General features: G+C 44.4%; 7 protein-coding genes and 1 long non-coding RNA gene across 8 annotated transcripts in view; 5 read left to right on the forward strand and 3 right to left on the reverse strand.

Annotated features, from left to right (window-relative positions):
- Window positions 1-45,964, forward strand: part of myrf (myelin regulatory factor) — a 60,675-nt gene extending 14,711 nt beyond the window's left edge. The window contains exons 5-24 of the mRNA XM_029757500.1: window positions 6,581-6,809; window positions 10,788-10,888; window positions 14,054-14,189; window positions 17,596-17,791; window positions 18,063-18,139; window positions 19,770-19,880; window positions 21,048-21,147; window positions 21,727-21,927; window positions 22,642-22,750; window positions 27,039-27,148; window positions 28,205-28,365; window positions 28,535-28,607; window positions 28,914-29,065; window positions 33,752-33,813; window positions 34,976-35,092; window positions 40,847-41,222; window positions 41,805-41,867; window positions 45,066-45,171; window positions 45,358-45,432; window positions 45,529-45,964. Of these exons, the coding sequence (XP_029613360.1) occupies window positions 6,581-6,809; window positions 10,788-10,888; window positions 14,054-14,189; window positions 17,596-17,791; window positions 18,063-18,139; window positions 19,770-19,880; window positions 21,048-21,147; window positions 21,727-21,927; window positions 22,642-22,750; window positions 27,039-27,148; window positions 28,205-28,365; window positions 28,535-28,607; window positions 28,914-29,065; window positions 33,752-33,813; window positions 34,976-35,092; window positions 40,847-41,222; window positions 41,805-41,867; window positions 45,066-45,171; window positions 45,358-45,432; window positions 45,529-45,606 (2,633 nt within the window). The 3' untranslated portion in view covers window positions 45,607-45,964. The remainder of the gene's footprint in view (window positions 1-6,580; window positions 6,810-10,787; window positions 10,889-14,053; window positions 14,190-17,595; window positions 17,792-18,062; window positions 18,140-19,769; window positions 19,881-21,047; window positions 21,148-21,726; window positions 21,928-22,641; window positions 22,751-27,038; window positions 27,149-28,204; window positions 28,366-28,534; window positions 28,608-28,913; window positions 29,066-33,751; window positions 33,814-34,975; window positions 35,093-40,846; window positions 41,223-41,804; window positions 41,868-45,065; window positions 45,172-45,357; window positions 45,433-45,528) is intronic.
- Window positions 45,965-50,962: 4,998 nt separating this feature from the next.
- tmem258 (transmembrane protein 258) lies at window positions 50,963-55,974 on the forward strand. Its single transcript, XM_029759526.1, has 4 exons — window positions 50,963-51,073; window positions 54,883-54,992; window positions 55,453-55,582; window positions 55,818-55,974. Exons 1-3 carry the CDS (start codon window positions 51,071-51,073, stop codon window positions 55,577-55,579), a joined length of 240 nt encoding a protein of 79 aa, XP_029615386.1. The 5' UTR covers window positions 50,963-51,070; the 3' UTR covers window positions 55,580-55,582; window positions 55,818-55,974.
- On the forward strand, window positions 53,600-54,207 carry LOC115197731 (uncharacterized). Its single transcript, XR_003879054.1, has 2 exons — window positions 53,600-53,929; window positions 54,028-54,207. It is a non-coding gene; the product is annotated as an uncharacterized LOC115197731 (long non-coding RNA).
- A 3,936-nt stretch (window positions 55,975-59,910) lies between the features above and the next one.
- tmem138 (transmembrane protein 138) lies at window positions 59,911-61,259 on the reverse strand. Its single transcript, XM_029757520.1, has 2 exons — window positions 60,230-61,259; window positions 59,911-60,033 (listed from the first exon to the last, which is right to left on the reverse strand). Exons 1-2 carry the CDS (start codon window positions 60,499-60,501, stop codon window positions 60,027-60,029), a joined length of 279 nt encoding a protein of 92 aa, XP_029613380.1. The 5' UTR covers window positions 60,502-61,259; the 3' UTR covers window positions 59,911-60,026.
- Window positions 61,260-67,161: 5,902 nt separating this feature from the next.
- gatd1 (glutamine amidotransferase class 1 domain containing 1) lies at window positions 67,162-71,236 on the forward strand. Its single transcript, XM_029759528.1, has 7 exons — window positions 67,162-67,287; window positions 67,978-68,054; window positions 68,277-68,382; window positions 68,623-68,730; window positions 69,078-69,172; window positions 69,303-69,396; window positions 69,848-71,236. Exons 1-7 carry the CDS (start codon window positions 67,239-67,241, stop codon window positions 69,961-69,963), a joined length of 645 nt encoding a protein of 214 aa, XP_029615388.1. The 5' UTR covers window positions 67,162-67,238; the 3' UTR covers window positions 69,964-71,236.
- On the reverse strand, window positions 71,236-83,595 carry chid1 (chitinase domain containing 1). The gene is made up of 12 exons (XM_029759527.1): window positions 83,088-83,595; window positions 82,327-82,476; window positions 81,666-81,798; window positions 81,474-81,518; window positions 79,838-79,944; window positions 79,450-79,511; window positions 79,249-79,341; window positions 76,157-76,255; window positions 75,850-75,999; window positions 75,679-75,759; window positions 73,683-73,725; window positions 71,236-71,900 (listed from the first exon to the last, which is right to left on the reverse strand). Exons 1-12 carry the CDS (start codon window positions 83,214-83,216, stop codon window positions 71,802-71,804), a joined length of 1,191 nt encoding a protein of 396 aa, XP_029615387.1. The 5' UTR covers window positions 83,217-83,595; the 3' UTR covers window positions 71,236-71,801.
- A 1,465-nt stretch (window positions 83,596-85,060) lies between these two features.
- On the forward strand, window positions 85,061-120,688 carry ighmbp2 (immunoglobulin mu DNA binding protein 2). The gene is made up of 19 exons (XM_029759529.1): window positions 85,061-85,155; window positions 87,120-87,202; window positions 95,581-95,750; window positions 96,910-97,105; window positions 97,199-97,296; window positions 97,476-97,639; window positions 98,452-98,652; window positions 99,302-99,449; window positions 99,694-99,868; window positions 108,567-108,749; window positions 109,116-109,234; window positions 109,486-109,580; window positions 109,708-109,831; window positions 110,601-110,776; window positions 115,449-115,644; window positions 115,887-116,065; window positions 116,335-116,665; window positions 118,263-118,465; window positions 120,387-120,688. The coding sequence occupies exons 2-19, from the start codon at window positions 87,126-87,128 to the stop codon at window positions 120,585-120,587; spliced, it is 3,036 nt and encodes a 1,011-aa protein (XP_029615389.1). The 5' UTR covers window positions 85,061-85,155; window positions 87,120-87,125; the 3' UTR covers window positions 120,588-120,688.
- Window positions 120,689-131,657: 10,969 nt separating this feature from the next.
- Window positions 131,658-144,179, reverse strand: part of rapsn (receptor-associated protein of the synapse, 43kD) — a 19,989-nt gene continuing 7,467 nt past the window's right edge. Inside the window, exons 4-8 of the mRNA XM_029759531.1 lie at window positions 139,456-139,614; window positions 134,022-134,120; window positions 133,628-133,804; window positions 132,934-133,133; window positions 131,658-132,070 (exon numbers count right to left, since the gene is read on the reverse strand). Of these exons, the coding sequence (XP_029615391.1) occupies window positions 131,998-132,070; window positions 132,934-133,133; window positions 133,628-133,804; window positions 134,022-134,120; window positions 139,456-139,614 (708 nt within the window). The 3' untranslated portion in view covers window positions 131,658-131,997. The remainder of the gene's footprint in view (window positions 132,071-132,933; window positions 133,134-133,627; window positions 133,805-134,021; window positions 134,121-139,455; window positions 139,615-144,179) is intronic.

Below are 144,179 nucleotides of genomic sequence, written 5' to 3' on the forward strand. Positions count from 1 at the left end.
GGATATTACTGTAGTATTTATTATAGTGTTTTTGTTTTTATTTTGACATAGAAGTGGGGTCTTTTTCCTTGAGGAAACCTACTGGACAAATACTAAAATAGTACATCTGTAACGGCCGTTGCAGGGAGTAGACCAAGGCGCAGCGTGGTTAGTGCTCATCATGAAATTTATTGAAATGAACACTGAATCAAAAACCAAAGAGCAACAACTAAACAGTTCTGTCAGGTAAGATATATTAAACAGAAATAAACCACCCACAAAACCCAAAGGAAAACAGGCTACCTAAGTATGGCTCCCAATCAGCGACAACGATGTACAGCTGGCCCTGATTGAGAGCCCATACCAGGCCAAAACAAAGAAATGCAAAAACATAGAAGAAAGGACATAGAATGTCCACCCTAGTCACACCCTGGCCTAACCAAAATAGAGAATAAAACCCTCTCTATGGCCAGGGCGTGACAACATTTTCCATAACCTGTATTTAGGTAATCCTGGAGTCAGATACTTCTGCTCTTTTCTACAAGCTGTAGGAAACAAAATATATGGTCTATACTTGGCATGTAGGTTTCTCATTCATTGGCGGGACAAATGGGGATATGGGGGATGAAAGGGTGGGGTATATGCAAATTAAATACTGTAGTATTACTATAGTTAAACTGTAGTGTTTTTGTGGACACTGTACTGTTTTTGCTGACATTACTGTAGTATAGTAAGTGCTACACATGATTGAGGGATATTAGTGTGTAGTATACAGTAGTATTATACACTATACAACAAAATGAGATAATAAGCACTACACGATCAAGGGAGTGTACTACAGTGTGGAGTATAGTATTCAACAGTATACTGCTAAATTCTATAGTAAATACTACACGATCAAGGGAGTGTACTACAGTGTGGAGTATAGTATTCTACAGTATACTGCTAAATTCTATAGTAAATACTACACGATCGAGGAATACTACAGTGTAGAGTATAGTATTCTACAGTATACTGCTAAATTCTATAGTAAATACTACACGATCAAGGAATACTACAGCGGGGAGTATAGTATTCTACAGTATACTACAGTTTACTACAGTATTCTATATTAAGTACTATAGTATGCTATTGTAAACTGGAATATTTTTGCATGTGGGCTGCTATGTTAAATACTTGATGGAACTCTGAAATTGTTCGCATAATAGCTGGATTACCTACAGTATATTTCTCACTGAAATTATATGTATCTTTCTGCATTCCAACGCAAGTTGTAGTAGGCAACACAAGCAGTCTACGTGTGTCAAAACAATGTTCTTACGTCCTGCCCCTCACACACACACGTGTTGGTCTTTGCCATCAGTGACTAGGTGTGGCAGGTCTTATCTGATTGGCAGAGCTCCAGGAAGGAACAATGGAAAGTACCATTAGCCTAAGGTGGAGGGAACCTGGCCTGATTACACACTAGATGAGACAGAATTAAATATGATAGCACTGTATTTTTATTGGATATACACAGTGCCTTCAGAATGTATTCACACCCTTTTGACTTTTTTCCACATTTTGTTGTGTTACAAGCCTGAATTTAACATGGATTACATTTAGATTTAGATTTATGTTTTTAGAAATGTTTACAACTTAATTAAAAAAGTAAAAGCTGAAATGTCTTGAGTCAATAAGTGTCAGGTTGGTGGGTGTAGCTGGTGTATGAAGTCAGGCGCAGGAGTGATGAGATGAGTGAGCAACGCACTTTACTCAACAGCACAAAGTAAACAATTTACAAAGTGCAAAAAGAACGGTTGCCACAAAGCATGGGTGATAAACAGCAGCCGGTACAAACCAGCCGGAACCTACCGACCTGAACAAAATAACAATCACACACAAAGACATGGGGGGGGAACAGAGGGTTAAATACATGACCAGTAATTGGGAAATGAAAACCAGGTGTGTAGGACAACGAGACAAAACAAATGGAAAATGGATCGGCGATGGCTAGAAGACCAGTGACGTCGACCGCCGAACAAGGAGAGGCATCGACTTCGGCCGAAGTCGTGACAATAAGTATTTAACTCCTTTGTTGTGGCAACCCTAAATGCGTTTAGGAGTAAAAAGTCACATAAGTTGCATGGACTCACTCTGTGTGCAATTATAGTGTTTAACATGATTGTTGAATGACTACCTCATCTCTGTACCCCACACATACAAATATCTGTAAGGTCCCTCAGTCGAGCAGTACATTTTAAACACAGATTCAACCACAAAGACCAGGGAGGTTTTCCAACGCCTCATAAAGAAGGGCACCTATTGGTAAAAAAATCATGACTTAGAATATGTGGACAACTACAAATACCTAGGTGTCTGGTTAGACTGTAAACTCTCCTTCCAGACTCACATTAAGCATCTCCAATCCAAAATTACATCTAGAATCGGTTTCCTATTTCGCAACAAAGCATCCTTCACTCACGCTGCCAAACATACCCTCGTAAAACTGACCATCCTACCGATCCTCGACTTTGGCGATGTCATTTACAAAATAGCCTCCAACACTCTACTCAGCAAACTGGATGCAGTCTATCACAGTGCCATCCGTTTTGTCACCAAAGCCCCGTATACTAGCCACCACTGTGACCTGTACGCTCTCGTTGGCTGGCCCTCACTACATATTCGTCTCCAGACCCACTGGCTCCAGGTCATCTATAAGTCTTTGCTAGGTAAAGCTCCGCCTTATCTCAGCTCACTGGTCACGATAACAACACCCACCCGTAGCACGCGCTCCAGCAGGTATATCTCACTGGTCATCCCCAAAGCCAACACCTCCTTTGGCTGCCTTTCCTTCCAGTTCTCTGCTGCCAATGACTGGAACGAATTGCAAAAATCACACATCATCTTCTGCACATCTATCACTAAAGTGTTAATTTGCTAAATTGTAATTAGACATTTTCTATTGTGTTATTGACTGTACATTTGTTTATTCCATGTGTAACTCTGTGTTATTGTTTGTGTCATACTGCTTTGCTTTATCTTGGCCAGGTCGCAATTGTAAATAAGAACTTGTTCTCAACTAGCCTACCTGGTTAAATAAAGGACTTGTTCTCAACTAGCCTACCTGGTTAAATAAAGGACTTGATCTCAACTAGCCTACCTGGTTAAATAAAGGACTTGTTCTCAACTAGCCTACCTGGTTAAATAAAGGACTTGTTCTCAGCTAGCCACCTGGTTAAATAAAGGTGAAATAAAATAGAAAATAAATAAAATAAAAAGCAGACATTGAATATCCCTTTGAACATGGAGAAGTTATTAATTACACTTTGAACGGTGTATCACACTTCATATTTTCAAGCATGGTGGTGGCTGCATCATGTTATGGGTATGCTTGTCATCGGCAAGGACCAAGGAGTTTTTAGGATAAAAATAAATGGAATAGAGCTAAGCACAGCCAAAATCCTAGAGGAAAACCTGGTTCAGTCTGCTTTCCAACAGACACTGGGAGACAAATTCACCTTTCAGCAGGACAATAACCTAAAACACAAGGCCAAATATACACTGGAGTTGTTTACCAAGACAACATTGAATATTCCTGAGTGGCCTAGTTACAGTTTTGACTTAAAATCGACTTGAAAATCTATGGCAAGACTAGAAAATAGTTTTCTAGCAATGATCAACAACCAACTTGACAGAGCTTGAATAATTATTTGAAGAATATTGTGCAAATATTGTACAATCCAGGTGTGCAGAGCTCATGGAGACTTACCCAGAAAGACTCACAGCTGTAATCGCTGTCAAAGGTGATTCTAACATGTATTGACTCAGGGGTCATTATGTGGTATTGTGTGTAGATAGGTGAGGAAAGAAATATATTTGATCCATTTTGAATTCAGGCTGTAACACAACATGTGGAATAAGTGAAAGGGTATGAATACTTTCTGATGGCACTGCATCTTAATGGAGGGGAGGGTCACACTCACAGCTATTACAATACTGTGTCATCTGAGGGTTTTCCTGGTAAAAGATTGTATGAGAACCTGACCACATATTATCAATAGTAGCGTTCAGAAACATCAAATACACTGGACAAAGAACCCTGGTTTGATCCTGGGTCTGTCTTCAGTGTATTTGGGTCAAGTTATCAGACTAAGTGATAACCACGACTAGGAACTTCTATTGTATATACACATACATGTTTATGGACAGTGCCGTCGGAGAGTATTCAGACCCCTTGACTTTTTCCACATTTTGTTACGTCACAGCCTTATTCTAAAATGGAATACATTGTATTTTTTTCCTCATCAATCTAAACACAATACCGCATAATGACAAAGCAAAGTACAGGTTTTCAGAATTTTTGCTAATTGATTAAAAATAAAAACGGAAATATCACATTTACCTAATTATTCAGACTCTTTGTTGAAGCACCTTTGGCAGCGATTACAGCCTCGAGTCTTCTTGGGTATGACGCTACAAGCTTGGCAACACCTGTATTTGGGGAGTTTCTCCCATTCTTCTATGCAGATCCTCTCAGTCTTTGACAGGTTGGATGGGGAGTCTCGCTGCACAGCTATTTTCAGGTCTCTCCAGAGATGTTTGAACGGGTTGAAGTCCAGGCTCTGGCTGGGCCACTCAAGGATATTCAGAGACTTGTCCCGAAGCCACTCCTGCGTTGTCTTGGCTGTGTGCTTAGGGTCGTTGTCCTGTTAGAAGGTGAACCTTCGCCCCAGTCTGAGGTCCTGAGCGCTCTGGAGCATGTTTTCATCAAGGATCTCTCTGTACTTTGCTCCGCTCATCTTTCCTTCGATCCTGACTAGTCTCTCAGTCCCTGCTGCTGAAAAACATCCCACAGCATGATGCTGCCACCACCATGCTTCACCGTAGGGATGAGGTCAGATTTCCTCCGGAAATGACACTAGGCATTCAGGTCAAGGAGTTAAATCTTGGTTTCATCAGACCAGGGAATCTTGTTTCTAATGGTCTGAGAGTCTTTAGGTGCCTTTTGGCAAACTCCAAGTGGGCTGTCATGAGCCTTTTACTGAGGAGTGGCTTCCGTCTGGCCACTCTACCAAAATACCTGATTGATGAAGTGCTGCAGAGATGGTTGTACTTCTGGAAGGTTCCTCCATCTCCACAGAGGATCTCTAGAGCTCTGTCAGAGTGACCATTGGGTTCTTGGTCACCTCCCTGACCAAGGCCCTTCTCCCACGATTGCTCAGTTTGGCCGGGCGGCCAGCTCTAGGAAGAGTCTTGGTGGATCCAAACTTCTTCCATTTAAGAATGATGGAGGCCACTGTGTTCTTGGGGACAAAAATGTCTTAAAACCTATTTTCGCTTTGTCATTATGGAGTACTGTGTGTATAGTAATCAATTTTAGAATAAGGCCATAATGTAACAAAATGTGGAAAAAGTCAAGGTGCCTGAATACTTTCTGAAGGCACAGCGGTCTAAGGCACTGTATCATCAGATGATACAGTATGATGATCAGAACAGTCAGAACTTGATAATACTGCATAAAAATGTCTTCCTTCCTGTCTTCCTTCCTGTCTCCCTGTCTTCCTCCCTTTCTTCCTGTCTTCCTCCCTGTCTTCCTCCTTGTCTTCCTGTCTTCCTCCCTGTCTTCCACCCTGTCTTCCTTCCTGTCTTCCTCCTTGTCTTCCTGTCTTCCTTCCTGTCTTTCTCCCGTCTTCCTCCCTTTCTTTCTCCCGTCTTCCTCCCTGTCTTCCTGTCTTCCTTCCTGTCTTCCTCCCTGTCTTCCTTCCTGTCTTCCTCCCTGTCTTCCTCCCTGTCTTCCTCCCTGTCCTTCTCCCTGTCTTCCTCCCTGTCCTTCTCCCTGTCTTCCTCCCTGTCCTTCTCCCTGTCTTCCTCCCTGTCTTCCTGTCTTCCTTCCTGTCTTCCTTCCTCCCTGTCTTCCTCCCTGTCTTCCTCCCTGTCTTCCTCCCTGTCTTCCTGTCTTCCTTCCTGTCTTCCTTCCTCCCTGTCTTCCTCCCGTCTTTCTCCCTGTCTTCCTCCCTGTCTTCCTGTCCTTCTCCCTGTCCTTCTCCCTGTCTTTCTCCCTGTCTTTCTTCCTGTCTTCCTCCCTGTCTTCCTGTCTTCCTCCCTGTCTTCGTCTTCCTCCCGTCTTTCTCCCTGTCTTCCTCCCTGTCTTCCTGTCCTTCTCCCTGTCTTTCTCCCTGTCTTCCTCCCTGTCTTCCTTCCTGTCTTCCTCCCTGTCTTCCTCCCTGTCTTCCTCCCTGTCTTCCTTCCTGTCTTCCTTCCTGTCTTCCTCCCTGTCTTCCTCCCTGTCTTCCTTCCTGTCTTCCTCCCTGTCCTCCTCCCTGTCTTCCTGTCTTCCTCCCTGTCTTCCTCCCTGTCTTCCTGTCTTCCTCCCTGTCTTCCTCCCTGTCTTCCTCCCTGTCTTCCTTCCTGTCTTCCTTCCTGTCTTCCTCCCTGTCTTCCTCCCTGTCTTCCTCCCTGTCTTCCTCCCTGTCTTCCTCCTGTCTTTCTCCCTCTTCCTCCCTGTCTTCCTCCCTGTCTTCCTCCCTGTCTTCCTCCCTGTCTTTCTCCCGTCTTTCTCCCTGTCTTCCTCCCTGTCTTCCTCCCTGTCTTCCTCCCTGTCTTCCTCCCTGTCTTCCAGACACTCACATGCTGAGGACCATGACACCAGAGAACATGTGTCACATGACCTCGCCGCCACTCCCCCCGCACGGTCACGGCTATCCAAACATGCACCGGGACATGTACCTGAAGCCTGAGCCAATGATCTCGCAGTACCCCATTGGTCCCACCTCCAGTGGGAGTTGCCAGGACCTGCAACAGAGCCAGATGCTGCATCAACTATTGCAACACCCACAACAGGGGCAAGAGTGAGTGATCAATCAACAAATGAACCAATCAATCAATCAACCAAACAATTAATGAATTGTTAACATCTGCAGTTGTGAAGGGGAGGAGGATGAAGATAATGGGATAATGTAAAGACTGTTGAAACTGTAGATAATGTGATCCTGTAGATACTGACATGCTGTAGATACTGAGATACTATAGATAATGTAGGTAATATATATACTATAGATAATGTAGATACTGTAGATACTGTAGATACTGAGATACTGTAGATACTATAGATACTATAGATACTGTAGATACTATAGATACTGTAGATACTGTAGATACTGTGATACTGAGATACTATAGATACTGTAGATACTGTAGATACTGAGATACTGTAGATACTGAGATACTATAGATAGTGTAGATACTGTAGATACTGTAGATACTGAAGATACTGTAGATACTATAGATACTATAGATACTGAGGGACTGTAGATACTATAGATACTATAGATACTGTAGATACTATAGATACTATAGATACTGTAGATACTGTAGATACTGTGATACTATAGATACTATAGATACTATAGATACTATAGATACTGTAGATACTGTAGATACTATAGATACTGTAGATACTATAGACACTATATATACTATAGATACTGTAGATACTATAGACACTATAGATACTGTAGATACTATAGATACTATAGATACTATAGATACTGTAGATACTATAGACACTATAGATACTATAGATACTATAGATACTATAGATACTATAGATACTGTAGATACTATAGATAGTATAGATACTGTAGATAATATAGATACTATAGATGCTGTAGATACTGTAGATACTGTAGATACTGTAGATACTGTAGATACTGTAGATACTATAGATACTATAGATACTGTAGATACTGTAGATACTGAGACACTATATACTGTAGATACTGAGATACTGTAGATACTGTAGATACTATAGATACTATAGATACTGTAGATACTGTAGATACTGTAGATACTATAGACACTATAGATACTATAAATACTATAGATACTGTAGATACTATAGATAGTATAGATACTGTAGATAATATAGATACTATAGATGCTGTAGATACTGTAGATACTGTAGATACTGTAGATACTGCAGATACTATAGATACTGTAGATACTGAGATACTATAGATACTGTAGATACTGTAGATACTGTAGATACTGTAGATACTGTAGATAGTGTAGATACTGTAGATACTATAGATACTGTAGATACTATAGATACTATAGATACTGTAGATACTATAGATACTGTAGATACTATAGATACTGTAGATACTGAGATACTATAGATACTGTAGATACTATAGATACTGTAGATACTATAGATACTATAGATACTGTAGATACTGTAGATACTATAGATACTGTAGATACTATAGATACTGTAGATACTGTAGATACTATAGATACTGTAGATACTGTAGATACTGTGATACTGAGATACTATACATACTATAGATACTATAGATACTGTAGATACTATAGATACTGTAGATACTGTAGATACTATAGATACTATAGATACTATAGATACTGTAGATACTGTAGATACTGAGACACTATATACTGTAGATACTGAGATACTGTAGATACTGTAGATACTATAGATACTATAGATACTGTAGATACTGTAGATACTGTAGATACTGTAGATACTGAGATACTGTAGATACTGTAGATACTGTAGATACTGAGATACTGTAGATACTGTAGATACTGAGAAACTGTAGATACTGTAGATACTGTAGATACTGTAGATACTGTAGATACTGTAGATACTGAGATACTGTAGATACTATAGCTACTGTAGATACTATAGATACTGAGATACTGTAGATACTGTAGATACTGTAGATACTGAGATACTGTAGATACTATAGATACTGTAGATACTGTAGATACTATCGATACTGAGATACTGTAGATACTATAGATACTGTAGATACTATAGATACTGAGATACTGTAGATACTATAGATACTGTAGATACTATAGATACTGAGATACTGTAGATACTGTAGATACTGTAGATACTGTAGATACTGTAGATACTATAGATACTGTAGATACTATAGATACTGTAGATACTGTAGATACTATAGATACTGTAGATACTGTAGATACTGTAGATATTATAGATACTATAGATACTGTAGATACTGTAGATACTATAGATACTGTAGATACTGTAGATACTATATATACTATAGATACTATAGATACTGTAGATACTGTAGATACTGTAGATACTATAGATACTGTAGATACTGTAGATACTATAGATACTATAGATACTGTAGATACTGTATATACTGTAGTTACTGTAGATACTGTAGATACTATAGATACTGTAGATACTATAGATACTGTAGATACTGTAGATACTATAGATACTGTAGATACTATAGATACTATAGATACTGTAGATACTATAGATACTGTAGATACTGTAGATACTGTAGATACTGTAGATACTATAGATACTGTAGATACTGATATTCTGCACTAGTTACTGCAGAGATTGGTGCCCAACCGTGGATGGAGGAATGGAGGAAAGAAGGGAGGAAAGGAGGGAGGAATGGAGGAATGGAGGGAGGAATGGATGGATGGATGGAGGAGTGGAGGAATGGAGGGAGGATTGGAGGAATGGAGGAATGGAGGAATGGAGGGAGGAATGGATGGAGGAATGGAGGAATGGAGGGAGGAATGGAGGGAGGAATGGAGGGAGGAATGGAGGAATGGAGGAATGGAGGGAGGAATGGATGGATGGAGGAATGGATGGAGGAATGGATGGAGGAATGGAGGAATGGAGGGAGGATTGGAGGAATGGAGGAATGGAGGGAGGAATGGATGGAGGAATGGAGGAATGGAGGGAGGAATGGAGGGAGAATGGAGGGAGGAATGGAGGAATGGAGGAATGGAGGGAGGAATGGATGGATGGAGGAATGGATGGATGGAGGAATGGAGGGAGGAACGGAGGGAGGGAGGAATGGAGGGAGGAATGGAGGAATGGAGGGAGGAATGGAGGGAGGAATGGATGGAGGAATGGAGGAATGGAGGGAGGAATGGATGGATGGAGGAATGGATGGATGGAGGAATGGAGGAACGGAGGGAGGAATGGAGGGAGGAACGGAGGGAGGGAGGAATGGAGGGAGGAATGGATGGAGGAATGGAGGGAGGAATGGAGGGAGGAACGGAGGGAGGGAGGAATGGAGGGAGGAATGGATGGATGGAGGAATGGAGGGAGGAACGGAGGGAGGAATGAATGGAGGGAGGAATGGAGGGAGGAATGGAGGGAGGAATGGAGGGAGGAATGGATGGATGGAGGAATGGAGGGAGGAATGGAGGGAGGAATGGAGGAATGGAGGGAGGAATGGATGGATGGAGGAATGGATGGAGGAATGGATGGATGGAGGAATGGAGGGATGGAGGAATGGATGGACGAATGGAGGGAGGAATGGAGGGAGGAATGGATGGATGGAGGAATGGAGGGATGGAGGAATGGATGGATGGAGGAATGGATGGAGGAATGGATGGAGGAATGGATGGAGGAATGGATGGATGGAGGGAGGAATGGAGGGAGGAATGGATGGAGGAATGGAGGGAGGAATGGATGGAGGAATGGATGGAGGGAGGAATGGATGGATGGAGGGATGGAGGGAGGAATGGAGGCTGGAGGAATGGAGGCTGGAGGAGAGAGGTGTGATCAGGAGAGAAACAGATGAATGGTTTTCGGGAGGAGCAGAGAGGGGTGCCCTCCATCTCATGTTTCAGTTCATTAATCAGTCTTGATCTCAGGATGAAAATGATGACGTTCCGTACGTGTGTGTGTGTGTGTGTGTGTGTGTGTGTGTGTGTGTGTGTGTGTGTGTGTGTGTGTGTGTGTGTGTGTGTGTGTGTGTGTGTGTGTGTGTGTGTGTGTGTGTGTGTGTTTACAGTGGGATAGCAGTCCACCAGGCGAAGAAGAGGAAACATTCTGACGGTCCTAACAGCACCCTCAACTCTCAGATCCTCACAGGTATCATCAAACAAGAGCCAGGTAGGCAGGCATATCTTTGTCTGTCTCTCTCTCTCTTTCCTTCTCTCTTTCCCCTTTTACCCCATTCTTATATCCCAACATATGCATGCGCTCACACATTAATCCAAAAATACACCTTTAGGTATAAAACATACTTACATACTCCTCTTCTGAAACATCAGGTCACAGTGACCTCCCTCCACTTTTCTCGGTTCCGTTGCCTTGGCAACATGTTGGGGAATTAAAAAAGAAAGTCACACTGTAACAGGCGTCATATAGAGGAGACCGAGGCGCAGCGAGTTGAGTGCTCATCGTTATATTTTAATGAAAACTAGACAAAATAAACAAAATGACAGCCAACAGTTCCGTCAGGTTATACAAACTAAACAGAAAGCAACTACCCACGAAAACCAAGGGAAAAACAGGCTGCCTAAGTATGGCTTCCAATCAGAGACAACGATAGACAGCTGCCTCTGATTGGAAACCATACCTGGCCAAAACATAGAAAACAAAACAAAATAGATTGCCCACCCACCTATCACACCCTGACCTAACTAAGCAGAGAAAACACAGCTCTCCTAGGTCAGAGTGTGACACACACAGTCTATGTATGCTCATAACAATGTAATTGGTAAGCATAACCATTATAACCATCATAACCATCATAGCCATCATAACCATCATAACCACCATAACATCATACCCATAATAACCATAACATCATAACCAACATAACCATCATACCCATAATAACCATCATAACCATCATACCCATAATAACATCATAACCATGATAACCATCATAATCATCATAACCATCATAGCCACCATAACATCATAACCATCATACCCATAATAACATCATAATATAACCATCATAACCATCATAACCATCATACCCATAATAACCATCATAACATACCCATAATAACCATCATAACATAACCATCATACGCATAATAACCATCATAACATAGCCATCATAACAATAATAACCATCATAACATAACCATCATAACCATAATAACAATCATAACATAACCATCATAACCATCATAACCATCATAACCATCATAACCATCATAACCATCATACCCATAATAACCATCATAACATACCCATCATAGCCATCATAACCATCATACCCATAATAACCATCATAACATAACCATCATACCCATAATAACCATCATAACATAACCATCATAACCATCATACCCATCATAACATAACCATCATAACCATCATACCCATAATAACATAACCATCATAACCATCATAACCATCATACCCATAATAACCATCATAACATAACCATCATAACCATCATAACCATCATAACCATCATACCCATAATAACCATCATAACATAACCATCATAACCAACATATCATAACATCATAACCATGATAACCATCATAACCATCATAACATCGTAACATCATAACCATCATAACATAACCATCACAGCCATCATAACCATCATACCCATAATAAACATCATAACATAACCATCATAACCATCATACCCATAATAACCATCATAACATAACCATCATAACCATCATACCCATAATAACATAACCATCATAACCATCATAACCATCATAACATAACCATCATAACCATCATAACCATCATACCCATAATAACCATCATAACATAACCATCATAACATCATAACATCATAACCATCATAACCATCATATTGTAACCATCATAACCACCATAACCATCATAACCAACATAACCATCATAAACATCATAACCATCATAACCAACATAACCATCATAACCATCATAACATAACCATCATAACCACCATAATCATAACATCATAACCATGATAACCATCATAACCATCATAACCACCATAATCATAACATCATACCCATAATAACCATCACAACCATCAAAACCATCATAACCAACATATCATAACATCATAACCATGATAACCATCATAACCATCATAACATCGTAACATCATAACCATCATAACATAGCCATCACAGCCATCATAACCATCATACCCATAATAAACATCATAACATAACCATCATAACCATCATACCCATAATAACCATCATAACATAACCATCATAACCATCATACCCATAATAACATAACCATCATAACCATCATAACCATCATAACCATCATACCCATAATAACCATCATAACATAACCATCATAACCATCATAACCATCATACCCATCATAACCATCATATCATAATCATCATAACATCATAACATCATAACCATCATAACCATCATATTGTAACCATCATAACCACCATAACCATCATAACCAACATAACCATCATAAACATCATAACCATCATAACCAACATAACCATCATAACCATCATAACATAACCATCATAACCACCATAATCATAACATCATAACCATGATAACCATCATAACCATCATAACCACCATAATCATAACATCATACCCATAATAACCATCACAACCATCATAACCATCATAACATAACCATCATAACCACCATAACCAACATAACATCGTAACCATCATAACCACCATAACCATCTTAACATAACCATCATAACAGTCATAACCATCATAAGTCATAACCATCATAACATCATAACATAACCATCATAACTATCATATCATAACCATCATAACCATCATAACCATCTTAACATAACCATCATAACAGTCATAACCATCATAAGTCATAACCATCATAACATCATAACATAACCATCATAACTATCATATCATAACCATCATAACCATCATAACCATCATATCATAACCATCATAACCATCATATCATAACCATCATAACTATCATATCATAACCATCATAACCATCATAACAGTCATAACCATCATAAGTCATAACCATCATAACATCATAACATAACCATCATAACTATCATATCATAACCATCATAACCATCATAACAGTTATGATGGTTATTATGGTTATGATATGATGGTTATGATGGTTATGACAGTTATGATGGTTAAGTTTACCCATTACAGTATGTAGAGTGTGTGACCTATTTTTTATATATATATTTACTCTCTGTTAGTCAGCACCTACAAATATTTTGGGTTGTTCATTAGCTCATGCATTTATTTTGAATAAAATACATAACAATGTGCAGATTAACATGTGATCTTGTGTTTCCCCCTTACCTAGTAGACATTGTTTCTGGCCCAGGTTTGATGGCGGATGCTGATAACTCCTACCTGGACCCTAACTACCAGTGCATAAAATGGCAGCCGCACCAGCAGAACAAGTGGACGCCGCTGTACGACGTCAACTGCAAAGAGCTGTAGGTGTCTCTCTGCACGCTTAACTTGACTTAAACCCTTTTGCTCTTTGATTAATTCATATGCTACCGTATGTCAATTAATATGATATCTGTTTGTTTTCATGAGAAAGAAGATATTGACAAGGATATCATTTATAAAGCAGAGAGAGAGAACATGAGAGAGAGAGAGAGGGGGGAATAGAGAGAGGGGGGAGAGAGAGAGAGTGGAAGTAGGGAGGGGGGAGAGAGAGAGACAGAGAGGAGGGAAAGAGAGAGGAGAGAGAGGGGGAAGGGAGAGGAGGGGAGAGAGACAGTGGGGAAAGGGAGGGGGGAGAGAGAGAGAGAGAGAAAGAGAGGGGAGGGAGGGAGAGAGAGTGAGAAGAAGAGGGTGAGAGAAGAGGGTGGTATTCAGGAAGGAGAGGGGAGAACAGAATGATCCAGAGAAGGTCGGTTTTAAAGATTCCTTGGACGTGAGTGATGCGGGGGAGTGAGTAAGAGCAGGGTTTCGGTTACGAAAGAGTATGACGGGAGGAGACGGAGGTAGATAACAAGGGAAGGGGAGGGGATGGAGGAGGGTGAAGACAGAGAGGAGGGGAGGATAAATGTACCAACACCTACTTGTGGACATTGCTATGCCGAACTGGGAATTCTGAGATTGAGGGATAAGCGGTGGGTGGTGCGTAGTGCATACCATTAGGATATTGTCATCAACAAACAGGTGACTCATCTTAGCTGGTTCACTCACGTTTAAAACATAATCTTGATGAAATATATGGAGTATAACATGATTAGGAATACTCTTTGTCCTCGTAAGTGGAGACTAAGGTCTTCAACATGACTCATAAACTATAGTGGAGTCTGTAAGGTCTTCAACAATGCCAAGAGTGTGCAAAGCTGTCATCAAGGCAAAGGGTGGCTATTTGAAGAATATCAAATATAAAATATATTTTCATTTGTTTAACACTTTTGTGGTTACTACATGATTCCATATGTGTTATTTCATACTTTTGATGTCTTCACTATTATTCTACAATGTAGAAAATAGTAAAAATAAAGAAAAACCCTTGAATGAGTAGGTGTTCTAAAACTTTTGACCGGTAGTGTATATGAATCTATTGATGAATCTATTGATGAACCTATTGACGAATCTATTGATGAACCTATTGACGAATCTATTGACGAATCTATTGACGAATCTATTGATGAACCTATTGACGAATCTATTGACGAATCTATTGACGAATCTATTGACGAATCTATTGACGAATCTATTGATGAATCTATTGATGAACCTATTGACGAATCTATTGATGAACCTATTGACGAATCTATTGATGAATCTATTGATGAACCTATGGACGAATCTATTGATGAACCTATTGATGAACCTATGATGAACCTATTGATGAATCTATTCAAATCAAATCCAATTTAATTAGTCGCGTACACAGTTTAGCAGGTGTTATGGCGTGTGTATTGAAATGCTTATGTTCCTATCAATCAATGCAGTAAATGTCAACAAGAACACAATCATAAACAAATTAATGATCTAACATTTAGCACAGCAGTAGATATATAAATAGTATGTAAACATTATAAAAGTGGCCAGTGTTCAATTTCTATGTACATAGGGCAGCAGTCCCTAATGTGCTGGGTAGAGTACTCAGTGGTAGCTGGCTAGTGACAGTGACTGATGGGGAGAGTACGATGCTGGGCGGAGGGCAGGTTACTGGGCGGAGGGCAGGGTACTGGGCAGCGGGCAGGATACTGGGCTGAGGGCAGGGTACTGGGCGGAGGGCAGGGTACTGGGCGGAGGGCAGGGTACTGGGCGGAGGGCAGGGTACTGGGCGGAGGGCAGGGTACTGGGCGGAGGGCAGGGTACTGGGCGGAGGGCAGGGTACTGGGCTGAGGGCAGGGTACTGGGCGGAGGGCAGGGTACTGGGCGGAGGGCAGGGTACTGGGCGGAGGGCAGGGTACTGGGCAAAGGGCAGGGTACTGGGCAGGGTACAGGGCAGCGGGAAGGGTACTGGGCGGAGGGCAGGGTACTGGGAAGCGGGCAGGGTACTGGGCGGAGGGCATGGTACTGGGCAGCGGGCAGGATACTGGGCAGCGGGCAGGATACTGGGCTGAGGGCAGGGTACTGGGCAGAGGGCAGGGTACTGGGCAGAGGGCAGGGTACTGGGCGGAGGGCAGGGTACTGGGCGGAGGGCAGGGTACTGGGCGGAGGGCAGGGTACTGGGCGGAGGGCAGGGTACTGGGCTGAGGGCAGGGTACTGGGCGGAGGGCAGGGTACTGGGCGGAGGGCAGGGTACTGGGCGGAGGGCAGGGTACTGGGCAAAGGGCAGGGTACTGGGCAGGGTACAGGGCAGCGGGAAGGGTACTGGGCGGAGGGCAGGGTACTGGGAAGCGGGCAGGGTACTGGGCGGAGGGCATGGTACTGGGCGGAGGGCAGGATACTGGGCTGAGGGCAGGGTACTGGGCTGAGGGCAGGGTACTGGGCAGCGGGCAGGGTACTGGGCGGAGGGCAGGATACTGGGCAGCGGGCAGGGTACTGGGCGGAGGGCAGGGTACTGGGCTGAGGGCAGGGTACTGGGCGGAGGGCAGGATACTGGGCGGAGGGCAGGGTACTGGGCGGAGGGCAGGGTACTGGGCGGAGGGCAGGGTACTGGGCGGAGGGCAGGGTACTGGGCGGAGGGCAGGGTACTGGGCAGAGGGCAGGATACTGGGCGGAGGGCAGGGTACTGGGCTGAGGGCAGGGTACTGGGCGGAGGGCAGGGTACTGGGCGGAGGAAGGGTACTGGGCGGAGGGCAGGGTACTGGGCAGAGGGCAGGGTACTGGGCGGAGGGCAGGGTACTGGGCGGAGGGCAGGGTACTGGGCAGGTTACTGGGCGGAGGGCAGGGTACTGGGCAGCGGGCAGGGTACTGGGCGGAGGGCAGGGTACTGGGCGGAGGGCAGGGTACTGGGCGGAGGGCAGGGTACTGGGCGGAGGGCAGGGTACTGGGCGGAGGGCAGGGTACTGGGCGGAGGGCAGGGTACCTTGCCTCTAACCAATCAGGAGTATCAAAGGCAATGACACATTTTCAAAACACCACTTTACCCACGTGTGTTCTGGTTCTTGCTCAACCAATCGTTTTATTGGACCAATCAGAATTGTTAGAATGTGTTTGTGTTCTAGAAATCGTCAGGGAGGTACTCAGATCCAGACTCATTGGCCGGAGCAAGGAGTTTGGGTAGCCAGGCAGATGTGAACCTCTCTTTTTATCCAATCCTCCATATTTAGCTCAAGGAGTGCAAGTACAATAGTAGAAAACGTACAGTACGATGAACTTCTATGAAAATATTGACAAACCCTTATAGAATTCTCTGTCCATCCATCTATCCCTCTTTCCATCTCTCCCTCTTTCCATCTCTCCCTCCCTCTCTAGCCCAATGCCCACCTATCGCGTCGACGCTGATAAAGGTTTTAACTTCTCCCTGGCGGACGACGCCTTCGTATGTCAGAAGAAAAATCACTTCCAGGTCACCGTGTACTGCGGCATGCTGGGAGATCCCAAGTACATCAAGACCAGCGATGGCCTCCAGCCAATCGACTGCTTCTATCTCAAACTCAATGGGGTTAAGGTGAGGGAAGAGAGGTGATCCACGTTGTGAATGCCTAATCATCCCCTAGCTTTTACCTTCTAGCTGACGTCCTTCCTGTAGGTGTAAGATAATTGGGTAGGTTTTAGACAAAATGGTAATTGGTTCAACCTGCCTTCGGATTAGCAAGGGGGAGTTTTGGCCACCTATCTAATCCCTTCCGAGCTACAGGAGGAAGGGGCCAGGGTTTGATTTAATGTAACGCTACTTTCTTTCATCAACTGACCGAACCCTCTCCTGTGTTGTCTCCCAGCTGGAAGCCATGAACCAGTCCATCAACGTGGAGCAGTCCCAGTCAGACCGCAGCAAGAGACCCTTCAAACCAGTACTGTGAGTAGAGACCCTTCAAACCAGCCCTGTGAGTAGAGACCCTTCATACCAGTACTGTGAGTAGAGACCCTTCAAACCAGTACTGTGAGTAGAGACCCTTCAAACCAGCACTGTGAGTAGAGACCCTTCAAACCAGTACTGTGAGTAGAGACCCTTCAAACCAGTACTGTGAGTAGAGACCCTTCAAACCAGCACTGTGAGTAGAGAGACCCTTCATACCAGTACTGTGAGTAGAGACCCTTCAAACCAGCACTGTGAGTAGAGAGATCCTTCAAACCAGCACTGTGAGTAGAGACCCTTCAAACCAGTACTGTGAGTAGAGACCCTTCATACCAGTACTGTGAGTAGAGATCCTTCAAACCAGTACTGTGAGTAGAGACCCTTCAAACCAGTACTGTGAGTAGAGAGACCCTTCAAACCAGTACTGTGAGTAGAGAGACCCTTCATACCAGTACTGTGAGTAGAGACCCTTCAAACCAGTACTGTGAGTAGAGACCCTTCAAACCAGTACTGTGAGTAGAGACCCTTCAAACCAGTACTGTGAGTAGAGACCCTTCATACCAGTACTGTGAGTAGAGGCCCTTCATACCAGCACTGTGAGTAGAGACCCTTCAAACCAGTACTGTGAGTAGAGACCCTTCAAACCAGTACTGTGAGTAGAGACCCTTCATACCAGTACTGTGAGTAGAGACCCTTCATACCAGCACTGTGAGTAGAGACCCTTCAAACCAGTACTGTGAGTAGAGACCCTTCAAACCAGTACTGTGAGTAGAGACCCTTCAAACCAGTACTGTGAGTAGAGAGACCCTTCAAACCAGTACTGTGAGTAGAGTCCCTTCAAACCAGTACTGTGAGTAGAGACCCTTCAAACCAGCACTGTGAGTAGAGAGACCCTTCAAACCAGTACTGTGAGTAGAGACCCTTCAAACCAGTACTGTGAGTAGAGACCCTTCAAACCAGTACTGTGAGTAGAGAGACCCTTCAAACCAGCACTGTGAGTAGAGAGATCCTTCAAACCAGCACTGTGAGTAGAGACCCTTCAAACCAGCACTGTGAGTAGAGAGATCCTTCAAACCAGTACTGTGAGTAGAGACCCTTCAAACCAGTACTGTGAGTAGAGTCCCTTCAAACCAGTACTGTGAGTAGAGACCCTTCAAACCAGCACTGTGAGTAGAGTCCCTTCAAACCAGTACTGTGAGTAGAGAGACCCTTCAAACCAGCACTGTGAGTAGAGAGACCCTTCAAACCAGTACTGTGAGTAGAGAGACCCTTCAAACCAGTACTGTGAGTAGAGACCCTTCAAACCAGTACTGTGAGTAGAGAGACCCTTCAAACCAGTACTGTGAGTAGAGTCCCTTCAAACCAGCACTGTGAGTAGAGTCCCTTCAAACCAGTACTGTGAGTAGAGAGACCCTTCAAACCAGCACTGTAAGTCTCAGTCTTCTTGTGATCCCTCTGGTTAAGAGCATCTGCTAAATTACTCAAACGTAAATAGGTCCATCACAGAGGGAGGAAAATACTCTACCTCAGGGGTTAAGGCAAGTAGAAAAGGTAAATACTGTATATAAAGGGTTAAGTGGAGAAGGTCTACTGTATATAAAGGGTTAAAGATTCATGTGTGTGTTTTCAGGGTGACACTGCCCCCGGAGCAGGTTACCAAGGTAACAGTGGGACGACTACACTTCAGTGAGACCACAGCCAATAACATGAGGAAGAAAGGCAAACCCAACCCTGATCAGAGGTACTATAGCATACAGCAATACCAGTGCTATATCGTCAATATAGCCACAGCTAAAGGGGCAGGTAGCTTAGTGGTTAGAGAGGCAAGTAGCCTAGTGGTTAGAGAGGCAGGTAGCGTAGTGGTTAGAGAGGCAGGTAGCCTGGTGGTTAGAGAGGCAGGTAGCCTAGTGGTTAGAGGAGGCAGGTAGCCTAGTGGTTAGAGGAGGCAGGTAGCCTAGTGGTTAGAGGAGGCAGGTAGCCTAGTGGTTAGAGAGGCAGGTAGCCTAGTGGTTAGAGGAGGCAGGTAGCGTAGTGGTTAGAGAGGCAGGTAGCCTAGTGGTTAGAGAGGCAGGTAGCCTAGTGGTTAGAGGAGGCAGGTAGCCTAGTGGTTAGAGGAGGCAGGTAGCCTAGTGGTTAGAGAGGCAGGTAGCCTAGTGGTTAGAGGAGGCAGGTAGCGTAGTGGTTAGAGAGGCAGGTAGCCTAGTGGTTAGAGAGGCAGGTAGCCTAGTGGTTAGAGGAGGCAGGTAGCCTAGTGGTTAGAGGAGGCAGGTAGCCTAGTGGTTAGAGGAGGCAGGTAGCCTAGTGGTTAGAGGAGGCAGGTAGCCTAGTGGTTAGAGGAGGCAGGTAGCCTAGTGGTTAGAGGAGGCAGGTAGCCTAGTGGTTAGAGGAGGCAGGTAGCCTGGTGGTTAGAGGAGGCAGGTAGCCTGGTGGTTAGAGGAGGCAGGTAGCCTGGTGGTTAGAGGAGGCAGGTAGCCTGGTGGTTAGAGGAGGCAGGTAGCCTGGTGGTTAGAGGAGGCAGGTAGCCTAGTGGTTAGAGGAGGCAGGTAGCCTAGTGGTTAGAGGAGGCAGGTAGCCTAGTGGTTAGAGGAGGCAGGTAGCCTAGTGGTTAGAGGAGGCAGGTAGCCTGGTGGTTAGAGGAGGCAGGTAGCCTAGTGGTTAGAGGAGGCAGGTAGCCAGGTGGTTAGAGGAGGCGGGTAGCCAGGTGGTTAGAGCGTTGGACTAGTAACTGAAAGGTACAAGAGGCAATCTGGGATCGAACAATCCCCTTTTTGAACTTTCCCTTGTTGTTTGAATCCCAGATTGCCCCTTTAAAGTGTGTTTACTTTACTTTTTGGCAGTCAAATACATTTAATAGAAATACAAAGACACAAATCTGTGATGAATTGTTTTGAATTGTTTTGCTTGTTAGGTACTTCATGTTGGTGGTAGCGTTGCAGGCCCAGGCCCACAGACAGAGCTTCACGGTGGCCGCGCAGGTGTCAGAGAGGATCATCGTCAGGGTAACCTCTGTCAGTCTGGCCGTGTCTGTCTGACCGTCCTCTTCTGATCTATCTCAGTAACCTCTGTCAGTCTGGCCGTGTCTGTCTGACCGTCTGTCCTCCTCTGATCTACCTCAGTAACCTCTGTCAGTCTGGCCGTGTCTGTCTGACCGTCTGTCCTCTGATCTATCTCAGTAACCTCTGTCAGTCTGGCCGTGTCTGTCTGACCGTCTGTCCTCTGATCTATCTCAGTATTTACCTAGCAGCAAATAAACTGAAATTGTGCTCATGATTCCAAAATTGTAATTTTAGTTTCCTTACTGAATGTAAATGTAAAGAGACCCATCCGTATACATCTGTTATGGTCTACATTCTTTATTCTGTAAGTATAATAATAAACCATGGTTTGTAGATTTATGTTGAGGCTCTTACGAATTCCATACACGTCAGCTTGTTTAGGAAGCTACTCGGTGTAGTACTAGCACTGCAAACGGAAGAGGAATCCAGGACCTGTAATTACGTATGTCACTCAAATCATCTTTTACAGCTCTACAATTTCCCAGTCTAAATATCTCTGTGTTGTTTGTCCCTCCCTCTCTGGGTTTCCAGGCGTCTAACCCTGGTCAGTTTGAGAGTGACAGTGAGGTGTTGTGGCAGCGCGGCCAGATACCTGACTCAGTGTACCACCACGGCCGGGTCGGCATCAACACCGACCGGCCAGACGAGGCCATGGTCATCCATGGTAACCTGAAGGTCATGGGGTCACTGGTGCAGCCCTCCGATATACGGGCTAAAGAGAACGTCCACGAGGTGAGTGGGGAGTATGTGGTGTGTGCTCTGCATGTGTTTGTTTGTGTAGTTATGAAAATGCATGCTCGATCATGATCCAAATGATCCCTGAGAGAATTGGTTTTTATTTGGGCAATAAAATATTACAATAAATCACAACATGCTATATTCTGTCTTCTGTTCATTGTCCTGAAACCATACAGCCATCGAACTGTAGCTATATGTTCTGTATGTTCTATATGTTCTATATGTTCTATTTGTTCTGTATGTTCTGTATGTTCTATATGTTCTGTATGTTCTATATGTTCTGTGTGTTCTGTGTGTTCTGTACGTTCTGTATGTTCTATGTGTTCTGTGTGTTCTGTGTTCTGTGTGTTCTGTATGTTCTATGTGTTCTGTGTGTTCTGTGTGTTCTGTATGTTCTATGTCTTCTATGTGTTCTGTATGTTCTATGTGTTCTGTGTGTTCTGTATGTTCTGTATGTTCTGTGTGTTCTGTACGTTCTGTGTGTTCTGTGTGTTCTGTATGTTCTATGTGTTCTGTGTGTTCTGTATGTTCTGTATGTTCCATATGTTCTAAATGTTCTGTGTGTAGCTCCATAGTAACATCCATACATATTGTCATCCTCTCTCTCTGTGTGTGTGTGTGTGTGTGTGTGTGTGTGTGTGTGTGTGTGTGTGTGTGTGTGTGTGTGTGTGTGTGTGTGTGTGTGTGTGTGTGTGTGTGTGTGAATAGGTAAACACTACAGACAACCTGAAGCGGATCAGTCAGATGCGGCTGGTTCATTATCAGTACAAGCCTGAGTTTGCTTCCAGCGTGGGGATAGACACCAGCCCAGAGACTGGTAACTTATACAACGCTTTGTTTTAGGTTATACATGATAGATAACCAACAGCAATCAATACACAACCAATAGCAATCAATACACAACCAATAGCAATCAATACACAACCAATAGCAATCAATACAAAACCAATAGCAATCAATACACAACCAATAGCAATCAATACACAACCAACAGCAATCAATACACAACCAATAGCAATCAATACACAACCAATAACAATCAATACACAACCAACAGCAATCAATACACAACCAATAGCAATCAATACACAACCAACAGCAATCAATACACAACCAATAGCAATCAATACACAACCAATAGCAATCAATACACAACCAACAGCAATCAATACACAACCAACAGCAATCAATCCACAACCAACAGCAATCAATACACAACCAATAGCAATCAATACACAACCAACAGACAATCAATACACAACCAATAACAATCAATACACAACCAATAACAATCAATAGATAACAATAACAATCAATAGACAACCAATAGCAATCAATACACAACCAATAACAATCAATACACAACCAATAACAATCAATACACAACCAATAACAATCAATACACAACCAACCGCAATCAATACACAACCAACAGACAATCAATACACAACCAACAGACAATCAATACACAACCAACAGACAATCAATAAACAACCAATAACAATCAATAGATAACAATAACAATCAATAGACAACCAATAGCAATCAATACACAACCAATAACAATCAATACACAACCAATAACAATCAATACACAACCAATAACAATCAATACACAACCAACAGACAATCAATAAACAACCAATAGCAATCAATAGACAACTAATAGCAACCAATAGCAATCAATAGACAACCAATAGACAACTAATAGCAACCAATAGCAATCAATAGACAACCAATAGCAATCAATAGACAACCAATAGACAACCAATAGACAACTAATAGCAACCAATAGACAACCAATAGACAACCAATAGCAATCAATAGACAATCAATAGACAATCAATAGCACTGGAAATCTATTGCATTCCTATTGTATCTGTGATCTGTTCTTTTGTTTCTACATCCTCCCTGTAGACTGGATTTATGTTGTGCTTCACCATACTGTCTCTACCTGTATACATGCTGCTTCACCATACTGTCTGTCTCTACCTCTATACATGCTGCTTCACCATACTGTCTGTCTCTACCTCTATACATGCTGCTTCACCATACTGTCTGTCCCTACCTCTATACATGCTGCTTCACCATACTGTCTGTCTCTACCTCTATACATGCTGCTTCACCATATTGTCTGTCTCTACCTCTATACATGCTGCTTCACCATACTGTCTGTCTCTACCTCTATACATGCTGCTTCACCATATTGTCTGTCTCTACCTCTATACATGCTGCTTCACCATATTGCCTGTCTCTACCTCTATACATGCTGCTTCACCATATTGTCTCTACCTGTATACATGCTGCTTCACCATATTGTCTGTCCCTACCTCTATACATGCTGCTTCACCATACTGTCTGTCTCTACCTCTATACATGCTGCTTCACCATATTGTCTGTCCCTACCTCTATACATGCTGCTTCACCATACTGTCTGTCTCTACCTCTATACATGCTGCTTCACCATACTGTCTGTCCCTACCTCTATACATGCTGCTTCACCATATTGTCTGTCCCTACCTCTATACATGCTGCTTCACCATATTGTCTGTCCCTACCTCTATACATGCTGCTTCACCATACTGTCTGTCTCTACCTCTATACATGCTGCTTCACCATACTGTCTGTCCCTACCTCTATACATGCTGCTTCACCATACTGTCTGTCCCTACCTCTATACATGCTGCTTCACCATACTGTCTGTCTCTACCTCTATACCTGCTGCTTCACCATGTCTGTCTCTACCTCTATACCTGCTGCTTCACCATATTGTCTGTCCCTACATCTATACATGCTGCTTCACCATATTGTCTGTCTCTACCTCTATACATGCTGCTTCACCATACTGTCTGTCCCTACCTCTATACATGCTGCTTCACCATATTGTCTGTCTCTACCTCTATACATGCTGCTTCACCATACTGTCTGTCTCTACCTCTATACATGCTGCTTCACCATACTGTCTGTCTCTACCTCTATACATGCTGCTTCACCATACTGTCTGTCTCTACCTCTATACATGCTGCTTCACCATACTGTCTGTCTCTACCTCTATACATGCTGCTTCACCATACTGTCTGTCTCTACCTCTATACATGCTGCTTCACCATATTGTCTGTCTCTACCTCTATACATGCTGCTTCACCATACTGTCTGTCCCTACCTCTATACATGCTGCTTCACCATGTCTGTCTCTACCTCTATACCTGCTGCTTCACCATATTGTCTGTCCCTACATCTATACATGCTGCTTCACCATATTGTCTGTCTCTACCTCTATACATGCTGCTTCACCATACTGTCTGTCCCTACCTCTATTCATGCTGCTTCACCATATTGTCTGTCTCTACCTCTATACATGCTGCTTCACCATACTGTCTGTCTCTACCTCTATACATGCTGCTTCACCATACTGTCTGTCCCTACCTCTATACATGCTGCTTCCCCATATTGTCTGTCTCTACCTCTATACATGCTGCTTCACCATATTGTCTGTCTCTACCTCTACATATGCTGCTTCACCATATTGTCTGTCCCTACCTCTATACATGCTGCTTCACCATATTGTCTGTCCCTACCTCTATATATGCTGCTTCATCATATTGTCTGTCACTACCTCTATATCTGCTGCTTCACCATATTGCCTGTCTCTACCTGTATACATGCTGCTTCACCATATTGTCTGTCTCTACCTCTATACATGCTGCTTCCCCATATTGCCTGTCCCTACCTCTATACATGCTGCTTCACCATACTGTCTGTCTCTACCTCTATATCTGCTGCTTCACCATATTGTCGGTCTCTACCTCTATACATGCTGCTTCACCATACTGTCTGTCTCTACCTCTATACATGCTGCTTCACCATATTGTCTGTCCCTACCTCTATACATGCTGCTTCACCATACTGTCTGTCTCTACCTCTATACATGCTGCTTCACCATATTGTCTGTCCCTACCTCTATACATGCTGCTTCACCATATTGTCTGTCCCTACCTCTATACATGCTGCTTCACCATACTGTCTGTCCCTACCTCTATACATGCTGCTTCACCATACTGTCTGTCTCTACCTCTATACATGCTGCTTCACCATACTGTCTGTCCCTACCTCTATACATGCTGCTTCACCATACTGTCTGTCTCTACCTCTATACATGCTGCTTCACCATACTGTCTGTCTCTACCTCTATACATGCTGCTTCACCATATTGTCTGTCCCTACCTCTATACATGCTGCTTCACCATATTGTCTGTCTCTACCTCTATACATGCTGCTTCACCATATTGTCTGTCCCTACCTCTATACATGCTGCTTCACCATATTGTCTGTCCCTACCTCTATACATGCTGCTTCACCATATTGTCTGTCCCTACCTCTATACATGCTGCTTCACCATATAGCCTGTCTCTACCTCTATACATGCTGCTTCACCATACTGTCTGTCCCTACCTCTATACATGCTGCTTCACCATATTGTCTGTCCCTACCTCTATACATGCTGCTTCACCCTATTGTCTGACTTCTGTTGTATCTCCTTCTACGATCCCATTCTACAATGTCTCCAGGAGTTTACAGTAGTGTGTTGTATTATCTAGGAATGATAGGAGTTTACAGTAAGGTGTTGTATTATCCAGGAGTGATAGGAGCTTACAGTAAAGTGTTGTATTATCCAGGAGTGATAGGAGTTTACAGTAAAGTGTTGTATTATTTAGGAGTGATAGGAGTTTACAGTAAAGTGTTGTATTATTTAGGAGTGATAGGAGTTTACAGTAGTGTGTTGTATTATCCAGGAGTGATAGGAGTTTACAGTAAAGTGTTGTATTATTTAGGAGTGATAGGAGTTTACAGTAGTGTGTTGTATTATCCAGGAGTGATAGGAGTTTACAGTAAAGTGTTGTATTATTTAGGAGTGATAGGAGTTTACAGTAAAGTGTTGTATTATTTAGGAGTGATAGGAGTTTACAGTAAAGTGTTGTATTATTTAGGAGTGATAGGAGTTTACAGTAGTGTGTTGTATTTTTTAGGAGTGATAGGAGTTTACAGTAGTGTGTTGTATTATTTAGGAGTGATAGGAGTTTACAGTAAAGTGTTGTATTATCCAGGAGTGATAGCTCAGGAAGTGCAGCAGATCCTGCCTGAAGCCGTGAAGGAGGGAGGAGACGTCATCTGTTCCAATGGAGAGACCATCCCTAAACTACTGGTGGTGAACAAGGTAACACACACACGCGCACACACACACACACACACACACACAACACCAACACACACACACACACACACACAACACACACACACACACACCCACACACAGAATTTTGCAACAGACATTGACTTCTGTGCCTCCCTCCCTCACTCTCTCCCCCTTCCTCCCTTCTTCTCTCCCCCTCCCTCCCTTCTTCTCTCTCTCTCTCTCTTGCTCCCCCCCCTCCCTGCGTCTTTCTCTCCCCCTCCCCCTGCGTCTTTCTCTCCCCCTCTCCCTGCATCTTTCTCTCCCCCTCTCCCTGCCTCCCCCTTTCTTCCTCCCCTCCCTCTCCCTCACTCTCTGCCCCCTCCCTCTCTCTCCCCCACTCCCTCTCTCTCCCACACTCCCTCTCTCTCCCACACTCCCTCCCTCCCTCCCTTTGCCCTCCACCCCTCTCTCCCGCCTCCCTCTCCCTCTCTTGCCCTCCCTCCCTCTCTCTCTCTCCCCTTCCCTCACCCCCCTCCCTCACTCTCTACCCCTCTCTCCCTCACTCTTTCCCCTCTCCCTCCCTCACTCTTTCCCCCCTCCCTCCCTCACTCACTCTCTCCCCCTCCCTTTCTCTCTCTCCCCTACCTCCCTCTCTCTCTCCCCCTCCCTGTCTCTCTCCTTCTTCCCTCTTTCTCCTCCCATCCCTCTCTCCCCCTCCCTCCCTCTCTCTCTTCCTCCCTCCCTACCCACCCACCCATCCCTCCCTCCCCCTTGCGCTCTCTCTCTTTCTCACTCCCTACCCCTCTCTTTCTCTCGTTCTCTCCCCCTCCCTCTCTCTCTCCCTCTCTCTCCCCCTCCCTCCCTCCCTCTCTCTCCCCCTCTCTCCTCTCTCTCTCTCTCTCTCTCTTTCTCACTCCCTACCCCTCTCTTTCTCTCATTCTCTCCCCCTCTCTCTCTCTCTCCCTCCCTACCCCTACCCCTCTCTCTCTCTCTCCCCCTCTCTCTCTCCCCCCGCCCTCTCGCTCTCTCGCTCTCTCCCCCTCCCTCTCTCTCCCCCTCTCTCTCTCTCTCTCTCTCTCTCTCTCTCTCTCTCTCCAGGACCGTATCTTCATGGAGAACGTGGGTGCGGTGAAGGAGCTGTGTAAACTGACTGACAACCTGGAGACTCGTATAGATGAGCTGGAGCGTTGGAGCAGGAAGCTGGCCAAACTCCGCCGCCTGGACAGCATGAAGAGCACCGTCAGCGCAGGCACCACCAGGTAGGACACACCTTTACACGTCAAATACTTTCTAAGAGGAGCACTCTGATTATCCCTATTGGTACTATTCCATTGGTAATCAAGCGCTGGTCCAGTATTTTAAATTGTTTGACATACTGAATGTATTGGTTGGATGATTACATTTTTTTCTTCCTGTCTCTGTCTCCAGCCAATCAGGAAGCCAGTTCAGCAGGACAGGAAGTGGTCCCCTGAAGAAGAAGACAGTCAAACCTGGGAATAAGGTAGATGTTTCCCTACACATGAACACCTGTACAGAACCCCTCCTCTCTCTCTCTCTCTCTCTCTCTCTCTCTCTCTCTCTCTCTCTCTCTCTCTCTCTTTCTTTCTCTCTCTCTCTTTCTCTCTCTCTCGCTCACTCACTCACTCACTCTCACTCTCTCTCTCTCTCTCTCGCTCGCTCTCGCTCTCGCTCTCTCTCTCTCTCTCTCTTTCTCTCTCGCTCTCGCTCTCGCTCTCTCTCGCTCAGCCTAGTCCTCCTGGAAAACCAGCATTTAAAATGTCCAACCTGTGTTTTGATGTCGTTCCAGAGTCCGACTCCAGAGCAGGGCTGCGTCAGTCACAGGTTCATGCAGGGAACCATTCTGGCTCTAGTCGTCGTCATGACCTTCAGCGTCATCTCCATGTCCGTCCTCTACGTGTTGACACTGCACCACAGAGGGGACGTCAGCAGGACAGACGTGTACGTATGACCACACAGGAGTCACCAGCCATGTCCCTGTAGCCCTGAAACATCAACCATATCCCTGTAGTCCTGAAACATCAACCATATCCCTGTAGCCCTGAAACATCAACCATATCCCTGTAGTCCTGAAACATCAACCATATCCCTGTAGCCCTGAAACATCAACCATATCCCTGTAGCCCTGAAACATCAACCATATCCCTGTAGCCCTGAAACATCAACCATATCCCTGTAGCCCTGAAACATCAACCATATCCCTGTAGCCCTGAAACATCAACCATATCCCTGTAGTCCTGAAACATCAACCATATCCCTGTAGCCCTGAAACATTAACCATATCCCTGTAGCCCTGAAACATCATCCATATCCCTGTAGCCCTGAAACATGACCACACCAGGAAACATCAACCATATCCCTGTAGTCCTGAAACATCAACCATATCCCTGTAGCCCTGAAACATCAACCATATCCCTGTAGCCCTGAAACATCAACCATATCCCTGTAGCCCTGAAACATCAACCATATCCCTGTAGTCCTGAAACATCAACCATATCCCTGTAGCCCTGAAACATTAACCATATCCCTGTAGCCCTGAAACATCATCCATATCCCTGTAGCCCTGAAACATGACCACACCAGGAAACATCAACCATATCCCTGTAGCCCTGAAACATCAACCATGTCCCTGTAGCCCTGAAACATCAACCATATCCCTGTAGTCCTGAAATATCAACCATATCCCTGTAGCCCTGAAACATCAACCATATCCCTGTAGCCCTGAAACATGACCACACCAAAATACATCAACCATATCCCTGTAGTCCTGAAACATCAACCATATCCCTGTAGCCCTGAAACATCAACCATATCCCTGTAGCCCTGAAACATGACCACACCAAAATACATCAACCATATCCCTGTAGCCCTGAAACATCAACCATATCCCTGTAGTCCTGAAACATCAACCATATGCCTGTAGCCCTGAAACATCAACCATATCCCTGTAGCCCTGAAACATGACCACACCAGGAAACATCAACCATATCCCTGTAGCCCTGAAACATCAACCATGTCCCTGTAGCCCTGAAACATCAACCATATCCCTGTAGTCCTGAAACATCAACCATATCCCTGTAGTCCTGAAACATCAACCATATCCCTGTAGCCCTGAAACATGACCACACCAGGAAACATCAACCATATCCCTGTAGCCCTGAAACATCAACCATGTCCCTGTAGCCCTGAAACATCAACCATATCCCTGTAGTCCTGAAACATCAACCATATCCCTGTAGCCCTGAAACATCAACCATATCCCTGTAGCCCTGAAACATCAACCATATCCCTGTAGCCCTGAAACATCAACCATATCCCTGTAGCCCTGAAACATCAACCATATCCCTGTAGCCCTGAAACAGGAAACATCAACCATATCCCTGTAGCCCTGAAACATCAACCATGTCCCTGTAGCCCTGAAACATCAACCATATCCCTGTAGCCCTGAAACATCAACCATATCCCTGTAGCCCTGAAACATCAACCATATCCCTGTAGCCCTGAAACATCAACCATATCCCTGTAGCCCTGAAACATCAACCATATCCCTGTAGCCCTGAAACATTAACCATATCCCTGTAGTCCTGAAACATCAACCATATCCCTGTAGTCCTGAAACATCAACCATATCCCTGTAGCCCTGAAACATTAACCATATCCCTGTAGCCCTGAAACATCAACCATATCCCTGTAGTCCTGAAACATCAACCATATCCCTGTAGCCCTGAAACATCATCCATATCCCTGTAGCCCTGAAACATTAACCATATCCCTGTAGCCCTGAAACATCAAGCATATCCCTGTAGCCCTGAAACATGATCACACCAGGAAACATCAACCATATCCCTGTAGTCCTGAAACATCAACCATATCCCTGTAGTCCTGAAACATGACCACACCAGGAGTCACCAGCCATGTCTCAGGGCTGCATGAACACCTATATACTACATCCTACAGTACATCACACACAAACCAGTTTCAGTCCTCTCTCCTTTACGTTTCTCCCGTGTACTCTCTGCCTTCTGTAGCCATGTGTGTAATATCGCTGTTCTTTTCCTTATGTCCTCTGTAGCTATGTAGCTTCCTGCTCCCTGTATGTCTCTTATGTCCACTGTAGCTATGCAGCTATGTAGCTTCCTGCTCCCTGTATGTCTCTTATGTCCTCTGTAGCTATGCAGCTATGTAGCTTCCTGCTCCCTGTATGTCTCTTATGTCCTCTGTAGCTATGCAGCTATGTAGCTTCCTGCTCCCTGTATGTCTCTTATGTCCTCTGTAGCTATGTAGCTATGTAGCTTCCTGCTCCCTGTATGTCTCTTATGTCCTCTGTAGCTATGCAGCTATGTAGCTTCCTGCTCCCTGTATGTCTCTTATGTCCTCTGTAGCTATGTAGCTATGTAGCTTCCTGCTCCCTGTATGTCTCTTATGTCCACTGTAGCTATGTAGCTATGTAGCTTCCTGCTACCTATATGTCGCTTATATCCTCTGTAGCTATGTAGCTTCCTGCTCCCTATATGTCGCTTATATCCTCTGTAGCTATGTAGCTTCCTGCTACCTATATGTCGCTTATATCCTCTGTAGCTATGTAGCTTCCAGCTCCCTATATGTCGCTTATATCCTCTGTAGCTATGTAGCTCCCTGCTCCCCATATGTCGCTTATTTCCTCTGTAGCTATGTAGCTTCCTGCTCCCTATATGTCTTTTATGTCCTCTGTAGCTATGTAGCTTCCTGCTCCCTATATGTCTCTTATGTCCTCTGTAGCTACGTAGCTTCCTGCTCCCTATACATCTCTTGGATGCTCCTCTTCACTGCTACGGTCACTTTCTGTCCACCACTCTGTCCACCACTCTGTCCACCACTCTGTCCACCACTCTGTCCACCACTCTGTCCACCACTCTGTCCACCAGTCTGTCCACCACTCTGTCCATGGTATGCTCTTCCTCTACCTTTCTCTCTTTTATTTTTTCATTCCCTACTCTCGTTCCCTACTCTCGTTCCCTACTCTCGTTCCCTACTCTCGTTCCCTACTCTACCCTCTCTAATTCTCTCTTATCTTTGATTGATACCGTACTTTAAGTTGGTAATTAGGGTGTTTCCCAGGCTGTGTCTCAAGAGGTCATGACTAATTTCTACTGTTGACTTGGTTGTTCGGTCTGGAACATTCCATGAAGTAGGCCTATCCACCAACACTGTACAACCGAATCCACTAGTCTCATATTCAAAACTCTGTAGGATTACTTTAGAATGATAAACACTTTTATTGTCCACCCATAGTGGAAATGTGTATTGTGTTTCACCAGTTAAAAACAGCCATTAAACACCAACATGAGCACATCATTCTGGAGACCATTAAATAAACTATACAAAGTACAAAGGTGACATTTCAGTATTCATTACTGTTCTATCACATGTGATGATTGGGCAATATCTATGCCCCTCACCATCTGATGCCATCTGATAGGAATTATATTCCATTCCTTTCTATTCTATTCTATTCCATTCTACTCCATTCTATTCCATTCCTTTATATTCTATTCTACTCCATTCTATTCCATTATATTCCATTCTATTCTATTCTATTCCATTCTATTCCATTCCATTCTATTCCATTCCATTCCATTCTATTCTATTCCATTCCATTCCATTCCATTCCATTCCATTCTATTCTATTCTATTCCATTCCATTCCATTCCATTCCATTCTATTCCATTCCATTCTATTCTATTCCATTCTATCCTATTCTATTCCATTCCATTCCATTCCATTCTATCCTATTCTATTCAACCCTATTCTATTCCATTCTATTCCATTCCTTTATATTCTATTCTACTCCATTCTATTCCATTATATTCCATTCTATTCTATTCTATTCCATTCTATTCCATTCCTTTATATTCTATTCTACTCCATTATATTCCATTATATTCCATTCTATTCTATTCTATTCCATTCTATTCTATTCCATTCCATTCTATTCTATTCCATTCTATTCTATTCTATTCTATTCTATTCCATTCTATTCCATTCTATTCTATTCTATTCTATCCTATTCTATTCTATTCCATTCTATTCCATTCTATTCTATTCCATTCCATTCCATTCCATTCCATTCTATTCCATTCTATTCTATTCTATTCTACTCCATTCCATTCCATTCTATTCTATTCCATTCTATTCTATTCTATTCTACTCCATTCCATTCCATTCCATTCCATTCCATTCTATTCCATTCTATTCTATTCTATTCTATTCTACTCCATTCCATTCCATTCTATTCTATTCCATTCTATTCCATTCTATTCCATTCCATTCCATTCCATTCCATTCTATTCTATTCTATTCTATTCTACTCCATTCCATTCCATTCTATTCTATTCCATTCTATTCCATTCCATTCCATTCCATTCTATTCCATTCCATTCTATTTCATTCCATTCCATTCTATTCCATTCCATTCCATTCCATTCTATTCCATTCCATTCTATTCCATTCCATTCTATTTCATTCCATTCCATTCTATTCCATTCTATTCCATTCCATTCTATTCCATTCCATTCTATTCCATTCCATTCCATTCCATCTCCCTTCTCCTCTCACTGTACTAATTGCTTTCATACCCCTCTGGTCCAGGTCTGCAGAGGGATCATCTAGGATGGCCTCTGCTCCTCAATCCACCATCTCGACAAGTCAAGGTCAGAGGCACACAGACATATGAATCCCTCTTATTTACCAGTATTTAGTGGTAGAAAGGACTAGCTATCTCTGAGGCTTATTTACCAGTATTTAGCGGTAGAAAGGAGTAGCTATCTCTGAGGCTTATTTACCAGTATTTAGTGGTAGAAAGGACTAGCTATCTCTGAGTCTTATTTACCAGTATTTAGTGGTAGAAAGGAGTAGCTATCTCTGAGTCTCATTTACCAGTATTTAGCGGTAGAAAGGACTAGCTATCTCTGAGGCTTATTTACCAGTATTTAGTGGTAGAAAGGACTAGCTATCTCTGAGTCTTATTTACCAGTATTTAGTGGTAGAAAGGAGTAGCTATCTCTGAGTCTTATTTACCAGTATTTAGCGGTAGAAAGGACTAGCTATCTCTGAGTCTTATTTGCCAGTATTTAGCGGTAGAAAGGAGTAGCTATCTCTGAGGCTTATTTACCAGTATTTAGTGGTAGAAAGGACTAGCTATCTCTGAGACTTATTTACCAGTATTTAGCGGTAGAAAGGAGTAGCTATCTCTGAGGCTTATTTACCAGTATTTAGTGGTAGAAAGGAGTAGCTATCTCTGAGGCTTATTTACCAGTATTTAGTGGTAGAAAGGACTAGCTATCTCTGAGACTTATTTACCAGTATTTAGTGGTAGAAAGGAGTAGCTATCTCTGAGTCTTATTTACCAGTATTTAGCGGTAGAAAGGACTAGCTATCTCTGAGTCTTATTTACCAGTATTTAGCGGTAGAAAGGAGTAGCTATCTCTGAGGCTTATTTACCAGTATTTAGTGGTAGAAAGGACTAGCTATCTCTGAGGCTTATTTACCAGTATTTAGCGGTAGAAAGGACTAGCTATCTCTGAGTCTTATTTACCAGTATTTAGCGGTAGAAAGGAGTAGCTATCTCTGAGACTTATTTACCAGTATTTAGCGGTAGAAAGGAGTAGCTATCTCTGAGGCTTATTTACAATTGTTAGTTATTGGACTGACTAAAGATGAGCACCATGTATTTGTAACAGACTTTAAGATCCAAACACGGTGTATGGAGTATTGTTTTAGGATTCTCATAAAGACAATAGAAACCAAACTGATCATACTGGACATCATCATGAATCAATGTCTATATGTTATGAACCTATCTATTCTGTGTAGATACAGTCCCACCCTCTCCTTCACTGGCCAATCCTGCAGCTTGCTGTCCACCTACAACTGCCACAAACAACCAATCAGCAACTACTCTGTCGCCAAGCAACAACCAGTCTACATTGGGTAAGAAAACATTGACCCATCTGTCTTACATTCATAACCTATGCATAATCAGTGAGTAAGCATTTCATAAATGCTTAAGTGACATTACTGTGACACAGCAAATATATCAACATGTGTTTGTTGCTATAAGCATTAATGGTACCTGTCTCCATTACCTGTCTCCATTAGTGGTACCTGTCTCCATTACCTGTCTCCATTAGTGCTACTTGTCTCCATTACCTGTCTCCATTAGTGGTACCTGTCTCCATTAGTGGTACCTGTCTCCATTACCTGTCTCCATTACCTGTCTCCATTAGTGGTACCTGTCTCCACCTGTCTCCATTAGTGGTACCTGTCTCCATTAGTGGTACCTGTCTCCATTAGTGGTACCTGTCTCCATTAGTGGTACCTGTCTCCATTACCTGTCTCCATTACCTGTCTCCATTAGTGGTACCTGTCTCCATTAGTGGTACCTGTCTCCATTAGTGGTACTTGTCTCCATTAGTGGTACCTGTCTCCACCTGTCTCCATTAGTGGTACCTGTCTCCACCTGTCTCCATTAGTGGTACCTGTCTCCATTAGTGGTACCTGTCTCCATTAGTGATACCTGTCTCCATTAGTGGTACCTGTCTCCATTAGTGGTACCTGTCTCCATTAGTGGTACCTGTCTCCATTACCTGTCTCCATTACCTGTCTCCATTACCTGTCTCAATTACCTGTCTCCATGACCTGTCTCCATTAGTGGTACCTGTCTCCATTAGTGGTACCTGTCTCCATTAGTGGTACCTGTCTCCATTACCTGTCTCCATTAGCGGTACCTGTCTCCATTAGTGGTACCTATCTTCATTAGTGGTACCTGTTTCCATTACCTGTCTCCATTAGTGGTACCTGTCTCCATTAGTGGTACCTGTCTCCATTACCTGTCTCCATTAGTGGTACCTGTCTCCACCTGTCTCCATTAGTGGTACCTGTCTCCATTAGTGGTACCTGTCTCCATTAATGGTACCTGTCTCCATTAGTGGTACCTGTCTCCATTAGTGGCACCTGTCTCCATTAGTGGTACCTGTCTCCATTAGTGGTACCTGTTTCCACCTGTCTCCATTAGTGGTACCTGTCTCCATTACCTGTCTCCATTAGCGGTACCTGTCTCCATTAGTGGTACCTGTCTCCATTAATGGTACCTGTCTCCATTAGTGGTACCTGTCTCCATTAGTGATACCTGTCTCCATTAGTGGTACCTGTCTCCATTAGTGGTACCTGTTTCCATTACCTGTCTCCATTAGTGGTACCTGTCTCCATTAGTGGTACCTGTCTCCATTAGTGGTACCTGTCTCCATTAGTGGTACCTGTCTCCATTAGTGGTACCTGTCTCCATTAGTGGTACCTGTTTCCATTACCTGTCTCCATTAGTGGTACCTGTCTCCATTACCTGTCTCCATTAGTGGTACCTGTCTCCATTAGTGGTACCTGTCTCCATTAGTGGTACCTGTCTCCATTAGTGGTACCTGTCTCCATTAGTGGTACCTGTCTCCATTACTGGCACCTGTCTCCATTACTGGCACCTGTCTCCATTAGTGGTACCTGTCTCCATTAGTGGTACCTGTCTCCATTACCTGTCTCCATTAATGGTACCTGTCTCCATTAGTGGTACCTGTTTCCATTACCTGTCTCCATTAGTGGTACCTGTCTCCATTACCTGTCTCCATTAATGGTACCTGTCTCCATTAGTGGTACCTGTCTCCATTACCTGCCTCCATTAGTGGTACCTGTCTCCATTAGTGGTACCTGTCTCCATTAGTGGTACCTGTCTCCATTAGTGGTACCTGTCTCCATTACCTGACTCCATTAGTGGTACCTGTCTCCATTAGTGGTACCTGTCTCCATTAGTGGTACCTGTCTCCATTACCTGTCTCCATTAGTGGTACCTGTCTCCATTACCTGTCTCCATTAGTGGTACCTGTCTCCATTAGTGATACCTGTCTCCATTAGTGGTACCTGTCTCCATTAGTGTTACCTGTCTCCATTAGTGGTACCTGTCTCCATTAGTGGTACCTGTCTCCATTAGTGTTACCTGTCTCCATTAGTGGTACCTGTCTCCATTACCTGTCTCCATTAGTGGTACCTGTCTCCATTAGTGATACCTGTCTCCATTAGTGGTACCTGTCTCCATTAGTGGTACCTGTCTCCATTTGTGATACCTGTCTCCATTAGTGGTACCTGTCTCCATTAGTGGTACCTGTCTCCATTACCTGTCTCCATTAGTGGTACCTGTCTCCATTAGTGATACCTGTCTCCATTAGTGGTACCTGTCTCCATTAGTGTTACCTGTCTCCATTAGTGGTACCTGTCTCCATTAGTGGTACCTGTCTCCATTAGTGTTACCTGTCTCCATTAGTGTTACCTGTCTCCATTACTTGTCTCCATTAATGGTACCTGTCTCCATTAGTGGTACCTGTCTCCATTACCTGTCTCCATTACTGGCACCTGTCTCCATTAGTGGTACCTGTCTCCATTAGTGGTACCTGTCTCCATTAGTGGTACCTGTCTCCATTAGTGGTACCTGTCTCCATTAGTGGTACCTGTCTCCATTAGTGTTACCTGTCTCCATTAGTGGTACCTGTCTCCATTACCTGTCTCCACCTGTCTCCATTAGTGGTACCTGTCTCCATTAGTGGTACCTGTCTCCATTAGTGGTACCTGTCTCCATTACCTGTCTCCATTAGTGGTACCTGTCTCCATTACCTGTCTCCAATAGTGGTACCTGTCTCCATTAGTGGTACCTGTCTCCATTAGCGGTACCTGTCTCCATTAGCGGTACCTGTCTCCATTAATGGTACCTGTCTCCATTACCTGTCTCCATTAGTGGTACCTGTCTCCATTAGTGGTACCTGTCTCCATTACCTGTCTCCATTAGTGCTACCTGTCTCCATTAGTGATACCTGACTCCATTAGTGGTACCTGTCTCCATTAGTGGTACCTGTCTCCACCTGTCTCCATTAGTGGTACCTGTCTCCATTAGTGATACCTGTCTCCATTAGTGGTACCTGTCTCCATTAGTGATACCTGTCTCCATTAGTGGTACCTGACTCCATTAGTGGTACCTGTCTCCATTAGTGATACCTGTCTCCATTAGTGGTACCTGTCTCCACCTGTCTCCATTAGTGGTACCTGTCTCCATTAGTGATACCTGTCTCCATTAGTGGTACCTGTCTCCATTAGTGGTACCTGTCTCCATTACCTGTCTCCATTAGTGGTACCTGTCTCCATTAGTGGTCCCTGTCTCCATTAGTGGTACCTGTCTCCATTACCTGTCTCCATTAGTGGTACCTGTCTCCACCTGTCTCCACCTGTCTCCATTAGTGGTACCTGTCTCCACCTGTCTTCATTAGTGGTACCTGTTTCCATTAGTGGTACCTGTCTCCATTAGTGGTACCTGTCTCCATTAGTGGTACCTGTCTCCATTACCTGTCTCCATTACCTGTCTCCATTAGTGGTACCTGTCTCCATTAGTGGTACCTGTCTCCACCTGTCTCCATTAGTGGTACCTGTCTCCACCTGTCTCCATTAGTGGTACCTGTCTCCATTAGTGGTGCCTGTCTCCATTAGTGGTACCTGTCTCCATTAGTGGTACCTGTCTCTATTAGTGTTACCTGTCTCCATTAACTGTCTCCATTACCTGTCTCCATTAGTGGTACCTGTCTCCATTACCTGTCTCCATTAGTGGTACCTGTCTCCATTACCTGTCTCCATTAGTGTTACCTGTCTCCATTAGTGGTACCTGTCTCTATTAGTGTTACCTGTCTCCATTACCTGTCTCCATTACCTGTCTCCATTAGTGGTACCTGTCTCCATTACCTGTCTCCATTAGTGGTACCTGTCTCCATTAGTGGTACCTGTCTCTATTAGTGTTACCTGTCTCTATTAGTGTTACCTGTCTCCATTAGTGGTACCTGTCTTCATTAGTGCTACCTGTCTCCACCTGTCTCCATTAGTGGTACCTGTCTCCACCTGTCTCCATTAGTGGTACCTGTTTCCATTACCTGTCTCCATTAGTGGTACCTGTCTCCATAAGTTGTACCTGTCTCCATTAGTGGTACCTGTCTCCACCTGTCTCCATTAGTGGTACCTGTCTCCATTAGTGGTACCTGTTTCCATTACCTGTCTCCATTAGTGGTACCTGTCTCCATAAGTGGTACCTGTCTCCATTAGTGGTACCTGTCTCCATTAGTGGTACCTGTCTCCATTACCTGTCTCCATTAATGGTACCTGTCTCCATTAGTGGTACCTGTCTCCATTAGTGGTACCTGTCTCCATTAGTGGTACCTGTCTCCATTACCTGTCTCCATTAATGGTACCTGTCTCCATTAGTGGTACCTGTCTCCACCTGTCTCCATTAGTGGTACCTGTCTCCATTAGTTGTACCTGTCTCCATTAGTGGTACCTGTCTCCATTACCTGTCTCCATTACCTGTCTCCATTAGTGGTACCTGTCTCCACCTGTCTCCATTAAGTGGTACCTGTCTCCATTAGTGGTACCTGTCTCCATTAGTGGTACCTGTCTCCACCTGTCTCCATTAGTGGTACCTGTCTCCATTAGTGGTACCTGTCTCCATTAGTGGTACCTGTCTCCATTAGTGGTACCTGTCTCTATTAGTGTTACCTGTCTCCATTACCTGTCTCCATTACCTGTCTCCATTAGTGGTACCTGTCTCCATTAGTGGTACCTGTCTCCATTAGTGGTACCTGTCTCTATTAGTGTTACCTGTCTCCATTAGTGGTACCTGTCTCCATTAGTGCTACCTGTCTCCATTAGTGGTACCTGTCTCCATTAGTGGTACCTGTCTCCATTAGTGGTACCTGTCTCCATTAGTGGTACCTGTCTCCATTAGTGGTACCTGTCTCCATTAGTGGTACCTGTCTCTATTAGTGGTACCTGTCTCCATTAGTGGTACCTGTCTCCATTAGTGGTACCTGTCTCCATTAGTGGTACCTGTCTCCATTACCTGACTCCATTAGTGGTACCTGTCTCCATTAGTGGTACCTGTCTCCATTAGTGGTACCTGTCTCCACCTGTCTCCATTAGTGGTACCTGTCTCCATTAGTGGTACCTGTCTCCATTAATGGTACCTGTCTCCATTACCTGTCTCCATTACCTGTCTCCATTAGTGGTACCTGTCTCCATTACCTGTCTCCATTACCTGTCTCCATTAGTGCTACTTGTCTCCATTACCTGTCTCCATTAGTGGTACCTGTCTCCATTAGTGGTACCTGTCTCCACCTGTCTCCATTAGTGCTACCTGTCTCCATTAGTGGTACCTGTCTCCATTAGTGGTACCTGTCTCCATTAGTGGTACCTGTCTCCATTAGTGGTACCTGTCTCTATTAGTGGTACCTGTCTCCATTAGTGGTACCTGTCTCCATTAGTGGTACCTGTCTCTATTAGTGGTACCTGTCTCCATTAGTGGTACCTGTCTCCATTAGTGGTACCTGTCTCCATTACCTGTCTCCATTACCTGTCTCCACCTGTCTCCATTAGTGGTACCTGTCTCCATTAGTGGTACCTGTCTCCATTAGTGGTACCTGTCTCCATTAGTGGTACCTGTCTTCATTAGTGCTACCTGTCTCCATTTGTGGTACCTGTCTCCATTAGTGGTACCTGTCTCCATTAGTGGTACCTGTCTCCATTACCTGTCTCCATTAGTGGTACCTGTCTCCATTACCTGTCTCCATTACCTGTCTCCATTAGTGGTACCTGTCTCCATCCTCTCTCTTGTAGAAGTGAGTAGCCCGGTCCCTACACTGCGCAGCATCAACAAGAAGGCCAAGTCCAGGCCTATGGACAAGGACGGACGCTACCGGAACGGTCTCAGCCACACCTCCATCTACCTGTCCAAGGCTAAGAAACCTTCCCTTGCAGAGGACCTGGGGGGTGTAGGGGGAGTGACGGGGGTCAACAACCGGCTGCCTGGACCGGGTGGGCCTGAAGACCAGCAGACACTGCCCCTGCCTCAGAGACAACGCAGGGACAACACACACATCAGCACGGAGGAGGAAACAGGACGAAGACCATCCCCTTCCCTTATAGATCTGCACATCCTGGAGACAGACCAACACATCTCATCACACAACTGCCCCCATCCTGACAGCTGCAGGTGGGTCTTCCTGTGTGGTTCTCTACACAGCTGTGGATCTGCCTGTGTGGTTCTCTACACAGCTGTGAGTCTGCCTGTGTGGTTCTCTACACAGCTGTGAGTCTGCCTGTGTGGTTCTCTACACAGCTGTGGATCTGCCTGTGTGGTTCTCTACACAGCTGTGAGTCTGCCTGTGTGGTTCTCTACACAGCTGTGAGTCTGCCTGTGTGGTTCTCTTAAGACTGTATTGGTAAAGTGTAGTGTACGTAGTTCAACTGTAATTACACTTTGTGGAACACATGACACTTTGTGGAACACATGACACTTTGTGGAACACATGACACTTTGTGGAACACATTACACTTGTGGAATACATTACACTTGGTGGAATACATTACACTTTGTGGAATACAAAACACTTTGTGGAATACAAAACACTTTGTGGAATACAAAACACTTTGTGGAATACATTACACTTGTGGAATACAAAACACTTTGTGGAATACAAAACACTTTGTGGAATACATTACACTTGTGGAATACATTATATCATGTAGATATTGTGTGACTGCGTTGTATAATGTTTTTTTGTTTTGTCAACAGATATTCCGTATCACTCCAAGGAACTAGGAACTCCTCCATGTCACAAATCACTCTACACATGAGGTGAGTACACACGGCCTGCTCCACATTCACCTGAACCAACACGGCCTGCTCCACACTCACCTGAACCAACACGGCCTGCTCCACACTCACCTGAACCAACACGGCCTGCTCCACACTCACCTGAACCAACACGGCCTGCTCCACACTCACCTGAACCAACACGGCCTGCTCCACACTCACCTGAACCAACACGGCCTGCTCCACACTCACCTGAACCAACACGGCCTGCTCCACACTCACCTGAACCAACACGGCCTGCTCCACATTCACCTGAACCAACACGGCCTGCTCCACATTCACCTGAACCAACACGGCCTGCTCCACACACTCACCTGAACCAACACGGCCTGCTCCACACACACCTGAACCAACACGGCCTGCTCCACACATTCACCTGAACCAACACGGCCTGCTCCACATTCACCTGAACCAACACGGCCTGCTCCACACATTCACCTGAACCAGCACGGCCTGCTCCACACTCACCTGAACAAACACGGCCTGCTCCACATTCACCTGAACCAACACGGCCTGCTCCACACTCACCTGAACCAACACGGCCTGCTCCACACTCACCTGAACCAACACGGCCTGCTCCACACTCACCTGAACCAACACGGCCTGCTCCACACTCACCTGAACCAACACGGCCTGCTCCACATTCACCTGAACCAACACGGCCTGCTCCACATTCACCTGAACCAACACGGCCTGCTCCACACACTCACCTGAACCAACACGGCCTGCTCCACATTCACCTGAACCAACACGGCCTGCTCCACACTCACCTGAACCAACACGGCCTGCTCCACACTCACCCGAACCAACACGGCCTGCTCCACATTCACCTGAACCAACACGGCCTGCTCCACATTCACCTGAACCAACACGGCCTGCTCCACACACTCACCTGATCCAACACGGCCTGCTCCACATTCACCTGAACCAACACGGCCTGCTCCACACACTCACCTGAACCAACACGGCCTGCTCCACACACTCACCTGAACCAACACGGCCTGCTCCACATTCACCTGAACCAACACGGCCTGCTCCATACACTCACCTGAACCAACACGGCCTGCTCCACACACTCACCTGAACCAACATGGCCTGCTCCACACTCACCTGAACCAACACGGCCTGCTCCACATTCACCTGAACCAACACGGCCTGCTCCACACTCACCTGAACCAACACCGCCTGCTCCACATTCACCTGAACCAACACGGCCTGCTCCACACACTCACCTGAAACAACACGGCCTGCTCCACACACTCAGCTGAACCAACACGGCCTGCTCCACACATTCAGCTGAACCAACACGGCCTGCTCCACACTCACCTGAACCAACACGGCCTGCTCCACACTCACCTGAACCAACACGGCCTGCTCCACACACTCACCTGAACCAACACGGCCTGCTCCACACACTCACCTGAACCAACACGGCCTGCTACACACTCACCTGAACCAACACGGCCTGCTCCACACTCACCTGAACCAACACGGCCTGCTCCACACACTCACCTGAACCAACACGGCCTGCTCCACATTCACCTGAACCAACACGGCCTGCTCCACACTCACCTGAACCAACACGGCCTGCTCCACATTCACCTGAACCAACACGGCCTGCTCCACACTCACCTGAACCAACACGGCCTGCTCCACACTCACCTGAACCAACACGGCCTGCTCCACACTCACCTGAACCAACACGGCCTGCTCCACACTCACCTGAACCAACACGGCCTGCTCCACACTCACCTGAACCAACACAAGCAAATGTCCACAGCACAGTCACTAAATGACACCAACACGTAGACTAAATCAGCTCTGGTCATGAACAAGAAGAATGACCTGACAGCTACAGTATATCTACTGTTATCTACTGTTCACCTGACAGCTACAGTATATCTACTGTTATCTACTGTTATCTACTGTTCACCTGACAGCGACGATATATCTACTGTTATCTACTGTTCACCTGACAGCTACGGTGTATCTACTGTTATCTACTGTTATCCACTGTTCACCTGACAGCTACGGTATATCTACTGTTATCTACTTTTCACCTGACAGCTACGGTATATCTACAGTTATCTACTGTTCACCTGACAGCTACGGTATATCTACTGTTATCTACTGTTCACCTGACAGCTACAGTATATCTACTGTTATCTACTGTTAACCTGACAGCTACGGTATATCTACAGTTATCTACTGTTCACCTGACAGCTACGGTATATCTACTGTTATCTACTGTTCACCTGACAACTACAGTATATCTACTGTTATCTACTGTTCACCTGACAGCTACGGTATATCTACTGTTATCTACTGTTCACCTGACAGCTACGGTATATCTACTGTTATCTACTGTTCACCTGACAGCTACGGTATATCTACTGTTATCTACTGTTAACCTGACAGCTACGGTATATCTACTGTTATCTACTGTTCACCTGACAGCTACGGTATATCTACTGTTATCTACTGTTCACCTGACAGCTACGTATATCTACTGTTATCTACTGTTATCTACTGTTCACCTGACAGCTACGTATATCTACTGTTATCTACTGTTCACCTGACAGCTACGGTATATCTACTGTTATCTACTGTTCACCTGACAGCTACGGTATATCTACTGTTATCTACTGTTATCTACTGTTCACCTGACAGCTACGGTATATCTACTGTTATCTACTGTTCACCTGACAGCTACGGTATATCTACTGTTATCTACTGTTCACCTGACAACTACAGTATATCTACTGTTATCTACTGTTCACCTGACAGCTACGGTATATCTACTGTTATCTACTGTTCACCTGACAGCTACGGTATATCTACTGTTATCTACTGTTCACCTGACAGCTACGGTATATCTACTGTTATCTACTGTTCACCTGACAGCTACGGTATATCTACTGTTATCTACTGTTCACCTGACAGCTACAGTATATCTACTGTTATCTACTGTTAACCTGACAGCTACGGTATATCTACTGTTATCTACTGTTCACCTGACAGCTACGGTATATCTACTGTTATCTACTGTTCACCTGACAGCTACGTATATCTACTGTTATCTACTGTTATCTACTGTTCACACACATACCAACTCGTGGATATTGACAGCTATAACAATAACACTACAAACGACATTATATTCCTCCCTCCTGTCCTCAGTTCCAGTGCCAGTGTGTGGATCAAACAGTGCGGAGTCACTAGAGGCCGTCTGTGTCCTGACCACAGAGAGACAGAGCTCTACGCTGGAGAAAGAACAGCTACTGAGGTACCATCTACACACTACCATGATAAAACATTAGAGATGTTCCTGAACACTGTTGGGGTTCAATACCACTTCAACTGACATTACAAGACTTCCCAAATTAACTGTGGAATTGACCCCAAAAAAACCTGTGACTGACTTCCCAGCTTATGGAGGTATTGACTGACCTCTTGACCTCTTTCTCCTCAGGGGACAGATCACCTGTGGTCAGTATCTGTACTGTCATTCCAGGACGTCACCTATCACTTCAGAGTGGCCAAGTCTGTGAGTATTGCATTTAAATACGTTTTAAACCATTTCAAATCCATATAAAAGTTGCTTCCTCTAAACTTGACCTCTGTCCTCTTCTCCTTCTGGCAGAGTGAAGTGAGATGTGGCGTATCCACGACATCGCCATTCTCTGACTACTACTTCCTCATTCAAAGCAGCTGCTCATGAGAGGAGAGAAAACTAAGCATGCAAACTAGTATTCTGCTTTGAACGTATCTCTTGACTGACCCAGGATATCTTAACTACTACACCTCCTATCCCATCCCTCTCTCACTCTCTCTCTCTCTCTGGCTCCTTCCTTCCAATAGGGGATCGAAAAACGATTTGTTCTGCTCTCAAACTTATGAGAGAGGCATGAATGTGGGACTGTATCCACCACAGCTCCGATAACTTACATGATGTGATACGCAAGTCTATCATGATGATATAGACTTACAGAGCATTCGGAGAGTATTCAGACCCCTTGACTTTTTACATATTTTACCACATTTTACATAAGTATTCAGACCCTTTACTCAGAACTTTGTTGAAGCACCTTTGGCAGCGATTACAGTCTCGTGTCTTCTTGGGTATGACCCTACAAGCTTGGCACACCTGTATTTGGGGAGTTTCTCCCATTCTTCTCTGCACAGCTATTTTCAGGTCTCTCCAGAGATGTTCGATTGGGTTCAAATCCGGGCTCTGGCTGGGCCGCTCAAGGATATTTCCGAAACTTGTCCGGAAGCCACTCCTGCGTTGTCTTGGCTGTGTGCTTAGGGTCGTTGTCCTGTTGGAAGGTGAATCTTCGTCCCAGTCTGAGGTCCTGAGCGCCCTGGAGCATGTTTTCATCAAGGATCTCTCTGTACTTTGCTCCGTTCATCTTTCCCTTGATTCTGACTAGTCTCCCAGTCCCTGCTGCTGCAAAACATCCTCACAGCATGTTGCTACCACCACCATGCTTCACCGTAGGGATGGTGCCAGGTTTCCTCCAGACGTGATGCTTGGCATTCAGGCCAAAGAGTTCAATCTTGGTTTCATCAGACCAGAAAAGGATGATCAATCTCAAATTGATCTGAATGATCAATGGAAACAGGATGCACCTGAACTTTCAAGTCTCACAGCAAAGCGTCTGAATACTTATGTAAATAAGATATTTCTGTTTTTTGTTTTTTTTATACTTTTGCAAAAAAATCTAAAAACCTGTTTTTGCTTCGTCATTATGGGGTATTGTGTGTAGATTGATGACGGGAGGGAAAAAACGATTTAATCCATTTTAGAATAAGGTTTTAACGTAACAAAATGTGGAAAAAGTCAAGGGGTCTGAATACTTTCTGAATACACTGTATATTATGTCTTAATAACTATGTTTTTTGGCCAATTTATAGCATCTTTACACATTTGCCCTGAACTGGTTTTCTTAACTACACTTTAACCATTCCTAATGACCGAAAACAAAACCCTGTCTTCAACTAATGGTTTAATGTTTAATGGAAAGTTCCATTTGGTTCTAGAACACTGTGGCTTGGTCCCAAATGGAACCCCATTCACTCTATTGTGTACTAAATAGGGTACCATTGGTGACACAAGCTGTGCCTCAGCTAATAATAGGGGGAGTCATGTTCACAGCTGGTCTCAGTGACGTATCGTCAGTAACGTTATATTACGTACCGGGCTGCTTTATTCTGGGTCAGATTGATTTAAATGGCACCCTACTACTTTAGACCAGGGCCCTATGGAACCCTATTCCCTATATAGTGCACTACTTTAGACCAGAGCCCTATAGAACCCTATTCCCTATATAGTGCACTACTTTAGACCAGAGCCCTATGGAACCCTATTCCCTATATAGTGCACTACTTTAGACCAGAGCCCTATGGCACCCTATTCCCTATATAGTGCACTACTTGCGCTGCGTACGTAGTGTATAAATGTGTCTTAACAGATAAGCTGCTGGTGGGTGGGATGTGATTTCAGCTACATCAGCTTGTTGTTGGTGATGATGGATCTATACAGGAAGCTAGCTCATCCATGAAGGTTAACGTTATATAAAGAAACAGGAGAAACACTATTTAATTTTAAATGCATTGAATCACAGGAGTAAATACATTTTATATCTACAAGGAAGGACTCACCATGATATCAACTCAGATAACTGCATTGCACAATGCTGACAATAAACACTATACACTGTATAAGAACCATATCTTCCTAAACACACAGTATGGCTCTGCAGTGTATGATCTGGAACACTGTATGATCTGGGACACTGTATATACACTGTATGATCTGGAACACTGTATTATCTGGAACACTGTATGATCTGGAACACTGTATGATCTGGAACACTGTATACACACTGTATGATCTGGAACACTGTATGATCTGGAACACTGTATACACACTGTATGATCTGGAACACTGTATGATCTGGAACACTGTATGATCTGGAACACTGTATACACACTGTATGATCTGGAACACTGTATATACACTGTATGATCTGGAACACTGTATGATCTGGAACACTGTATGATCTGGAACACTGTATACACACTGTATGATCTGGAACACTGTATGATCTGGAACACTGTATATACACTGTATGATCTGGAACACTGTATGATCTGGAACACTGTATGATCTGGAACACTGTATACACACTGTATGATCTGGAACACTGTATGATCTGGAACACTGTATGATCTGGAACACTGTATATACACTGTATGATCTGGAACACTGTATGATCAGGAACACTGTATATACACTGTATGATCTGGAACACTGTATACACACTGTATGATCTGGAACACTGTATATACACTGTGTGATCTGGAACACTGTATGATCTGGAACACTGTATGATCTCAGCAGCTGATAACTGCATCCATTGTTCAGGTCCAACACTGACTACATGTTTGAAGAACAATGAAAATACGTTTTAAGCTGTAACTTGCCCACTGGAAACTTAATACACTGTAACTCACTCACAGGACCACTAGCAAATACTACATTTGTGTTTAAGACAAAGTACATACTTAGCTACATGTATGTTAACTTTATATGCTTGAATTGTAGAAGATTGGCGATTTCTTTCTGCTCTCGATGATGACGTTGATAACCCACACAAATATCAACATCTGAATGATGTTTTTTAAACCGCTGGTGCCTTATCTTTCTCTACAAAACACGCTGGTGCCTTATCTTTCTCTACAAAACACGCTGGTGCCTTATCTTTCTCTACAAGAAGGTCGGCTTATCTCAAGACAGAAGCAGCTCATGGACTTGATTGAATGCTGATTGATTGAATGCTGTTCATGTTTGAGCCACGGAGTGTTTAAATCCTATTTATTTAAACTAACAAAAGGTGGCCATTTTGTGCCACGGCCTTGTGTAACTGAAGGAGAAAAAGGCTTGGCCAGAAGCCACGCTAGCAGCCTACTGAAAGAGTCACGGATTTATACACTGGACAATTGTATTATTCTAGCCTTTCCATTCATTGCTATGAATCTGTGTAACGCTTTTTGTCTTCCCCTCCCTGACGGGAAACAACACCCTTACCCTTAAGCCATGTTTATAACTGTCTCCTCTGGAAAACACACCTCTTCACATGTATTCTGTTATTAACCTGTATTTTTCGTAGTGATATCTTCTCCTTACTCACTGACCACTGTCCTGTCGGATATACGATTGATTATGTTCCTCATATGTCATGCAATACAGTATTTAGTATATACATGTATTAGTATGTGATGAAGGACACTTTGGATATTATCTGGTATCTGAATGTCTCAAGTTAACAAACTACGTATTCCCATCTCACATTCCAGAATGTACCATCTCTCCAATACAGAGACCTGGGCCCCTATTCAGAAACCACCTTAGAGTTGGAGTGTTGATCTAGGATCAACTTCCCGTTGTCCAAAAGAACGATCCTTCATCACAAATACAGGCCCCTGGTGGGTTGAAACAGATGTATTGACACAATGTCCCTCTGGCCAGGTGTGTTAAATCTTACCTGACCTGTCATGTCATAAGAAATCTAAATTCAAAAACAAATAATCAAATGAATATACTTAATTGAAGATGACACAATATAAAGATATAGTATTATACTGTATTACCAATATGATTTTGCCATACATGAGTACAGTGTACTGTTTTAGCTTATTTATAATGCACCAGCCAGCCTTTATAGTGACACCAGCATAGTACTTGTAGTTTAGCGCTGTATATATGAACTGCTTAATGCTCTGATGCTGGTTGCAACTGGTTCCAACTGGTTCCAACTGGTTTCAATTGGTTCCAACTGGTTTCAACTGGTATAGAAACTCATTACATGTTACTGTGTAGCTTCATTTTGTAACAACCTATGTTCCTTTTTTATGTTATTTCTGTTTTATCACTGTAATTTTTACTCTTTATTACTGTATCATGTATGTTGTATCATTAATATGCAAACGTTGTTTTATGAAATTCTATGCCAATCAAAATCACTATTCTCCTTTTACCCGTTTCACTGAGAAAGAAAACACATGGGTGTGCGCACACACGCACGCACACACACACACACACACACACACACACACGCACGCACACACACACACGCACGCACGCACACACACACGCACGAGCGCACACACGCGCACACACACACGCACACGCACACACACACACACGCACACACACACACACACACACACGCACACACACACACGCACACACACACACACACACACACGCACACACACGCACACACACACACACAGGACTTTCTAATTAAAACTTTACAATGAAACGATCAAATCACTCATTTTGAAATACATTTATCTTCTTCCTCTAATTGTTATGGCTTAAAGCCCTTCAGAACACTAAAATACTTGATGAACATTGAATCACTTTGTAAAGCATATTGACCCTCTCCCTCGTTCACCTCCATACTATTCCTGTTCCTGTTCCTGTTCCTATTCCTATTCCTGTTCCTGTTCCTATTCCTGTTCCTGTTCCTGTTCCTGTTCCTGTTCCTATTCCTATTCCTGTTCCTGTTCCTGTTCCTATTCCTGTTCCTATTCCTGTTCCTGTTCCTGTTCCTGTTCCTGTTCCTATTCCTGTTCCTATTCCTGTTCCTATTCCTGTTCCTGTTCCTGTTCCTATTCCTATTCCTGTTCCTGTTCTAAAAGTTCTCCCTATAAATCTGTGTGCTTTTTAGTCGATCCTCTTACTTTGTTTTTAATACATGATCATGGCATTTATTTTTTAAGTCTTTGTTGTTTTCGTCTTTTTTGTTTTGAAGAGCATGTTGTCATAATATGAATGCATGCAGTAAATAAAATATTGATTGAAAACAAAATGTGGTTTGGTTGGGAGAGAGAGAGAGCATATCAGCATATCACAGCCAGGAACATAGTTATTTTTTTCATTTTAAGATTAGCACAATAATTTCATTTAAAATAATCAGTTAAATTATTTTGTGCTAATTTTAAAATGAATCTAATGTAAATGTCTCTGTTTCGGAATAAAACATGGAATAAATAGACTAAGGGTTTTCTCCAGGCCGCCCGGTGGCGGACCGGTATTTTTACTCTGCTTGGAAACTGACGTGGCTCTTTTCTAGTATTGACATTCTGCAGTAGGAACAAGAAACTCAACAAAAATGGTAAGTGATTTGTAGCTAATGCATCATTTTCTAACAATAACTTCATCATGAAATGCGACTTATAGCTATAGATTTGTCTAAAACCTAACATTATATGTATATATGTATTCACATGGTTGTTGTAGCTAGGCATTTCCGGGTTGTAATAGCTTGCTAGCCAACATTAGCTAACTAGCCCAATATTGGACTAAAGAAGCCTAAATACACGTTACTCCTTATTCCAAGGATTTTAGTTACATGTTCTGTTTTATTAAAATACAAACTGTCTCTGGAAACCAAAACAGCCAAATACTCTAATTAAATGGAAATCTCAATTGCGGTTCGGTTCTAGAAACACAAATCCCTGTTCAGGTCACAAACGCTAAATATCAATCAAATGTATTTATAAAGCCCTTCTTACATCAGCTGATGTCTCAAAGTGCTGTACAGAAACCCAGCCTAAAACCCCAAACAGCAAGCAATACAGTTCTACACTACGTGCACAATTATTAGGCAAATTGTATTCCTCGGGATTAATTTTATTGTTGAACAAACACAAAGCTCTCAGTCAATCCAAAATGTTATTGAACCTCAAACCTGAATGTTTAACAAAGGAAAAGTGAGTTTTGTCTTTCTCAGGGAAATATATAAGTGTGCACAATTATTAGGCAACTATTAGTGTGCAGAATTATTAGGCAACTAAATTACAAATATTTCTCTCAACTCACTTGTTTATTCTCAATTTTTAGAGTAAGTGTAACAGATAAGTAACACAAAATGACAATTATATAACATTTTTGGCCTTTCAAAAATATCCAGTGACCAATATAGCCACCCTTATTTTCAATAACTGCCATGAGCCTTCCATCCATGGAGTCTGTCAGTTTCTTGATCTGTTCACGATCAATTTTCGCTGAAGCAGCAACCACAGCCTCCCAAATGCTGTTCAAAAAGGTGTATTGTCTTCCCTCGCTGTAAATCTCACGTTTTGAGAAGGGCCCACAAGTTCTCAATAGGATTTAGGTCAGGTGAGGAAGGGGGCCAGGTCATTATTCAGGCATCTTTGAGGCCCTTGCTGGCTAGCCAAGCAGTGGAGTACTTGGATGCATGTGATGGAGCATCGTCCTGCATAAAGATCATGGCCTTCTAGAATGCTGAGGACTTCTTCCTGTACCACTGTTTGACGAAAGAATCTTCCAGAAACTGGCAGTAGGTTTGGGAGTTGAGTTTCAGTCCATCTTCAACCCGAGAAGGTCCAACTACCTCATCCTCAATGATAGCAGCCCATACCAGTACCCCTCCTTCACCTTGCTGACACCTGACTCAAAGTGGTGCCCTGTGTCCATTACTGAGCCAGCCACGGGCCCATCCATTTGGTCCATCAAGAGTCACTTTCATCAACTTGTGAATCTTATTCAGTGGTGGTCTTGTTTCAGTCTTCTTGACCTTGGCCATGTCTCTGAGCTCTTGACACCTTGTACTTCTGAACACTCCAGGTAGGTTGCAGTTCTGGAATACGGTGGCGCCGGAGGATAATGGGTTCCAGGTAGGTTGCAGTTCTGGAATACGGTGGCGCTGGAGGATAATGGGTTCCTGGTAGGTTGCAGTTCTGGAATACGGTGGCGCCGGAGGATAATGGGTTCCTGGTAGTTTGACGTTTAATTCTTCTCAAGTCTTTTGCAGTTAATTTGCGCCTTTTCTTCCCCAATTTCTTCCCCATGCGTTTTTTGCGCCCCAGTTGTCAATAGTTCAGCTATTTAAAGAGTGTCGCATCCGTCTGAAAGGCATTTTACATTTTTGGCTTTCAGTGTCAGTTAAACTTCTTTTTTGGCCCATTTTACCTGAGGTAATGAGGCTGCCTAATAATTATGCACACCTTGATATAAGGTGTTATTCACTTTCGCCACACCCTCCCTCATTACACAAATACATATCACCTGAAAATGATTAAATCCAATAAGCATTCAAGTTTATATGGTTTGGAGTTCGAAAATGTGAATAGAAACAATAAGATCAGAATACTCACTTGCTTAATAATTGTGCACGCAGTGTAGAAGCACGGTGGCTAGGAAAAACTCCCTAGAAAGGCCAAAACCTAGAGAGGAACCAGGCTATGAGGGGTGGCCAGTCCTCTTCTGGCTGTGCCGGGTGGAGATTATAACAGAACATGGCCAAGATGTTCAAATGTTCATAAATGACCAGCATGGTCAAATAATAATAATCATAGTAGTTGTCGAGGGTGCAACAAGTCAGTAACACAAGAGTAAGTGTCAGTTGGCTTTTCATAGCCGATCATTCAGAGTATCTCTACCGCTCCTGCTGTCTCTAGAGAGTTGGAAACAGCAGGTCTGGGACAGGTAGCACGTCCGGTGAACAGGTCAGGGTTCCAGCAGGTCTGGGACAGCAGGTCTGGGACAGATAGCACGTCCGGTGAACAGGTCAGGGTTCCACAGTCACAGGCAGAACAGTTGAAACTGGAGCAGCAGCAGGGCCAGGTGGGCTGGGGACAGCAAGGAGTCATCATGCCAGGTAGTCCTGAGGCATGGTCCTAGGGCTCAGGTCCTCCGCGAGAATTAGAGAGCGCATACTTAAATTCACACAGAACACCGGATAAGACACAATAGACACTTACTGTTTTGTTTTAACACAGTTGCAGCTGACAGTATTTTTTTGTGACAACAGGTTTGTGGTGTCTGTTTTCCGTTTACACACAGGTGTTCAGAGAAGCAGGTAGTCAGTCCTCTGTCTTCCGTTTACACACAGGTGTTCAGAGAAGCAGGTAGTCAGTCCTCTGTCTTCCGTTTACACACAGGTGTTCAGAGAAGCAGGTAGTCAGTCCTCTGTCTTCCGTTTACACACAGGTGTTCAGAGAAGCAGGTAGTCAGTCCTCTGTCTTCCGTTTACACACAGGTGTTCAGAGAAGCAGGTAGTCAGTCCTCTGTCTTCCGTTTACACACAGGTGTTCAGAGAAGCAGGTAACTCATTAGCGCAGGTAGTCAGTCCTCTGGCTTGCGTCTGTTTTCCGTAAACATGCGCTGTAACATGGATATATGGCCATGTGGGAACCCTAACCCTATAAAAGATGTGAATCAATTTAACCTTTGTTTTGGGAAAACTATTTCTCTCCGATATGAAATATCCTTATGCTTCCAAAACCGTACGGCCAGCGCTGCGTGTTAATGTTCAGACCGAGCGTCCGGTCTCACTAGGCATTTCTTTTCCATGGCTTGGTTAAAAATATTTATAGACATGTTTTTGTAAGTACATACCGGCCGTAACGGGAGTAAAAGAAGATGGTTGCTCAGCGAAACTTCATATTTGGTGATAAATTAACGTATTTTGACAACGCTTACAGAGCTGACTTGTCGAGTTACATAAAAATGGGAGTTTGAGTTTTCTGGGCGAAAGGTTTCTAACACACAGATACTAGTTCAGCTAACCTTATTTATTAACGCTATGTGTGTAGCTAGTGAACTACGTTTTATAGCTATTCATCAGTTAATCGAGTAACATAACATGTAGCTATGTTATGATGGGAATACAGTAGCTAGCTATGCTAATATAGCTTAGCTTACTAGCTACAGAAGCTAGTTAACACCCAAAACAGCCTCCCACGGACAATGCCAAGTTAAGACCAGAGAACTTCAACTGTTATGACCAAGTCAGTCAATAAGCTGGTTGACGTATACATAACTCATATTTACCAAGTTACTAAGTTGAAACTCCATGTTTATTTATAGCTGGCAACATACCTGTCCATTTTTAGAAGTGTGAGATACCAGAAGCACACTGAGTGAATCTCTACATTGTCTCCGTTCTTCTCCCCTCAGGAGCTGGAGGCTATGACCAGATACACCAGTCCGGTGAACCCAGCAGTGTTCCCCCACCTCACGGTGGTCCTACTGGCTATCGGCATGTTCTTCACTGCCTGGTTCTTCGTGTATCCTTCCATGGTCATCTGTCTTCATAGTGACTGTTTATTATACCATGAATCAGTGGTCTTCAGACCTGGGGAATGGGGACACTGACCGTGTAGACTTTTGTTGCAGCCCAGTATTAACACACCAATGTCAATTAATATGCCCTGTGTCTCTCTACGACTTAGGAATGAAGAACAGTGATTGATAACGGGCTGAGATTTGGATAACGGGCTGAGATTTGGATAACGGGCTGAGATTTGGATAACGGGCTGAGATTTGGATAACGGGCTGAGATTTGGATAACGGGCTGAGATTTGGATAACGGGCTGAGATTTGGATAACGGGCTGATAGAATCAGTTGCAGAGTCTGAATATTCACAGAGATGATATACACTGCTGTAGGTGAATGTGTTGACAATAGACTGGATGTAACGGTCTGTTGTGTACCACTATGATTCGCACCATAACTCTCTCTCTCAGCTATGAGGTGACGTCCACTAAATACACCAGAGACATGTACAAAGAGCTGCTCATCTCCCTGGTGGCGTCGCTCTTCATGGGCTTCGGAGTGCTGTTTCTGTTACTGTGGGTCGGTATCTATGTCTGACAGGTAAGGAAACAATCAGAGAGACTTATGCTACGTTCATGATGAGTCGGGAATCTCGTGAGTTAAATGTATTTTCGTAGAGCTTCCTATTGGTTGATTCGGATACTTTCCAAGTGGGGAAACTCGGACGGGTATTAACTCTTTACATTGTGTTTCCAGGTCGGACATTTCTCCGAGTTCTGACAGTCATTCACCATCGTGTTTCATGTCTATGATCCCTGTGTGTTTCCTGTTACAGATTGTTATATTGCCAAATGATAACAGAAGAACATTCCAGTGGAACAGACGGACGTCATGAAGTGGGCTCCACCACAGACACAGAAGATGGACTGCACTGACCAGAGGGTGGGGATTGGTTGCCTTTCACTAAATAAAGAGACAATTGTACAAAACTGCATAGTTTCTACTGTTCATGAAAGGAGGCAGCCTGTGTGTTTTTTTAAAGGTCCTCATTACAAATCTGTGTTGATTCCAGGTAGATATCAAAATGTGAATACTGAAAGAGATGGAAACCCGCACACTATCTAAAGAGGAATAACTCCCAAACTGAGGCTGAAATGCAGGAAAACAAAACCATTTGGTATCAAGTCATAAGTAGCTTTTTATTAATACACTTTTACTCACTCAACTTTTTTGGGCACTATGATGTCCAAATAAAACTTATTTTGCTTCTGTATTTAAGCCTCTGTTTTGGATTCATACCTAGTCTTTACTGGTGAAATTGTGACAGAATTGGGGTGAGCCATCCTATTGATGCATTGGAAGTGACTTCATTAGTCAGAGGGCTGTAGTAGAAATAAATCACCACAAGGTGGTGCTAGAGATCTCCCAGAGGGCACCACAGTCAATCTGAATTGCATTGCCTTGATTCCTTGCACCCTCTCTCTTCCTTCTCAAAACCCTATTGGATGAGGTCAAACCTTTGACCTTATCATGAAATTAGTGTTAAGGATGTGAGGAATCGAGGCAATGCAATTCAGGTTGACCTATAGGCTGCAATGCATAGATGGGGACAGTGATTGAAGTATAATCTTAATGTTCTTAAGTAGTAGTAGTGACAACTACCTAGACACATCTCATTCACAAAGGTGACATGACTCTTCAGGAAATAATCTGGTGTTTCAAGATCCTCGTGCCAACGGCCCTGGCATTGACATGGGAGTAGGAAGTCCAAGAACATGTAGAAATCTGTAGAATTAGAACTAGTATAAATCACTGATCTGGCTGCAGATCAGAATTAGACTGCCTGTGTAAACGCAGCCATAGAGATGTTTCTAGCACTTTATTTGGAGTGAATGCAGTAGATGTAACTTTGACATACTGTATGCCCCAGGCCTAGGGAATGCAGTAAGGGCTATTTCAGACCACTGTGGTCTAATAGTGGTGGTGGTGCCTTAAACCCCAATCCCAGATTAATCTCTGAGGTACGAACAGAGCAGTCCGTCTCCTTTAACCTGACGCTGCCTGAACGATAATACCCTCGTGACCATCTGGCCACGGAGAGTAACTACAATGTTGTTGATCCATCCTCAGTTATCTATCACGGACATTCAACTCTGTAACTGTTTTAAAGTCACCATTGGCCTCAAAGGGATATTTAATGTCTGCTTTAAAATGATAAAATGCCAATAGGTGCCCTTCTTTACAAGGCATTGGAAAACCTCCCTGGTCTTTGTGGTTGAATCTGTGTTTAAAATTCACTGCTCAACTGAGGGACCTTCCAGATAATTGTGTGTGTTGGATACAGAGATGAGGTAGTTATTCAGAAATCATCTTAAACACTATTATTGCACACAGAGTGAGTCCATGCAACTTATTATGTGACTTGTTAAGCACATTTTTACTCCTGAACTTATTTAGGCTGCCATAAAGGGGTTGAATACTTAACACAAGACATAAGCTATTCATTTATAATTAATTTGTAAAACTATTTAAACACAGTTTCTCTTTGACATTATGGGGTATTGTGTGTAGGCCAGTGACCAACACATGTAAATGTAATCCATTTTAAATTCAAGCTGTAACAACAACAACATGACATTATGGGGTATTGTATATAGGCCAGTGACCAACACATGTAAATGTAATCCATTTTAAATTCAGGCTGTAACAACAACAACATGACATTATGGGGTATTGTATATAGGCCAGTGACCAACACATGTAAATGTAATCCATTTTAAATTCAGGCTGTAACAACAACAACATGACATTATGGGGTATTGTATATAGGCCAGTGACCAACACATATAAATGTAATACATTTTAAATTCAAGCTGTAACAACAACAGCATGTGGAAAAAGTGTGAAGGCACTGCATGTCTCCCAAATGGCATTATATTCCCTATTTAGTGCACTACCCTCTCTGGACCCATAGGGCTCTGGTCTAAAGTAGTGCACTACATAGGGAATAGGGTTCTATAGGGCTCTGGTCTAAAGTAGTGCACTATATATAGGGAATAGGGTTCTATAGGGCTCTGGTCTAAAGTAGTGCACTATATAGGGAATAGGGTTCTATAGGGCCCTGGTCTAAAGTAGTGCACTATATAGGGAATAGGGTTCTATAGGGCCCTGGTCTAAAGTAGTGCACTTTATAGGGAATAGGGTTCTATAGGGCTCTGGTCTAAAGTAGTGCACTATATAGGGAATAGGGTTCTATAGGGCCCTGGTCTAAAGTAGTGCACTATATAGGGAATAGGGTTCTATAGGGCCCTGGTCTAAAGTAGTGCACTATATAGGGAATAGGGTTCTATAGGGCCCTGGTCTAAAGTAGTGCACTATGTAGGGAATAGGGTAGTGCACTATATAGGGTTCCATTCAGGAGTGAGACAGTATAACATTTTAGTAAAAACACTGAAATGAATTGCCATTATGCAGTTGTTTTTAAAACAAATCCATTGGAGGAAAACCTCAGATTGTCCTTTAGTGTCATCTGCCTCTAGTAACAACACCAGTCCATATTAGTGGAGCATGTTGATTGAGAAACTACCAGGATGGACCACTCTTTCTCCAAGCTCTATCCTAGTTCAGGGTCGTGTTCAGTAGGGCACACCATATAGCAAAAAACGTTTTAAAACTGAAAACAATGGGCGTTTCTTATTGGACAAGGCCAGATTGTCCCTCCATGTCAGTTTTCTTCTGGTGCCAAATGAACATGACCCCACCCAGGAAGTGACCTCACTTGGTAATAGATCCTCCAGCTCCTCCCTCATCACTGACGAGCTCTGACGAAGGCATCCCTCGGCCAATAGATCCTCCAGCTCCTCCCTCCTCACTGACGAAGGCATCCCTCGGCCAATAGATCGTCCAGCCCCTCCCTCCTCACTGACGAGCTCTGACGAAGGCATCCCTCGGCCAATAGATCCTCCAGCTCCTCCCTCCTCACTGACGAGCTCTGACGAAGGCATCCCTCGGCCAATAGATCCTCCAGCTCCTCCCTCCTCACTGACGAGCTCTGACGAAGGCATCCCTCGGGCCAATAGATCGTCCAGCCCCTCCCTCCTCACTGACGAGCTCTGACGAAGGCATCCCTCGGGCCAATAGATCGTCCAGCCCCTCCCTCCTCACTGACGAGCTCTGACGAAGGCATCCCTCGGCCAGACAGAACCGTCGTACAGCCGCGGGTCTCCCAGACACTCTGTCGTCCGTTTGTAGAAGTAGTAATACAACACTGCAGCTGTGGAACAGAAGGACAGAGTTGGTTAAACGTCTCAAACACGTCACAAACCAACATGTTGTTTAGTCTGGTATTAGCATCATTAATAAAAGCAACCATTTGCCAGTGCTAATGCCTAAGACGCGTCACAAAACTGACAAACACGTTTGTTAACTAAGTAGGTTTGTGAAAAGAAGCAACCACTTATCAAGCCTCAAAAAAAGTACAGCTGAATAAACCTAAGTGGGTCTGAGAGCAGAGTGCATGTCTTTCTCTTCAAACATACCAACCCTCTGGGAGACAAAGAGAACCTGAAGGCCGTTTGTCCAGGTCAAACTGTTGGACTCCAGCCATCTCAGGTTCTAGAGGAAACATCAAAACATGATCAATGTTTAGAACTACATGTGTACACAACATGTATTATCTCTGATGAGAGTTAGAATCCTGTCACTCCTACGCCTCTCTCTCTCTCTCTCTCTGTGTGTCCATACGTACCACTACCCAGCACCTCTCTCTCTCTCTCTCTCTCTCTCTCTCTCTCTCTCTCTCTCTCTATGTCCTGGATGCTGGACCTACATCCTGGATGCTGAACCAACGTCCTGGATGCTGAACCTACGTCCTGGATGCTGGACCTACATCCTGGATGCTGAACCAACGTCCTGGATGCTGAACCTACGTCCTGGATGCTGGACCTACATCCTGGATGCTGAACCTACGTCCTGGATGCTGAACCTACGTCCTGGATGCTGGACCTACGTCCTGGATGCTGAACCTACGTCCTGGATGCTGAACCTACATCCTGGAACACACAGGTTACATCACAGTTAGGCCTAAACAACATTACACTAATTATAAAGTAAGACCTGATTGTTATTGGGAAAGATTTTGGAACATTTTCAAAAACAACAACAACAACAAAAGAAAAAAGAACTAGGTATTAAGGTCAAATAAACATTTGAATCATTAACAGGCTACATAACCAATCGTGTACGTACATGAACAGCACCAGCTGGATGACGGGCGCTGCCCTGAGCAGCTCACTGAAGGAGTTGACACACAGGTCATAGGTCAGCAGACCCAGCTGGATGACGGGCGCTGCCCTGAGCAGCTCACTGAAGGAGTTGACACACAGGTCATAGGTCAGCAGACCCAGCTGGATGACGGGCGCTGCCCTGAGCAGCTCACTGAAGGAGTTGACACACAGGTCATAGGTCAGCAGACCCAGCTGGACCAGCAGGACCAGCGAGTAGTTATTGGTCTGGAGCATCCCTGGGTTAGGACTGGCTACCTAGCCCAGGACACCTACAGCTGGGATGAGCTCGACACAATCACAGCCTCGGCTGGCACCTACTTCTCTGGCCCTCGGCTGGCACCTACTTCTCTGGCCCTCGGCTGGCACCTACTTCTCTGGCCCTCGGCTGGCACCTACTTCTCTGGCCCTTCTCCTCTTGCTGGTCCTCCCTGAAACAGAAGTACAGAGTACTAGTTAAATAGCAGTAGTACAACATCAAGATGCTTCAGCCCCCCCAGTCGCTGTCAACTTCATTATCTTCTGGAAAATGAGCCTGCCTTTTGTGTAGATGAAGAGGATAGTGTTACAGTAGTATTTCAGAGCTAAATATATATAAAAGTACCATGATCCCTGCTGTCCTACCATTGCATCTGGTCAAGAGCCAAAGCAGTGTGTAACGTTGTGAGTAGTGAGCTAGCTAAATCTGTTACACAGACAGGCAGACACGGAGAGGTCAGGGTAACGTTAGGGATTACAGGTCCCAAATGCCACCCTATTGCCTATGTAGGGCACTACTTTTGACCACGGTCCCACAGGGCTCCAAAAGTAGTGAACTACATAGGGAGACATTTGGGACGAATCCTTTTTGTCCCCGATCGGCTGTAGTAGTCAACACCGTCTTTTGTTGTAGTAGTTCCTTGGTTACGCCAGGCTGATTTTAGCTGGTTAGCAACAAGTCTTGTTCTTTATGTAACCGATGTGAAATGGCTAGTTAGTTAGCGGTGGTGCGCGCTAATAGCGTTTCAATCAGTAACGTCACTCGCTCTGAGACTTGAAGTGGTTGTTCCCCTTGCTCTGCAAGGGCCTCGGCATTTGTGGCGCGATGGGTAACGATGCTTCGGTGGGTGTCAGTTGTTGATGTGTGCAGAGGGTCCCTGGTTCGAGCCCAGGTTGGGGCGAAGAGAGGGACGGAACTTACATTTACATCATCTAGGAAATCGAATCAAGCCAAGCGAGAGTCACTTGGGATCCAAACAAACACTTAGCTGGCTAGCTAGGTAGCCAACAAGTTCTTACTAACAAACGGGACACTTTTAACGCCACTTCGATACAAAGTGATTTTCGTAGCAGGTTATGAGGGCATTTTCTCTAACCTTAACCTAAGTCTTATGTTGTGTTCTGGTACACCAGAAGTACATTCATTTCCAATAGAACTCTGTATTGCAGAAGCAGTTCGTTCTGTGTGGTGAATACCTTGGATTTATCGAAAATATTTTATGTAATAAATACATGTTTTACCTTTAACTAGGCAAGTCAGTTAAGAACAAATTATTATGTTATAATGACGGCCTATCCCGGGCCCAAACCCTCGCATAACCCGGACGACGCTCCGGACGACGCTGGGCCAATTGTGCGCCGCACTATGGGACTTCCTATCACGGCCGGTTGTGATACAGCCCGGGGTCGAACCAGGTTCTGTAGTGACACCTCTAAGCACTGAGATGCAGTGCCTTAGACCGCTGCACCACTCGGAAGCTGACAATATGTGTAGAGGACTTGACAGAATTGGTAGCAGAAGGTTTGTTGCACATATATCCAGATGACGCTGTGAACCATTTCGCTGTTAACGAGGCGTCATAACCTGCTGCATAAAATTCTCCAAACATGCTACGAAAAAGTCACTTCGGTATCGAAGTTGCGTGAAAAGTGTTTCACCTAACAAAATAAACTGACTACTGTAGCTAGCTAGCCCATGGAAAAAGCCAAGTAACGTTTTTATATTAAAACGCTGTGTTACTGCAAGGCAAACGAAGTGTTTAATTGGAAATGTATGTAATTCTGGTGTAACAAAATGCAATGACGCGTCTATTGCGAACTGTCTGCGACTCGTCGTTTCCCCGTTTACTACTCAAAAGATATTTTACTTATCAAGTCAAAGACGAAATTAACTGCAACACACGAAATATATGAGCATAACTATGATGTACAGAAAGAACCACTGTAAAATGTATTAAACGTCGTATTAAATCGTATTATCGTTCTGTGTTCCGCATGGCAACTTGCAGCACTGTTTTGACCACATCATTGTCAACAAATGAATGTTATATTTTGCGCTGTCACTCATGTCCCTGTCGCTTCCTTATGACATCTGGAGATAATATAGTCTACTAGTAGTGATTCACTTGTATGAGTCCAGATCCATAGGCTTCGTTATGACTAGGTTCATTAGGCTGTAACAACGATAAGGCAGCGTTCAGAATGAATTCTGTAGGGTGACGTGATTTGTCTAACTGCATGATGAACATTATTTTGCCAAAGCAGATTGTGAACCCAAATGTGTAACTTCTCTACCCCCTCTAACAGAGCGACATCAGTGGGGCTTGGCTAATTTGCATGTTATTTTGGCATTAATACGTGTCACATGTCAGTTTGCAAACAATGTAAAAAAAATATATCATTTAGTTAATAAAGCTGCATACAAACATGGTCTCTTTTGCTTTCTTGAGTAAGGCAGCTCCAACATGCAGGTGTTTCAGCCTAGCTCAGTGCTTTCTGTGGTGTTGGGGGGGCAAGCCAGCAGAACATACGGAGCATTGCGCCGTGATTGGCTCAGTGTTCTGTCACTCATGGGGACACTACGTCACCTCCAAGTCTAAGGGTAGACTTAGAATAATCTAGCCCCTTGGGTGCTGCCATAGAGTTACATTAGTAGTGCCCATCCTAGAAGGCTCAAGGTCATTGGCTACGACCCCTTCTCTATCCTCTCTGCTATGACATCTTCTCTACCCCCTCTGCTACGACCCCCTTCTCTACCCCCTCTACTACGACCCCTTCTCTACCCCCTCTGCTACAACCCCATTCTCTACCCCCTCTACTACGACCCCTTCTCTACCATGACCCCTTCTCTACCCCCTCTACCACGACCCCTTCTCTACCCCCTCTACCACGACCCCTTCTCTACCCCCTCTACTACGACCCCTTCTCTACCCCCTCTACTATGACCCTTCTCTACCCCCTCTACTACGACCCCTTCTCTACCCCCTCTGCTACAACCCCATTCTCTACCCCCTCTGCTACGACCCCTTCTCAACCCCCTCTACTACAACCCCTTCTCTACCCCCTCTACTACGACCCCCTTCTCCACCCCCTCTACTACGACCCCTTCTCTACCCCCTCTGCTAAGACCCCTTCTCTACCCCCTCTGCTACGACCCCTTCTCTACCCGCTCTACCCCGACCCCTTCTCTACCCCCTCTGCTACGACCCCTTCTCTACCCCCTCTGCTACGACCCCTTCTCTACCCCCTCTGCTACGACCCTTCTCTATCCCCTCTACCACTACCTCTTCTCTACCCCCTCTACTACGACCCCCTTCTCTACCCCCTCTGCTACGACCCCTTCTCTACCCCCTCTGCCACTACCTCTTCTCTACCCCCTCTACTACGACCCTTCTCTACCCCCTCTAACACAACCCCTTCTCTACCCCCTCTACTACGACCCCCTTCTCTACCCCCTCTGCCACGACCCCTTCTCTACCCCCTCTGCTACGACCCTTCTCTACCCCCTCTGCTACGACCCCTTCTCTACCCCCTCTGCTACGACCCCTTCTCTACCCCCTCTACTACGACCCCTTCTCTACCCCCTCTACTACGACCCCCTTCTCTACCCCCTCTACTACGACCCTTCTCTACCCCCTCTGCTACGACCCCTTCTCTACCCCCTCTGCTACGTCCCCCTTCTCTACCCTCTCTACTACAACCCCCTTCTCTACCCCCTCTGCTACGACCCCCATCTCTATCCCCTCTGCTACGACCCCCGTCTCTACCCCCTCTACTACGACCCCATTCTCTACCCCCTCTACTACGACCCCCTTCTTTACCCCCTCTACTACGACCCCTTCTCTACCCCCTCTACTACGACCCCTTCTCTATCCGCGCTACTACGACCCCTTCTCTACCACTACCCCTTCTCTACCCCCTCTACTACGACCCCCGTCTCTACCCCCTCTACTACGACCCCTTCTCTACCCCCTCTACCACTACCCCTTCTCTACCCCCTCTGCTACGACCCCCGTCTCTACCCCCTCTACTACGACCCCTTCTCTACCCGCGCTACTACGACCCCTTCTCTACCCCCTCTACCACTACCCCTTCTCTACCCCCTCTACCACTACCCCTTCTCTACCCCCTCTACTACGACCCCTTCTCTATCCGCGCTACTACGACCCCTTCTCTACCACTACCCCTTCTCTACCCCCTCTGCTACGACCCTTCTCTACCCCCTCTACTACGACCCCTTCTCTACCCCCTCTACTACGACCCCCTTCTCTACCCCCTCTACTACGACCCCCTTCTCTATCCCCTCTACTACGACCCCTTCTCTATCCCCTCTGCTACGACCCCTTCTCTATCCCCTCTACTACGACCCCTTCTCTATCCCCTCTGCTACGACCCCTTCTCTACCCCCTCTACTACGACCCCCTTCTCTACCCCCTCTACTACGACCCCTTCTCTACCCTAGTTTAAGTGTTGTGGTAGTAACAGTTCATCAGACTGGTCAGACACCTAACAATGACAGACTGGTCCCAGACAGCTGCTGCAATACACCCAGTGACCACTGTGGCCTCAAGGAATCGCCCCTCCCCCGTAATATCTACAAGGTGGAGGTGAGTGAAAAGAATAGAGCAGAGTTCATTGTCCTCTGAGGACAGGACACTTTATGGTGACTGGACCATTTGTCTGAATGGTGTATTGGTCTAAACAGATCAGCAGCCAATGGTCAAAGTAACATGAATGTCTTCCCTGTCTCCTCCCCTCCCCCCTCAGGGAGGGTGCATCAGTTTGTCTCCCCCCCTTAGCGAGGGTGCATCAGTTTGTCTCCCCTCTCTCCTCCCCCCTCAGGGAGGGCGCATCAGTTTGTCTCCCCTGTCTCCTCCCCCCTCAGGGAGGGTGCATCAGTTTGTCTTCCCTGTCTCCTCCCCCCTCAGGGAGGGTGCATCAGTTTGTCTCCCCCCCACAGGGAGGGTGCATCAGTTTGTCTCCCCGTCTCCTCCCCCCTCAGGGAGGGTGCATCAGTTTGTCTCCCCTGTCTCCTCCCCCCTCAGGGAGGGTGCATCAGTTTGTCTCCCCTGTCTCCTCCCCCCTCAGGGAGGGTGCATCAGTTTGTCTTCCCTGTCTCCTCCCCCCTCAGGGAGGGCGCATCAGTTTGTCTCCCCTCTCTCCTCCCCCCTCAGGGAGGGCGCATCAGTTTGTCTCCCCTCTCTCCCCCCCCCTCAGGGAGGGTGCATCAGTTTGTCTTCTCTGTCCCCTCCCCCCTCAGGGAGGGTGCATCAGTTTGTCTCCCCCCTCCCCCCTCAGGGAGGGTGCATCAGTTTGTCTCCCCTGTCTCCTCCCCCCTCAGGGAGGGTGCATCAGTTTGTCTCCCCTGTCTCCTCCCCCCTCAGGGAGGGTGCATCAGTTTGTCTCCCCTGTCTCCTCCCCCCTCAGGGAGGGTGCATCAGTTTGTCTTCCCTGTCTCCTCCCCCCTCAGGGAGGGCGCATCAGTTTGTCCCCCCCCCCTCAGGGAGGGTGCATCGGTTTGTCTCCCCTGTCTCCTCCCCCCTCAGGGAGGGTGCATCAGTTTGTCTCCCCTGTCTCCTCCCCCCTCAGGGAGGGTGCATCAGTTTGTCTTCCCTGTCTCCTCCCCCCTCAGGGAGGGTGCATCAGTTTGTCTCCCCCCCTCCCCCCTCGGGGAGGGTGCATCAGTTTGTCTCCCCTGTCTCCTCCGCCCTTAGGGAGGGTGCATCAGTTTGTCTCCCCTGTCTCCTCCCCCCTCAGGGAGGGTGCATCAGTCTGAGGAGTTCATTCTGAGCCGTCTGTAGATCATCGCCTTTATCTGGGTAAAGTTGTGTCTGGGACTCACCGTACATGAATTTCGAATTGGGCTAACTTAATAACACTATTAACTTTACCCAGATAGAATTTCACATGTGAACTTGGTTTGTCGAGAAAGTGTGCAAAGCTGTCATCAAGGCAAAGGGTGGCTACTTTAAAGAATCTCAAATCTAAAATATATTTTGATTTGTTTAACACTTTTTTGGTTACTACATGATTCCATATATGTTATTTAATAGTTTTGATGTCTTCACTATTATTTTACAATGTTAAAAATAATAAAAATACATTAAAACCCTTGAATGAGTAGGTGTGTCCAAACTTTTGACTGGTGCTGTATATACATACAAAGGTTTTGTAAAGGATATTCACATCGTTTTATGCTCACAATCTACTATTCCAGTGTTTAATAGCTATATTGTAATTACTTCGCCACTATGGCCTATTTATTGCCTTACCTCCCTAATCTTACCTCATTTGCACACACTGTATATAGACTTTTTTCTACTGTATTATTGACTGTACGTTTTGTTTATTCCATGTGTAACTCTGTGTTGTTGTTTTACTCCATGTGTAACTCTGTGTTGTTGTTTGTGTCGAACTGCTTTGTTTTATCTTGGCCAGGTCGCAGTTGTAAATGAGAACTTGTTCTCAACTAACCAACCTGGTTAAATAAAGGGTTATATATATATATATAATATATAAATACCTGGTTAAATAAAGGTGAAATGAAAAAATAAAAAAAATAAAAACTTCACTTGCTGTCCGTTAGACTTTTATTTTGAAATTGGTTCAGAGTCAAAATGGAAGTTGAACTGTGATCACATCCTGTTTTCATTTTTTTTTTTTTTACAATGTTCTGAAGTATCAGCCAACGGATTTGATCTTGGTAAACCACTGAAATGTCTTCTAAACCCACTTGTCTAATTGTGGCCAGTGCAGCTGCACAAGGTAGGGCGTTAACACGTTATGAACATTTCATTTGATTCTCTTCTGTCGCTATGAGCACCTCAAGGTAGCGCTGTTGAATGTAACCTTATGTCATGTGACAGACACAATGAGGCTTCATATTTTCAATGAACTACATAGCTATTGCGTCCATATTAGTCATGTTTGACGGTATCTTTTCTGTGGCAAAAAAAGGGAAATATTACTAATTTGTAGCTGTACTGTTATCTTATCCCGGATTGTTTGTTTGACACAATCATATTGTACAATCATCACCATGAATGGCTCATACTGCTGTTTTAGTGGCTAGCCTGCTGTTTTAAGTTCTCTCTCTCTCTATTCTCTCTCTCTCTCTGTCCCCCCCCTCTCTCTCTCTCTCTCTATCCTCTCTCTCTCCCTATCCCCTCTCTCTCCCTATCCCCTCTCTCTCTCTCTCTCTCTCTCTCTCTCTCTATCCCCCTCTGTCTCTATATCCCCCCTCTCTCTCTCTATCCCCCCCTCTCTCTCTCTCTATTCTCGCTCTCTCTCTCTCTATCCCCTCTCTCTCTCTCTCTCCCTCTCTCTCCCTCTCTCTATCCTCTCTATCCTCTCTCTCTCTCTCCCTCTCTCTCCCTCTCTCTATCCTCTCTCTCTCTCTCTATCCCCTCTCTCTCTCTATCCCCTCTCTCTCTCTCTCTCTCTCTCTCATTATAGGAGTGTCAGCTCGGTCGTTCCATCAAGCCTTCTGTCTCTGCAGTTCAGTGTTCAACCTGCAGACGGCTACACCAGGGGTAAGAAACACACACGGAGATACACACACACACACACACACGGAGATACACACACACACACACGGAGATACACACACACACACACAGAGAGAGAAAAACACACACACACACACACAGAGAAACACACACGGAGATACACACACACACACACACACACACACACAGAGAGAGAAAAACACACACAGAAAAACACACACGGTGTTGTTGTCTTGTCCTTTCCAGGGGAAGCCCATAGATTTTGTCGGGGTGGATGAAACCACAGCCAGATGGGTTCAAGACTTCAGCCAAAAGTCTTTTGCAACCCCAGCTAAGTTGGAGTCCATAGACGGTAAGATTACACGCATGAGTATGTAACCTTTGTATATTTCTTTGCCGTATTCATATCCAAAATATGTCAATTGTTACACAGTAATTGAGTTACATTAGTAGTGCCCATCCTAGAAGGCTCAAGGTTTACACAGTAATTGAGCGGTCAGTTATTTGACCGTTAAGATACAAATGGAAATAATTGGCGTAATACTTTGCTGAAGGTCACGTGACGATGTTGTGACTGTCCCCTATATTCCAGGTGCTCGGTACCAAGCTCTGCTGATTCCAGACTGTCCTGGGGCGCTCACTGACCTGGCACACAGTGGCTCTCTGGCTCGGATCCTCACACACTTCACCTCACAGCAGAGTCAGTACCTTACCCTGTGCTCTGTCCCCTAGTCTCTAGTGTAGATCTCTACAGGACAGATCCCCTAACACAGATTAGGTCTCTATTCAATCCGCTACAGCCCAATATACATTTAAAGGCAATGCTCTTGCATTGGGTGGAGACTGCATTCATGGTAAACACTATGTGTATGTCGGCTCAATCAGAAATGACCTTTTTAAATTTCTACCGCACTGCGATCCAGATTCAACAGAGGCCTCAGCTAAATCTTTGGACTCAAAAGGTTTAAGAAAGTAATATTGTGAAACATTGTTGCATGGTTTGTGAGATGTTGTTTTACATGACACGACCACGTCTGTACCTACCAGAGGCCGTGTGCGCTATAGGACAAGGGGTGTCTGGTCTGTGCTGCGCCATAGTAGAGGGACAGAAGTGGATCTTCACTGGCTACAGTCTCACTGGGGTTAGTCTCTAAGGGGGGTGAAATAACACCTTCCAAATTCACGAAAGCCAATAATATACCTGATTTACATGAAAAGATATGGTTACTCGTTTCATACAACTTCCATTCTCCCGGTTGTGTTATTGCCCAGCCGTCTGTGTTTGAGTTGGTGAGGAGCCCAGACTTTGCCAACCTGCCTCTGATCGTGGAGGACTTTGTCAAGGACAGCGGAGGATCGTACACCGGTGAGTGTGGGAGATAACTGGTATTGTTGTTCCAGGAGGTCTACATTGTAGAGGATTTGGGCAAATGATCAATAAGTAGGGTTGCAAAATTCTGGTAACTTTCCCCCCAAATCCCAGTTGGAATAGTCCCAGAATCAGGAAGGAGTAAGCAATACATCCAGAATTCTACAACCCAGAATTTCTGGGAAACCTGTTTTTTTGGGGGGGAAAGTGAGTGGAATTTTGCCACCCTATCAGTAGATCATATTGATTGACTTCCTGCCGTGTTCGACACTACTTCAGAATGTGCAGAGATCTGATTTGGGCTCATGTCTCTACACGAGGAAGTAATGTTTAACACTGCAGGAACCCAGGAACCCAATCAATATGACTGACGTGGATGTTAGTTTTGTATCTCAAGCAAAAAAAAACTATGTAACCTGACGTATTTCTATCACTGTTGTTTTTCCAGCTAGTCAGGAGGATGCCATGCATGTAGTGATCGACAGACACCTGGTGACCGGACAGAACGTCCAGTCTACATCAGTCGCTGTCAATAACCTCATCATGCTCTGTAATGGAAAGTAACATGTCTTCTGTTCTGCTACGTAGGGACCAAGCTAAAAAGCCTTGGGCCGGGATTCAATCCGATCGTGCTTTGACGGCTATGCGCCATTTTAAAAGGTAATCTGCCATCGAATCGACATATGCAGCGTTTATCATGAATGCGTTGGGAATATTGCCTTTAAGGAGCTACTGCCTTTGAAAAGCAACGAATCCATTTGAAAATGGCCAATTTGGCATCGATATGAGTTAGAAACAGATGTTCTACTGTCAAAATTGACTACAAAGTGTAAATCGGATCATTTTGGTCATAAAGTCAGTCTCGTCTAAAATGGAGTTTGGAACATCTGTGTGTCACAACGGATAAATGAAGGTTGGGTTTTGATGATGTCGGGGTGAACAGTGATTGTTCTCTATCCAATAGAATCAACAGTGAGACAGACCTGCCCAGCAGCTCCGACTTTTACATAAGATAATAAATCGCACATTTATTTCTTTTTACTTGAGAAAAACTGCACCAAACACCTTTTTTAGATGTAAAATTACACAACTTAAACATCTACATTTTATTACAGATTTATTATTTTCGATTCATTCTGGGTTTTTTTTCAGGAAGTGAAATAGGCTTCATGGGGAACAAACAGATTTAACCAAAGGAAACACACCTCCAAAACTGAAACCTGTTTTTCTAATAAGCGACAGAAATCCGTGTTCCGTGGCTCTTTTAAAAAGGTGCGTTGCCCACAAAGCGCGATCGGATTTAATCCCAGCCTTATTTTGACATGAACAGGATATGATTTAGCAGACAGGGCTCATCAGAGTATACATACAGTAACAAAACTGAACCTTTCAAATACAGGTGTCACAGGCAAAATCTCAAAGTAGAGCTCCTCTACATTTAGTGCTATCAAGGACAAATATAAAGGTTCTGGGTACAAAGGCATTTAGTAAGATATGAGGACATGGTGTACAACTCCTGTCTTATGTACTATACATCAGGGTTGGTGCAATTCCATTTCACAAAGTAAACCAAATTACAATTAGATTCCAACTTTACCTTGTTGAAGAGAATTGGAATTTCAGTGCTCTTCCTGAATCGACTGGATTTTAGATGAAATTGAGGCCAACCCCCTGCAGTCTACTACAGCAGAGGTTTGTAGTACTACTAGTTTAGCTACCACACACACGTCAAGCGTAATTCAGCAGCCACCGGGTGAGGTATTAGGAAAAGTATCACTGTATGTATGTACATTTCTATTGTGGATTACATTTTTTTCTATTAAAAACAAACACTGAACAATGTACCTCTTTTATTTCATGTCATAGAAACATTCCTGCAGTGGGCAGCAGACTGATGTCTGATTTAGACCTGACAAACATTATGCCTCAGATTTATAACTACAGTAGGCTTAATCTATGTCCGGGAAACCAGTCCTTAAAATGGAAGAAGAATATTTCATATCAATATTTCAAAACATGAACACCTTGTGTGTGTGAGACACCCCATAATAACCCTGTTACCAACCCCCAGTAGAAGAACTGCTTTGATGGATGGTTTTACTCTGCTCTTGCCACGTTGGCAGCGTCAAGTTCCTTAGTTCAGTTTGAGTGTCACTCCACAAACAACTTGGCCTCCGTCTCCAATGATAACTCTTCCTGAGATAAGAGACGTCATTCTTTTTTTTTTTTAATTGTAGAATCCTCATGCTTGGTTGGTGCTCAGTGGCTCAGCAAATATTACCATGAACTATACCATTTATTACCATGAACTATACCATTTATTACCATGAACTATACCATTTGCACATATCGTACCGCTTTATCGACAAAGAAAGGAGCTCGAGTCTCTTACTCCGATTGGCTCATAACAGGTCATAGAAATAGTCCAGCCCCTGGCCCAGTTCCCACATGGAGATTCCTGTACCTAACTCAGCGGCTAAAGAGATACGCTGATGGAGAGACTAGAGGAGAGAGAGAAGAAGACAGGGCAATACATTATAAGGATCTGTGTTTCTGGAAAATGTTGTTTGATCTGGTGTGCCATGATACTGTTGTTTTCAGTGTATTTATCTGGTATTTTGAGAATCATCTCCAGTGGATTGGGAAAGTATTCAGATCCCTTGACCTTTTCCACAGTTTGTTACGTTACAGCCTCATTCTAAAATGGATGATTTCTCTCCCCTCAATCTACACACAATACTCCATGACGACATCACAATACTCCACGACGACATCACAATACTCCACGCCGACATCACAATACTCCACGCCGACATCACAATACTCCACGCCGACATCACAATACTCCACGCCGACATCACAATACTCCACGCCGACATCACAATACTCCATGATGACAAAGCAAAAACAGGTTTTTAGAAATGTTAGCAAATGTATTAAAAATAAAAAACAGAAATACCTTATTTACATCAGTATTCAGACCCTTTGCTATGAGACTAGAAATTGAGCTCAGGTGCATCCTGTTTCCACTGATCATCCTTGAGATGTTTCTACAATTTGATTGGAGTCCACCTGGGGTAAATTCAATTCATTGGACACGATTTGGACAGGCACACACCTGTCTATAAAACCAAGCGATGAGGTTGAAGGAATTGTCCGTAGAGCTCTGAGACAGGATTGTGTCGAGGCACAGATCTGGGGAAGGGTACCAAAACATTTCTGCAGCATTGAAGGTCCCCAAGAACACAGTGGCCTCCATCATTCTTAAATGGAAGAAGTTTGGAACCACCAAGACTCTTCCTAGAGCTGGCCGCCCGGACAAACTGAGCAATCGGGGGAGAAGGGCCTTGGTCAGGGAGTTGACCAAGAACCTGATGGTTCCTCTGTGGAGATGGGAGAACCTTCCAGAAGGACAACCATCTCTGCAGCACTCCACAAACCACTCCTCAGTAAAAGGCACATGACAGCCCGCTTGGAGTTTGCCAAAAGGCACCAAAAGGACTCTGACCATGAGAAACAAGATTCTCTGGTGTGATGAAACCAATATTGAACTCTTTGGCCTAAATGCCAAGTGTCACGTCTGGAGGAAACCTGGCACTGCTCATCACCCAGCCAATACCACGGTGAAGCATGGTGGTGGCAGCATCATGCTGTGGGGATGTTTTTCAGCAGCAGGGACTGAGAGACTAGTCAGGATTGAAGTACAGAGAGATCCTTGATGAAAACATGCTCCAGAGGTCTTAGGACCTCAGACTGGGGTGAAGGTTCACCTTCCAACAGGACAACAACCCTAAGCACACAGCCAAGACAACACAGGAGTTGCTTCGGGACAAGTCTCTGAATGTCCTTGAGTGGTCCAGCCAGAGCCCGGACTTGAACCCGATGGAACATCTCTGGAGAGACCTGAAAATAGCTGTGCAGCGACACTCCCCATCCAACATGACAGAATTTAAGAGGATCTGCAGAGAAGAATGGGACAAACTCCCCAAATACAGGTGTGCCAAGTACTGAGTAAACGGTCTGAATTCTTATGTCAATTTGATGTTTCAGTTTTACATATATATATATACACATTTGAAAAAATGTATAAAAACCTGTTATTGCTTTGTCATTATGGGGTAGTGTGTGTAGATTGAGGGGGGGAAAACAATATAATCCATTTTAGAAAAAGGTTGTAACATAACAAAAAGTGGAGAAAGTGAAGGTGTCTGAATACCTCCTGAATGCACTGTGTCTGGTGTCTGATGTATTCTGTACATCAAAGGGAGGTCAAAAGGTCATACCTTCAGTGTTGGGTAATAGACCACATGCTTGACTCCATTGCTCCTAGAATGTGGAACACAAATCAAGTGAGTTATTGTGGTGTGATGATACTGGCAAAATATCAGACCAGACGAGCCCCATTTCTTCACAAAGACAGTAAATAAAGGAGTGCTGAAAGGAAACTGCATTTCACATAATCTAGGAATGATCGTTCTTTTAATTGACATAATATGAAGTTAAAGAATATCCTAATCTGGTAGACTAACTGTACCCCTAATACCCTAATCTGGTAGACTAACTGCACCCCAAATACCATAATCTGGTAGACTAACTGTACCCCAAATACCATAATCTGGTAGACTAACTGTACCCCAAATACCATAATCTGGTAGACTAACTGTACCCCTAATGCCATAATCTGGTAGACTAACTGTACCTCTAATACCATAATCTGGTAGACTAACTGCACCCCAAATACCATAATCTGGTAGACTAACTGTACCCCTAATACCCTAATCTGGTAGACTAACTGTACCCCTAATACCCTAATCTGGTAGACTAACTGTACCCCTAATACCCTAATCTGGTAGACTAACTGCACCCCAAATACAATAATCTGGTAGACTAACTGTACCCCTAATACCATAATCTGGTAGACTAACTGTACCACTAATACCCTAATCTGGTAGACTAACTGTACCCCTAATACCCTAATCTGGTAGACTAACTGTACCCCTAATACCCTAATCTGGTAGACTAACTGTACCCCTAATACCCTAATCTGGTAGACTAACTGTACCCCTAATACCCTAATCTGGTAGACTAACTGCACCCCTAATACCCTAATCTGGTAGACTAACTGCACCCCAAATACCATAATCTGGTAGACTAACTGTACCCCAAATACCATAATCTGGTAGACTAACTGTACCCCTAATGCCATAATCTGGTAGACTAACTGTACCTCTAATACCATAATCTGGTAGACTAACTGTACCCCTGATACCATAATCTGGTAGACTAACTCTACCCCTAATACCATAATCTGGTAGACTAACTGTACCCCTAATGCCATAATCTGGTAGACTAACTGTACCTCTAATACCATAATCTGGGAGACTAACTGTACCTCTAATACCATAATCTGGTAGACTAACTGTACCTCTAATACCATAATCTGGTAGACTAACTGTACCCCTAATACCATAATCTGGTAGACTAACTGTACCCCTAATACCATAATCTGGTAGACTAACTGTACCCCTAATGCCATAATCTGGTAGACTAACTGTACCCCTAATACCATAATCTGGTAGACTAACTGTACCTCATACCATAAACTGGTAGACTAACTGTACTCCTAATACCATAATCTGGGAGACTAACTGTACCTCTAATACCATAATCTGGTAGACTAACTGTACCTCTAATACCATAATCTGGTAGACTAACTGTACCCCTAATACCATAATCTGGTAGACTAACTGCACCCCAAATACCATAATCTGGTAGACTAACTGTACCCCAAATACCATAATCTGGTAGACTAACTGTACCCCTAATGCCATAATCTGGTAGACTAACTGTACCTCTAATACCATAATCTGGTAGACTAACTGCACCCCAAATACCATAATCTGGTAGACTAACTGTACCCCTAATACCATAATCTGGTAGACTAACTGTACCACTAATACCATAATCTGGTAGACTAACTGTACCCCTAATACCCTAATCTGGTAGACTAACTGTACCCCTAATACCCTAATCTGGTAGACTAACTGCACCCCTAATACCATAATCTGGTAGACTAACTGTACCCCTAATGCCATAATCTGGTAGACTAACTGTACCCCTAATACCATAATCTGGTAGACTAACTGTACCTCATACCATAATCTGGTAGACTAACTGTACCCCTAATACCATAATCTGGGAGACTAACTGTACCTCTAATACCATAATCTGGTAGACTAACTGTACCCCTAATACCATAATCTGGGAGACTAACTGTACCTCTTGTAGCTGAAGTAGTGCTCCTCAGCCTGTTCATCCCATAGTAGTCTAGGCTTCAGCTCCTTCAACAGCTCTATGAACCTTTACAGGAAACAACGAAGAGAGTGTTGAAGGGGCCCTGGAAGTGACAGAGAATCTCCTGTATAGATTACTACTACTAGAGTATTCTACCTGCCCCCCAGCAGGGGTTCAGCTCCGTAGGTGGAGAAGTCCAGTCCATACAGGTTGAGTCCCAGCAGTATCTTGTGTCTCCATTGGTTGTTGGGGGACAACTCTAGAACACATTCTCTCAGCCAGGGTAGAGGGGAACTGGGGCCCGCTCTAGGAGGGAGGAGAGAAACCTGCCTTATTGATATACTAAGAACATGGGCATGGCCTATAAAATCTGTCAAAATGTTCAGCGATGGTCATTATACCAATATAATATATATTTTTTTATTAAAGGATATGATTGTTTCAGTGAGAAGGGAAATCTTACCGTCCAGAGGAGAAGTCGTAGGTCATTAGACTGAATCCGTCCACTACAGGGGCTAACTGCTCAAACTGCTCCCTCCCGAACATCCCTGGCTGTCCTGAACTGATCACAGGGATTAAACAAGGAGAAAATAACATGTTATAGCTAACTGCTCCCTCCCAAACATCCCTGGCTGTCCTGAACTGATCACAAGGATTAAACAAGGAGAAAATACATGTTATAGCTAACTGCTCCCTCCCAAACATCCCTGTCTGTCCTGAACTGATCACAAGGATTAAACAAGGAGAAAATACATGTTATAGCTAACTGCTCCCTCCCAAACATCCCTGTCTGTCCTGAACTGATCACAACACAAGGATTAAACAAGGAGAAAATACATGTTATAGCTAACTGCTCCCTCCCAAACATCCCTGGCTGTCCTGAACTGATCACAAGGATTAAACAAGGAGAGAATAACATGTTATAGCTAACTGCTCCCTCCCAAACATCCCTGGCTGTCCTGAACTGATCACAGGGATTAAACAAGGAGAAAATAACATGTTATAGCTAACTGCTCCCTCCCAAACATCCCTGGCTGTCCTGAACTGATCACAGGGATTAAACAAGGAGAGAATAACATGTTATAGCTAACTGCTCCCTCCCAAACATCCCTGGCTGTCCTGAACTGATCACAGGGATTAAACAAGGAGATAATAACATGTTATAGCTAACTGCTCCCTCCCAAACATCCCTGGCTGTCCTGAACTGATCACAGGGATTAAACAAGGAGATAATAACATGTTATAGCTAACTGCTCCCTCCCAAACATCCCTGGCTGTCCTGAACTGATCACAAGGATTAAACAAGGAGAAAATACATGTTATAGCTAACTGCTCCCTCCCAAACATCCCTGGCTGTCCTGAACTGATCACAAGGATTAAACAAGGAGAAAATACATGTTATAGCTAACTGCTCCCTCCCAAACATCCCTGGCTGTCCTGAACTGATCACAACACAAGAATTAAACAAGGAGAAAATACATGTTATAGCTAACTGCTCCCTCCCAAACATCCCTGGCTGTCCTGAACTGATCACAAGGATTAAACAAGGAGAAAATACATGTTATAGCTAACTGCTCCCTCCCAAACATCCCTGGCTGTCCTGAACTGATCACAAGGATTAAACAAGGAGAAAATAACATGTTATAGCTAACTGCTCCCTCCCAAACATCCCTGGCTGTCCTGAACTGATCACAACACAAGGATTAAACAAGGAGAAAATAACATGTTATAGCTAACTGCTCCCTCCCAAACATCCCTGGCTGTCCTGAACTGATCACAACACAAGGATTAAACAAGGAGAAAATAACATGTTATAGCTAACTGCTTCCTCCCAAACATCCCTGGCTGTCCTTAACTGATCACAACACAAGGATTAAACAAGGAGAAAATACATGTTATAGCTAACTGCTCCCTATAATAACATGTTATAGCTAACTGCTCCCTATAATAACATGTTATAGCTAACTGCTCCCTATAATAACATGTTATAGCTAACTGCTCCCTATAATAACATGTTATAGCTAACTGCTCCCTATAATAACATGTTATAGCTAACTGCTCCCTATAATAACATGTTATAGCTAACTGCTCCCTATAATAACATGTTATAGCTAACTGCTCCCTATAATAACATGTTATAGCTAACTGCTCCCTATAATAACATGTTATAGCTAACTGCTCCCTATAATAACATGTTATAGCTAACTGTCCTGAACTGATCACAGATATAAAGTAGAAAAGATCATGGGGAATGTAAGATGAATTAAAACTCACCTGTTGATGATCTGTTAAACTGCCAGTATCAAATGTTGTCTCCCTACAAGCCCCTCTCACTGGTGTGATTCTGGGAGCAGCTGTCTTCCTACAAGCCCCTCTCACTGGTGTGATTCTAGAGCAGCTGATATTGTCTTCCTACAAGCCCCTCTCACTGGTGTGATTCTAGAGCAGCTGATATTGTCTCCCTACAAGCCTCTCTCACTGGTGTGATTCTGGGGCTGATATTGTCTTCCTACAAGCCCCTCTCACTGGTGTGATTCTGGGGCTGATATTGTCTTCCTACAAGCCTCTCTCACTGGTGTGATTCTGGGGCTGATATTGTCTTCCTACAAGCCCCTCTCACTGGTGTGATTCTAGAGCAGCTGATATTGTCTTCCTACAAGCCCCTCTCACTGGTGTGATTCTGGGAGCAGCTGATATTGTCTTCCTACAAGCCCCTCTCACTGGTGTGATTCTGGGAGCAGCTGATATTGTCTTCCTACAAGCCCCTCTCACTGGTGTGATTCTGGGAGCAGCTGATATTGTCTTCCTACAAGCCCCTCTCACTGGTGTGATTATGCAGCTGATATTGGCTTCCTACAAGCCCCTCTCACTGGTGTGATTCTGGGAGCAGCTGATATTGTCTTCCTACAAGCCCCTCTCACTGGTGTGATTATGCAGCTGATATTGTCTTCCTACAAGCCCCTCTCACTGGTGTGATTCTGGGAGCAGCTGTCTTCCTACAAGCCCCTCTCACTGGTGTGATTATGCAGCTGATATTGTCTTCCTACAAGCCTCTCTCACTGGTGTGATTCTGGGGCTGATATTGTCTTCCTACAAGCCGCTCTCACTGGTGTGATTATGCAGCTGATATTGTCTTCCTACAAGCCTCTCTCACTGGTGTGACTCTGGAGCTGATATTGTCTTCCTACAAGCCCCTCTCACTGGTGTGATTCTAGAGCAGCTGATATTGTCTTCCTACAAGCCCCTCTCACTGGTGTGATTCTAGAGCAGCTGATATTGTCTTCCTACAAGCCCCCTTCACTGGTGTGATTCTGGGAGCAGCTGTCTTCCTACAAGCCCCTCTCACTGGTGTGATTCTGGGAGCAGCTGATAGTGTCTGTATGGTGCCAATAGCCAGGGTCACTAGGCCTTGTTTAGAGTTCCTACAGGATTTAGTGACATTGTTCCCGGTAGTGGTTCTAAAGTCCTTCTCTAGGCCTGTTACAGTTTTCTATGCTCTGATAAAATAGTAAATCAATCATGTTGTGATATTTCTATTACATCTGTAACACCTACCTTGGTGTGACGGCTGGTGGAATGACCAGTACACAGTCCAGCTTCTTCACCTTCAGAGCCTCACAGATGTGTGTAATCATGTGGACCAGCTCCCTGAATGGAATAGTGTTTTACAGTCAATACAAACCAAGGTAACTCTTCAGAGGGGTCGTTACCGTGACTACGACAGGTCACGGTGTCATGAGGTGCTGTGTTACTCACACTCTCTGGTTCCCTCCCAGCTGACTCCACAGCTCCAGCGTATAGCCATCAAAGCCTTCTGTCTGCAAAGGAAGAACACAATTAAGGCGTTTACATTTGACATGTTAGTCATTCAGTATACACTCCTATGATATAAACAGTGGAAGTCAACATCTGTAACAAACATTTACTATATATGTAAAAAAAAAACATAACATTCAACTTTTTTGTCAGTTGATAAATTGTTTTCAGTCTCACTTGCCAACTGATATGTGATATAAATGTACTATAATGCATTAGTATTATATTGTGAATTCAACTCCTTATGTGCAGGTCCCATGGTCTAGTACCCCAGAGACCAGGGTTTGAGCTGTTTCTAATGTCTGAAAGTATAAATGCCCCTCCTTACCTTAGCTACGTCTACCATCTCAGTCCCCAGCTCCTCGATCTCATCCTCACTGCCCAGAACACTCATATAGTCCTGGTACGACCAGCCGTCAAATAACAGGCGAGGAACTGGGTGAAAAGAAGAGAAGCATCAGATGGGCACTGTGTTTGGTTATCATGTGACAGAGAAAGATTCTATCCTGTATTTTAAGCCTTAACCAGAAATTAGAATTACGCCAAAAATGAAAGCATTTGTCTGAGGATGGTGCTGGAACGTCTGATATAAAAACAAAATGGGGCAGTTTGATGAAAAATATTTAAATAAAAAGGTTCAAATCCAGGCATGTCACATGATTATCAAACACAGGGGCACTTTTTAGGACAAGAGACCAGGAGACTCTGATCCGGAATAGAGAGACTGATCCGGAGGGAGAGACTCCGATCCGGAGGGGGAGAGACTCCGATCGATCCAGAGGGGGAGAGACTCCGATCGATCCAGAGGGGGAGAGACTCCGATCCGGAGGGGGAGAGACTCCGATCCGGCGGGGGAGAGACTCCGTCCGATCCGGCGGGGGAGAGACTCCGTCCGATCCGGCGGGGGAGAGACTCCGTCCGATCCGGCGGGGGAGAGACTCCGTCCGATCCGGCGGGGGAGAGACTCCGTCCGATCCGGCGGGGGAGAGACTCCGATCGATCCGGCGGGGGAGAGACTCCGATCGATCCGGCGGGGGAGAGACTCCGATCCGATCCGGCGGGGGAGAGACTCCGATCCGATCCGGCGGGGGAGAGACTCCGATCCGGCGGGGGAGAGACTCCGATCCGGCGGGGGAGAGACTCCGATCCGGCGGGGGAGAGACTCCGATCCGATCCGGCGGGGGAGAGACTCCGATCCGATCCGGCGGGGGAGAGACTCCGATCCGATCCGGCGGGGGAGAGACTCCGATCCGATCCGGCGGGGGAGAGACTCCGATCCGGCGGGGGAGAGACTCCGATCCGGCGGGGGAGAGACTCCGATCCGGCGGGGGAGAGACTCCGATCCGATCCGGCGGGGAGAGACTCCGATCCGATCCGGCGGGGGAGAGACTCCGATCCGATCCGGCGGGGGAGAGACCTCCGATCCGATCCGGCGGGGGAGAGACTCCGATCCGATCCGGCGGGGGAGAGACTCCGATCCGATCCGGCGGGGGGGAGGACTCCGATCCGATCCGGCGGGGGAGAGACTCCGATCCGATCCGGCGGGGGAGAGACTCCGATCCGATCCGGCGGGGGAGAGACTCCGATCCGATCCGGCGGGGGAGAGACTCCGATCCGATCCGGCGGGGGAGAGACTCCGATCCGGCGGGGGAGAGACTCCGATCCGATCCGGAGGGGGAGAGACTCCGATCCGATCCGGAGGGGGAGAGACTCCGATCCGGAGGGGGAGAGACTCCGATCCGGAGGGGGAGAGACTCCGATCCGGAGGGGGAGAGACTCTGATCCGGAGGGGGAGATCCTCCGATCCGGAGGGGGAGAGACTCTGATCCGGAGGGGGAGATCCTCCGATCCGGAGGGGGAGAGACTCTGATCATTGGAACTGAATGTGACTGAATGATACCATAGTGAGGTCATCTGGAAATATATTTTTTATTTAAAACGGAATCTGAGTTTAACACACTTACGCATTTTGATTTTTTTGTTTGCCTTCCGCACAGCTTTTACCCAACCTAGAAAACAAGGAGAGTCTTTGAAAGACACATATAGTCCCTTAGCACACATGTCTGACTATCACAACTCTGACAAGTCCTTAGTACACATTTCTTAGGCATCACAACTCTGGCTGGCATTAATCTGGTTAGTCTATGACAGATTACCTGGGTCATGATCGTGTAGACCAGTGATATGGAAGCTCTCTGGTCCTCTCCGTCTCAGCTGAAGCCACACCGGAGACACGGAGGTCAGCTTGGAACCGAACACCTTGGCAACATCGTAACCATGAGAGTTCCACTGGAGGGTGGAAAGAGAAATAAAGCAGAAGAAAGTGAGAGGTTATATGAAGAATTGATTCAAAATGTATTCAAGGAGCCTATTGATGAGATATAGCTCGTACACAGTAGTAATAGTAGGGTGATCAGATAAACACATGGGTACCTGCAGGTAGCCTGGGTACCAGTCTGTATTGAGTTATCATGCCACTCCTTGCCATGCTAAACATGGAGTACATGGAGTGGAATATGAGTGAATCAGGTTCTGGATTCCAGGCTAAACTGCAGGCAACGTTTCTGTAAAGGATAACGTGTCACTGTTGTTCAAAGGTGACTGCAACGTTCAGCCTGGTTTAACCAGACTCTAAACCAACACACCAACCCGCTTTTAGAGACTTACACAGCGCCTGACTTAGACTAAAATAGGTGCCGGTACTGTTTATATTTAGTTACAGGAAACTCTGCGATACTTATAAGATAATCATTTTTATAAGAGGTGAAGGAACTCAGCTCCAGTGAGCTCCAGCCGAAAATCAAGCACTGCACTTACAGGAGTTATATAGCCCAGTACGGGCCCTTGGAACCTGTGTTTAATCACAGTCTGTTGGCAGTATCTCCTCTCCTCCTTTACGATGTCCTTCCACTGAGGGTCAGTAACAACCAGACCTCGCTCCAGCACCGACCGCTCTGCCTGGGACGTCTGATATAATAATAATAAACAAACACAAGATAAAACTATTTGCATGTGTAGTTGTAAAACCAAACAAACTGTAGTCTCCAAAGTTGGGGTCAATTTGGATTTGAAGGCTGTCAATTCAGGAAGTAAATTGAAATTCTAATTCAATCATTGAAAAAAATGGCATGTATTTTCAATGATTTCCTCAATAACCTGAAAAAAAAGGGCATCTATTTCTAAAGATGTTCAGTTTCTTGGATTTTAATTTCAAATCACTTCCTGAATTGACTGGCTTCAATTACAATTGACCCCAACCCGGGTAGTCTAGTTGGCAGAATTGTGGATCTATGAGGAAGATACAGCAACTGTGGGAACTGGGATGAGACTAACTAAATAAACACTTGACAATATATATAATTCATTCATTCATTCATTCATTGTGGTCTATGTCCATTCTACAATACTGGTAATTTACTGAAATCAGAACTGGGTAGATGGGGAATACAAAGTCCACACACATGGGCTGATCCCCAGCGAGAACACTGAACTCCAGCGTCCATATGCATGGCTCACTGGTTCCAGGATGCAAAATACTGATCCTCATCATAAATCACCACTATCCTCCTCTTCCTCACCTCTGGCTCCTGTGTTTTGGAGTCCTTCTTCTTGGCATCCGTCCTGGACAGTGTAGCACTGACATAGCTGACCAACAGGGTAACCAGTATGGTGTGTAAAACAATGATTAACATTGTTTCTACTCTCATCTCTCCTCTGAGTCAAGCAACACAGAGACAGGAATGGGACCAATTGCTGCTACAGGAAACTGTGTTGGTTGCACCAACACGAAGTGAAAAACTGATTTCTAGCTAACCACTCAGATAATTACAAGTTCTAGCTGGTGTAATACAGGAAACTGTGTCGGAAGCATTTGCGAGTTCCGGCAAAGAACCGCTCCTGTCTGGCTAGAATTACGATGTTATAGCTGTCAAATCAGCTGAACACTCAATGATGCATGGTGCCCACAGCCAATTCAACGTTTTGATATGAATTATAACCGGTGAGAAATCACGAATATACTAGCAATCTCACTCAACTCTACCCCTGTAGTCGCAGGTCTGTGGCTGTGTATACCATAGAGAATGATAGAGGCCTCTAGTAGCCAAACGGCTATTATTTTATCACGTATTAGTAAGGGCAGCGCCATTGAGGGCTTCCACCATTTTAATGTGGTCAACTGGGTGGAACTTCCTACTTCATTGGCTGAACCCTCCTTGGTGACCATGTTGGAGTCATGTCCAACAGGGTCATCAGAAGGAATAAGCCAATCAAGAAGAAGAAAATGGACAAATTCAAAATGGAAGTTGCCTCAATAGAGCTCTCCAGTTTGTAGTCCTAAACCCCATATAAGGAGTTACCTCTGGTTCGTTCAGCCATTCCTATGGGGGAAATTACTTGGGAAATACAGGGTTTTGGGATAAACACAGAAAACAAGATTAACACAGGTTTAGAAAATCTTTTAAATTTTGTACTATGAGATAATATCAGTCAGTTAACATGACCTTCATGAAATAGGAAGGCTTTATGTGGGTTTTTTTTATTACATAAATGCTTCAATATTCACAAACAGGGACATTAGCTGATGGAGATGATCTCATAGACCAAAATGTTTAATATCTCCTCAGCCTGTGTTTACCAAAGACCTTATTTTTGGCAGTTGTCCAAAACCCCTACAAAAACTCCATTCATTTTCGCGTAGACGTTGTCCAATGAACCATGGCGGAGTTAGCGCCATTGTTATTGTTCTTTATTGCGCTGCCTGTGCGCAGACGCCATTATAGAAACGATATAGGGATGCTTTCTCAATTACAATTAAGGGGCTTTATTGGCATGGGAAACATATGTTAACATTGCCAAAGCAAGTGAGATAGATAATATACAAAAGTGAAATAAACAATCAAAATTAACAGTAAACATTTAACATACAGAAGTTTCAAAAGAATAAAGACATTACAAATGTCATATTATGTATATATACAGTGTTGTAACAATGTACAAATGGTTAATGTACAAAAGGGAAAATAAATAAACATAAATATGGGTTGTATTTACAATGGTGTTTGTTCTTCACTGGTTGCCCTTTTCTTGTGGCAACAGGTCACACATCTTCCTGCTGTGATGGCACACTGTGGTATTTCACCCAGTAGATATGGGAGTTTATCAAGATTAGATTTGTTTTCGAATTCTTTGTGGATCTGTGTAATCTGATGGAAATATGTGTCTCTAATATGGTCATACATTGCTTTCTCTATCCTTCTCTATGGTGTGTACGAGCTGTTTGACAGCTGGCAGATGAAAAAACCCCAAAAAGGAAGAAGAGACACTTCCTGGTCCTCCAATTATGGTTTTCAAAATAAGAGTTTTGTATTTACAACTTTTGCTCATGGAAGTCGCACAATGAAATAAGCAAATATTACAGCATAAAATATTTATAGGAAAAATCAAAGGACAGAGAATAATATATATATTTTTAAGTACCAAATAAAATAAACTGTCAGTAGATTTATTCAGAAACGTTCAACCTAACCCATGCTCCAGCTCAGCAGGTGGCGCTATACCTTAGAGATGTTTACTACTAAACTACGCATTAATCCACCGAACAGGAAAATAATGAATTTGTTCAACTCAAACTGATTCAATAAGCAGGTAATTATTATTATTTTTTAACCTACACTAGTTTGCTTTCGTTAGAGAACGGATATTTAATAAGCAGTTGGGAATTATATCTAACAATGTTAATCTGTCGTTCTTTGTGTTATTTTCTTTAATGAAATGACAGTAGTAGCTATATCTCTATGGTTAGGCTAGCTAGTTAGCCTACCTAGCTAGCTGGCTCTTTTAACGTTCACTGTCCCTGTAAAAATTCATCAACGTTTCACTAAAAATGCCGGCTAATTTTCAACCGCAGTCCCTTGGCTGTTTATTAAAAACAATTCCAATAACAACCCAGAGCAATAGCCCAACAAACAACAAAACATAATAATACATCAAATCAACAAAAAGTCCTTGCACACCTCACAAGCTACAGACATGAAAAGTGGCAATACACAGCTAGTAATGATGTAATTGTCCTTTAGCCATGTCTTAATGTTTTTTTGTGTGAAGGGACTATATAGTTGGTGCACTGTATATACAAAAGTATGTGGACACCCCTTCAAATTAGTCGATTTGTCTGTTTCAGCCACACCCGTTGTTGACAGGTGTATACAGTAGTGCACACAGCCATGCAATCTCCATAGACAAACATTGGCAGCAGAATGGCCTGTACTGAAGAGCTCAGTGACTTTAAACGTGGCACCGTCATAGGATGCCACCTTTACAACAAGTCAGTTCATCAAATTTCTGCCCTGCTAGAGCTGCCCCCGGGGCAACTGTACATGTTGTTATTGTGAAGTGGAAACGTCTAGGAGCAACAACGGCTCAGCCGTGAAATGGTAGGCCACACAACCTCACAAAATGGGACCATGAGTGCTGAAGCACGTAAAAACTTTTCTGTCCTTGGTTACAACACTCCCTACCGAGTTCCAAACTGCCTTTGGAAGGAACTTAAGCACAGTAACTGTTTGTCTGTAGCTTCATGAAATGGGTTTCCATGGCCGAGCAGCAGCACACGAGGCTAAGATCACCATGCGCCAAGCGTTGGCTGGAGTGGTGTAAAGCTCACCGCCATTGGACTCTGGAGCAGTGGAAACACATTCTCTGGAGTGATGAATCGCGCTTCACCATCTGGAAGTCTGACGGAAGAATCTGGGTTTGGCGGATGCCAGGAGAACGAAACCTGCCCCAATGCATAGTGCCAACTGTAAAGTTTATAATGGTCCGGGGCTGGGGTTTTTTGGGTTCGGGGCCCTTAGTTCCAGTGACGAGAAATCTTACTACAGCATACAGTGGCATTCTATATGAGTCTGTGCTTCCATCTTTGTGGCAACAGTTTGAGGAAGGCACTTTCATGTTTCAGCATAACAATGCCCCCGTGCACAAAGCGAGGTCCATAGAGAAATAGTTTGTCGAGATCGGTGTGGAAGAACTTGACTGGCTTGCACAGAGCCCTGACCTCAACCCCATCGAACATTTTTAGGCTGAATTGGAATGCCGACTACGAGTCAGGCTTAATCACCCAAAATCAGTGCCCCATCTCATCAATGCTCTTGTGGCTGAATGGAAGCAAGTCCCTGCTGCAATGTTCCAACATCTAGTGGAAAGCCTTCCCAGAAGAGAGGAGGCTGTTATAGCAGCAAAGGGGGGACCAACTCCATGTTAATGCCCATGATTTTGGAATGAGATGTTTGATTTCCCAACTCAGGAGCTCATACCGTGTGAGGATGTTACAGTGATGATGTCTATCCAGCACTCTGAGAGCCTGTTGTAGACACACTGAATGGGTTTTAATGTTGTAAATCAAGCTGTTCATTCATTGCATGGCTTGTTTTGTTGCAACCTTCTGCTCCTAATGTACGACAACTTCAAATAGAATCTAAATGTAAGCGTTAGCTACCTACCAATTACAGTTTGGCAGGAGCACCCTATCAGCTCTCAGTAGATCAGTCAATCAAATGTATTTATAAAGCCCTTTTTTTAACATAAACTGTTCATTATGCTTGTCATTTCAGTGAGAAATGGAGGTGGAATGCTTTGTGTCCAAGACCCTAGAGCTCCTTCAGGAGGAGAGAGAAGCAGAGATCGAGGAGACAAAGTATGTATTTCACTTCTTATATTATACTAGAATCATATCATGTTTGTCACGTGCTGAATACAACAGGTGTAGTAGACCTTACAGTGACATGCTGAATACAACAGGTGTAGTAGACCTCACAGTGAAATGCTGAATACAACAGGTGTAGTAGACCTCACAGTGAAATGCTGAATACAACAGGTGTAGTAGACCTCACAGTGAAATGCTGAATACAACAGGTGTAGTAGACCTCACAGTGAAATGCTGAATACAACAGGTGTAGTAGACCTCACAGTGAAATGCTGAATACAACAGGTGTAGTAGACCTCACAGTGAAATGCTGAATACAACAGGTGTAGTAGACCTCACAGTGAAATGCTGAATACAACAGGTGTAGTAGACCTCACAGTGAAATGCTGAATACAACAGGTGTAGTAGACCTCACAGTGAAATGCTGAATACAACAGGTGTAGTAGACCTCACAGTGAAATGCTGAATACAACAGGTGTAGTAGACCTCACAGTGAAATGCTGAATACAACAGGTGTAGTAGACCTTACAGTGAAATGCTGAATACAACAGGTGTAGTAGACCTCACAGTGAAATGCTGAATACAACAGGTGTAGACCTCACAGTGAAATGCTGAATACAACAGGTGTAGACCTCACAGTGAAATGCTGAATACAACAGGTGTAGTAGACCTCACAGTGAAATGCTGAATACAACAGGTGTAGTAGACCTCAAGGTGAAATGCTGAATACAACAGGTGTAGTAGACCTTACAGTGAAATGCTGAATACAACAGGTGTAGTAGACCTCACAGTGAAATGCTGAATACAACAGGTGTAGACCTCAGTGAAATGCTGAATACAACAGGTGTAGTAGACCTTACAGTGAAATGCTGAATACAACAGGTGTAGTAGACCTTACAGTGAAATGCTGAATACAACAGGTGTAGTAGACCTCACAGTGAAATGCTGAATACAACCGGTGTAGTAGACCTTACAGTGAAATGCTGAATACAACCGGTGTAGTAGACCTTACAGTGAAATGCTGAATACAACCGGTGTAGTAGACCTCACAGTGAAATGCTGAATACAACAGGTGTAGTAGACCTTACAGTGAAATGCTGAATACAACAGGTGTAGTAGACCTCACAGTGAAATGCTGAATACGACAGGTGTAGTAGACCTCACAGTGAAATGCTGAATACAACAGGTGTAGACCTCACAGTGAAATGCTGAATACAACAGGTGTAGTAGACCTCACAGTGAAATGCTGAATACAACAGGTGTAGTAGACCTTACAGTGAAATGCTGAATACAACAGGTGTAGTAGACCTCACAGTGAAATGCTGAATACAACAGGTGTAGTAGACCTTACAGTGAAATGCTGAATACAACAGGTGTAGTAGACCTCACAGTGAAATGCTGAATACAACAGGTGTAGTAGACCTTACAGTGAAATGCTGAATACAACAGGTGTAGTAGACCTCACAGTGAAATGCTGAATACAACAGGTGTAGTAGACCTTACAGTGAAATGCTGAATACAACAGGTGTAGGTAGACCTTACAGTGAAATGCTGAATACAACAGGTGTAGGTAGACCTCACAGTGAAATGCTGAATACAACAGGTGTATTAGACCTCACAGTGAAATGCTTACTGACAAGCCCTTACGCAACAATGCAGTTAAGAAAAAATAAGTGTTAAAGTATATACTAAATAAACTATAAATAAAAATGAAGGAAAAATAACATAATTAAAGAGCAACAATAATATAACAGTAACAAGTCTATATACAGGGGGTACCGGTACGGAGTCAGTGTGCGGGGACATAGATAATAAACAGAGAGTAGCAGCAGTGTAAAAATGGGGGAGGGGGGACGACGACAATGCAAATCGTCCGGGTAGTCATTTGGTTAGCTGTTCAGGAGTGTTATGGCTTGGGGGTAGAAGCTGTTAAGAAGCCTTTTGGTCCAAGACTTGGCTCTCTGGTACCACTTGCAGTGCGGTACTGGGCCGTACGCACTACACTCTGTAGTTCCTTGCAGGCGGAGGCCGAGCAGTTGCCATACCAGGCGGTGATGCAACCATTCAGGATGCTCTCGATGTTGCAGCTGTAGAACTTTTTGAGGATATGAGGAACCATGCCAAATCTTTTCAGTCTATAGGCGTTGTCATGCCCTCTTCACGACTGTCTTGGTGTGTTTGGACCATGATAGTTTGTTGGTGATGTGGACACCAAGGAACTTGAAGCTCTCAACCTGCTCCACTACAGACCCGTTGATGAGAATGGGGGGTGTGCTCGGTCCTCCTTTTCCTGTAGTCCACAATCATCTCCTTTGTCTTGGTTACGTTGAGGGAGAGGTTGTTGTCCTGGAACCACACGGCCAGGTCTCTGACCTCTTCCCTATAGGCTCTTATCATTGTCGGTGATCAGGCCTACAACTGTGTCGTCAACAAACTTAATGATGGTGTTGGAGTTGTGCCTGGCCGTGCAGTCGTGGGTGAACAGGGAGTACAGGAGGGGACTGAGCACGCACCACTTAGGGGCTCCCGTGTTGAGCATCAGCATGGCAGATAGATGTTGTTACCTACCCTCACCACCTGGGGGCGGCCCGTCAGGAAGTCCAGGATCCAGTTGCAGAGGGAGGTGTTTAGTCCCAGGGTCCTTAGCTTAGTGATGAGCTTCGTGGGCACTATGGTGTTGAATGCTGAGCTGTAGTCAATGAACAGCATTCTCACGTAGTTGTTCCCTTTGTCCAGGTGGGAAAGGGCAGTGTGGAGTGCAATGGCTATTACATTATCTGTGGATCTTTTGGGGCGGAATGCAAATTGTAGTGGGTCCAGGGTTTCTGGGATAATGGTGTGAGCCATGACCAGCCTTTCAAACCACTTCATGGCTACAGATGTGAGTGCTACGGGTTGGTAGTTATTTAGGCAGGCTACCTTGGTGTTGTTGGGCACAGGGACTATGGTGGTCTGCTTGAAACATGTTGGTATTACAGACTTGGTCAGGGACAGATTGAAAATGTCAGTGAAGACACTTACCAGTTGGTCTGCGCATGCTCGAAGCACACATCCTGGTAATCCGTCTGGCCCTGCGGCCTTGTGAATGTTGCCTTGTTTAAAGGTCTTATTCACATCGGCTATGGAGAGCATGATCACACAGTCGTCCGGAACAGCTGGTGCTCTCATGCATGCCTCAGTGTTGTTTGCCTCGAAGCGAGCATAGAAGTCATTTAGCTTGTCTGGTAGGCTTGTGTCACTGGGCAGCTCACGACTGTGCTTCCCTTTGTAGTCCGTAATAGTTTGCAAGCCCTGCCACATCTGACGAGCGTCAGAGCCGGTGTAGTACGATTCAATCTTAGTCCTGTATTGACGCTTTGCCTGTTTGATGGTTCAGCTGAGGGCATAGTGGGATTTCTTATAAGCGTCCGGATTACACGGAACACAAACTGGCTGCGCGCGTGCGCCATCATGCATAAGTGTATTTTGTCCCCCCACACCAAACGCAATCACCACACGCAGGTTGAAATATCAAAACAATCTTTGAACCAATTACATTAATTTGGGGGGGGGACAAAATACATTAAACCTTTATGGCAATTTAGCTAAGCTAGCTTGCACTTGCTAGCTAATTTGTCCTATTTAGCTAGCTTGCTGTTGCTAGCTAATTTGTCCTGGGATATAAACATTGAGTTGTTATTTTACCTGAAATGCACAAGGTCCTCTACTCCGACAATTAATCCACACATTAAACGGCCAACCGAATCATTTCTAGTCATCTCTTCTCCTTCCAGGCTTTTTCATCTTTGAACTTATAGGGTGATTGGCATCTACACTTTCATAGTATTACCATGACAACCGGCAAAACAGTTAGTCTTTCAATCACCCACGTGGTTATAACCAATGAGGAGATGGCACGTGGGTACCTGCTTCTATAAACCAATGAGGAGATGGGAGAGGCAGGACTTGCAGCGCGATCTGCGTCTGAAATAGGAATGACTTCTATTTTAGCCCTTGGTAACGCAGACGCTCGTTGGCGCACTCAAGCAGTGTGGGTGTAGTAATTGAATAATATAGATTTCTACATTTATTTTGCAAGTGACGCGAGCTGTGTAGTCAGCCTCTTAGTCTCCCGCTCCTTGAAAGCGGCAGCTCTACTCTTTAGCTCAGTGGGGATGTTGCTTATAATCCATGGCTTCTGGTTGGGGTATGCACTGTGTGGACGACGTCATCGATGCACTTAGTGATAAAGCCGGTGACATGTTCCAGTCTGTGCTGCAAAACAGTCCTGTAGCTTAGCATCTGCATCATCTGACCACTTCCATATAGACCGAGTCACTGGTGCTTTCTGCTTTAGTTTTTGCTTATAACCAGGAATCAGGAGGATAGAATTATGGTCAGATTTGCCAAATGGAGGGAGAGCTTTGTACGCATCTCTGTGTGTGGTGTAAAGGATGGTCGAGAGTTTTATTTGACATTTTTTCTCTGGTTGCACATGTAACATGCTGGTAGAAATGAGGTAAAACAGATTTTAAGTTTCCCTGCATTAAAGTCCCCGGCCACTAGGAACGCCGCCTCTGAATGATAATGTTCTTGTTTGCTTATGGCCTTATAGAGTTGGTTGAGTGCAGTCTTAGTGCCAACATCGGTTTGTGGTGGTAAATAGACGGCTACAAATAATATAGATGAGAACTCTCTTGGTAGATAGTGTGGTCTACAGCTTATCATGAGGTACTCTACCTCAGGCGAGTATTGAGACTTCATTAGTATTTGATTTCTTGCACCAGCTGTTATTTAGAAATACACACAGACCGCCACCCCTTGTCTTACCGGAGCCAGCTGTATGTTCTCTCTTGCCGATGCAGCGTAAACCCAGCCAGCTGTATGTTATCCATGTCGTCGTTCAGCCACGACTCGTGAAACATAAGATAGTACAGTTGTTAACCTGTTGGGGATAGGGGGCAGTATTTGCACTGCTGGATAAAAAACGTACCCGATTTAATCTGGTTACTACTCCTGCCCAGAAACTAGAATATGCATATAATTATTAGCTTTGGATAGAAAACACCCTAAAGTTTCTAAAACTGTTTGAATGGTGTCTGTGAGTATAACAGAACTCATATGGCAGGCAAAAACCTGAGAAGATTCCAAACAGGAAGTACCCTCTCTGACCATTCCTTGGGCTTCTTGGCTCTGTTTATTGAACATTTAGGATCTTTGCTGTAACGTGACACTTCCTACGGCTCCCATAGGCTCTCAGAACCCGGGAAAAAGCTGAATGATGTAATTCCAGCCGCTGGCTGAAAAACTTTAGCGCGTTTGGATGGTGGTCGATCAGAGGGCCATCAGACTGAGGCTCATGCACGAGGGGATCCCATGCTTTTATTTTCTCTCTTTTTGTACTAAAAAACGATTTCCCAGTCGGAATATTATCGCTTTTGTACGAGAAAAATGGCATAAAAATTGATTTTAAACAGCGGTTGACATGCTTCGAAGTACGGTAATGGAATATTTAGAATTTTTTTGTCACGAAATGCGTCGTGCTCGTCACCCTTCTTTACCATTCGGATAGTGTCTTGAACTCACAAACAAAACAGAGGATATTTGAACATAACTATGGATTATTTTGAACCAAACCAACATTTGTTATTGAAGTAGAAGTCCTGGGAGTGCACTCTGACGAAGACAGCAAAGGTGGTAACATTTTTTCTTATAGTAAATCTGACTTTGGTCAGGGCTAAACTTGGTCGGTGTCTAAATGGCTAGCCCTGTGATGCCGGGCTATCTACTGAGAATATTGCAAAATGTGCTTTCACCGAAAAGCTATTTTAAAATCGGTAGCGAGTGCATAGAGGAGTTCTGTATCTATAATTCTTTAAATAATTGTTATGTTTTTTGTGAACGTTTATCGTGAGTAATTTAGTAAATTCACCGGAAGTTTGCGGGGGGTATGCTAGTTCTGAACGTCACATGCTAATGTAAAAAGCTGGTTTTTGATATAAATATGAACTTGATTGAACAAAACATGCATGTATTGTATAACATAATGTCCTAGGGTTGTCATCTGATGAAGATCATCAAAGGTTAGTGCTGCATTTAGCTGTCTTCTGGGTTTATGTGACATTATATGCTAGCTTGAAAAATGGGTGTCTGATTATTTCTGGCTGGGTACTCTGCTGACATAATCTAATGTTTTGCTTTCGTTGTAAAGCCTTTTTGAAATCGGACAGTGTGGTTAGATTAACCTCTCTAGTACATGTGGGACGAACTCGTCCCACCTACGTAACAGCCACTGAAATCCAGTGGCGCGATTTTTGAATCGTTAGAAATGCTATAACTTCAATTTCTCAAACATATGACTATTTCACAGCTATTTAAAGACAAGAATCTCGTTAATCTAACCCCACTGTCCGATTTCAAAAAGGCTTTACAACAAAAGCAAAACATTAGATTATGTCAGCAGAGTGCCCAGCCAGAAAAAATCTGACACCCATTTTTCAAGCTAGCATATCATGTCACATAAACCCAAACCACAGCTAAATGCAGCACTAACCTTTTATAATCTTCATCAGATGACACACCTAGGACATTGTGTTATACAATACATGCATGTCTGTTCAATCAAGTTCATATTTATATCAAAAACCAGCTTTTTACATTAGCATGTGACGTTCAGAAAAAGCATAACCACCGCAAACTTCCGGTGAATTTACTAACAGTTTGCTAAATTACTCACGATAAACGTTCACAAAAAGCATAACAATTATTTTAAGAATTATAGATACATTACCCCTCTATGCACTCGATATGTCCGATTTTAAAATAGCTTTTCGGATGAAGCACATTTTGCAATAATCTAAGTACATAGCCCGGCATTACAGGGCTAGCTATTTAGATACCCACCCAGGTCAGCATCCACCAAAATCACATTTCCTATAAGAAAGATGTTCTTACCTTGCTTGTTCTTCATCAGAATACACTGCCAGGACTTCTACTTCAATAACAAATGTTGGTTTGGTCCCAAATAATCCATCGTTATATCCAAACAGCGACGTTTTGTTCGTGAGTTCTAGAATGCTTCTTCGCGGTGTCGCGCATGGCGCATTGGCGTGTCAAAAATGTCTAAATATTCCATTACCGTACTTCGAAGCATGTCAACCGCTGTTTAAAACCAATTTTTATGCCATTTATGTCATAGAGAAGTGTTAATATTCCGACCGGGAGTATGCATTGAGCCTAAACAGCCGAATAAAATTTCTCCTCAGAAGCGACTCATGCACGCGCATCATTGAAAGGTCCTCCGAGCATCCACTTACAAAAGGCGATAATATATTTCAACCTGAGGTTCCCTCGTAAACCTTCAGTTATTTCGCGGGCTCTGAGAGCCTATTGGAGCCCTGGGAATTGTCACGTTACAGCTAAGATCCTTACTTTTCAATAAAAAGAGGTAAGACGCACGACTCCTTGTCAGACAGGGTACTTCCTGCTTGAAGCCTTGTCAGGTTTTTGCCTGCCATAGGAGTTCTGTTATACTCACAGACACCATTCAAACAGTTTTAGAAAATTCAGAGTGTTTTCTATCCAAACCTGAACAATAATATGCATATTCTAGCTTCTGAGTTGGTGTAGGAGGCAGTTAAAAATGGGAACATATTTTTTCCAAAATTCTCAATACTGCCCCCTATACCAAACAGGTTAACGAGAGTCTTGTCTTTAAAATGTTGTAAAATAGTCATATGTTTGAGAAATTGAAGTAATAGCATTTCTAAGGTATTTGAATAACGCACCACGGGATTCAACTGGCTGTTGAGTAGGTGGGACGATTTCGTCCCGCCGACCCTAGAGAGGTTAATGTCCCGTTGATCGGAGCTCATCCGGTTTATTCTCCAGTGATTGCACGTTGGCCAATAGAACGGATGGTAGAGGCGGGTTACCCACTCGCAGTCGAATTCTTACAAGGCACCCCAACCTACGACCCCGATGTCTCCATCTTTTCTTCATGCGTATGACGGGGATTTGGGCCTCGTCGTGTGTCTGAAGGAAATCCTTCACATCCGACAACAAGTGTGCAATACAAGTGTCTCAGTGTTGAGTTAACATCAGTTATGCCTTTTAGGTCACAATGCGTCATACATAATGTGGCCCCCAAGAGCCAGAATGTGGCCCCCAGGAGCCAGAATGTGGCCCCTGGCCCCTTCCATAACCGGTGTCGTTTTGTATTGAAGACCCCATCCAACAGAACCATGCAAAACTAACCATGTTTCCTTTCTGTTGTTGTTTTTAAAGATGTTTTGGTCAGAATGTATTGCGTTCGTTGCTAAATGAATTGCCTCATTGAGGACATTGAAGCGTTCTGAATCTGAATGTTTCCTCTTGTTGTGTACCTGCAGGCTATGGCAGGAGAATGTCTCTCTGAAAGATCTCCAGAGTAAAGGCGTTTGTCTTCTGAAGCTGCAGATAGGAAGCCAGTCAACTGGCCTTTATGGACGATCACTACTCCTTCTAGAACCCAGAAAACACATGGGCGTCTCTGTGCTGCCTAGCAACAACTTTGGACCCGGTAAGAGCGTTGAATGTCATAGCTTATGGTCTAGCCGTCTTTTTATTTATCTACTGTATGTAAGACTAACCTGGTTCCATATATTTGATGTCCTGCCAACTCCTATGGCCATTGGAGTTGGCAAAAAGCACAAACAGCATAACCAGGTGGCGAATCGCATCTCTGCATGTCTGGCAGACATATCAGTGTGGATGACGGATCACCACCTCAAGCTGAACCTCGGCAAGACGGAGCTGCTCTTCCTCCCGGGGAAGGACTGCCCGTTCCATGATCTCGCCATCACGGTTGACAACTCCCTTGTGTCCTCCTCCCAGAGTGCTAAGAACCTTGGCGTGACCCTGGACAACACCCTGTCGTTCTCCACTAACATCAAGGCGGTGACCCGATCCTGTAGGTTCATGCTCTACGACATTCGCAGAGTACGACCCTGCCTTACACAGGAAGCGGCGCAGGTCCTAGTCCAGGCACTTGTCATCTCCCGTCTGAATTACTGCAACTCGCTGTTGGCTGGGCTCCCTGCCTGTGCCATTAAACCCCTACAACTCATCCAGAACGCCGCAGCCCGTCTGGTGTTCAACCTTCCCAAGTTCTCTCACGTCACCCCGCTCCTCCGCTCTCTCCACTGGCTTCCAGTTGAAGCTCGCATCCGCTACAAGTCCATGGTGCTTGCCTACGGAGCTGTGAGGGGAACGGCACCTCCGTACCTTCAGGCTCTGATCAGGCCCTACACCCAAACAAGGGCACTGCGTTCATCCACCTCTGGCTTGCTCGCCTCCCTACCTCTGAGGAAGCACAGTTCCCGCTCAGCCCAGTCAAAACTGTTCGCTGCTCTGGCACCCCAATGGCGGAACAAGCTCCCTCACGACGCCAGGACAGCGGACTCAATCACCACCTTCCGGAGACACCTGAAACCCCACCTCTTTAAGGAATACCTGGGATAGGATAAAGTAATCCTTCTAACCCCCCCCCCCCCCCCAAAAAAAAGATTTAGATGCACTATTGTAAAGTGGTTGTTCCACTGGATATCATAAGGTGAATGCACCAATTTGTAAGTCGCTCTGGATAAGAGCGTCTGCTAAATGACTTAAATGTAAATGTAATGAAAAGGCTATTTACATAGACTAAACTAACTCTCTGATTGGTTTGTCTGTGGTTGCAGGAGACATAGTGGGTCTGTATGACCTGGATGGCTGTAAGCCGTCCTCCCAGCTGTGTACTGGTGTCGTGACCCGCATCAGTCAGTCGGCTGTAACCGTAGCCTGTGAGGACTCGCCAGACGGGCTCAACCTGGACACGGACGCTTTGTACAACCTCATGAAGCTGGCTAACGATGTCACATACAAACGCATGAAAAAGTTCGTAAGAAAACCAATGCCTGAGTTTAACCGTTTGACCTTAACACTAACCTAACTCTAATCCTAACCTATTCCGTTACTTGTTGTCCACAGGGCCTTGAACACTCTGAATGGGTACAGCAGTGGACCAGCTGCTGATTTGATCAGCGTTCTCTTTGGCTATTCAGAACCTGGCTCTATATCACAACCAAGTAAGGCTTCCTCTCAGGAATATGTTATGAGCTTACTGTATCACACCAGATCTGAAATTATACTCTCTGAAATAGAAGAATGTGAAAATTATTGCCTTTTGTGATTTTGGACATCAGAAAAAAATGTCACAACTGTCAGATGCAAATATAAGATTGACAATTCTCTCTTCTTTGTTCAGATGATCTGTCTTTCCTGAACACTGGTCTGGATGAGTCTCAGAGACAGGCGGTGTCGTTTGCTCTGTCTCAGAGAGAGGTAGCTGTAATACACGGACCGCCAGGCACCGGCAAGACAACCACTGTGGTGGAAATCATCCTGCAAGCGGTCAAACAGGGACAGAAGGTAGAGATTATGTCATACAGTACATTGGTGTGTCCATTCTTATCAAGAGAAAATTGTCAATGCTTGATAATTATGGCGCACAAGTCAATAAATTGCAGAATCTGGCTTTAAATCTGGTTTAGGTAATCCCTTTAAATCTGGTTTAGGTTATCCCTTTAAAATATGGTTTAGGTTATCCCTTTAAATATGGTTTAGGGTTATCCATTTTAAATATGGTTCAGGTAATCCTTTGTAATCATAATAATGGCTTGATTGTTTTGTTAGTCACACTTGGGCCAGATTCAGACTCTTATTGGTAACCGAGCTACATACCCCAACCAGAAGCCATGGATCACAGGCAAGATCTACACTGAGCTAAAGGGTAGAGCTGCCGCTTTCAAGGATTGGGACACTAATCCGGACGCTTATAAGAAATCCCGCTACCCCCCTCAGACGAACCATCAAACAGGCGTGGAGCAGGTTGAGAGTATCAAGTTCCTTGGTGTCCACATCACCAACCAACTATTATGGTCCAAACACACCAAAACAGTCGTGAAGAGTGCACGACAACACCTTTTTCCCCTCAGGAGACTAAACAGATTTGTCATGGGTCTCCAGATCCTCAAAAGGTTCTACAGTTGCACCATCGAGAGCATCCTGAGCGGTTGCATCACCACCTGGTATGGCAACTGCTCGGCCTCCGACCGTAAGGCGCTGCAGAGGGTAGTGCGAACGGCCCAGTACATCACTGGGGCCAAGCTTCCTGCCATCCTGGACCTATATACTAGGCGGTATCAGAGGAAGGCCCTAAAAATTCTCTGTTTGCCCCGTAGGTCCTGTGCTGTGCTGGTTCTAACGTGGCGGTGGATAACCTGGTAGAGCGTTTGGCTAAGGCCAAAGCTAAGGTCCTGAGACTGGGTCACCCTGCCCGCCTGCTAGAGTCCATTCAGAAACACTCGCTAGACGCCGTCCTCGCTCACAGTGACAACACCAACATCATCGCTGATATACGCAAAGACATTGACAAAGCTTTTGTGAGTATTGATAATATGGTATCAATGATAATCACATCTTTATGTGAGTATGATGAATTTCCAGTAGACACTGGTAAATTATGATAACAGATATTTTGGTATCAGAAGTTACTGTAATACAGTACCAGTCAAAAGTTTGGACACCTACTGATTCAAGGGTTTTTATTTTTACTTTTTTCTACATTGTAGAATAATAGTGAAGACATCAAAACTATGAAATAACACATATGGAATCATGTAGTAACCAAAGAAGTGTTAAACAAATCAAAATATATTTTATATTTGAGATTCTTCAAATATAAAATATATTTGTTTTACACTTTTTTGTTTACTACATAATTCCATATGTGTTATTTAATAACTTCGATGTCTTCACTATTATTCTACAATGTCGAAAATAGTAAAAATAAAGAAAAACCCTTGAATCAGTAGGTGTGTCCAAACTTTTGACTGGTACTGTATTACAGTATATCAATGTCCAGAAATTCTACATGTCAAAATCATTGATCAACTCCCAGCTCCTCGCATTCGGATTTGTGAAACACTTTTAGGCTTAGATAATCAGGTCATTTTCTCTGTGTATTTTTCAGTATGTATTGGAAGGCTTCTAGGTTTTGCTATTGTTGTGTTTTCTCAATGTATGGTGAAGATGGGGATGAAGAAGATGAATGACAAACGAGATCGGATCCACCTGAAGAGGGAGGTAGGAGAGCTGAGGAAAGAGCTGAGGACCAGGGAAGCTACAGCCATTGCTGAGGTCCTCAAACGTGCTGATGTTGTTCTAGCTACTAACACAGGTGAGTGATGGTGGATATCAACAGTTGTTCATTAGGGGCACACACTATAAAACGTTTCAAAATGTTTTGCAAAAAAAAAAGAAGGAAAATGTGCATTTCTGATTGAACAAGTCCTGGTAGCCCCTTTATTATTTCAGTCTGTTTTCTTCCCTTTGGTGCCTAATGAACACAACCCTATGTCTCCATTTTGACTCGATGGTGTCCTATTGAACAATTTAATATTACCTGTCTGTGTTGTGTCCAGGTGCTAATGATGGTGGCCCTCTGAAGAACCTACCTGTAGACCATTTTGACTGGGTGGTGATCGATGAGTGTGCCCAGGCGCTGGAGAGCTCTTGCTGGATCGCTCTGCTCAGAGGCAGGAAGTGTATCCTGGCTGGAGACTACAAGCAGCTGCCACCCACCATCAAGTCTCACACGTAAATATCAGCTTTTCTTATTGGTCCCACAAACACATATATATGTTGCTCTGTGTATAATCAGTGGAATTTGGAGACCAAGGGGGTAGATAAGGAATAAGATTGGGCGTAAAACGGAGCCTTGAGGGCAGGGCTTAAATTTAAAGGCGTCCCATCTTCCCGGGATGATAACAATACATCTGGGACGGTTCCGGACAGACTCTGGGACGGTTCCGGACAGACTCTGGGGCGGTTCCGGACAGACTCTGGGGCGGTTCCGGACAGACTCTGGGGCGGTTCCGGACAGACTCTGGGGCGGTTCCGGACAGACTCTGGGGCGGTTCCGGACAGACTCTGGGGCGGACAGACTCTGGGACGGTTCCGGACAGACTCTGGGGCGGTTCCGGACAGACTCTGGGACGGTTCCGGACAGACTCTGGGACGGTTCCGGACAGACTCTGGGACGGTTCAGGACAGACTCTGGGACGGTTCAGGACAGACTCTGGGACGGTTCCGGACAGACTCTGGGACGGTTCCGGACAGACTCTGGGACGGTTCCGGACAGACTCTGGGGCGGTTCCGGACAGACTCTGGGGCGGTTCCGGACAGACTCTGGGGCGGTTCCGGACAGACTCTGGGGCGGTTCCGGACAGACTCTGGGACGGTTCCGGACAGACTCTGGGACTGTTCCGGACAGACTCTGGGACGGTTCCGGACAGACTCTGGGGCGGACAGACTCTGGGACGGTTCCGGACAGACTCTGGGACGGTTCCGGACAGACTCTGGGGCACTCTGGGGCGGACAGACTCTGGGGCGGTTCCGGACAGACTCTGGGACGGTTCCGAACAGACTCTGGGACGGTTCAGGGACAGTAACTTTTTTTTTAAAGCAACAAAGATGATGCAACAGATCAGAACGTTTAGCTTCAAGTGTTCATAAACTATTATTTCTTCACATTAAAGCGCAGCGATGACCACACGGCGGTAGACTTTCAAAGTGTACCTCACATGAGAACGGTTTAATGAGACAGAGATGACCTTTGTTATAAATGTATAAAGAAGAAATATCTGAAGATGCAACGACTAGCTAGCATGGGTTGCCTTTGGCTGCTGGATATTGAAAGAAGGTTGATTTTGTAAACCAATAGAACATGAGAGAAAAAAACTGTTTTTAATGGAAGGAAATGTTAACATAGTCATTCCCTCAGCATTTATATGGTCGGATTTTGGCTACTTTGAAACCAGGATTTTGACTAGGCTACTTTGAAACCAGGATTTTGACTAGGCTGCTTTGAAACCAGGATTTTGACTAGGCTACTTTGAAACCAGGATTTTGACTAGGCTACTTTGAAACCAGGATTTTGACTAGGCTACTTTGAAACCAGGATTTTGACTAGGCTACTTTGAAACCAGGATTTTGACTAGGCTGCTTTGAAACCAGGATTTTGACTAGGCTACTTTGAAACCAGGATTTTGACTAGGCTACTTTGAAACCAGGATTTTGACTAGGCTGCTTTGAAACCAGGATTTTGACTAGGCTGCTTTGAAACCAGGATTTTGACTAGGCTGCTTTGAAACCAGGATTTTGACTAGGCTACTTTGAAACCAGGATTTTGGCTAGGCTACTTTGAAACCAGGATATTGGCTAGGCTACTTTGAAATAAGGTAAGACATTCCTCATAAAATGGCATAAAACATCCAGGTTTAAAACAGTTACGTTAATGGTTAGATAGTTTGAAAGTGCTGACTGGCTCCGCTCAGAAGGTGTGCGTTGCTCTGGCCTTCTCTCCGTTCTTGTGAACGAACCGTGCCTCGACTATGTCAACAGAATCTGTGGAATCGATGCACCAAGTCTAGAACCAACAGAACCCTGAACAGTTTCTACCACCAAGCCATAAGACTGATAAATGGTTAACCAATAGCTACCCAGACTAACTATTTAACTCACTATTTAACTATCTGCATGACCCTTTTTTTTTTTTTTGCAGATATTTTAGATTATCACATATGCTGCTGTTACTGTTTATCTATCCTGTTGCCTAGTGACTTTATCGCTACCAATATGTACATATTTACGTAAATTACCTCGTACCCCTGCACATGGACTCTGTACTGGTATCCTGTATATAACCATGTTATTACCTGGTACTCCCTGTATATAGCCATGTTATTACCTGGTACTCCCTGTATATAACCATGTTATTACCTCGTACCCCTGCACATGGACTCAGTACTGGTACTCCCTGTGTATATAGCCATGTTATCACCTCGTACCCCTGCACATTGACTCAGTACTGGTACCCTGTGTATATAGCCATGTTATCACCTCGTACCCCTGCACATGGACTCAGTACTGGTACCCTGTGTATATAGCCATGTTATTACCTCATACCCCTGCACATGGACTCAGTACTGGTACCCTGTGTATATAGCCATGTTATTACCTCATACCCCTGCACATGGACTCAGTACTGGTATCCTGTGTATATAGCCATGTTATTACCTCATACCCCTGCACATGGACTCAGTACTGGTATCCTGTGTGTGTAGATAGCCAAGTTACAACCTAATTAGACTATATGGCTATAAAGGTCTTGGGAAAGTTGTGTAAATTAAATAAAACCAGAGAGGAAGAGGTGAACTGGTGAATTTGAGAGGCGTACAAGACAGATTACCAAGACAGGATCACAATGGGTTTTTCTTCTGCCTGCCCCCTCCTCTCTCTTAAACTCTGACTCGCCTCAGGGCCTATTCATTACGCCAATTATGTTGCAAGTGTGTGTTCACTCTTCCGTCTGTTGCGTGTAGAATATCCTAGCCGCGAGACATTGCAAGCCAAGAAATTGTGAGATGCAGCTTTTTGATTGCCAATAGATAGACCTAGTGTACGGTTCTGTCTGTCTGGTGGCTGACCTGTCTATACTGATAGATAGACCTAGTGTACGGTTCTGTCTGTCTGGTGGCTGACCTGCCTATACTGATAGACTTCAATATGGCGCTGAAGAACATGGCTGACGTTTTACATTCTCCCAACCAATTGTGCTATTTGGTTATTTTTTTTAGCCTTTTGTAGAACTTTTTTTTTTTTTTTTTACTTATTGTGTACATAATGTTGCTGCTATTGTCTCTTATGACCGAAAATAACTTCTGGACATCAGAACAGCGATTACTCACTGCGGACTAGAAGAAACTTTTTCCTTTTAACGAGTCGACGAGAAGGAGATCCTGCTTTCACTGGAACAGGCCCAGATCCACACCTTTTGCATGAAGAAAAGACACCGGAAAAGGGGACGCAGATCGGGGATCCTTCTGGGAATCCGGAGGCGAGCGAGTAAACTCCCACTGCCTTCCATCCTTCTTGCTAACGTGCAATCATTGGAAAATAAAATGTATATTATTAAGATTATCCAACGGGACATTAAAAACTGTAACATCTTATGTTTCACCGAGACGTGGCTGAACGAAGATAAGGATAATTTTGAGCTGGTGGGATTTTCCATTCACCGGAAGAACGGAGACGCAACCTCTGGTAAGACGAGGGGTGGGGGGGGGTGTCTATTTGTCAATAACAGCTGGTGCGCGATGTCTTATATTAAAGAAGTCTCGAGGTATTGTTCGCCTGAGGTAGGTCTACAGCTTATCATAAGGTACTCTATCTACCAAGAGAGTTCTCATCTGTATTATTCGTAGCCATCTTTTTATCACCACAGAGCGATGCTGGCACTAAGACCGCTCTCAACCAACTCTATAAGGCCATAAGCAAAGAAGAAAATGCTCACTCAGAAGCGGCGCTCCTAGTGGCCGGGGACTTTAATTCATGCAAACTTAAATCAGTTTAACAACATTTTTACCAGCATGTCAAATGTGCAACCAGAGAAAAAGAAATCCTAGACCACCTTTTACTCCACACACAGAGATGCATACAAAGCCCTCCCCTGCCCTCCATTTGACAAATCTGACCATAATTGTATCCTCCTGTTTACAAGCAAAAACTAAAGCAGGAAGTACCAGTGACTAGCTCAATACGGAAGTGGTCAGATGAAGCAGATGCTAAACTACAGGACTGTTTTGCAGCACAGACTGGAATATGTTCCGGGGTTCATCCAATGGCATTGAAGAGTACACCACCTCAGTCACCGGCTTCATCAATAAGTGCATCGACGACGTCTTCCCCACAGTGACCGTACGTACATATCCCAACCAGAAGCCATGGATTTCAGGCAACATCCGCATCGAGCTAAAGGCTAGAGTGGGAGACTAATCCGGACGCTTATAAGAAATCCCTTTATGCCCTCAGACGAACCATCAAACAGGCAAAGCGTCAATACAGGATTAAGACTGAATCCTACTACACCGGCTCTGATGCTCATCGGATGTGGCAGGGCTTGAAAACTATTACGGACAACAAAGGGAAACCCAGTGACACGAGCCTACCAGACAAGCTAAATGACTTCTATGCTCGCTTCGAGGCAAGCAACACTGAAGCATGCACGAGAGCACCAGCTGTTCTGGATGACCTTGTGATAACGCTCTCGGTAGCCGATGTGAACAAAACCTTTAAACAGGTCAATATTCACAAAGCCACTGGGCCAGACGGATTACCAGGACGTGTACTCAAAGCATGCGCGGACCAACTAGCAAATGTCTTCACTGACATTTTCAACCTCTCCCTGACCGAGTCTGTAATACCAACATGTTTCAAGCCATAGTCCCTGTGCCCAACAACACCAAGGTAACCTGCCTAAATGATTACCGCCTCGTAGCACTGATGTCGGTAGCCATGAAGTGCCTTGAAAGGCTGGTCATGGCTCACATCAACACCATCATCCCAGAAACTCTAGACCCACTCCAATTCGCATACCGCCCCAACAGATCCACAGATGACGCAATCTCAATCACACTCCACACTGCCCTTTCTCACCTGGACAAAAGGAACACCTATGTGAGAATGCTGTTCATTGACTACAGCTCAGCATTCAACACCATAGTGCCCTCAAAGCTCATCAATAAGCTAAGGACTCTGGGACTAAACACCTCCCTCTGCAACTGGATCCTGGACTTCCTGACGGGCCGCCCCCAGGTGGTAAGGGTAGGTAACAACACATCTGCCACGCTGATCCTTAACACTGGGGCCGCTCAGGGGTGTGTACTTAGTCCCCTCCTGTATTCCCTGTTCACCCACGACTGCGTGGCAAAACACGACACATTTTCTTCTTCTTGAACTGCACTGTTGGTTAAGGGCTTGTAAGTAAGCATTTCACTGTAAAGTCTACACTTGTTCTATTTGGCGCATTTGACAAATAAAGTTTGATTTGAGATAGGCCTAGTGCACGGTTCCGACATGGTCTGCCTGGTGACTGACCTGCCTATACTGGCCCCTCCTCTCTCTCTCCGTCCCAGTGTTTTGTGATCTGAGGTACGTCAACTATTCTGTCTCCACCGTTCCAGAAATACAGAATCTTTAGAGTCGATTCCTAGCGAAATCGAGTCTTGACACTCAGAAATGTCGAGGAATCAATTATTTTGGAGTCAACTCTCCACCACTACATCATCGTTGTTAACAGTTGGAAAAATGGCAGAGAAAGGCAAGCGACAGCAGAAAGTTCTGTATGGCTTTTAGAGATTAAATGGGAAGTGATCTAGGAAGACTCTCGCTGCTCTGGACGACCAGGTGCTTTCGCTCTCCAAAGCTGATGTGAGGGAAAACCTTCAAAAGACTGTATACTCACAAAGCCGCCAGCCCAGATGGCTCCCTGGCCGTATCCTCAGAGTGTGTGCTGACCAGCTGGCGGACATCTTCAACCTGTCCTTGTCCCAATCTATAGTCCCCACCTGCATCAAGGAGTCCACCGCCATCCCAGGCTGTCGTCCCCACCTGCTTCAAGGAGTCCACGTCATCCCAGTGCCCATGTAAAAACAAGGCTATTGCACTCACCCCATGAAGAGCTTGGAGAGGCTGGTCATGGCCCACGTCAAGGCCAGGATGCCAGGCACACTGGACTCACTCCAGTTTACCAACCGCTCCAACAGATCCACGGAAGATGCCATTTCCATTGCTGTTCACATGGCCGTAACACATCTGGACAAGAGGAACACCTATGTGAGAATGCTGTTCATTGACTACAGTTCAGCATTCAACACCATTGTTCCCTCCAAGCTCAACACCAAGCTCAGAGCCCTGTGTCTGGACACTACCCTCTGAAACTGCATCCTGAACTTCCTCATGGGCAGACCATAGGCTGTGAGGATTGGCAACAACACCACTTCCACACTGACTCGTAACACAGGGCCGCCCCCCAGGGATGTGTCCTCAGTCCTCTGCTGTACTCCCTGTTCACCCACGACTGCGTTGGTTTGCATGACACCAACTCCATCATGAAGTTCGCTGATGATACCACGGTTGTAGGCCTGATAAATTTGAATTGCATATTGACAAACTTTGTAAACGGCTAAAAATCAAGCTAGGCTTCCTCTATAGAAACAGGACGTGTTTGTCCTCTACAAATAGAAGACAAATTGTGCAAGATACTTTTATGTCTGTTATAGATTATGGGGATATTATCTGCATGCTACAGCATCAACTCTTAAATCGCTGGATGCTACTTATCATTGGGCACTTAGGTTTATTACTGGTGCTAACTACAGAACTCACCACTGTGTTTTATATCAACATGTGGGTTTGGACTTCGCTGTCCGTGAGACGAGACATGCTCTTGTGTTTGTCTATAAAGCACTTCTGAATAAGCTACCTTCTTATTTATCATCACTCATCAATATTAGAATTCCTAAAACCAGGTCTCAAGCATGGATTACACTTGAGGCCCATGCGATTTTCACAGAGTTGGGTATGGCTGCCTTTTCCTGTTACGCTCCTTGCCTATGGAATAGCCTGCAGACTAAACTTAAACTTGAGACTCTTGTCCCCCTTGCTCATTTTAAATATTTATTGGAGGATTTTTATTTTTGTATTGCTTGTAACTGCTTCGGGTAATGCAAGTTCTTGTGCTGTTAGTAGAATAGCCTGTGTGTAAATTAAATCTGTTGCTGTATTTTTTTTGCGTTATCTGTGATCGTTTTGTTTGTCTTGTGTAGTTTCTTAATCATTGTACCTAAACTGTATGTGTAAACATGTATACGCAGAGCCCAGCTGTAAAAGACACCTTGGGTCTCAGTCTGTGTTCCTTGTTGAAATAAAGGTGGAATAATGGCAGCAAAACAAAGTCGGCAGTTTTTTGTTCCTGGTCGTCCACATCACCGAGGACTTGACATTGACCAACAACAACACCACTCTTGTCAAGAGGGAGCCTCTAATTCCTAAGGCGGATGAAGAAGTTCAGCATGCCGCCCCGGGTCTCCTCCAAATATTACCACTGCACCATCGAGAGCATGCCAACCGGCTCAGAGACTGTTTCGATCTACAAGCCACCAGACTATATCGGAGCATGAGGTCTGATACCAACAGGCTCAGAGACTGTTTCGATCTACAAGCCACCAGACTGCTGAACGTTTGGAATGACCTTCTGCTCTGATTCTCTGCACCTTAGTGCACACATACACACCCTCACAGACATACACACACACCCTCACAGACATACACACACACACACCCTCACAGACATACACACACCCTCGCAGACATACCCACACAGACAAGCACACATCCACATACACACATACATTCATGCTACACACACATCACATTTTACATTTACATTTACGTCTTATCCAGAGCGACTTACAAATTGGTGCATTCACCTTATGATATCCAGTGGACCTGCTACCAGACTCCTATTATGATTACTAAATACTGATCAAGTTAAACATTTGGCCCACCAATCCCTCCCTTCCCCAAAACACATGTAAATATTGGAATATAAATTGTTCCTGTATTATACTAAAATGTTTATTCTACTATACCATTTCCTGTTCTTATATTTTCTTGTTGTTGCACTGTGGAGAAGGAACCTGCCGGAAGCATTTAGTTGGATGGTTTATACCAAGTGTTTCCTGTACATACGACTAATAAAACTTAACTAATTATGTATGTACATTTTATGCAAAGTAGATAATAGATTTTCATATTATTCCAATGTTGGCCTTTTTAGAGACCAATATTTGAATGTGAATTTGTCTGTGTTAACTCAACTATCTGAGTAGTACAGATATTAGGGATTAAATCCCTGTGAATAACAGAGTAGACCCATAAAACCATTTCACTTGGGACGGTTCGTCTTCCGTTTGGGACGGTTCGTCTTCCGTTTGGGACGGTCCGTCTTCCGTTTGGGACGGTCCGTCTTCCGTTTGGGACGGTTCGTCTTCCGTTTGGGACGGTTCGTCTTCCGTTTGGGACGGTCCGTCTTCCGTTTGGGACGGTCCGTCTTCCGTTTGGGACGGTCCGTCTTCCGTTTGGGACGGTTCGTCTTTCGTTTGGGACGGTCCATTAGGGACGGTCCGTCTTCCGTTGTTTGGGACGGTTGAAATTGCACTTCAGGACGATTCTGGAAAGGTGATTTTTGGGGGGGGGTTATTCTCAAGCCCTGTTTGGGCGACACCGCAGGTGATGGTAGTGGGTTCTGACTGTCCCCAGTCAGACCTTCCATGGAAATAGTTTGTTAAACAGGATCCATGTGTCATTCCTTGCTTATGTCCTTTTTTTACTTTTTTGCCATATTTAAAATGGATACTTGGATTTCAATCAATACTTTTTTTTTCTCATCCAGAGCTGCATCTAAAGGCCTGTCTGTCAGCTTGATGGAGAGGTTGATCCAGAAGTATGGAGACTCCGTAGTCAGGATGCTGACCGTACAGTACCGTATGAACATTAACATCATGACCTGGGCCTCAGAACAGATGTACCAGGGCCAACTCACCGCACACAGCTCAGTGGAGAAACACCTGCTCAAGTAACAACTGCCTCCTTTTTTGGCTATGTTTACACAGGCATCCCAATTCAGGTCTTTTTGCCCAAGTATTGGCATCTGGTCTGATTTGGTCAAAATATCAATAATTAGTCAAAGGATCAGAATTGGACTGCCTGTGTAAACGCAGCCCATTTTATCTCACGTCAAATTAGTAGACATTTTAATGAGGGTTTAGGATCAGGGTTGGGTTCAATTCCATTTGAAATCTGTGAATTCTGTAATTAAACGAAGTCCAATTTGGACTTTCAGTTAATTCCTGGATTGACTGAATGAAGTTGACTTTCACTTTACTTCCTAAATTGAAATGGTATTGACCCCAGTTCTAACATGGGTCTTTCCCCTGGACAGAGATCTACCCGGAGTAGCCAGTGTTGAAGAGACCAGCACTCCTCTCCTCCTCATAGACACAGCAGGCTGTGGACTTAGTGAGATGGAGGTGACAGACGAACAGTCCAAAGGAAACCAAGGTCAGCTTTCTAAATGATACGATAAGGTGTCCTATTTCCTTTGTGTCCTATTTCCTGTTGGTTGTTGATTTTATGTTGTGATCATGTTTTTGTTTTTTTACTACCCAACCAAAAATGTCCCCTAGCTCAACACAATATGACCTAGTCTAAACTAAGAGGGAACTCAGTCGGGGATGTTGTCTTCTTAGGACCCGTGTGAGGTGCTGAAATCGAATAAACTAATTGTGATGAACTCGTATTCTGATAAACAGGTGAGGTCGACATTGTGGAACTACACATCAAAGCGTTGACTGAAGCTGGGGTGAAACCTAAAGACATCGCTGTCATTGCCCCTTACAATCTGCAGGTGAGTCAGGGCTGCTTTCTGCGTGGCGATCAGTTGAGTTTTGCAGAGCCCAGTGTCTTGTAAGCCGTGTTCAGAAACGTTTGTGGCAGAATGTGCAGAGGCTGTTTATGTTCTTGTCTGTGTTTAGGTGGATCTCCTGCGTCAACGTCTCTCAGCGAGACATCCTGATCTGGAGATCAAGTCTGTAGACGGCTTTCAGGGCAGAGAGAAGGAGGCTGTGGTGCTGACCTTGGTCAGATCTAACAGGAAAGGTAAACTAGTGTGTGTGTGTGTTGTCGTCGTCTATTTCTACCAATGTGCTGATGTACTAACACGGAACCCAAACCGGCTGCGCGCGTGCACCATCGTGCATAAATGTATTTTGTCCCCCCCCACACCAAACGGGATCACAACACGCAGGTTAAAATAGCAAAACAAACTCTGAACCAATTACATTAATTTGGGGACAGGTCGAAAAGCATTAAACCTTTATGGCAATTTAGCTAGTTAGCTTGCACTGGCTAGCTAATTTGTCCTATTTAACTAGCTTGTTGTTGCTACCTAATTTGTCCTGGGATTTAAACAGGGTTGTTATTTTACCTGAAATGCACAAGGTCCTCTACTCCGACAATTAATCCACACACAAAACAGCCAACCGAATCATTTCTAGTCATCTCTCTTCCTTCCAGGCTTTTTCATCTTTGAACTTATATGGTGATCGGCATCTACACTTTCATAGTATTACCACGACGACCGGCAACACAGTTCGTCTTTCAATCACCCACTTGGGTATAACCAATGAGGAGATGGCACGTGGGTACCTGCTTCTATAAACCAATGAGGAGATGGGAGAGGCAGGACTTGCAGCGTGATCTGCGTCAGAAATAGGAATGACTTCTATTTTAGCCCTTGGCAATGCAGACGCTCACAAGCAGTGTGGGTGCAATAATTGAATAACATAGATTCCTACATTTATTTTGCAACGCTCGCGCACGTGACGTGTCCGGTCTGGTCAGCATGTAAGTTCCATCTCTCCTTCAGGTGAGATAGGGTTCTTAGCTGAAGACAGGAGGATCAACGTGGCGGTGACTCGAGCCAGACGTCACCTGGCCCTGGTGTGTGACACGCAGACCGTCCAGACCCACGGCTTCCTCAAGACCCTCATCGATCACATGACCCAGCACGGAGACGTACGCACCGCTTTTGAGTACCTGCAGGTGGGTTAATATCCTTTTGGGATCAATAACGTATCAATCAATCAGTCTATCAAAGGAAATGTGTTTTTTAGTCCCCCCCCCCCCATTTAAACGTACTTGTTTCGCTATCGATGTTGTCAATACTAGACTAAAAAATATTGTAATCCATATCGGCAATACTAGCCACAAATACAGTTCCTTCAGGAAGTATTCACACCCCTTGACCTATTCCACATGTTGTTGTGTTACAGCCTGAATTCAAATGGATTAAATGTATATTTTTTTCTCACCCATGATGACAAAGTGAAAACATTCTAATAATCTGCTGTCAGATACAAGGCTCTTCATAGAAACGTTATGTTTGTGTTGTGGGCTACTGAAGGCTAATGTTGTACCTGGTACGCTCTGTCCACTAATGCTGTACCTGGTCTGTCCGCTAATGCTGTACCTGGTCTGTCCGCTAATGCTGTACCTGGTCTGTCCGCTAATGCTGTACCTGGTCTGTCCGCTAATGCTGTTCCTGGTCTGTCCGCTAATGCTGTACCTGGTCTGTCCGCTAATGCTGTACCTGGTCTGTCCGCTAATGCTGTACCTGGTCTGTCCGCTAATGCTGTACCTGGTCTGTCCGCTAATGCTGTACCTGGTCTGTCCGCTAATGCTGTACCTGGTCTGTCCGCTAATGCTGTACCTGGTCTGTCCGCTAATGCTGTACCTGGTCTGTCCGCTAATGCTGTTCCTGGTCTGTCCGCTAATGCTGTACCTGGTCTGTCCGCTAATGCTGTACCTGGTCTGTCCGCTAATGCTGTACCTGGTCTGTCCGCTAATGCTGTACCTGGTCTGTCCGCTAATGCTGTACCTGGTCTGTCCGCTAATGCTGTACCTGGTCTGTCCGCTAATGCTGTACCTGGTCTGTCCGCTAATGCTGTACCTGGTCTGTCCGCTAATGCTGTACCTGGTCTGTCCGCTAATGCTGTACCTGGTCTGTCCGCTAATGCTGTACCTGGTCTGTCCCTAATGCTGTACCTGGTCTGTCCCTAATGCTGTACCTGGTCTGTCCCTAATGCTGTACCTGGTCTGTCCCCTAATGCTGTACCTGGTCTGTCCCTAATGCTGTACCTGGTCTGTCCGCTAATGCTGTACCTGGTCTGTCCCCTAATGCTGTACCTGGTCTGTCCCCTAATGCTGTACCTGGTCTGTCCCCTAATGCTGTACCTGGTCTGTCCCCTAATGCTGTACCTGGTCTGTCCCCTAATGCTGTACCTGGTCTGTCCCCTAATGCTGTACCTGGTCTGTCCCCTAATGCTGTACCTGGTCTGTCCCCTAATGCTGTACCTGGTCTGTCCCCTAATGCTGTTCCTGGTCTGTCCCCTAATGCTGTTCCTGGTCTGTCCCCTAATGCTGTACCTGGTCTGTCCCCTAATGCTGTTCCTGGTCTGTCCCCTAATGCTGTACCTGGTCTGTCCCCTAATGCTGTTCCTGGTCTGTCCCCTAATGCTGTTCCTGGTCTGTCCCCTAATGCTGTACCTGGTCTGTCCCCTAATGCTGTACCTGGTCTGTCCCCTAATGCTGTTCCTGGTCTGTCCCCTAATGCTGTACCTGGTCTGTCCCCTAATGCTGTTCCTGGTCTGTCCCCTAATGCTGTACCTGGTCTGTCCCCTAATGCTGTACCTGGTCTGTCCCCTAATGCTGTACCTGGTCTGTCCCCTAATGCTGTACCTGGTCTGTCCCCTAATGCTGTTCCTGGTCTGTCCCCTAATGCTGTACCTGGTCTGTCCCCTAATGCTGTCCTGGTCTGTCCCCTAATGCTGTACCTGGTCTGTCCCCTAATGCTGTACCTGGTCTGTCCCCTAATGCTGTACCTGGTCTGTCCCCTAATGCTGTACCTGGTCTGTCCCCTAATGCTGTACCTGGTCTGTCCCCTAATGCTGTACCTGGTCTGTCCCCTAATGCTGTACCTGGTCTGTCCCCTAATGCTGTACCTGGTCTGTCCCCTAATGCTGTACCTGGTCTGTCCCCTAATGCTGTACCTGGTCTGTCCCCTAATGCTGTTCCTGGTCTGTCCCCTAATGCTGTACCTGGTCTGTCCCCTAATGCTGTTCCTGGTCTGTCCCCTAATGCTGTTCCTGGTCTGTCCCCTAATGCTGTTCCTGGTCTGTCCCCTAATGCTGTACCTGGTCTGTCCCCTAATGCTGTTCCTGGTCTGTCCCCTAATGCTGTTCCTGGTCTGTCCCCTAATGCTGTACCTGGTCTGTCCCCTAATGCTGTTCCTGGTCTGTCCCCTAATGCTGTACCTGGTCTGTCCCCTAATGCTGTTCCTGGTCTGTCCCCTAATGCTGTACCTGGTCTGTCCCCTAATGCTGTTCCTGGTCTGTCCCCTAATGCTGTACCTGGTCTGTCCCCTAATGCTGTTCCTGGTCTGTCCCCTAATGCTGTACCTGGTCTGTCCCCTAATGCTGTACCTGGTCTGTCCCCTAATGCTGTACCTGGTCTGTCCCCTAATGCTGTTCCTGGTCTGTCCCCTAATGCTGTACCTGGTCTGTCCCCTAATGCTGTACCTGGTCTGTCCCCTAATGCTGTTCCTGGTCTGTCCGCTAATGCTGTACCTGGTCTGTCCCCTAATGCTGTACCTGGTCTGTCCCCTAATGCTGTTCCTGGTCTGTCCCCTAATGCTGTACCTGGTCTGTCCCCTAATGCTGTACCTGGTCTGTCCCCTAATGCTGTACCTGGTCTGTCCCCTAATGCTGTACCTGGTCTGTCCCCTAATGCTGTACCTGGTCTGTCCCCTAATGCTGTTCCTGGTCTGTCCCCTAATGCTGTACCTGGTCTGTCCCCTAATGCTGTACCTGGTCTGTCCCCTAATGCTTTTCCTGGTCTGTCCCCTAATGCTATACCTGGTCTGTCCCCTAATGCTGTACCTGGTCTGTCCCCTAATGCTGTTCCTGGTCTGTCCCCTAATGCTGTACCTGGTCTGTCCCCTAATGCTGTACCTGGTCTGTCCCCTAATGCTGTACCTGGTCTGTCCCCTAATGCTGTACCTGGTCTGTCCCCTAATGCTGTACCTGGTCTGTCCCCTAATGCTGTACCTGGTCTGTCCCCTAATGCTGTACCTGGTCTGTCCCCTAATGCCAGATTATGATCTGGAAGTAGTTTTCTATTCATCACTCTCTGGTAACTGAGTTAGGAAGGACACCTGTACCTTTTTGTAGTGACTGGGTGTATTGATTCACCATCCAAAGTGTAATTAATAACTTCACCATGCTCAAAGGGATATTCAATGTCTGCTTTTTATTATTTTTTTACCCATCTACCAATAGGAGCCCTTCTCTGCGAGGCATTGGAAAGGCACTGGTCTTTGTGGTTGAATCTGTGTTTGAAATTCACTGCTGGACTGAGGGACCTTCCAGATAATTGTATGTGTGGGGTACAGAGATCAGTTAGTCACGTTAAACACTATTTCACACAGAGTCCATGAGACTTGTTAAGCACATTTTTACTCCTGAATGTATTTAGGCTTGGCAGTGGCCTCGGACCCTTCTTCACGCGTTTCCACCAGTGGTTCCAAATAAAATAAATCACATTTTATTGGTCACATACACGTGTTTAGCAGATGTTAATGTGACTGTAGCGAAATGCTTGTGCTTCTAGTTCCAACAGTGCAGCAATATCTAACAAGTAATCTAACAATTTCACAACAACTACCTTATACACACACCTAAGTAAAGGAATGGAATTAATAATATATAAATAAAAGGAAGAGCCATGTCAGAGCGACACAGACTAAGATATAGAGTAGGTTCTGATTCAGTTAACATTGGAGAGGGTGCACCAGGAGGGCTTACCACTGATTTCTTGTGGCTTCCTGTTGGCCCAGGCAGCCTTGGTTCACAGTGATCATTCACCTTTTAGGGCGGGGGACCCGTGTTAACTCCTGATGTGCACGGTCCTCTATTGTCCCAGGCGCACGGGCAGGTTTGGCAAGCGAGACCAGAGATTTGGTTCTTATGGGCCTGGCCCCTAAGAGGGCCAATCTGATGGCTAGAGGTTTACCTCAGTAATAACATTTAAACGTTCAGTCTGCAAGGGGGCCCTCCATGAGAAGGCTGTATGGATATAAGTGGCAAGCAATTTTGAGCTCTGGTGCCAAGGTAAAGGAATTGTTCCTTTTCAGGCGGGATTATATTTCCCCATAGTATGTTGTACATAAATTGTCTGACTGAAAGGGAATTTAACGTTATGACTATAACTATTGTTCCCTGAAGGAGGGAAATGAGGTACAACACCTGTTTAGCCCGTTCCTGAGCTCGGTGAAGAGCGGTTTGAAATGGAAGGAATGAATCTGAGCCTCACACTTATCACCTGTGGAAGGCAGGGCTTCTAAGGAGGCGCGGATTTCATTGGCCTCATCGGGCATATCTCCCCATAGTTGTACCTCGTTTGCCTCCTTGAGGGAACACAGTAGTTATAGTCATAACGTTACGATATTAAACTATAAAATATCGCTATCGATATAGGCAATATTAGCCTAAAATATATCGCTATCGATATAGGCAATATTAGCCTAAAATATATCTCTATTGATTTAGGCAATGCTATCCTAAAAAATATTTTGATCCATATTGGCAATACTAGCCTGAGAAATAAGTTGGTATACGGCGAAACTGAAAGGCACAGTATCATCCATCCCTACCTACAGGACATTGTGCCCCAGAACTACACCAGAGACCACAGAGATATTAAGTCTAACAACACTAAAGCTACCGCTAGCAGCTCTTCATCCACCTCCAACAAGCAGAAGGACAGAGGCCAGGCTGGGAGCAAGGTGGAGCCAGGACACAAGAAGACCTCTGGGGGGAACACGACCCAGGGAGGAGAGCCCCAGACAGGTTCAGGTATGCCGTTATTCGCATACTGTAATAATGACAAGTTTAACGGTTTGGGGAGGCTGATTTTCCAGAACCAGATTAAGCCTAGTCCTAGAATAAAAATCAAGTTCAATGGAAAATCTCAGTTGAAAATAGTTTTTTTATATTCTAGGATCAGGTTTAATCTAACCCCTTGCTGTGGTAGTGATACCGAAGTAAGCACACAACTGAAATTAAACAAAAGTTGACATGTTCCCGTTGATTGACAGGTCCCAGCACACACAGCCAAGCCAGACGTTCCACCCCGACAGAAGAGGAACAGAGACTGACCCAGATAAAATACCTGGAGATCAAGGGCCAGGTGGAGTGGTTCCTACAGGACCCAGACCAGACGGAGCTACGGTTTCCCTCGTCCCTCAACTCCCACGACCGCCTGCTCGTACACCAGGTACATCATACTTTGTGTGCTTGCATCAGCAACTTAATAAAAACACAAACTTCTACTGCTACCATTTAGCTCAAACAAGCACACAGTTTTTCTTCAGGAAAATTACTTTTTGTAGTTGTACATTATCAATGTACAAATTGTGGTGAAGCTTTTCATAAGCCCATTTTGTGTTTCTATTCCTCACCTGCACCCTGTGTTGTACTTTGATGTTGTGCTATGTTTTTCTTGTTGCAAATAAATAAAGCTAAAAACTAAAAATTGTAAAACAGGTTGCAGAGGAACTGGGCCTGAACCATGAGAGCCAGGGAGAAGGAAAGGACAGATGCATCACTGTCTCCAGACCCCCAACAGGGCCTAACGAGGCTGGGGAAGAAGAGGAGCAACAAGCCCTGCAACCAGCAGCCGCCCTGGAGGAAGACAGTGTTACAGGGCCTCCTGTAGAGCAACCGGCAGCACCTGCAGATCTCAAGACTTTACATTTGGAACGAATGAGACGGGAGCAGGAGAAGAGGGAGCAGAAGAAGAGGGAGCAGGAGAAGCATCTAGATACCGTCCGTACAGCAGGACAGACTCAGACTGCTAAGAAGGCCAAGGCAAAAGGTTAGTGTACATTTTTAAATGATGATTTAAAATATCAAACCGTATTCCTCATGCCTTTATGATCAACAACTCTAATTGCCTGTTTTATTTTTGATCTTCCGATATACAGTACCAGTCAAAAGTTTGGACACACCTACTCATTCAAGGGTTTTTCTTTATTTTTACTGTTTTCTACATTGTATAATAATAGTGAAGACATCAAAACTATGAAATAACACATATGGAATCATGTAGTAACCAAAAAAAGTGTTAAACAAATCAAAATATATTTGAGATTCCTCAAAGTAGCCACCCTTTGCCTTGACGACAGCTTTGCGCACTCTTGGCATTCTCTCAACCAGCTTCATGAGGTAGTCACCTGGAATGCATTTCAATTAACAGGTGTGCCTTGTTCAAAGTTAATTTGTGGAATTTTGTTCCTCCTTAATGCATTTCAGCCAATCAGTTGTGTTGTGACAAGGTGGGGGGGGTATACAGAAGAAATTATGGCAAGAACAGCTCAAATAAGTAAAGATAAACGACAGTCCATCATTACTTTTAAGACATGAAGGTCAGTCAATACGGAACATGATGAAACTGGCTCTCATGAGGACCGCTATGATGAAACTGTCTCTCATGAGGACCGCCACAGGAAAGGAAGACCCAGAGTTACCTCTGCTGCAGAGGATAAGTTCATTAAAGTTACCCGCCTCAGAAATTGCAGCCCAAATAAATGCTTCACAGAGTTCAAGTAACAGACACATCTCAACATCAACTGTTCAGAGGAGACTGTGTGAATCAGGCCTTCATGGTCGAATTGCTGCAAAGAAACCACTACTAAAGGACACCAATAAGAAGAGACTTGCTTGGGCCAAGGAACACGAGAAATGGACATTAGACCGGTGGAAATCTGTCCTTTGGTCTGATGAGTCCAAATGTGAGATTTTTGGTTCTAACCACCATGTCTTTGTGAGATGCGGAGAAGTTGAACAGATGATCTCTGCATGTGTGGTTCACACCGTGAAGCATGGAGGAGGAGGTGGGATGGTGTGGTGGTGCTTTGCTGGTGACACGGTCAGTCATATATTTAGAATTCAAGGCACACTTAACCTGGTTTGGGCTTAGTGGGACTATCATTTGTTTTTCAACAGAACTATGACTCAAAACACCTCTAGGCTGTGTAAGGGCTATTTGACCAAGAAGGAGAGTGATGGAGTGCTGCATCAGATGACCTGGCCTCCACAATCATCTAACCTCAACCCAATTGAGATGGTTTGAGATGAGTTTGGACCACAGAGTGAAGGAAAAGCAGCCAACAAGTGCTCAGCACTTGTTTGGACAAGACTGTTGAAAAAACATTCCAGGTGAAGCTGGTTGAGAGAATGCCAAGAGTGTGCAAAGCTGTCGTCAAGGCAAAGGGTGGCTACTTTGAAGAATCTAAAATAACTTCTTTTTTTTTTTGTTACTACATGATTCCATATGTGTTATTTCATAGTTTTGATGTCTTCACTATTATTCTACAATGTAGAAAATAGTAAAAATAAAGAAAAACCCTTGAATCAGTAGGTGTGTCCAAACTTTTGTCTGGTACTGTATCTGTATAATTTCTCTTCTCTAGGAAAGACCAAAAAGACCAAAGCGGGTGCCTGTGAGATCGCTGCGGCTGCGACAGCGGACGTTGATTTTGACACCCTAATAGATGCTGTGGTGAAGGCAGAACGCGTCTGTAGTTTCGTCAAGTGTAAAACGTTAGTAATTCACCTGGGACAACTCTGTCTCTTCTGCAACAGACAATACTGCCTCGGTCACCACATACCTGAGGTAAGACTCACATTGTTTCTAGATCATTTTCTGACTGCATTGCTCTCACTCTATTATGTTCCACTGTATAGTAAACATTTGCATTTTTAGCTGTCAGAGTTTTTCCGTTAACTCGAGTTAATCAAGATGTCTATATTCTTGTTAGTCCAATGCAGCCGTTTTTATCAAATCATTTCTGGTTAACAATTTAAGTACCTTACTGTGATTGTTTTTTAATTAAAATGGCCAAAAGACACTGTCTTCTTAGTAAAATGCAAACATTTTCAAGCAGGAATTTGGCTAGGACAGTCTGGAAGTGGACTGAGAGAGGAGCCTACTGGGAGGGATATGTAACCTGAAAACTAGCTCTTATTGGCAGAGAAGAAAGCAGACTCTCTGAAACTAGCTCTTATTGGCAGAGAAGAAAGCAGACTCTCTGAAACTAGCTCTTATTGGCAGAGAAGAAAGCAGACTCTCTGAAACTAGCTCTTATTGGCAGAGAAGAAAGCAGACTCTCTGAAACTAGCTCTTATTGGCAGAGAAGAAAGCAGACTCTCTGAAACTAGCTCTTATTGGCAGAGAAGAATGCAGACTCTAAAACTAGCTCTTATTGGCAGAGAAGAAAGCAGACTCTAAAACTAGCTCTTATTGGCAGAGAAGAGGGCAAAACCTTTATTGTTCTATTAACTTACACCGCCTGGTGATGTCACCAGAAACCCCAGCCAATCAAACTGAAATTTCAGGCAGTCTTTTCAAACAGCTCTTACAGTATTATTCAAACTTTCTAGCGTGGAAATATATATACCGTAATTTCCGGACTATTAAGCGCACCTGAATATAAGCCGCACCCACGGAATTTAATTATTATTTTTTTTTAACATAAATTAGCCTCACATGTCTATAAGCCGCAGGTGCCTACCGGTACATTGAAACAAATTAACTTTACACAGGCTTTAACGAAACACGGCTTGTAACAAAAATAAATAGGCTTTAACGAAACACGGCTTGTAACAAAAATAAATAGGCTTTAACGAAACACGGCTTGTAATAAAAAATTCGCAGGAAACAGTAGTCATTGGTCACTATCTTCCTCCTCCTGTGCACTGAAACCACTGAAGTCATCTCCTTCGGTGTCGGAGTTGAATAGCCTCAGAATTGCTTCATCCGATATTGGATCGTTTTCATTGTCGCTCTCGTCACTTTCATCCGGAGGCAAATCCCCCGCTGAGCCCTCTTCAACACGCAGCAGTCCAGCCTTTCGAAACCTGTTGATGATAGTGGATTTTTTGACAATGCTCCACGCTGTCAGGACCCACAAATTTGAAAGCGGGAAAAATCCATGTATTAGCCGCGTCATTGTTTAAGCCGCGAAGTTCAAAGCCTGTGAAAAAAGTTGCGGCATATAGTCCGGAATTTACGGTAGTTAAAACACAGGAAAATCACGTTTTGGACTGCACTGACCATTTAAATGACAGATCACTAAACTCATTCTGCATTTGCAAGTTTTTTTCCGTTTGACATAATTAATTAATAATTTGTTAATTATTGTCCCTAATTTGTTGTAACTTTTATCTACCAGTGGTCACTTTCAGGTATATTTTGTATTTGGTAGACTGATTTAATTTAGTTTCACATTTTTAAAAGGTTTTTCTCTGATGTTTCTGTGTTGTAACTCCTCTGTGACTGTGTTGTAACTATGTGACTGTGTTGGAACTCCTCTGTGACTGTGTTGGAACTCCTCTGTGACTGTGTTGGAACTCCTCTGTGACTGTGTTGGAACTCCTCTGTGACTGGGTTGGAACTCCTCTGTGACTGTGTTGGAACTCCTCTGTGACTGTGTTGGAACTCCTCTGTGACTGTGTTGGAACTCCTCTGTGACTGTGTTGGAACTCCTCTGTGACTGTGTTGGAACTCCTGTGTAACTGTGTTTTAACTCCTCCAGGTCCATGGGTGTGGAGACCAAGCCAAGGCCAATGCCAGGATGAGGATCAGTAAAGAAGGGGTTCTGTATGCTGGTAGTGGACACAAGGACAAGTCTGTAGATCCTAACAAGAAGGCCTATCTACACAGGAAGCTGGACTCCAAACTCAAAGACATGGAAAAGCAGCGGAAGACCAAACCCAAAGAGAGTGACAATAATTGACCTTATTAATTCCAGTTTGTCAGTGACTGTAAGCTCTGAGGATGACCCTTTGTGGACTGAATAGATATACTTATTAAACAGATTACTGCTAAATTATTTCACCCGGTCTGTCAATATCTTGTTTTAATATAGTATATAACTCAATACGTCTTATAAACATGTATATATATATATACAGGACATCACTTCCAGTACTTTGGGTGTCCTGACTCTCTGAGGTCATTAAAGATCCCATGGTCCTTATCATAGAGTAGGGGTGTTAACCCCGGTGTCCTGGCTAAATTCCCAATCTGGCACTCATACCATCACGGCTGTCTAATCATCCCCAGCTTACAATTGGCTCATTCATCCCCCTCCTCTCCCCTGAAACTATTCCCCAGGTTGTTGCTGTAAATGAGAATGTGTTCTCAGTCAACTTACCTGGTAAAATAACGGTAAAATAAATAAAATAAAAAAACTTTATTGTCCATTAACTTAGAGAATGGAATTGTCTTTATGCTCACAACCCAATCCCCCAAGAGACACCCTGATGGACTGGAGGCAATGGGTCATCTGCAGTGCCGCGTCCCTGAAGAAAAAGTGTAGGGTGTTAGTGCCTTGGTCATCGGCACAACGGCAGGGGACGGTGTCTAGGATGATGCCAGCAACCCTCCTGTTGCCGGCTCACTGCACTAGATTTTCCCATCTGAGCCGGGATTCGTACCGACAACTCTCTGGGTACTGACCACTAGGCTACTTTAATAATATTACATATTTCTAGACCTTTATCAATGGTTCTGATTTTCATTATGGTTGTCAGGTTCTACTAAAGTCTCCTTTTTTTTTTTTAAATGTTTTTTTTATCTGATCATGTACTTCTGGCAGCCTGCGGATCAATTTCCAAATTGTAAAAAAAAAAAAAAAATGGATTTTTTTTTCAGTCGGGGTCTCAACATTCCATTTACATTTTAGTAATTTAGCAGACACTCTTATCCAGAGCAACTTACGGTAGTGAATGCATACATTTCATACGTTTCATGCATTTATTATTATTTTTCTTTTCGTACTGGCCCCCCGTGGGAATCGAACCCACAACCCTGGCGTTGCAAACACCATGCTGGCGTTGCAAACACCATGCTGGCGTTGCAAACACCATGCTGGCGTTGCAAACACCATGCTCTACCAACTGAGCCACAGGGAAGACAACATACTAGTAGAATACACATGGTACCATTCCCAAAATGTAGTTGTTCATCATCACTCAACTAGCCCAGAAATAATAGGTTCAGGGACGCTGCACTGCCTCCAGGCCATCAGGGTATGTCTCGAGGGATTGTTTTATGCAACCGGGTCCTGGTTGACTAAGTCAGTTGCAAAAAAAAAAACATTTTAAGGTGAATTTGTGCAGGTGAATGTTTTCCTCTGCACTGGTTGCAAAAAGGAAAACAAACAGCTAGCTAGGTTTATAGCTAGCTAACAATAGCTACCTAGTGAAACAATGGAAGGAGCACAATCCATGGCTACAAAGCTAGCTGGCTAGCTAGCTACCAACTCTGTAAGTTAGCTTGATGTTCTAGAAAGTAATAGAAACAAATTGAGATTAAAGTAGAGAAACATGTTTTATTATCTTATGAATCAGCTAGTTTCTCTCCTGTCTTGAATGAAAAAGTGATCTCCCAAAATGGACAATAAAGTAGAGGCCAGCAACATAATTTCACTTGGGGCCTGAGCCTGCTTGCATAAAACACCTTAACGTGTTTCCCTTCAGGAATCATTTCCCCTTACCTAAGATAATTGTTAAAGGGTGTTGCATAGAGCCCCTAGTTAAGGGCTTTTATGATAGTTTTAAAGTCATGTAAAGCAGAAATAATCTCTTCTTACTATGGAGATGACCTGAACATCTCATCGAAGATCATTTATTTTGGGAGATCACAAAATAGAACTTCTACATTCAAGAGACCTCCACAGGTCTTGGCTGATTTCTTTTGATTTTCCTATGATGTCAAGCATAGAGGCACTGAGTTTGAAGGTAGGCCTTGAAATACATCCACAGGTACACCTCCAATTGACTCAATTGATGTCAATTAACCTATCAGAAGCTTCTAAAGCCATAAAATCATTTTCTGGAATTTTCCAAGATGTTTAAAGGCACAGTCAACTTAGTGTATGTAAACTTCTGACCCACTGGAATTGCGATACAGTGAATTATAAGTGAAATAATCTGTAAACAATTGTTGGAAAAATGACTTCTGTCATGCACAAAGTAGATGTCCTAACCGACTTTCCAAAACTATAGTTTTAACAATAAATGTGTGGAGTGGTTGAAAAATGATATTTAATGACTCCAACCTAAGTGGATGTAAACTTCTGACTTCAACTGTATGTTCAGTGCATTCGTAAAGTATTCAGAGCCCTTGACTTTTTCCACATTTTGTTACGTGACAGCCTCATTCTAAAATATATTAAATGTTTTTTTCCCCTCATTAATCTACACAAAATACCCCATAATGACAAAGCAAAAACATGATTTTTAGAAATGTTTGCAAATTTATCACATAAAACACTGAAATTTGACATTTACATAAGTATTTAGACCCGTTACTCTGTACTTTGTTGAAGCACCTTGGGCAGAGATTACAGCCTCGAGTCTTCTTGGTATGACGCTACAAGCTTGGCAACACCTGTATTTGGGGACCATTAATCAGGATCTCATTATTCTCTAGATCCTCTTAAGCTCTGTCAGGTTGGATGGGGAGCGTTGCTGCACAGCGATTTTCAGGTGTCTCCAGAGATGTTTGATTGGGTTCAAGTCTGGGCTCTGGCTGGGCCACTCAAGGACATTCAGAGACTTGCCCCAAAGCCACTCCTGCGTTGTCTTGGCTGTGTGCTTAGGGTCATTGTCCTGTTGGAAGGTGAACTTTCGCCCCAGTCAGAGGTCCTGAGCACTCTGGAGCAGGTTTTCATCAAGGATATCTCTGTACTTTGCTCCGTTCATCTTTGCCTTGATCCTGACTAGTCTCCCAGTCCCTGCCGCTGAAAAACATCCCCACAGCATGATGCTTCCACCACCATGCTTCACCGTAAGGATGGTATTGGCTGGGTGATGAGCAGTGTCTGGTTTCCTCCAGACGTGACACTTGGCATTCAGGCCAAAGAGTTCAGTCTTGGTTTCATCAGACCAGAGAATCTTGTTTTTCATGGTCTGAGAGTCCTTTAGGTGCCTTTTGGCAAACTCCAAGAGGGCTGTCATGTGCCTTTTACTGAGGAGTGGCTTCTGTCTGGCCACTCTACCATAAAGACCTGATTGGTGGAGTGCTGCAGAGATGGTTGTCCTTCTGGAAGGTTCTTCCATCTCCACAGAGGAGCTCTGTCAGAGTGACCATCAGGTTCTTGGTCACCTCCCTGACCAAAGCCTTTCTCCCCCAATTGCTCAGTTTAACTGGGCGGCCAGCTCTAGGAAGAGTCTTGGTGGTTCCAAACTTCTTCCATTTAAGAATGATGGAGGCCACTGTGTTCTTGGGAACCTTCAATGCTGCATAAATGTTTTGATACCCTTCCCCAGATCTGTGCCTCGACACAATCCTGTCTCAGAGCTCTACGGATAATTATTTTGACCTCATGGCTTGGATTTTGCTCTGACATGCCCTGTCAAATGTGAGACCTTTATATAGACAGCTGTGTGCCTTTCCAAATCATGTCCAATCAATTGAATTTACCCCAGGTGGACTCCAATCATGTTGTAGAAACATCTCAAGGATGATCAATGGAAACAGGATGCACCTGAGCTCAATTTCGTGTCTCATAGCAAAGGGTCTGAATACTTATGTAAATAAGGTATTTCTGTTTTAAATTTAAGAATTTGCAAACATTTCTTTAAAAAAAACTGACTAAGGCAACTCAACTGTAAATAAAAATTCAAGTGTCTGCATAACAGAGCAACACACATACATGAGAGAACAGAAGCTACATGGCCCAAGGCTATATGAATATCAAGAGACATGAGCCAAACATTTTCCTGTAGAATGTAATAGGTTATAAGACCTTTATGATTCATGTCATTTCATCAGTCCTACCAGCTAAACGTGAGGTTTTTAAGGTTACATTACATTGTAAGGGCCTTTTGTCTTTTCAATGATGTGTTCACCTACAAGCAAACCACCAAGCTGGGCATATTTTACCATCTCTTTCTGGCTGTCCTCCCCCTTCTAAGTTCGAGTTTGTTTCTTAGTCATATACACCTGATGTAGGTGGAGTCCACAGTGCAGTGAAATCCTTCCCTGCAGGTTAACCTCACGACAACGTAGCAACAATAGAACAAGTAAGTAGCGAAGTGAATTAAAAAATAAAAGCTCAATGAAATAATTTCTCATATTTAATAATGGCCATTTATTTTTATTTTTTTTACAAATACTTACATATCCTATATGGAAATAACAGACATGAGCATGTTTCATTTAGTTAGTTCTACCACCTCGACATTGCTAATTTTAAACCGTGTTTAATATTATGTTGTAGTAAAGTTCAGCTTCAGTCCACAGGGGGCACTGTGTCACTGTCAGAAGATACGGTATGAACCCTTATTGATGTTACATGTTAAATCCACTTCAATCAGTGTAGATGAAGAGGAGGAGACGGGTTAAAGAAGGATTTTTAAGCCCTGCGCCATTCAGAGGGTGAATAGACAAGTCAAAAGGTTTAAGTGCCTTTTGAACGGGTTATTCTAGTAGGTGCCAGGCACACTGGATTGAGTGTGTCAACAACTGCACCGCTGCAGGGTTTTTCACACTCAACAGTTTCCTGTGTGTATCAAGAATGGTCCTCCACAACAAGGACATCCAGCCATCTTGACACAACTGTGGTGTGGGGTGGGATGAACTCAATATTTGGAAGGTGTTGTTATTGTTTGGTATACTTATGTTACACATCACGTTACATGAAGGTGTGAAAAGATAATACATTATTTTGTCTGTCTTAACTTTAACACTAACTAGATAAAAGGTCAAATAATCAAAGTTCTCTTCAAACATCTACAACATTTATATATGTAAATGGGGTGGTTTATTAAAAATACAACAATAAATACATTCGAAGAATAGTTCATATTCCATTTTATAATCAAAACATTTTGACCAGATGTATCATTATATCGAAATGGATTAAATATAAAATTACAAAATGTTACATCAGAAAATATATTTCTTACACATTTAACAAAGTTACGACGCAAAACAAGTCATTGTAGAAAGTTACAATGCATTCCAGTAAAATATATTTCTTACACATTAAACAAAGTGAATTAAGTTAAAACAATTCATTCTAGAAAGTTGCAATGCATTCTAAATAAGTTAGGATTGATTATCATATGAAAAAAAAAACTCCACAATATTGTTGGTGTATATGTTCATACAATCTACTTAAAATTATTTGAAATCTGTAAGAAAAAATGGTGATCAACAATGATATAAATATGAATATTATAAATCAATAAATAGAAAAGCCATAGTGTTTACATAAAGTGTGACTTTCGATAATCAAAAAAAAAGAAACATTTGTATATTAACAAAACGTTTGATTACTTGTTCTACTTGGCAAAGAAAACATGCAACAACAATCCACATTGGTTCTAGTGGGGATTATTAGCAGTAACACAATCTTATTTACACATACCATAGCTACAACAACTAAATAAATGACAATATGTTTACAGTTTATTATTATTCTACATGCAAGTGATTGGTCAGACATCGTTTTCCCAATAATACATGATCTAATTTTTCTTCATTCCCAACACTGTTTTTTGCTTTGAATAGTGTTGTAGTGTTATAGACTCAAAAGATACATATACTTTCAGTTTTCCAGAAATACATGCTGGATAGAAAAAGTAATCGATACTTAACTAGAAAAGTACATTTCCTGAATAAAATGTGGCGTGCTTGTTTTAAAGTATGTTTTGATTTAACTTGTGGTAGTGACTGGTTATAGTGGTGGTAGTGACTGGTTATAGTAGGTGTAGTGACTGGTTATAGTAGTGGTAGTGTCTGGTTATAGTGGTGGTAGTGACTGGTTATAGTAGTGGTAGTGACTGGTTATAGTTATAGTAGTGACTGGTTATAGTAGGTGTAGTGACTGGTTATAGTAGGTGTAGTGACTGGTTATAGTAGGTGTAGTGACTGGTTATAGTAGTGGTAGTGACTGGTTATAGTAGTGGTAGTGTCTGGTTATAGTGGTGGTAGTGACTGGTTATAGTAGTGGTAGTGACTGGTTATAGTAGTGGTAGTGACTGGTTATAGTTATAGTAGTGACTGGTTATAGTAGGTGTAGTGACTGGTTATAGTAGTGGTAGTGACTGGTTATAGTAGTGGTAGTGACTGGTTATAGTTATAGTAGTGACTGGTTATAGTAGGTGTAGTGACTGGTTATAGTAGTGGTAGTGACTGGTTATAGTATTGGTAGTGACTGGTTATAGTATTGGTAGTGACTGGTTATAGTTATAGTAGTGACTGGTTATAGTAGTGGTAGTGACTGGTTATAGTAGTGGTAGTGACTGGTTATAGTTATAGTAGTGACTGGTTATAGTAGGTGTAGTGACTGGTTATAGTAGTGGTAGTGACTGGTTATAGTTATAGTAGTGACTGGTTATAGTAGTGGTAGTGTCTGGTTATAGTAGTGGTCATTTACGAACATTTTAACATCTTGACCATGTTCTGTTATAATATCCACCCGGCACAGCCAGAAGAGGACTGGCCACCCCTCATAGCCTGGTTCCTCTCTAGGTTTCTTCCTAGGTTTTTGGCCTTTCTAGGGAGTTTTTCCTAGGGAGTTTTTCCCAGCCACCGTGCTTCTTTCACATGCATTGCTTGCTGTTTGGGGTTTTAGGATGGGTTTCTGTACAGCACTTTGAGATATCAGCTGATGTACGAAGGGCTATATAAATACATTTGATTTGATTTGATTTGATTAGTGACTGGTTATAGTAGTGGTAGTGACTGGTTATAGTAGTGGTAGTGACTGGTTATAGTAGTGGTAGTGACTGGTTATAGTAGTGGTAGTGACTGGTTATAGTAGTGGTAGTGACTGGTTATAGTAGTGGTAGTGACTGGTTATAGTAGTGGTAGTGTCTGGTTATAGTAATGGTAGTGACTGGTTATAGTAGTGGTAGTGACTGGTTATAGTAATGGTAGTGACTGGTTATAGTAATGGTAGTGACTGGTTATAGTAGTGGTAGTGTCTGGTTATAGTAGTGGTAGTGACTGGTTATAGTAGTGGTAGTGTCTGGTTATAGTAGTGGTAGTGTCTGGTTATAGTAGTGGTAGTGACTGGTTATAGTAGTGGTAGTGACTGGTTATAGTAGTGGTAGTGTCTGGTTATAGTAGTGGTAGTGACTGGTTATAGTAGTGGTAGTGACTGGTTATAGTAATGGTAGTGACTGGTTATAGTAGTGGTAGTGACTGGTTATAGTAGTGGTAGTGTCTGGTTATAGTAGTGGTAGTGACTGGTTATAGTAGTGGTAGTGACTGCAGTAGTAATGGTAGTGACTGGTTATAGTTATAGTAGTGGTAGTGACTGGTTATAGTAATGTTAGTGACTGGTTATAGTAGTGGTAGTGACTGGTTGTGGTAGTGACTGGTTATAGTTATAGTAGTGACTGGTTATAGTAGTGGTAGTGTCTACATTAGTAATGTGGTGACTGGTTATAGTTGAAAAAGTAGGTAGATGAAAAGATTGATTGACAGGATAGGGTAGTAGGTAGATGGGTAGTAGGTAGATGGGTAGTAGGTAGATGATAGGGTAGCCTGAACATTTGAAATTGGGTTTGGTGTCTCTATCTTGAACCGTTGGTGGGTATTATATGCAAATGTAGAACATTTAAGTAATTAGAATTTATAGTGCAGACCAGATCTAGTGCGGACCAGAGCAGTTAGTCGTGGTCAGTAGTTGTGGTCAGTAGTTGTGGTCTGTAGTTGTGTGGTTGTGGTCAGTAGTTGTGGTCTGTAGTTGTGGTCAGTAGTCGTGGTCAGTAGTCGTGGTCAGTAGTTGTGGTCAGTAGTTGTGTGGTCAGTAGATGTGTGGCCAGTAGTTGTGTGGTCAGTAGTTGTGGTCAGTAGATGTGTGGTCAGTAGTTGTGTGGTCAGTAGTTGTGTGGTCAGTAGTTGTGGTCAGTAGTTGTGTGGTCAGTAGTTGTGGTCAGTAGTTGTGGTCGGTAGTTGTGTGGTCAGTAGTTGTGTGGTCAGTAGTTGTGGTCGGTAGTTGTGTGGTCAGTAGTTGTGTGGTCAGTAGTTGTGGTCAGTAGTTGTGTGGTCAGTAGTTGTGGTCAGTAGTTGTGGTCAGTAGTTGTGTGGTCAGTAGTTGTGTGGTCGGTAGTTGTGGTCGGTAGTTGTGGTCGGTAGTTGTGTGGTCAGTAGTTGTGTGGTCAGTAGTTGTGTGGTCAGTAGTTGTGGTCAGTAGTTGTGTGGTCAGTAGTTGTGGTCAGTAGATGTGTGGTCAGTAGTTGTGTGGTCAGTTGTTGTGGTCGGTAGTTGTGTGGTCAGTAGTTGTGGTCGGTAGTTGTGTGGTCAGTAGTTGTGTGGTCAGTAGTTGTGGTCAGTAGTTGTGTGGTCAGTAGTTGTGTGGTCAGTAGATGTGTGGCCAGTAGTTGTGTGGTCAGTAGATGTGTGGTCGGTAGTTGTGTGGTCAGTAGATGTGTGGCCAGTAGTTGTGTGGTCAGTAGATGTGTGGTCGGTAGTTGTGGTCGGTAGTTGTGGTCGGTAGTTGTGTGGTCAGTAGTTGTGTGGTCAGTAGTTGTGTGGTCAGTAGTTGTGTGGTCAGTAGTTGTGGTCAGTAGGTGTGGTCAGTAGTTGTGTGGTCAGTAGTTGTGTGGTCAGTAGTTGTGGTCAGTAGTTGTGGTCGGTAGTTGTGTGGTCAGTAGTTGTGTGGTCAGTAGTTGTGGTCGGTAGTTGTGTGGTCAGTAGTTGTGTGGTCAGTAGTTGTGTGGTCAGTAGTTGTGTGGTCAGTAGTTGTGTGGTCAGTAGTTGTGTGGTCAGTAGATGTGTGGCCAGTAGTTGTGTGGCCAGTAGTTGTGTGGTCAGTAGATGTGTGGCCAGTAGTTGTGTGGTCAGTAGTTGTGGTCAGTAGTTGTGTGGTCAGTAGTTGTGGTCAGTAGTTGTGGTCAGTAGTTGTGTGGTCAGTAGTTGTGTGGTCAGTAGTTGTGGTCAGTAGTTGTGTGGTCAGTAGTTGTGGTCAGTAGTTGTGTGGTCAGTAGTTGTGTGGTCAGTAGTTGTGTGGCCAGTAGTTGTGTGGTCAGTAGTTGTGTGGTCAGTAGTTGTGGTCAGTGGTTGTGTGGTCAGTGGTTGTGTGGTCAGTAGTTGTGTGGTCAGTGGTTGTGGTCTATATCTTTTTTGGGGGGGGGTTAGAAGGATTACTTTATCCTATCCCAGGTATTCCTTAAAGAGGTGGGGTTTCAGGTGTCTACGGAAGGTGGTTTTTGAACAGCTACCTCTGTATTCCTATGGTTCTCATTCGAACCCATGCTAATCTATGCACATTTGAAATGGCTTTAGTTCCAAAAGTATAGACAGATTGCTTGTCAAAGGAGTTTTCATACTAAGTTGGGCCAGTCTAAACATCTGGTTTGGAGTTGATGTACTTAAACAGTGAAAGAGGAGACGGGTGTAGAAGTTTTGATTTCTTTACCAAGTCTACGGCCTTTTTCTTTTTCATTGAAATGCATTGGGAGCTAAATATTCTAAACATTATTATAGTTGAAAAAGTAATCAAAAACACGTTCTCAAGCAACCTAAGCTAGGGCAGTCTGCACATTTGCCAGTTGTTTTCATGTTTATAGCTTAAATTGTTTAAGTGCTAGAATGGGTGGAATAATAATAATAATATGTTATAAATCCAGAGTTGTAATAATTAATTAATTAACCTAATAATTAATAACACAATGTGGGTTGAACTGCTCCTTAGTCACTTAGTGGTAAATCCTAACTTCCACTTGAGTTTTCACTGAGTCATGCACTGATGTTAATGGGAGACTAAGTGAAAATTCAACTTACTGTAAGTTTTTTTAAAAACAAGGGGAAGATGCATACCCCTGCAGTAAGGACAAATACTAGTTTATAGTTTTGATATTTTTTATCAAATGCTAAAGTCAAATGAACACAAGTATATCCTGACCGTCCATTTGATCTTCGTGATTATTCATTCTTTAGTTAAAGTGTTGTATTCTCAACTGTTATTGGACAATGTGCAGTATGTTCACCGAGAACTGATGATAAAAAGGTTGTACAGAAATATGTTCATGACATATGGCCATTAACCACTTTACAGTAATCACCTATAGAAAACATATAGCTCACTTTGCCTTTCGATGGGTATATTTAAAATACAATTTTGTTAAATTTGATTAATAGAACGTGTGTCCAAAATCCTAGTGATTTCACTTTTTTCCCAAACAATAATGTTTAACATAATTTCCAATTACATTCTTGCAATGAATCTTCCAGCATACCCTAACCAAAGTAAAGTGAACATTATGCTAAACTATCAGATTTATCTAAAACAGACGTCCTCAAAACGAAGAAGTCTATTGGATTTCATCCTCCTCACCCTCTGACAAAAAAAAAACAGTAAATCATGTACAACAGTGTAATAAATCTATGCCTTTATCCTCCTTATCTCTGTCAGCTAAGGAGACATGTTCACTGTACAAAACCGGAGGAGTGGTGACCTTTTGAACTGTGACTGTGTGTCTTGAAGTACAGTCCTGTCTGTCCTCACACTGGGATTGTTACTCTTGTCTACCAGCCTGCTCTCGCTCGGTAGCAAGTAGCCCGGGGACGAGGTAATGGGCTGGTTCTGATTCTGTGGCACATCCTCTGAACACAGCAGCCAGTCAACAAACGGTATCCGAGTCTGTGTTCAGTTTAGTTAGGACATTCAGGTATGTGTTCAGATTAGTTAGGACATTCAGGTATGTGTTCAGATTAGTTAGGACATTCAGGTATGTGTTCAGATTAGTTAGGACATTCAGGTATGTGTTTAGTTAGGACATTCAGGTATGTGTTTAGTTAGGACATTCAGATGTGTGTTTAGTTAGGACATTCAGATGTGTGTTTAGTTAGGACATTCAGGTATGTGTTTAGTTAGGACATTCAGATGTGTGTTTAGTTTAGTTAGGACATTCAGATGTGTGTTTAGTTAGGACATTCAGATATGTGTTCAGTTTAGTTAGGACATTCAGGTATGTGTTTAGTTTAGTTAGGACATTCAGATATCAGATGTGTGTTTAGTTAGGACATTCAGATGTGTGTTTAGTTAGGACATTCAGATATGTGTTCAGCAGTCTGCCCATCCAGAAGTGCAGTCTGGCTCTCGTATGTGACTGAGGTCGGGGCTTCACAGAGTGTTATCACATAGTGTCCTCAAGTCCCAGGCACTGTGCCTCGTAACCTCACACAAACCCAGGCTTCATGGAGGACCGACGACATTTGGGGCAGCCCTTGGATCCGTTGTTCTGTAGACACCTGAGAGGATAGAAGAAGACGAGACTGGGAACTGGCCCATGTCAAATCCTAAGAGTTCCCCGTTTCCACCCCTGGACATGAAACATGTAGAATATGTTAACATCTCTTAAGGATAAGCCCCTTTTTTACATTTTTCACCTAAAATTACTTTCCCAAATCTAACTGCCTGTAGCTCAGGACCTGAAGCAAGGATATGAATATTATTGATACCATTTGAAAGGAAACACTTTGAAGTTTGTGAAAATGGGAAATTAATGTAGGAGAATATAACACATTAGATCTGGTAAAAGATAATACAAAGAAAAAAACATGCTTTTTTTTGTACCATCATCTTTGAAATGCAAGAGAAAGGCCATAATGTATTATTCCAGCAAAGCTGCCATTTAGATTTTGGCCACTAGATGGAAGCAGTCTATGTGCAAAGTTTTAGACTGATTCAATGAACCATTGCATTTCTGTGCAAAATGTTCTATCAGGACTGCCCAAATGTGCCTAATTGGTTTATTAATACATTTTCAAGTTCATAACTGTGCACTCTCCTCAAAAAATAGCATGGTATTCTTTCACTGTAATAGCTACTATAAAATGGACAGTGCAGTGAAGCAGAATTTAATTCAGCTTTCTGCTAATATCAGATATGTCTATGTCCTGGGAAATGTTCTTGTTACTTACAACCTCATGCTAATCGCATTAGCGCACGTTAGCTCAGCGGTCCCGCAGGGGGGACACCGATCCTGTAGAGGTTTTTAATCAAGGCAATAGTCCCTACTGGAGGTGGAAGATGTGAGAGCAGGGCAGAGCTATATGTAATAATAATATCTAGACTATATAACATGTAGATGGGTCATCGTTAGAGCACCTACTGGAGGTGGAAGATGTGAGAGCAGGGCAAGGCCTGCAGCTGTTGGTTCTTCTCTCCTATGGACTCGCCACACATTCCACAGTACAGCTCAAGCTCCTCCACACACTGCAGGAACTTCACAACCTGCTCCCTCAGCTCCTCCTGACTCTCCTTACTGCGGTAGATCCCCTCACTGAGACAGTGCACCTTTAGACTACACAGCTAACAGAGAGAGAGAGAGAGAGGTATATAGGGTTAGAATCAACACACAGACTGAACATAGCTGACTTACTGCGGTAGATCCCCTCACTGAGACAGTGCACCTTTTAGACTACACATCTAACAGAGAGAGAGACTGAACATAGCTGACTTACTGCGGTAGATCCCCTCACTGAGACAGTGCACCTTTTAGACTACACATCTAACAGAGAGAGAGACTGAACATAGCTGACTTACTGCGGTAGATCCCCTCACTGAGACAGTGCACCTTTTAGACTACACATCTAACAGAGAGAGAGACTGAACATAGCTGACTTACTGCAGTCGATTCCCTCATTCAGACTGCACAGCTATGGGACAGGAACTGGAATTTAGCACAAGCTAAAGTGTGACGTGCATCTGACTGTTGCATGATTGTTTTAAATTGCACAGTACGTTTTGTTAGTAAAAAGGCAGCATATTTTCATGGTATTTATTCAGAACTATGTGCACTGTACCTTGGTTCCTAAAGCCTCTGACAACTCCTGCGCTCGCTGCAGAGCATCCAGAGCCTTATCCAGCTCTTTCTGCTGGAGCCAGCACTTCCCTACCCCTAGGTACACCTGGGTCTGCCCAAGACGGTTCCCGATCTCTGTCATTATACACATGGAGGACTCATAACGAGGCAATGCTTTCTGGAGGAGAGGAGAGGAGAGAAGAGAAGAGGAGAGGAGAGGAGAGGACAGGACAGGACAGGACAGGACAGGACAGGAAATGAGAGAGGAGAGAACAGGGTAAGAGGAGAGAAAATAACATTAATCAAGCCCAGACTATATTGAAGGAATGTTTTGCTCTTCAGATTAAGTCCATTTATCTGCAACAGTGTAGTACGGACAATATTTGGTTACTTACATCAACGTCATTCCGGCAACGGTGGATATCAGCGAAGTTCAGTAAGCACAGCGCCTGGAGAGGTCTGTCCCCGTGCTGCAGGGCTATCTTCATGGACTCCTGGAGGATGGGAACCACTTTAGTGTGACACACAACCTCTAAACAACGCACACACAACCTCTAAACAACACACACACAACCTCTAAACAACACACGCACAACCTCTGAACAACACACACACAACCTTAGAACAACACACACACACAACCTCTAAACAACGCACACACAACCTTAGAACAACACACACACAACCTTAGAACAACACACACAACCTCTAAACAACACACACACAACCTCTGAACAACACACACACAACCTTAGAACAACACACACACAACCTCTAAACAACACACGCACAACCTCTAAACAACACACACACAACCTCTGAACAACACACACACAACCTTAGAACAACACACACACAACCTCTAAACAACACACACACAACCTCTAAACAACACACGCACAACCTCTGAACAACACACACACACCTTCTGTACAACACACACACACCCTCTGAACAACACACACACAACCTTAGAACAACACACACACAACCTCTAAACAACACACACACAACCTCTGAACAACATACACAACCTCTGAACAACATACACAACCTCTGAACAACATACACAACCTCTAAACAACACACACACAACCTCTGAACAACACACACACAACCTCTAAACAACACACAAAACCTCTAAACAACACACTGTACTGTGTATAGACAGTAGTTATATAGGATGGTGTGTCCTACCGTTACAGAACATTGGTTTGCCAGTCCTACCATTAAAGAACATTGGCTTGAATGTCCATTATAGTCAATTCTATTTCTATGGAAAACTGAGGCCTGCTAACTGAGGGCTGCTAACTGAGGGCTGCTTGGGCTGCTAACTGAGGACTGCTAACTGAGAGCTGCTAACTGAGGGCTGCTAATTGAGGGCTGCTAGGGCTGCTAATTGAGGGCTGCTAACTGAGGGCTGCTAACTGAGGGCTGCTAATTGAGGGCTGCTGATTGAGGGCTGCTAATTGAGGGCTGCTAATTGAGGGCTGCTAACTGAGGGCTGCTAATTGAGGGCTGCTAATTGAGGGCTGCTAACTGAGGGCTGCTAAATGAGGCCTGCTAACTGAGGGCTGCTAACTGAGGGCTGCTAAATGAGGCCTGCTAACTGAGGGCTGCTAACTGAGGGCTGCTAAATGAGGCCTGCTAACTGAGGGCTGCTAACTGAGGGCTGCTAAATGAGGCCTGCTAACTGAGGGCTGCTAACTGATGGCTGCTAAATGAGGCCTGCTAACTGAGGCTTGCTAACTGAGGGTTGCTAAGTGAAGGCTGCCAACTGAGGGCTGCTAACTGAGGGCTGCTAACTGAGGCCTGCTAATTGAGGCCTGCCAATTGAAACCTGCTAACGGAGGGCTGCTAACTGAGTGCTGCTAGTGCTGCTAACTGAGGACTGCTAACTGAGGCCTGCTAACTGAGGGCTGCTAACTGAGGCCTGCTATCTGAGAGATGCTAACTGAGGGCTGCTAACTGAGGGCTGCTAACTGAGGGCTGCTAACTGAATGATGCTAAATGAGGCCTGCTAACTAAGGCCTGCTAACTGAGGGCTGCTAACTGAGGGCTGCTAACTGAGAGCTGCTAAATGAGGCCTGCTAACTGAGGGCTGCTAACTGATAGCTGCTAAATGAGAGCTGCTAAATGAGGCCTGCTAAATGAGGGCTGTTAACTGAGAGCTGCTAACTGAGAGCTGCTAAATGAGGCCTGCTAAATGAGGCCTGCTAACTGAAGCCTGCTAACTGAGAGCTGCTAACTGAGGGCTGCTAACTGAGGGGCTGCTAATTGAGGGCTGCTAACTGAGGGCTGCTAGGGCTGCTAACTGAGGACTGCTAACTGAGGCCTGCTAACTGAGACCTGCTAACTGAGGACTGCTAGGGCTGCTAACTGAGGACTGCTAAAAGAGAGCTGCTAAATGAGGCCTGCTAACTGAAGCCTGCTAACTGAGGGCTGCTAATTGAGGGCTGCTAACTGGAGCCTGCTAACTGAGGGCTGCTAACTGAAGCCTGCTAACTGAGGGCTGCTAACTGAGGGCTGCTAAATGAGAGCTGCTAAATGAGGCCTGCTAACTGAAGCCTGCTAACTGAGGGCTGCTAAATGAGGCCTGCTAACTGAATCCTGCTAACTGAGGGCTGCTAACTGAAGCCTGCTAACTGAGGGCTGCTAACTGAAGCCTGCTAACTGAAGCCTGCTAACTGAGGGCTGCTAACTGAGGCAGGCTAACTGAGGGCTGCTAACTGAAGCCTGCTAACTGAGGGCTGCTAACTGAAGCCTGCTAACTGACGGCTCCTAACTGAAGCCTGCTAACTGAGGGCTGCTAAATGAGGCCTGCTAACTGAGGCCTGCTAACTGAGGGCTGCTAAATGTGGCCTGTTAACGGAAGCCTGCTAACTGAGAGCTGCTAACTTAAGCCTGCTAACTGAGGGCTGCTAACTGAAGCCTGCTAACTGAGAGCCTGCTAACTAAGGGCTGCTAACTGAAGCCTGCTAACTGAGGGCTGCTAATGTTTTTACTCCAGGATGAATTATTTCCTTGGTCAGATGTATTCTAACTATGACAGGATGAATGAAATGTGTTGGAGATAAATCTATTCAGCAGAACAGCGGTGATAAATCTGAAACAACACTCCCCATCTCAGTCCCCAATGGAACCCTATTCCCTATATAGTGCCCTACAGGGCTATGGTCAAATGGCACCCTATTCCCTATATAGAGTGTCCTACAGGGCTATGGTCAAATGGCACCCTATTCCCTATATAGTGTCCTACAGGGCTATGGTCAAATGGCACCCTATTCCCTATATAGTGTCCTACAGGGCTATGGTCAAATGGCACCCTATTCCCTATATAGAGTGTGGTGGCTGATTTCTGCATTACCAAATGAGGAGAGTTACAAACACACCAGTCTGAGTTAAACTACATATTTAATAATTAAGATACTTTTGCAAAAGTACTTTGACCTTCAATACTGCACTCTCTCGAATGAACCAGGAAGGTCTCTACACAACAATACAAAGAGCTTTTTATACCAAAGAATCCACCCCTTCAACGTACATTGACGAACCACAAATCTTGGGAACAGTTCACAAAGGTTAAGTTTTGTATGAATGGATATCTATAAACCATAGCAGACAGCAACTGCTATATCAACAGAGTCATTGTATAGACCGGTATTTGGTCTCCCTGTGTAACGCCCTGGCCATAGAGAGGGGTTTTTTGTTCTTTATTTTGGTTAGGCCAGGGTGTTACATTGGGTGGGCGTTCTATGTTCATTTTCTATGTTGTCTGTTTCATTGATTTTGGCCATGTGGCTTCCAATCAGGCACAGCTGTTGTTGGTTGTTGCTGATTGGGAGTCACACATAAGTGGCTGTTTTTCCGTTGGGGTTTTGTGGGTAATTGTTTCTGTTAGATTATTTCCTAACAGGACTGTTTTGCTGTTGTGTTTTTGTTCAGTTTTGTATAGTGTTCTTACGTTAATTAAAATCATGATGAACACTAACTCCGCTGCGCCTTGGTCTACTCTCTCTCCCTACAGCCGTTACACCCTAGAACCGTCCCGCCCTGGTACGGTATAGAACAGAACTATTAGCTCATGTCCTCTGGAATACTTTTTAGGCATTCTAATCAAAATACATCATAAATCTCCTCTGTCAGTGCTATCTCATAGTGGCCCATCCTCAGTAAAACACCTCTTGTTCCCACTCCTGGACAAGCTCACTGAGGGGAGTGACCTGCACACAGACATTGTGGAGACAAATAATTGGTTCCCCATTAATCACGCCATCCCTTCACATGGTTTAAGAATAGGTAAAGAGACATTCACATATGAAGACAATGTTTCATTCTGTCCTCTTCCCTTTCTGATATTCTGCATAGCAACAGAGACATGTAAAAAACAAGTCTGACCTCTCCCCTCTCTGGGCCCCAGGTGACTGAGCCCCAGCTAAGGGAAACGTGCAACTGAAAGACACCAGAGTCCAAAGGACACTTTCTAATGACAAGTATCTCACATAATCATATTATACTAATAAAACATCTTAATTATCTATGTTACCCAACTAATTATGATTCATCCACCATAAGAGCCCTACAGGGCTCTGGTCAAATGTAGGGCTCTATACAGGAAATATGGTGCTATTTGGGACAGCCCTCCCCCACTGCTCTGCTACTACCCAACCACCACCACTCCTGCAGTCCTTAGCAGTGACATCAAGCTACTTCTCTGTCTCTCCAGTAAAGTATTACAGTTAACTCTGTACCCTCTGTGTTAATGAACACTTTAAACCAGAGGTCTAAGACCGTACAACACAAAGACACACTGCCTGACAATGCCGGCTACACCTGTCTCTGGTACAGTCTGTTGATCTGTCACTCTCTAACACAAAAACACACTGCCTGGCAATGCCGGCTACACCTGTCTCTGGTACAGTCTGTTGATCTGTCACTCTCTAACACAAAGACACACTGCCTGGCAATGCTGGCTGCACCTGTCTCTGGTACAGTCTGTTGATCTGTCACTCTCTAACACAAAGACACACAACTGAGTGTAGAAAATATTAAGAGCACTTTCCTAATATTGAATTGCACAGGATACAGAATAGCATAGTAAATCACGGTGGTTACTGAACTCAACTACCCATACGTCACCTTTACTTTAATCCCATCAATCCAGGAAGTAAACAAAAATTGGAATTGAACTTTCCGTTGACCTTCTGAATTATACTTTTTTTATTTAACCAGGTAGGCCAGTTGAGAACAAGTTCTCATTTATAACTGCGACCTGACCATGATAAAGCAAAGCAGTTCGACACAAACAATAACACAGAGTTACACATGGAATAAACAAGCGTACGGTCAATAACACAATAGAAAAAAAAGAAAGTCTATATACAGTGTGTGCAAATGTCGTGAGGAAGTAAGGCAATAAATAGGCCATAGTAGCGAAGTAATTACAATTTTACAGATTAACACTGGAGTGATAGATGATCAGATGATGATGTGCAAGTAGAAATACTGGTGTGCAAAAGAGCAGAAAAGTAAATAAAAACAATATGGGGATGAGGTAGGTAGATTGGATGGGCAATTTACAGATGGGCTATGTACAGCTGCAGCGATCGGTTAGCTGTTCAGATAGCTGATATTTAACGTTAGTGAGCCAAATATAAGTCTCCAGCTTCAGCGATTTTTGTAATTTTGCAATTGAAATGGAGTTGACCCCAACCCTTCTTTACAGCAGTATCTAGTCTCGTATCATCTCTGGGAATGTAGGTAATAAATAATAACTTGCTGGATTAATAAACAATGCCACTAGTACTAAACAACACTACTAAACGTTACCTCACAGCACTCCATGGCATCAGGCAGACGGTCCAGCTTCCTGTAGGCTACAGACATGTGGTACTGGCTCATGGCCCTGTACTTCAGACTCCAGCCTTTACCGTAGTCATTCACCAGCTCAGCCGCTTTACACGGGAAGAACAGGGCTTTCTCGTAGTCCTGATGGGAGGACATAACAGATCATTTACACAGGAAGACCAGGGCTTTCTCGTTGTCATGATGGGAGGACATAACAGATCTTTTACACGGGAAGAACAGGGCTTTCTCATTGTCATGATGGGAGGACATAACAGATAATTTACACAGGAAGAACAGGGCTTTCTCATAGTCATAAATGGAGGACATAACAGATCATTTACACAGGAAGAACAGGGCTTTCTCATAGTCATGATGGGAGGACATAACAGATCAATTACACAGGAAAAACAGGGCTTTCTCATAGTCATGTTGGGAGGACATAACAGATATTTTACACAGGAAAAACAGGGCTTTCTCATAGTCCTGATGGGAGGAAACAGAGCAGATGGATGAGTGAGTGAGGAGCTGGCGTCCATTTCTTTTTATTGAATTGAACTTTTATTTAATTGAACCATGTTATCCCATTCAGGTCAGAATCTCTCTTTCACAAGGGAATCCTGGCCAAGAGGGCAGCTCTGTGAAACACACACAGTCTACAGCCAGATTTAGCAGTCCGGATCAGCAACACTACAGCTTTGATATAAACTTTACTTCTTTATAAGCGTTCTACCTTGATGGCATAATATTCTAACAGGCGATTGTATTAAGAACCACTGAGAATTTTGTCTGTCCTGTATTATTAGGGCGAGGAGATTAGATTTTCATTCTCCGGACACCAGCTAATCTGGACCTGATTGAAACCAATCCACTTTTTGAATCCAGGGATTACTGGGACAAATCTCACGTGTAAAAACAGAATAAAACAGGCCTCTACCAGGCTTGACACTCGATTTCTGAACATTCGAGATGTGTAGTCCACTTGTGTAAATAGCAGGACTGACTTTGTGTTAGCTAGCCAACGTTTAATCACTTCTGCGTAATGAAAGGTACCAGACACGAATGATCCATTGGTAGCTTGTTGTAACCAAGTATTGGTGCTAACCGTGTGTTATTGGATGCTAGCATGCTAGTTAGCTACGGCGTCATAGGACACGGTGCACTGGAAGAAGCTGGAAGAATACTGTACCAAGTTATCTAGCTGAATAAACAAAGTTTGAGCCTATTCCTGGTAACATTGAACCACTGGAGCTTACATCAATTATAATTTCTAAAGTGGAAGTTGGAAAAGTTATATTTGAGTGTCATTGAGTGTCATTGAGTGTTCATTCCAATCTCCTTTGCATTAGCGTAGCCTCTCCTGTAGCTTGTCAACTATGTGTCTGTCTATCCCTGTTCTCTCCCCTCTGCACAGGCCACACAAACGCTTCACACCGCGTGGCCGCTGCCACTCTAACCTAGTGGTCCCAGCGCGCACGACCCACGTGGAGTTCCAGGTCTCCGGCAGCCTCTGGAACTGCCGGTCTGCGGCCAACAAGGCAGAGTTAATCTCAGCCTATGCTACCCTCCAGTCCCTCGACTTCTTGGCGCTGACGGAAACATGGATTACCACAGAAAACACTGCTACTCCTACTGCTCTCTCCTCATCTGACCACGTGTTCTCGCATACCCCGAGAGCATCTGGTCAGCGGGGTGGTGGCACTGGAATCCTCATCTCTCCCAAGTGGACATTCTCTCTTTCTCCCCTGACCCATCTGTCTATCTCCTCATTTGAATTCCATGCTGTCACAGTCACTAGCCCATTCAAGCTTAACATCCTTATCATTTATCACCCTCCAGGTTCCCTTGGAGAGTTCATCAATGAGCTTGACGCCTTGATAAGTTCCTTTCCTGAGGATGGCTCACCCCTCACAATTCTGGGTGACTTTAACCTCCCTACGTCTACCTTTGACTAATTTCTCTCTGCCTCCTTCTTTCCACTCCTCTCCTCTTTTGACCTCACCCTCTCACCGTCACCCCCTACTCACAAGGCAGGCAATACGCTTGACCTCATCTTTACTAGATGCTGTTCTTCTACTAATCTCACTGCAACTCCCCTCCAAGTCTCCGACCACTACCTTGTATTCTTTTCCCTCTTGCTCTCCTCCAACACTACTCACTCCTACTCAGATGGTATTGCGCCGTCGCAACCTTCGCTCTCTCTCTCCTGCTACTCTCTCCTCTTCCATCCTATCATCGCTTCCCTCTGCTCAATCCTTCTCCAACCAATCTCCTGATTCTGCTTCCTCAACCCTCCTCTCCTCCCTTTCTGCATCCTTTGACTCTCTATGTCCCCTATCCTCCCAGCCGGCTCGGTCCTCCCCTCCTGCTCCGTGGCTTGACGACTCATTGCGAGCTCACAGAACAGGGCTCCGGGCAGCCGAGCGGAAATGGAAGAAAACTAGCCTCCCTGCGGACCTGGCATCTTTTCACTCCCTCCCCTCTACATTTTCTTCCTCTGTTTCTGCTGCTAAAGCCACTTTCTACCACTCTAACTTCCAAGCATCTGCCTCTAACCCTAGGAAGCTCTTTGCCACCTTCTCCTCCCTCCTGAATCCTCCTCCCCCATCCTCCCTCTCTGCGGATGACTTCGTCAACCATTTTGAAAAGAAGGTTGACGACATTCGATCCTCGTTTGTTAAGTCAAACGACACCGCTGGTCCTGCTCACGTTGCCCTACCCTATGCTTTGACCTCTTTCTCCCCTCTCTCTCCAGATGAAATCTTGCGACTTGTGACGGCCGGCCGCCCAACAACCTGCCCGCTTGACCCTATCCCCTCCTCTCTTCTCCAGACCATTTCCGGAGACCTTCTCCCCTACCTCACCTCGCTCATCAACTCATCCTTGACCGCTGGCTACGTCCCTTCCGTCTTCAAGAGAGCGAGAGTTGCACCCCTTCTCAAAAAACCTACACTCGATCCCTCCGATGTCAACAACTACAGACCAGTATCCCTTCTTTCTTTTCTCTCCAAAACTCTTGAGCGTGCCGTCCTTGGCCAGCTCTCTTGCTATCTCTCTCAGAATGACCTTCTTGCTCCAAATCAGTCAGGTTTCAAGACTGGCCATTCAACTGAGACCGCTCTTCTCTGTGTCACGGAGGCTCTCCACACTGCTAATGCTAACTCTCTCTCCTCTGCTCTCATCCTTCTAGACCTATCTGCTGCCTTTGATACTGTGAACCATCAGATCCTCCTCTCCACCCTCTCCGAGTTGGGCATCTCCGGCGCGGCTCACTCTTGGATTGCGTCCTACCTGACAGGTCGCTCCTACCATGTGGCGTGGCGAGAATCCGTCTCCGCACCACGTGCTCTCACCACTGGTGTCCCCCAGGGCTCTGTTCTAGGCCCTCTCCTATTCTCGCTATACACCAAGTCACTTGGCTCTGTCATATCCTCACATGGTCTTTCTTATCATTGCTACGCAGACGACACACAATGAATCTTCTCCTTTCCCCCTTCTGATAACCAGGTGGCGAATCGCATCTCTGCATGTCTGGCAGACATATCAGTGTGGATGACGGATCACCACCTCAAGCTGAACCTCGGCAAGACGGAGCTGCTCTTCCTCCCGGGGAAGGACTGCCCGTTCCATGATCTCGCCATCACGGTTGACAACTCCATTGTGTCCTCCTCCCAGAGTGCTAAGAGCCTTGGCGTGATCCTGGACAACACCCTGTCGTTCTCAGCTAACATCAAGGCGGTGACCCGATCCTGTAGGTTCATGCTCTACAACATTCGCAGAGTACGACCCTGCCTTACACAGGAATCGGCGCAGGTCCTAATCCAGGCACTTGTCATCTCCTGTCTGGATTACTGCAACTCGCTGCTGGCGGGGCTCCCTGCCTGTGCCATTAAACCCCTACAACTCATCCAGAACGCCGCAGCCCGTCTGGTGTTCAACCTTCCCAAGTTCTCGCACGTCACCCCGTTCCTCCGCACACTCCACTGGCTTCCAGTTGAAACTCACATCTGCTACAAGACCATGGTGCTTGCCTACGGAGCTGTGAGGGGAACGGCACCTCCGTACCTTCAGGCTCTGATCAGTCCCTACACCCAAAGAAGGGCACTGCGTTCATCCACCTCTGGCTTGCTCGCCCCCCTACCTCTGCGGAAGCACAGTTCCCGCTCAGCCCAGTCAAAACTGTTCGCTGCTCTGGCACCCCAATGGTGGAACAAGCTCCCTCACGACGCCAGGACAGCGGTGTCAATCACCACCTTCCGGAGACACCTGAAACCCCACCTCTTTAAGGAATACCTGGGATAGGATAAAGTAATCCTTCTACCCCCCCCCCCCCCAAAAGATATAAATGTACTATTGTAAAGTGGTTGTTCCACTGGATATCATAAGGTGAATGCACCAATTTGTAAGTCGCTCTGGATAAGAGCGTCTGCTAAATGACATAAATGTAATGTAAATGATTACACAGGCAGGCCTCCACCAAACTAGAATACAACAGGCCTCTACCAGGCTAGAATACAACAGGCCTCTACCAGGCTAGAATAAAACAGGCCTCTACCAGTCTAGAATACAACAGGCCTCTACCAGGCTAGAATACAACAGGTCTCTACCAGGCTAGAATACAACAGGTCTCTACCAGGCTAGAATACAACAGGCTTCTATAAGGCTAGAATAAAACAGGCCTCTACCAGGCTAAAATACGACAGGCCTCT

This window comes from Salmo trutta, chromosome 7 (assembly GCF_901001165.1).
Source record: "Salmo trutta chromosome 7, fSalTru1.1, whole genome shotgun sequence".
NCBI classification, from domain to species: domain Eukaryota; kingdom Metazoa; phylum Chordata; class Actinopteri; order Salmoniformes; family Salmonidae; genus Salmo; species Salmo trutta.

Excerpts from the sequence above, each read along its gene's own strand:
- tmem258 (XM_029759526.1), top strand. Across the intron at positions 54,993-55,452 it reads TTCACTGCCTGGTTCTTCGT|CTATGAGGTGACGTCCACTA; the intron begins GTATCCTTCCAT and ends TCTCTCTCTCAG.
- tmem138 (XM_029757520.1), bottom strand. The coding sequence starts at position 60,501 with ATGCTCCAGACCAATAACTACTCGCTGGTCCTGCTGGTCCAGCTGGGT.
- gatd1 (XM_029759528.1), top strand. The coding sequence starts at position 67,239 with ATGTCTTCTAAACCCACTTGTCTAATTGTGGCCAGTGCAGCTGCACAA. Across the intron at positions 67,288-67,977 it reads GGCCAGTGCAGCTGCACAAG|GAGTGTCAGCTCGGTCGTTC; the intron begins GTAGGGCGTTAA and ends CTCTCATTATAG. Across the intron at positions 68,383-68,622 it reads TAAGTTGGAGTCCATAGACG|GTGCTCGGTACCAAGCTCTG; the intron begins GTAAGATTACAC and ends CCTATATTCCAG.
- chid1 (XM_029759527.1), bottom strand. The coding sequence starts at position 83,216 with ATGAGAGTAGAAACAATGTTAATCATTGTTTTACACACCATACTGGTT. Across the intron at positions 76,256-79,248 it reads CCACCAGCCGTCACACCAAG|TTCAGGACAGCCAGGGATGT; the intron begins GTAGGTGTTACA and ends CCCTGTGATCAG. Across the intron at positions 76,000-76,156 it reads TACGACTTCTCCTCTGGACG|AGCGGGCCCCAGTTCCCCTC; the intron begins GTAAGATTTCCC and ends CCTCCCTCCTAG.
- ighmbp2 (XM_029759529.1), top strand. The coding sequence starts at position 87,126 with ATGGAGGTGGAATGCTTTGTGTCCAAGACCCTAGAGCTCCTTCAGGAG. Across the intron at positions 99,450-99,693 it reads TGTTCTAGCTACTAACACAG|GTGCTAATGATGGTGGCCCT; the intron begins GTGAGTGATGGT and ends TGTTGTGTCCAG. Across the intron at positions 109,832-110,600 it reads GGTCAGATCTAACAGGAAAG|GTGAGATAGGGTTCTTAGCT; the intron begins GTAAACTAGTGT and ends TCTCTCCTTCAG.